The 136,995-nt window shown below is 36.3% G+C and overlaps 5 protein-coding genes and 1 long non-coding RNA gene across 6 annotated transcripts; 3 read left to right on the forward strand and 3 right to left on the reverse strand.

Moving 5' to 3' along the window:
- Nucleotides 1–27,522: 27,522 nt before the first annotated feature.
- ATERDJ3B (DNAJ heat shock family protein) lies at nucleotides 27,523–35,381 on the reverse strand. Its single transcript, XM_086560534.1, has 10 exons — nucleotides 35,170–35,381; nucleotides 34,938–35,086; nucleotides 34,723–34,855; nucleotides 34,529–34,643; nucleotides 32,353–32,469; nucleotides 32,040–32,126; nucleotides 29,618–29,677; nucleotides 29,461–29,538; nucleotides 28,081–28,152; nucleotides 27,523–27,982 (listed from the first exon to the last, which is right to left on the reverse strand). Exons 1-10 carry the CDS (start codon nucleotides 35,241–35,243, stop codon nucleotides 27,824–27,826), a joined length of 1,044 nt encoding a protein of 347 aa, XP_086416660.1. The 5' UTR covers nucleotides 35,244–35,381; the 3' UTR covers nucleotides 27,523–27,823.
- Nucleotides 35,382–38,076: 2,695 nt separating this feature from the next.
- LOC147498576 (AMSH-like ubiquitin thioesterase 3) lies at nucleotides 38,077–46,385 on the forward strand. The gene is made up of 14 exons (XM_086560535.1): nucleotides 38,077–38,326; nucleotides 38,411–38,475; nucleotides 38,539–38,614; nucleotides 38,688–38,882; nucleotides 39,162–39,271; nucleotides 39,574–39,679; nucleotides 39,762–39,805; nucleotides 40,002–40,305; nucleotides 40,448–40,537; nucleotides 40,620–40,682; nucleotides 41,551–41,625; nucleotides 42,132–42,194; nucleotides 44,921–44,973; nucleotides 46,130–46,385. Exons 1-14 carry the CDS (start codon nucleotides 38,225–38,227, stop codon nucleotides 46,302–46,304), a joined length of 1,521 nt encoding a protein of 506 aa, XP_086416661.1. The 5' UTR covers nucleotides 38,077–38,224; the 3' UTR covers nucleotides 46,305–46,385.
- A 13,223-nt stretch (nucleotides 46,386–59,608) lies between these two features.
- Nucleotides 59,609–60,804, forward strand: LOC147498577 (uncharacterized). Its single transcript, XR_015194326.1, has 3 exons — nucleotides 59,609–59,902; nucleotides 60,379–60,483; nucleotides 60,738–60,804. It is a non-coding gene; the product is annotated as an uncharacterized LOC147498577 (long non-coding RNA).
- A 7,053-nt stretch (nucleotides 60,805–67,857) lies between these two features.
- Nucleotides 67,858–70,166, forward strand: MYB11 (myb domain protein 11). The gene is made up of 3 exons (XM_086560536.1): nucleotides 67,858–68,330; nucleotides 68,465–68,594; nucleotides 69,005–70,166. The coding sequence occupies exons 1-3, from the start codon at nucleotides 68,198–68,200 to the stop codon at nucleotides 69,963–69,965; spliced, it is 1,224 nt and encodes a 407-aa protein (XP_086416662.1). The 5' UTR covers nucleotides 67,858–68,197; the 3' UTR covers nucleotides 69,966–70,166.
- A 6,375-nt stretch (nucleotides 70,167–76,541) lies between these two features.
- Nucleotides 76,542–77,678, reverse strand: LOC147498579 (uncharacterized). The gene has a single exon (XM_086563275.1). The coding sequence runs from the start codon at nucleotides 77,676–77,678 to the stop codon at nucleotides 76,542–76,544; it is 1,137 nt and encodes a 378-aa protein (XP_086419401.1).
- Nucleotides 77,679–95,193: 17,515 nt separating this feature from the next.
- LOC147498580 (uncharacterized) lies at nucleotides 95,194–96,084 on the reverse strand. Its single transcript, XM_086563276.1, has one exon. It carries the CDS (start codon nucleotides 96,082–96,084, stop codon nucleotides 95,194–95,196), a length of 891 nt encoding a protein of 296 aa, XP_086419402.1.
- Nucleotides 96,085–136,995: the final 40,911 nt, after the last annotated feature.

Consider the following 136,995-nt stretch of genomic DNA (forward strand, 5'->3'; position numbering starts at 1 on the left):
ACAGTTTATCAACCACCCAAACAGCATTTTGCTTGTCTTCAAGCAAAGAAGAGACACTAAAACAAATAAGTGGCAAAAAATGTGTAGTCCTAAGCTAATTCTCGTTTTGTAGAGTGCGATTGCATTGACCGTATGCAACAAGGCCTTAAACCACTAGGAATTCTCTAGTGGACGAGTTTTAGCCTCGTGAGAGTTTTCTAGAGAAGATACCCACAAATTTCACCTATACTACAACAACTCAGTAACAAAGGCTTGTTCCCTAAATTAGATATCAGATATCTATACATCTCACTAGCGGGAAATGAAGATTAATTCCTTTGAAACCTACATTAATAAATGTACAATAATCAAAACATCTGCATATGAATATGCATGCAGTGGGCCATTTCTGGATCCTTCGGAGAGCGTCCTTAAGTAGGTTCTCATAGGTATGTGTCGAAACACAAATTCTCTCATACTTTTCACTCAAGTTTTGCTTACTCAAGTGTGCAGTGGCCACACGTTTCCTCACATTCTCAATGACGTCCAAGAAAGTCGAGGTCAATCAATCACATCTACTACTTACTATCACACCATCCTACTCCTAATTGAGCTAAAGGTCTTTATTAGGTATTAGGGGGCTTAGGAAGTGGTTTAGAAGGAATGAAAGGGATAACAAAACAATGAGTTAGAGAAAATATGGTCTTCAAATAATTACTGGAGAAAACCTAGTGTTCTTCTATTTCAAAATTGTTCCATACTTTTGCCCTTTTTGGCTTTTCTACTCCATTTGATTTTATTTTTGGAGTTTATAACTTTGTTTTTTTTTATTCTTTTTTCATGGAATTTACTTTTTCGTGGTTTTGACAGAGCTAACTGGATTCATCAATTAGCGCCAACTAATAGAATGATTTTTCGTATTTGTATAGGTCTTTCTCTTCTTATTTATACTCTTCATCATATTTCTCAAACTCATCAGATATGGATATGGGTAAAGAAATAATGGTTAAAAGATGAAATGGCTAATATAAAGGTTCAAAGGGGAAAACTAGGGGAAATACATTTTTTTGGGTTTGTATATTTTTTATTTGGCTATAACGGTCCAAAGAATGCCTAAATTCTCGCCTAGGATATGGCATAGTGATCAAGTAAGTGGACGTGTGATTTCTTTCTACTCAGAATTGCTTCATCCTTGGGTCATTACTCAGATACACTTATGTTGAGGCTTTTTGGCTAGATTCTCACTGGATTTGGAAATTAAGTATTCTAGCCGTAGGTCCCAGAAACTTACTACTATATATGTATAGTCATTGACACTCATTGCATGAATATTCATGAAAAGATGTAAAAACTATTGCGTACGTATTAACATAAGTTTCTAAGAACCAATCCTAATTCTAATGCTAATGTGAGATTTCTAGGCAACTTTCATTACATAAAAGGAAACAAGACCTTTATTACTAAATATGAAACTATTTTTTTTTATTTTTTTTTATTTTTATTTTTATTTTATTTTTAGAAAGAAAGAAAAATAAATAACCTAAAAGTGCCTAATTTTTGCAAAATGTTTCTCTCCCACCCCAAACAAATGGATGCTTTGTCCTCAAAATATCAAGAGAGATAGGGAAAGAAATTACCTGAGAAACGTGAGCAAAAATTCGGTCGAAAAAATTACAGCATGCAACAAGAAAATTGAAAATAGGAAACCAATCAAAGAAAACAACCAAAATACACACATATATATAGACATAATAATTTAGGTCGTTTATAGTCATATTCCTAAGACTTTTATCAAGCATAAGGATTTGTAGAAACCCTTGGCATTCGCACCCAGATGGTGGAATGATTTAGCAAATACAGATTATTCGCTAATATGCTCAACAAATAAACTCGCGTCGTTGATAAACATTACCCTACCACCCATCAGGTACTAAATTAGAATACACGAGTTATTTGGACGAAGGAACCAACGCTTACAACTATCTCTCCAAATAGAAGGGCGCGGTTACCTTATTGTGGCATTACTTGAATGTAACGGAAAATGAGTCGTTTAAAGTCAGATACTCAAGACTTTGGGTCTTTTTAAGTCAGATTCCCGAGACTTGGTACGTGGGGTCTTTTTATGTCAGATTCTCCTAGACTATCCACACCCCCAAACAGGATGAAACCGGGGTGAAATGTTTCTCGATCAACTATAAGGGAATAGTTGAAAGATTTGGGGGTTTAGCGATGGTATTTTTACGCACCCGTGTCAAGATAAAAAATGAAAATGCATCAGAAGTTGTCTTTCATAAGGCTTAGATATGTAAAATAGGACAGATTAGCATTTTTTATTTTATTTTTTTTAGATACTCATTCGAAAGATTGTTCTCAACAACGGAAATGATTGATTTATCTCTTGTATGCAAGGGTAAAGGTTTGTTACTCTTAGGTTGGTCTACATTTTGATTTACCATGATGGTAGAAAATTGTTGTATGTAGTAGATTCTCTAAAATTATGTTTCAGGTAATCATACGTTCTAAACATGCATTAATGTTAAACCACGATTCTAAACATGCTATCATATCATTTTCAAAAGGCTAAGATTGATTTTTGTTCAAGTAATCTAATCATGCTTGGAAATTGCATATAACCCTTTGACAGGAGATTCAAGAGAGAGAATAAAGAAAACGTACCTTCCTAAGTTATGCTTACATGCACTTGGGTTCGAAGATGACTTGAGTGGCTATTGACCTGTTGACAATTCGGGGTCAATGCCGCTCACCTGTTATTTAGAAAATTATTACATACTTATAGAAGCCCACAAACCAGGCTGAAAATGGTGGCACAAGGCCAATAAGTTACAGAGTTTGCCTTCGAGGGCTTTATTACAACAATAAAATAAACAAAGAAAATTACTTATATAAGTTTTAAAAAAAAAAATTATTATTATTATTATTTATTTTTTTATTTTTAAAAAAATAAAATAAAATAAAATGTATGGTGCTTGGACGATGAAAATTAGGGTCCACAATTCGGGGTCCACAACCCATAGAAATTACCTAAGTCTCTAAGAATGCCACCTTACAGGCATTAAGTCCGGAAGCCACTACACAGATAGCATAGTACTGGTACTCCGCCTTCTTTAATAGCACGAAGTTCACTTTTTTCATCAGTCAACACTCATCAAAGCATCAAGGTAACAGTGCCAAGCCAGAACAATTCACTTAGACGTAGCAGAGAGGTAGCAGTAGAGCAACAGCATAATGACAAGGAATATACACTATACCAAAACAGGACATCCCTAACAGTCAGAAACCGTTACTAAAAATATTTGTAACGGTTTTTATGCGTCACAGTTTGGGCGTTGCTAATTCGTTATTAATATTCGTAACGGTTTATAACCGTTACATAATTATTTATTGTAACGGTTTCTAACCGTTACTAAAATATTTACTAACGGTTTTCTTTGCTCAATTGTATTACTCTTTAGCAACGGTTTTATAAAATTAGTAACGCTTTTTGGTGTTACTCTTTTTAACATCGATAGATTTTTATAACATTAGTAACGCTTTTTGTGTTACTCTTTTTAACATCAATAACGGTTTTATAAAAAAATAGTAACGCTTTTTGTGTTACTCTTTTCTAACATTAGTAACGGTTTTATAAAGTTATTAACGCTTTTTATGTTACTCTTTTCTAACATTAGTAACGCTTTTATAAAGTTAGTAACGCTTTTTGTGTTACTCTTTTTAACATTAGTAACGTTTTATAAAGTTAGTAACGCTTTTATTGTGTTACTTATTGCAAAGCTTAGTAACGGTGAAGAACCGTTACAAAACTATTTCATACGTAAAAAAAAAAAAAATCCCCAAAACAACCCCTCCCCCTCCCTTTTTGGGAGACTACTTAACCTGCATAAAGATGCCCCCACTTATTGGGTATTTTACAATCGTCCATAATATAAACAAGAAATCTTACAAGTACATCCAATCACATAATCTTTTATTAAAATAACATCACCAAAACGTCTTTCATAAATAGGATTTGCCACGAATGAAATACACACTATTTTACAAATCAATGGGACTTGTCCTTAAACTCAAGCTCTCATATCATTTGTACAAAACTAGCACCTTCAAGAGTTGTAAGCATCGGGGGGATGACTTTGGGATTGTATCATCGAAAAAGTCCCTTTCATCCTATACACCAATAGAAATAAATAAAAAGAGTCGAAAGCAAGAGAAAACAAATATGTATATATAGATATATACTTATATCCTATTCTTAAGTAGTAGCTCCTTATACTCAAACTACGGAATTCAGAAAGCAGTATGGTAGCATAATTCTTAAGTAGCGGTATGTTTTGTCCCTTCCAAGAGATCGAAAAGTTCAAGATTTATTTTCACCGGTCCGACAACCAAACTCACAAAAAATGTGGCAACAGGGTCTCATACTCCTAACAATATGAGCAATTCAAACTCCAATAAACTGTTCCACTTGAGCAGTCTTCAAAGATCCTACTTTTGACACTGTTTTGTGCCTTCCAGAAAAATATTTGACGCAAGGAGGTGTTCTCTCGTCTCATATACAACCCTACAGACTCTATTAATTCCATGGGAAGAGTAAGAGAACAGTTCTATTGATTATTACTAAAGAAGCTCATGAAGTCCAAAAAAAGCTATATGCTGAAGATTACTGACCACTACTAGTGTGTATCTACGGGTATGATCATACTATTTGCAACAATTCTTTAAGGTTAAATAGCTAAACAAAGTAAACAAAAACAAACAAAATCATTCACAACAATTCTTTGGAGCTTTCAAGAAATTTTCGCAAACACGACACCTTATACAGCAGTTTGTACTTGAGCAGATTCTAGAACGAGATTAACGTATTTGTAAGTACGCAAAGAGAGTGCCTTGGTGTTTTCAATAATCTGTTAAGTACCTGCAAATCAGATCGAGAGAAGAAAGGGGAGTGAGTTGGAAAGGGCTAGCCGACAAAGAAGCAAAATGAATGCTTAGCGGGGAGGAACACCGGTTGAACACTTACACATTCACATGATTGGGTTCCATGACAACAGTTTCCGACTTGGAATCAATATTTCGCGTCAAGCTTTGAATTTCGCACAAGATTCACTATCCATCTTTCAGCCTCGTCATAAGTCATATTCAACTTTTCCGCCAAGTGTTACATCGGATATAAATGATAAGACGGATGAATGGACACTTGAATTTCTGCACGTCACAAATTACTAGGCGAACAAAGTGAAACTAATTTACATATAAAACTGATTCTTCAAGTTAGCATTTAATTACCCTATATCAATGCATCGATGTATTTGCACTAAGTTTCAAATATGAAAAGACGGGCATTTTCGAAAACTCATCCCTCAAAGGTAGTAAAGTTGCCTTCTTCAACACGTTTTCCCAAGAAAGGATCATTCAAGATAACCCGCACGAGTCCGAGATTCAAAGGCAAAAAATATTTGAGACATGCGAAAGCGAAGCATAAAATGCAACGTGAAACAATCACAAACACATAAAATAGCATCAAGCTTATGTAAAGATCACAGATGCATATCTTCTCCCCCACCAAACAATTACTAAAAGCATAGGTACAAGTACGCACACCTAGAAGGTTTCAAGTGATGCAATCAGCTGTAACAGTGACGGTGTCGTATTCTACTCAAAACATCCCCGTCAAACAAGTAGTCATTCTATATGAACAACTTACACGGAGCACTGGAGTGGAGGAACGTACCTTGAGAGTGGAGAGAAGACCTGGAGCATTGGAGTGGAGGCGTGAGATAGTTGAAAGTGAGGAACGATCATCAGTAGAGTTCCCTTAGACATTACAACCCAATGAATTGCTCCCATTCCTATTGAGAATGAACCAATATATAGAGCTGCGAAGTTCAAAGAAAAGGTTTTGATGTACTATTAAGTTGAATTTTGACTTGTGGAAATGAACTTATCTAGACATAGTATAGTTCAATAACCCGGTGCTAGTCACGGCAAGTGCAGGGACTACTTCAAGTGATAACTCATGGCTCTGTTCCACATAATTATGATGCATTATATTAGGGATCTCAAAGGCAAAAAAGTTAGAACATAAATAATTTTAGCACCAGCACCTTTAAATAGAAGGAAAGAGCAGCTATCAAATAGCGAGGAGGACCACCCCTGTTCTAGAAGTCTACAAGTGCAAATCATCAGGCCTTATATTCATCAAAGAGTGATACTTTAAAATTCTGAGCTAGAGGCTATTACTACCACGTACCACAAGAACGAATCGTTTTCCAGCTATATCGACTAAACTTGCACCAAATGCAGTTACTACGACCTGTAAATCAGTATTAGACACACATCAACTTTGAAGATAAAGAATGGTATGGGTATGGGTATTACAATGAAGGGATCTACTTATAACAAAGTTTAGGAGGTATATATTTACCTGCAGTAGCAAAAATTCCGCTCGTATAGAAACATACTCCATTTATTCCTCCAAATTGTAGGCAAACCATCAATGTTCCAACTCCAGATAGAGTGTTACTGCACCTTATATGCTTAAGTCCTATACAATATCCAACTCTTTCACATCCATCAAACAAAAAGTCAGGGTCACAAGGCCACAAACAACTCTTTCACAAAAAGTCATAATAGTAGAGTGTGATTGACCGGAGAGCTTACATGCACGCACACTTTTAGTACATATTACATCTAAATCCCCACAAATAACAATTTTACATACCTTACTAATTTATATATTAAAAGTGAATAATAAGATCCTAATCTCCACAAGTCATGCTCTAAGCGACCCCAATAAAATAGCCGGGAGCAAATACAAGATTATATATTGAGGCAATATCGACATCCATCATGATTATAAAGGATGTACAAATGGGAGTCAAAACAGAAAGTCAAAACAAAAATGGGCTCTATATGGAGATGACTGCACAAATTATTTCCATAAGATGGTTAAGGAAAGGAAATCAAGAAATCTGGGGTTTGATTAGAGCAAATGGAGACAGAACTGAATCTGAGGAAGACGTCCGAGAAGAGATAGAAGGCTACTACAAGGAATTACTGGGCTCACAAAATCCAAAACCTTGTAATGCAGATACCCTAAATGAGTTCACCTTCAAAAGAACACTAAACGATCAACAATTAAGCAATTTGGAGGAGGATATTACTGATGAAGAAATAACTGAAACACTTTTTTCTATTGGCAATGACAAGTCGGTAGGACCAGATGGGTATGGCTCTTATTTCTCTAAGAAGTATTGGGTAATCATTAAATGGGACTTCCTAAAAGTTGTAAAGAATTTCTTCATATCAGCTAGAATGCTCAAGACAGTCAATGCCAGAAATATCACTCTTGTTCCCAAAGTTGAGAACCCTAACACGGTGGAAGAGTATAGACTATAGAGTATAGATCAATTGCATGCTGCAATATGGATTACAAAACTATATCTAAAGTGCTAGCAAATAGGATGAAAAGAGTTATAGGGTCTATTACTTATGAAAATCAGCGTGCCTTCATCCCTGGAAGACATTCAAGACAATTTACTTCTCACTCATGAGTTACTTCGGAAGTACCATAGGAAGTGGATCTCCCCGATGTACACTCAAAATTGACCTACAAAAGGCTATGACAATGTACAATGGCAGGCAATTCTTGATATCTTGACCAAAATGGGGTTCCCTCAGAGATATATCACATGGATTCAGTCTTGTATGACTACACCATCCTACTTGATCATCATTAATGGTCAGCCTGTGGGTTTTTTTCAAGGTAAGAAGGGCATAAGACAAGGAGACCCATTATCTCCTTCTCTCTTTATCCTACTGATGAAGGTTCTAGCAGCTCAGATGGAATGGGCAAGACAAACCAAGCTTTTTAATCTCCATCCAAAATGCTTCAATCCCATTATAACTCACTTATGCTTTGCAGATGACCTTATGATATTCTGCAAAGCTGAATTGTCTTCCACTCAAGCAATCATAAGTATTCTAGAAAGTTTTGGAGAGGCATCAAGTTTAAATATGAATCATAATAAGAGCAAAGACATCATGGCAGCGGGACTCTCTTTACGCATGTTATTGGGGTCGACTAGTCTTTGCCTCCAACAAAGTATTTGGGGATGCCTCTAATTACCACAAGGTTAGAAATAAGTGATCGACCTCTCATTGAGGCAATGACTAGAAGAGTTAAGTCATGGAAAGCAAAAGCACTCTCTTATCTTTGGCAGATTGCAACCGATTAAATCGGTGCTAATAAGCATTCAAGTATATTGGGCGAGAACTCTTATAATGCCCAAAGCTATCAATCGAAGGTCTACAACAAATTTGTACTAGATTTCTCGGCTCTCTCAAAATGGCAAGGAAAATTCACCCTATAAATGAGAATACACTATGCAAAAGCAAAGACTGTGGTGGACTGGGTATCATATAGATAGAGGACTAGAGCAAAGCAGCTATTTGTGGGCTGGTGTACAAGATTGCTACAAAGGAAGACAACTTATGGGTCAAATGGATGTGGAGAAATAGAATCAAATCAAAGAACTTCTGAACTATGACAATTCCACATGATTGCTTGTGGTCTCGGAGAAAAATGCTCCAGTGTAGGAAGCTAACTCAAGGAATTACAGATGGAACACCTCCTTTTGGCATCACAAATGGGCCAGTCTTGCTTATAGAGTTAAGCCACTCCAAAGAATTAAAAGCGACCTCGGGCATACCGTAGAAAATGCACCGGTGAGCATCATGATACAAGCAAGGCACTGGAATTGTGCTAATCAACCCTCCCAACAACCTGTTAAAGAAGGTATAATGAACGCTAAGTTGAGCGAAAGACACGCTAAAGATGTATGGACATGGACTGCAACAACTACTGGTACATATTTTACAAAATCAGCATATGAAGCAATTAGAGGGCATGGACAACAAGTGTGTTGGAGTACAATGGTGTGGGGTCAATGGTCTCTACCTAGACACAACTTTATGATGTGGCAAGTACTATCCGAGCCCTCCTTACCCTCGACAAATTGGTGCGGCTCAAAATCTTAACTTCCTCAAGATGTATCCTATGTAATTCGCGCCAGAGAAAGCATTCAACACATTTTCTTTAACCGTGGGCACACAAAGACACTCTGGAAGGAAGTAAACAAGATTGTGGGATACCAAAGAATAATTTTAGAAGCTTCGGGAAGAATGGAAATGGATTCTCCGAGCTTAAAAAAGAAGAATTACTTTGTTGAAATTTTTCAAGTTTGCTATGCAAGTACTCTACTGGTTATGAAGGGACGAAATAAGAGAAAATTCAAGAAACGAGTATGTGATGAGAGGACTTTACTCAACGTGAAAAGCAAACTTGATCAAGTGGATACTTGATACTTGTCCCCCAAGGCTTGCACACGATTAAATATAGCAATATTCAATTTGGGCACTTGCTAGTTTAGCACAAATTTAAAGGGGTGGTGATCTGATAACCAACAACAAACATAGTACTTTTAATTATCTTTTAAATGGCATGCAATAAAAATTTTACCTTTGTTAAATAACCACGCAATCCTTCATCTACATTCGAGCTACCCAAGACCAGATAAAATCCAGGTTTATTGTGTACCCAAGGCATGAGTGACGAAAAACATAAATGCCGACACCATTACGATCACGAGCTTGAATATTTTGCAATCCTAAGTTTTCAGAGTTGGATCCCCATCTACCTGCACAAACCAGAAAGATGGTAACTACAATCAAAATAGAATTAATGATTCTTCATCACTATAATTACAGCTAGACACTACAAAAATCTTTTATAACAAAAGAATTGCAAAACAATCGCGGATAAAAAGTTTAGAAATGCTATGAAAAATGCAAGTGATAATAACAGTAGATAGGCAATACAACAAACCTGATCATATACCAAGCAGTGGCATCCTTTATTAAATTGAAAAGATAATTACATAAGACACTCAGATGAGATAGTATAAAAGCTAGTAAAACAGAACCACCAAAAGAGGGTTTCTGCAAAGCTTATGCGTCAAAACGGTACAGTGCTACCTCTATCAATATGGATTAACATACTCCTTGACTTTAAGGTCCTTTTATATCTCTTTCCATCTCATGCCAAAAACAAAAACTTCCAAAACAATAGTTTTTTTCTTAGTAGCCTATGTAAAAAAATCACAAAGACAACAAACAAAAGAAGTAACCAGCTTACGCCTGGCTACACAAAGCAACCTTAGTACCTTACTAATATTTTCATAGCAAAAGAAGCAGTGGATCTTGTAACTAGGGGAGGTATCCATAATTTTTTTGCAAATGGGGGTCATCCCTAACTAACCCTTCTTATAATTGTTGCTTCCGCCAATCATCATCCGCATTAAAAGCAATAAATATTTACCTTATAACGAGAGCTTTCCGGTTAGTTATGCGGAACAAAGAGAGCAAAGCGAAAAATAACACTATCTATGCAAACATCAAGATGCCAGGATCCAATCTCATCTGCGAGAACCTTTGCTTGCAACTTTGTTTCCTCCGAATTGTAAGGAAACATACATTGACCATGGTCAGAGCTCACTTATTATAGGAGTGCAACACAAACACAGAGCATTTAACTTCTACTTTCAAAAAAATTAGTTCTACCATTTATCACTAAAATTTGGTACTTTTAGTAATGTCCCCGCTAAAGGTTCGATTTCCAAAGGAACGATGGGTAACTCGACCATTTAATAAATCCAATTAAATTTGAATTCCACCAAAACGAATTTGGCTTCATAGAATTCTGTCTCTCCAACTAATGCCCGAAGTAATTCGGGAACGCACCTTAATTACACGAGAGATAGATTTTTAGCAAACAACGGATACATCAAGGTTCTTGCTCACCTTCAGTTTTTAAATATAGATGCATGACTTTTTTTTTTTTTGCACTGTCGTCAAGGCCCAACCCTACAAAGAGGGACTACACCAACACTTAAGCTTTGAGGGTAGCTAGTTGTTACGAACACACTAGCCATCCATACACTTTTAACAAACAAATCCCCATGTATGGATTAGCTCTTTGTTAAACTAAGTTCGAACTAGCCACAACTTTGTCCGAGGTCGTGGCTGATTATATAAAGGTGCCAAAGTTCACAAATTTCTTGCACTTGAGATGTAATCCGTTCATGGAATACATAGTCACTCAAGATACTGAAATGAGGACATTAAAAGAAAAGCTGAAAATCATTATAGTCGCCCTTGCTGATTTTATAAATTAAGGATTTAAAAATACCGATACAAAGCATTTTAAGTTTCCAAACGGCAATATTAAGAATCAAAGGAACAAAAATGAAACAAGTACCGTGATAAATTAAGTAACGGTTCAAGATCAAAGTCTCACCTGTTTTCGGTTCCCATGAAAACGTGTAAAAAAATCGTTTGGCAAACTCTTTGCTATCGGTTGAAACCCGACCATCGGCATAATTGCCAATTAAGTATTGCATCGGCTTTGACTTGCTCATCACCATTTGCTATTTTTGCATGATTATTTGGGATCAATATATAGAAATAGAAGGCAAGAAATACTCGAGGGGTTTTCCATACATACGGGCTCATTAAGGCTTAAAGATATAAAATGATCGACTTATATTGTAGCCACATAATAAAATATTAAGACCTACAATATGCAAACTTTAGGGCTCGATAACTCGACCTTCTACTACAAGTTGGCACATGCGACCAACAATAGCAGCTCTGAGGAGGAGCTATCGCTCCACCGTAAAGCGGAAGCAGAAAACCGAGGCACCACTCCTCCTTAAATAGTCCCATAGCCAACAACCGTGTCCATAAGCTATCTCCTGCTCAGGGGAATGATATGTGATCTGCAACAATGTGGTGAAAACATGATAGGTAAGACACAATTTTGAACATGCTTCATTACATGGGAGATATAGAGAGAAAATGGAGATATGGGGTTATCCTTTCAAAAAGAACAACAAACCTTCAATGGCCTAGAGAGTGGCGTTTGGTGCTTAAACGATCGGCATAGATTATATTGTACTCTGACCGATGGAACTACTGCTGCTTCACTTGCTTGCTGTTGGAAACTACTTATTGATCCCCTTAGACTATTAACCTTTAATAAGATTACAAGTAAGAGCAAGAGTTAGTGGTATATATGCAATTACACTCTTGCCTTCAGCAGTACTCTAGCTTCATATGAGATCCTAACAATGTCAAACCATAAAAATACAGAATTTTTGCATTCCGAAATAACAGAAGAGCAAAATCAAAACCACAAGTAATAAAATCAAACCACAAGTAATAAAAACCGAATAAACTAACTACATACAGAAGAGCAAAATCAAACCTAGTAATAAAAATCAAACCACAAAAATCAAACCACAAAAATCAAATTTTTTAGGTAACAGAAGAGCAGAATTTTTACTAACTACATACAGAAGAGCAAAATCAAACCACAAAAATCGAATTTTTTAATGAATAACACAAGTAATAAAAATCGCACCTTTGGTTATAACTGTAGCCAACCAACACCCAAGTTAATTTCAGTTGTGATATCACCTAGTAGTAGTGTGAAAAATTGAAAAAGAGATATGAGATGATGAAACATAGAAAATCATAGAAGAAGAAGGCGAAGGAAGTCGTTACCTAATAGCGCAAAGGCAATGCGCGGTAGTCTTGACTCCAAAACTTGTTGAAACGATGAACTTGAACGAGAGAGGCGATGAAAAGAGCGAAACTTGTTGAACAATAAACTTGTTGAACGAGAGAGGCGATGAACAATATAAAGCTTGTTCATAGTAATCTTAAATAGGAGAGAAAGAGCGTGATAATTTTGGTCTTTCCCTCTCACCGAAAATTCTTTTCTCTCACCGAAATTTTTTATTTAGAAATCTTAAATTCTAATTTAGTTATTATTTTAATATTATATTTAATATTCACGATTTATTTACGCTTTTTGTCCAAAGAAACAATTTAAAAAACGTAACAAATTAATTCTCATATTTGGCAAAATTAACGTAACACTTTATATATAATTGTAACGCTTATAAAACGTTAGGAACCTAGTTACACTTTAAAAACGTTACTAAGCAAAAAACTGGAGCGTTACTAATATCCTGTTTTGGTGTAGTGATATTAAGCAATAGCGCACATGGACATCAGTAATACCTCCAATAGTTGCAACTAGTTATTAAATATTCACAAAAAGTCAAAAACCAAACACTGAGAAGCTCTTGTTGTGCACAGAGTCTTGTAGAAAAATCTAAAAAAAATAGTAGACAAATTAATGAAAATAGGTGAGAGCTTAATAGCTATGTCAGCCCACTATCTTTCAATTAAGAAACTCTCCTGTCATGTAAAACCTCCATAGCTGGTTACTTGCATTATCACAATTAACAAAAGCTCTCTACACCATGCAACATCCTTCACACTCCTTACAACAACACACTAGCATCGGGGAGTTCACTTCATCCACCAATCTCTAGTCTACGACCTCATTTCTGTACACACTTGCAGTGTTTAACCACACACATAGACCTCACAAACAACATCACAAACACTTAGCAAATCAATTGCTCAACTTCAACGCCATTCACCACAACTTTCATTTACTATACAAAGAACAACAAGACTACACACAGACCAACTTCACCTTACAGAGAATCGTCCAGCAACACAACTCATCAGCTACACACATGAAGCAAGTTGCACTAGCAGCCACTACTCAATACACCTCTGCACAACCATCACTCTAACTTACCTCAAGCCACCAAAACACAACCACCAACACCGAAAGTACAAACACCAGCACAGACACCTTCTAACTGACCTCAAGCCACCATCACTCAACACCACCTTCACTTCACCATACACCAGTTTTCAGTCACCCCCAACAACACCACAATCGACTTCAACAAAGCACCACCAACAGCCACCACCGCCTCAACCCGGCACCCTTCTAATTCTTCAAGCAATCTTCACAGAACCTACAAAATAATCAAAGAAAAAGATTAGTGATGATTGGGAGAGAAGATGGACACAGAGAAGAAGGAGACACAGACACAGACACATACACAGACACAGACGTAGAGAAGAAAGAAGTTGAGAAAGAAAGAAAATGAAGAAGAAGAAAGATGGGTGCAATTTTTGTTTTTTTAATTTTTGTTGTTTTTTTTTTTATTCAGTCAAAGAAAGGCCCAAAACCACCTATTTGCTAATTTTATGGTTTTTTTCTTTTTTTTTTTTGAATTATTGTTTAGAGGAAAATGAAAAATTGTGGAGGGAATAGAAAATGATTATGGGAGTGTTGTGACCAAATTAATTTATTTTACAAATTTTACTGAAAATGCAGCGGCGCCATTGATCTGTCTGTAAAATAGCGGTCGGGTTTGTCATTTCTTTCACATTTCAATAAAATTGCAAAACGTTATTTATAAATAAAAACTAATTCGATCACGTGATGTTTGTGAAAATGGATTTAGGTGAGAAAATGATGAAAATAAAATAAAATAAAATATACTTTAATTATGGAGATAGAAAATCCGTTTGAGCGAATCTTATCTCCATTAAAAGAGTTAGTCTCGATTTTTTATCCCTAATAATGACTCTTCATCTCTAAACGAGCATTATTAGCGCGTGGAATCAATTCAGAACCCCATCTCTGGGTGAACTTACTCGATTCCTAATCGTTATAATTATCGAAACACTCTCCCTAACGTAGATAATCCTCACTCGGGCAGAGTTTCTGCTATGAGATTACATAACTAAATTGTTATTCTAATTAATAGAAAATAAAACTGAATTAAAACATTTTAATTAAAAACTAAAAATTAAATTCTTCATTATACTAAAAAAGCAGTAAACTACTCTACTCCTATGATTGAATGCTAACCATTCAATCAGAAAAACTAAAACTAGACCCTTCTATTTATAGTTTTTCTGACGGTCTAGATTCAATCCATCTAATCTAAATCTAACGGTTACAAATAAAATATAATATTTCAGGGAATATTTTAGGAAATATGCTAGAAATATTCTCTGAAATATTCTAGAAATATTCTCTAGAATAGTAATAGGCTTTGGCTTTATCTTCATATTCCAAATTATACGACCATTTTTTGGAAGCTAGATACCATTGCGTAGAGTTTTCTGCGCTGATCATTTTAGCTGGTCGAATGCTTGAATCAGAGTTAGGAGACGGAAGATATCGTCGTTTGAAGTTTTCTCCTGACTTTTGTAGCTAGCTTAGGGACTCAAGTTTGGATTCTTCAACTTGTTTCATGGTTCTCTGAGTCCATGAGCTTTGCTGGCAGTTTTGAGCTTTAAATGAGCTGATACTGAAGATTTCAAGTCCAAGCTTTATTCGGCTGTATTTCTTGCTAAAACGCAGGTTTTGTATGTATTTAGGCATTCTTTGGACCGATATAGCCAAAAAAAAAATATACAAACCCAAAAAAAATATATTTCCCCTAGTTTTTCCCGTTGAGCCTTTATATTAACCATTTTATTTTTCAACCATTATTTCCTTTCCCATGTCCATATCTGATGAGTTCGAGAAATATGATGAAGAGCATAAAAGAGAAGAGAAAGACTTATACAAATACGAAAATTCGTTCTATCAGTTGGCGCCGATTGATGAATCCAGTTAGCTGTGTCAAAACCAAGAAAAAGTAAATTCCATGAAAGAAAAGAAAAACAAAAAAACAAAGTTATAAACTCTAAAAATAAAATCAAATGGAGTAGAAAAGCCAAAAAGGGAGAAGTATGGAACAGTTTTGAAACATAAGAACACTAGGTTTTCTCCAGTAATTATTTGAAGACCATATTTTCTCTAACTCATTGTTTTGTTATCCCTTCTATTCCTTCTAAACCACTTCCTAAGCCCCATAATACCTAATAAAAGTCCTCTAGCTCAATTAGGATAGGTTAGTATGATAATAAGTGGTAGACGTGATTGATCGACCTCGACTTCCTTGGACGTCATTGAGAATATGAGGAAATATGTGCTCACTGCACACTGGAGTAAGCAAAACTTGAGTGGAAAAATTATGAGAGAATTTGTGTTTCGACACAGACCTATGAGAACCTACTTAAGGACGCTCTCCAAAGGATCCAGAAACGGCCCTACTTGTACATTTCATTGTAAAGTATACTACATGCATATTCATATGTAGATGTTTTGATTATTGTACATTTATTAACGTAGGTTTCAAAGGAATTAATCCTCGTTCCCCGCTAGTGAGATGTATAGATATCTAATATCTAATATCTAATTTAGGGAACAAGCCTTTGTTACTGAGTCATTGTAGTATAGGTGAAGTTTGTGGGTATCTTCTCTAGAAAACTCTCACGAGGCTAAAACTCGTCCACTAGGGAATTCCTAGTGGTTTAAGGCTTTGTTGCATACGGTCAATGCAATCGCACTCTGCGAAACGAGAATTAGCTTAGGACTACACATTTTTGGCCACTTATCTGTTTTAGTGTCTCTTCTTTGCTTTATGACAAGCAAAATGTTGTTTGGGGGTGGTTGATAAGTACCCAAAACTGTGTTTTAAACCCCGTAGAGACATTACATTTGGGTCAATTATGTGTTTAATAAATGTAAATTAATTGTATTTTCATGTTTTCACAGGTTTTGACAGTCAACGTTAAAATACACACAAAACCTGTGTTTTAGCAAGAAATACAGCCGAGTACAGCTTGGACTTGAAATCTTCAGTATCAACTCATTTAAAGCTCCAAACTGCCAGCAAAGCTCCTGGACTCAGAGAACCATGAAACAAGTTGAAGAATCCAAACTTGAGTCCCTAAGCCAGCTACAAAAGTCAGGAGAAAACTTCAAACAACGATATCTTCCGTCTCCTAACTCTGATTCAAGTATTCGAGTAGCTAAAATGATCAACGCAAAAAACTCTACGCAATGGTATCTAGCTTCCAAAAAATGGTCGTACAATTTGGAATATGAAGATAAAGCCAAAGCCTATTACTATTTAGTCCAAGCGGCCCATTACGATTCCAGAGAATATTTCTAGAATATTTCATAGAATATTTCTAGCATATTCCCTAGAATATTCCCTGGGATATTATATTTTATTTATAACCGTTAGATTTAGATTAGATGGATTGAATCTAGACCGTCAGAAAAACTATAAATAGAAGGGTCTAGTTTTAGTTTTTTTGATGGAATGGTTAGCATTCCATCAGTAGGAGTAGAGTAGTTTACTACTTTTTTAGTGTAATGAAGAATTTAAATTCCAGTTTTTAATTAAAATGGTTTTAATTCAGTTTTATTTTCTGTTAATTAGAATAACAATTTAGTTTATGTGATCTCGGAGTAGAAACTTTGCCCGAGTGAAGATTATCTCCATTAGGGAGGGTGTTTCGATAATTATAACGATTAGAAACCGAGTAAGTTCACCCAGAGATGAGGTTCTGAATCGATTCCACACGCTAATAACGCTCGTTTGGAGATGAAGAATCGTTATTAGGGATAAAAAATCGAAACTAACTCTTTTATCGGAAATATGATTCGCTCAAACGGATTTTCTATCTCCGAAATCAAAGTCTATTTTATTTTATTTCCATCATTTTTTCACCTAAATCCACTTTCACAAACATCACGTGATCGAATTACTTTTTGTTTATAAATAAACTTTTGCAATTCTATTGAAATGCGAACGAAATAACAAACCCGACCGCTGTTTTACAGACAGATCAGTACTCAAGAAAGCATGATGAGATGAAGTGATATTGGCATACGTTATATACTCCTGTAGAGGATATGAAACGTCATGCAATGAATAAAAATCCCTGTAAATCACTGGGGGATGCAGTTCTCTATCAGATTTATAGTAATCCTTGAGAGTTACTGGAGGTCGTCTCTCTCGTTCTGATTGTCAAGAAACTGGAGGTGCTGGAGGAGCTGGAGGAGCTAGAATGTGCGCCCTTTAGTTGCTTTCGGATGAAAGCGCCGCCGCGTGCCCGCAATCATCGTAAAAGTCGTCATGGAGTGAGGGGCGGCGCCCTTGGTTGTTCAAGATGTGAGCACGCCACGCCTTCTCAGAACCTATAACTTCAGTAGGTTCAATAACTTCTGTGGCAGGAACTATATCTTCACCAACTTCTGTGAGAGGTGCCAAATCTGTCAAACATTCCCCCTGGGACCGATTCCCAGGCACAGCTGAATCCTGGAAAAAAAAAACTTCAAATTCTACAAATCGTACATCACGAGAGACAACCAGTTTTCTTGTCGCCGGATTGTAACATATGTAGCCATAACCAATAAAAATACATCGAGTAGCCTGAGCATCGAATTTGTCTCGATTAATAGCTTGATGATGCACATAACAAGCACACCCAAACACTTGCAAATGAGAGAGATCCAGCGGCCTAGATTTGAGCACTTCCAATGGGGATTTAAAACTAAGAACCCGACTGGGAAGACGATTAATCAAATAAGCAGCAGTTAAGACGTCATGAGACCAGTATTGCTTAGGAACATTCATGCCCAACATAAAAGCACGAGTGGTCTCCAAAAGGTGTCTGTTTTTTTTTCAGCCACGCCATTCTGCTGAGGTGTGCCAACACAGCTAGTTTGATGAATTATCCCCTGGTTACGAAGGTACACAGGTAACCGACCTTTGCAAAACTCAGTGCCATTGTCAGATCTAAACATCTTGATTTTTGCACCAAACTGATTAGTAACCATAGTATGAAAATCTTTAAAAACATTCACAATCTCAATCTTCAATTTCAACAAATATAACCATGTAGCATGAGATTTATCATCAATAAACAAGACAAAATACTTATAGCCATCATAAGAATTAACGGGAGCAGGTCCCCATAAATCAGAGTGGATTAACTTAAACAAATTATTAGACATAGTATGAGAGCTTGGAAAAGGGAAATGAGTCTGTTTAGAAAATTGACAAACATCACCAGAGTTTATAGAAACATGTAGAAACAAATTTGACAGGACATGACTAGATGGATGCCCAAGTCTTTTATGCAAAATGCGACTATCAAGTAACCCACTAGCTTGACATGTCTTTTTATTCGACTTCAACAAATAGAACCCATTGGAATAAATTCCTTCACCAATCGTCCTCTTTGACTTTCGATCCTGAAAGACGACAGAGTTAGGAGAAAAAATGACATCACAATTTAAAGAATTTGTAAGTTTGCCAACAAATAGAAGTTGGATAGGGAAGGAAGGAACAACTAGAGCGTCACTCTTGAGACTTTGATTAAAAAAATCCACTTGACCACTACCTAGAATGGGAACGGTGGATCCATTAGCTATGGAAATATTATGTTTGTCGGTTTTGGACACAAAATTATGGACAGAGGCAGGGCAATTAGTCATATGATCAGTAGCCCCCAAATCAATTATCCACGAGTGACTATTTTCTGGCATAGTAAAATAGGCATGTAAATTACCTGACACATGAGTTGAGACATACTGACCTTTGCCAGATGGCATGGACTTAGTGAGTTGTTGGAGAATTTGACTCAACTGATAACTAATATCTGAGTTGGAAATTGATGTCTCGGCTACTGCGGCATGATCTTTTTTGGACAGTTCCTTTTTAAGATGCGGATACAATTCCTAACAACAGTCCTTGGTGTGCCAGTTTTTTCCACAATGATCACAGTGAGACGGTTCCCTTTTTCAAATCTCTGTGACTTCTTTCGAAAATCATTTTTTGCAAGTAATACAGTAGATTCAGATATTGAAGACTTCACCTCGGAGTTCATAGTTTTCTTCCTTGTTTCATCTCTCTGAATAGTTGCACAAACAGCAGCAAGTGATGGAAGAGTGATTTCCATTAGAATATTGCTTTCTAGATTTTCATATTCTGAGACTACGAAATACTGTGAAGATTTTATCCTCTTCAGCCCGTTTCAAAAGAGTCTTAGCATCTGTGGTGTGTGGACGATATATGTTTAACTCATCCCACAATTTTTTAAGATTCCCAAGGTGTTCAGTAAAAGTCTTCTCACCTTGTTGCAAAGCACCGATTGCAAGTTGAAGTTCAAAAACACTAGCAGAATTGTTCTGGTTTCCGTATAAATCTTCAATTGAATCTCACATCTCCTTTGCAGAATCAGAAAAAGTAAAAAATCCAACAATAGTTGACTCCATCGAATTGAGTAACCAAGATCGAACAAGCTGATCATTGGAAACCCAATTCTCGTATTCGGCATCATCAATGGCAAGACACACCTTTACACCATTAATGAACCCTGATTTCCTCTTGCCACCTAGAGATAGCGAAACAGCCCTTGACCAAGGTATATAGTTAGTTTCATTCAAAAGAATTGATGACAGCTTCCAACCGGGATTAGAATCAGTCTCTGTTGTTACAACAGACTTAGGGGTTTGGTTTTGGATCTGTCATAGTTTTTTTGTGTTTGAGTAAGTTGAGATTGATTGAGAGAAGAGATTAAGCGCGCCGCTCTGATATCATGTAGAATTTAACAACCAATCACAGAGACAAAATACAAGATTTATAGTGGTTCGGTGCCATTGAAGTAACCTACGTCCATGGGAGAAGAAAGAGATGTTATTGTTTGATTAATTTTTTAGGGTTCCATTACAGAGATATATATAGGCACAACACAAGTGCACAAAATCGTCTCTTGTTTCTAAGAATGGAGTCTTCCCTTTTATAGAAACACCAATATCGGTCGAACTTGTCATGAACCGACTGAGTGCGCACGCGCCTTTATCATGTGCAACTAGGGTAGGGTTCGGGTAGGGTTCGGGTCGGATATGGCTATATCCGAATCCGAATCCGAATCCGAACCCGATTATATCCGAAATTTAATATCTGAATCCGACCCGAACCCGACCGAATCCGACTAACCCGATCGGATAACACTAAAAATTCAAAAAAAACCCAAAAATTATATCTGAATCCGAACCCGAACCCGAACCCAACATACCCGAACCCGAATCCGACCCGAATACATAAACAGATATGAAAATCGACCCTAACCCGATGTATTCGGTAATCGGGTCGGGTAGGATTCGGATCTACCCGATCCGATTCCCTGCCCTATGTGCAACAGAAGCGCGCCCGCGCCTAATCGCCTGTCTCTGACTTCTCCCACAATATATACAAACTCAATTTCCTATAATATCAATGTCGTTAAAATTTACTAACGAAACCAGACCTCTTCCATCTGCTCCTCTGAGAAACGACCTGGAACTTGATTCTTTACGTGAGCAAGCAAGCTGTAAATTGCAAATGCAGAGTTTGAGATAAACGGACACACATGGTCGTACAACAGCATTCAAACAACATGAAAAATAATCTGTAAACAAAAACCTTGAAAGTACTTGTTTCTTCTCTTCCCTTTCATTTTAGGACAGGGATTTGAACACCTAGTATAATCAAAATCAACCAAAAAGCACAAATCAGATTCCAGCATTGCCAAGAAACAGTCATAAGAAACTTTAAACTAACAATACCAAAATTTTGCAAGGTCTTATAGAGTTCAAATGTTGAATCCCACTAAAGCACTGATCACTGACATGACTAACTACCGATAGACCACTCTATGAAACAATCAAGTGCTGTCCTCAAACGCGAATAAACTCCATCAAAACATCTACAAAGAAGACAGTATATTGAATCAAATATACCTCCAAAAAAAATGTATTATCCATGTTTTTGAACTTATGTCTTAATATTACTGACGGTAACAGTATCTAAAGCTTCTAAAATCAAACAAATATGTTTTTATCAAAATTCGTCTCGCCTCTCAAACTCAAGTCGTCCATAAACCCGCCACCTGTGATAAACAATAAATATTATTTGAGGTGGGTTTCTAAATATAGATTACTGAATGTGAAACAACATCACTTAATGTACACTGTTCCATTAAAGTTTCATAGTAAATAAAAATGTAATAACAATTCAATAAACAAAAGTAATGATAGTTTTAACATTAAATCCAACACCTACACGTGTTTCAAGAAATGGGGTTATGCCCAGTGCCCACTATCCAAAACACCCATATATTCAGCTAAAGTGCTAAACAACCATTTTAACATTCACGTACATATAAACCCACCTTAAAAAAAGATTAAATAATAAAACCAAACCAAACCAAAACAAAATATTAGAGCATTCCCAATGCAGTCAGTATTGAGTGAAATTAAGAATTTTTACCGTTTTTTATTCAAAAACTCTTGCCCAATGCAAGGGTGACAAAGTCGCAGGGCCGGCTCAGGGCTGGATGTGGCCTTAGGCGACGATCCAAAGTGAGGCCTTTTTTTCTAAACTAATTGATTAGCTTCCAAATACAAAAGTATTAGAGACCAGTTTGTGAGAATGTGAGTTTAAGATGATCAATGGTTGGGGGTGAAACATGGAAGCAGTGAGAGAGAGACGTTCATAAAGAGATGATTGATATAGAAATTGATATATTTGCCTTTAATTAATTTGAGAATAAATAGGAAAGGCGCCATCGAATACGGAGATTTTTCTTGGGATTTACCATTTTCATTTAATCTTTTCAATTAAGAGATTTAAATAGATGAGGACCCCACAAAAAATAATGAAACTAGTACGCGTTTGTAGCCATTAGATTTGTCATATAGTTTTAAGATGCAAATAATGTAATGGACTATTGGATATTATTTCTTTTAAACCAATTCAATTCCCGAAATTTAGTGAGGTGGGGAGAATTGGAGAAAACAAATTGACGACATTATCATTTTGTGTTTTTTTTTTTTGCTTTTAAAAAAATGGTAATATTAAACATGTGCAATGACAAACAAGGAAATTTGAGGCCTTCCAAATTTGAGGCCTTATGCAGCTACCTAAGTCACCTAATGATGAGCCGGCACTACAAAGTCGATCACTTGTCACTAAGTCAAAACGAGAGTAGCAATTGCTACCGAGATAGTTGTTAAGTTGTGAGCTTCGGATGGAACCTTTTATTCCGTTCGTGTGTTTTTTATATTTTTTTCGGTTTTTTTTTTTCGTCCCGCGTGTTTTTTCGATTTTTTTTTTTCTTTCAGACGGGATATTTCATTCCGTCCTGCCCTTTTTTCGATTTTTTTTTTTTTTTTACATTCAAACGGAATCAAACATTCCGTCCGAGATTCAAATTAAAGTCACCTCTACATTGGGCACCTTCACCTTGTTTTTCACCAAAACAATAGCAAATAGGAGAAATTAAACCTACGTGGAGGTGAAAAATACTGACTTGTATTGGAAATACTCTTAGTAGGGCTAAATGTGAAAGAAGGCGTTACTTTTGTTATCAGGTTCGGCATTGTTATTAGTGTTCTTGTTGGCCATGGTTTCTTGCTATTTTAAGACATGCAGAGAAAAAAGAGGAAATGAGAGTGAGTGAGTGTGTGAGGGTTAGAAATGATTTGTTATATTCTTGCATTCAATTTTTTCGTTTCCCATAATTACCTTTTACCTACAATTAAGTCTCTACATAATATTGGGTGAATTTTTTTTTTTTTTTTTTTATCCACACTTCGACCTGCGGATATATTGATATACAGTTGGTCTGAGGGGAGACATGCATGTGTTGATGTAACTGGAGCCTCTCCGTTGGTAGGGCTTGGGAATGGAGTCTTTGAGGTGGGGGGCAGACTAAGAGAGCAAAATGGCAGCGAGGGAAGATGGAGAAGCATGAGGAAGCTTGCGGCTAACCAAAGATTGTTTCATTCCGTTTAGTTTCGACACTTTTGGTTTCTTGGAACAACAAATCATGTTGAGCTTCTCAAGAGACTTCGAAAGTTATGGACAATATGTGTTATGACAAAATTTGGTTCTAACGAGTTTGTTTTTAGAAGAATAGGATTTGCTATTTAGAAAGGACTTGCGGCGCAGCTTGTTGCACGCTTGTCCTAATTATTTGTAAAAAAAAAAAAAAAAAAAAAAAGCTACAAATTCAAAGATTTTTGAAAGTTCTGATTTTACATGCTTGTCCCTCCTCCTAACTAAAAAGGAAAAAAAAATGCGAAATAAAAAAATGTACGTGTATTCATTACTTGTGGCGCTATCTCTTATTAGGATTAGGGTTTGGTTGATCCTACATCATTTTTGATAATCAAATATGCATTGTCACTATGTCAAGCAACTAAAGAACAACCGAACCTTTTGAAAAATGACGTTATTGCTTACTCGAAATTCTATAAGAAATCTATAACAAAGTAGGATCGTTGTTTCTTATTCAAATACAAACTTTGGATATAATACTCATGCCTAGGAAATATTTTTTATGAGAGAGAAGTGTTCATTTATGGATCGGAGAAGAGAACTGGGAAATATGTTGGGAAAAAGATGAAGGGGTTCGACCTTTTTATCTTTATGTTTCAATTTTTTTTGTTTTGCTTTTGTTTTGTTTGTTTTTTAAGAGGGGCAAATCAGTTAAACTGAAATTTTTGAGATTTTTTTTTTTTTTGAACTGGTGATACGTGTGTGGCTGGTAATCGGAGGTAACGCTGGGAGCAAAAAAAACACTCGGTGAAAATGTCAATTCCCGAAGTTAGAAAGAAAAGCAGACATTCTTACTTTTCTGAAAACACCCTTTAGTGATTTTTTGCTCCCAGCAGGATTTGCTCCTAGAGCTCCAAGCGAAACAGGAACCAACCACGTGTCCACTGAAAAGAGATTAACAGTTATCAAATTCTTTCCTTAGAACAAACTTCCTGATTTGCCCCCACTAAAAATAATAATAAAAAATTAAAAGAAAAAAAATTAAAAAAATGTCATTGTAAAATATATAGGAGTTCTTTCCATCCTTAGCTAAAGATTTTTTTTTATCTTTTTTAGTTTGAAAGAAGTGTCACTAGTTCAGCACTTCAAGTTTTTTATTCCTTTTTTTTTTCCAACAATTAAAACCAAAAACTAGATTTTGTAACTGGTTAAGTTTTTTTCTTTTATTTTTTTAAGGTTGGGGATAAATCAGGAAGCATATATTAAAGTGGAAATTTGATAATTGTTGACCCCTTTTCAGTGGACACTTGGTTGGTTCCTATTTCCCTTGGAGCTCTTGAAGCAAATCCCGCTGGGAGCAAAAAATCACTCCAATTTCAAGGGCGTGTTGTGGGAGTGTGTTATTGGTGCTTTGCCACGTGGCCTCTATGCGACAAATATTGAAGCAGGCAAATGGGTCATCGTAGTATTTCATTTTCCTTGCTGCTCACGAAGGATAAGTACTTCAGGGAATCTCCAATGAGGGGTATAAAATTACACCTCCATATAGGTGCCATCTGGGTGCCATTAGGATTTTACAATTCCAATTGTAAATTATTGTAGAGTCCATAAATATCCACTCTCTATTGTTCCCAATGGAAAAGTGTAAAAAAGTTTAATTTTAAACTCAGATGACACTTCAAGTTACGTCCCTCTTTAAATTAAAGTGGGACGTCACTTCAAGTGTCGTCCAAGTTTAAAATTTTCCAATTGTGACTTTAGAAATAGATAGGGACGACACTCCAAGTGACGTCCGAATTTTTTTTTACTCAAACGTCTATTCGAGTGTCGCCCGGGCTTTTTATTAGCTGATAGCGAGAAGGAAAATTTCACACCCTCTCTATCAACTAATACTCTATTACCTACGGTATAACACCCCCATTGAAAAGAGTTTTTTGACATTTGGGGTGTAAAATTTCCACTCTATACGGTTTACACCCCCCATTGGAGATTCCCTCAGGAGAAAAAATTTTATGCCACACTCATCTAAGCTCAACTGCATCAACAACTTGGAGGACAATGCACTATATGAGAAACCTTCTTGTAATGGGGAGGAGATGGCAGGTGGGAGATGGCATTTCAATTCATGCCTGGAGAGATAATTGGATTCCAGACACACCAATTGAGCTACCTCTAATTGATAAACCAAGTAATATAATGGGTGCGCGACTTCATTGACCCAGTTACAAGACAATGGGACACAAGGCTGGTTACGGAGGTATGGCCATCTATTTATGCGAAAAGGATCATGTCCATCCCACTCACTTTCGATGCAAGAGAAGATACTACCTTCTAGTGGCCGCATAAGTATGGAGAATACACTGTAAAAAGTGCCTATAATTTGATGCAGAATTGGTGTGACCCAACCATGGAAAAAATCAAGATATTTTCCAAAATTTGGAAAATAAATCTGTCATATAAGGTGAGATTTTTTATGTGGCAATTAGTACATGAGCTTATACCAACTGCAGACCTCCTATGCAATAGAGGATTACATTGAATAAAGTGTGCTCTCTATATATGTGTGATGATGAATTACCTGTACATTTATTTGTCCAATGTATGTTTGCTAGAGCTGTATGGTTGGGGCTTGGCTTGTCGGTTTCAGTTTCTTATTTTAATGCCGATAACATGAAAGAATGGCTACAACACCTGGTATAAATATTTAGAGACTGATGTATCATTAAGAAAGTGAATGAGTACACTTGAGGCTGGTCTTTGGTCCATATGGTTGCATGGCAAGAAATAATATCAGATTCACTGGAAAAACACAACATCCTCTTGGTTGTGTGATAAAAGCTCAGAAGATGATGGAAACAATGGATGAAATTGATGGCACTAGTTCACAAAAAAAGTTCGGAGAAGATAGAAATAAATGAGAAGTGGGATACTCTTCCAAAAGACTGGTTCAAGCTTCATACTGATGGATCGTCGCTTGGGAATCATGCTGCAGCAAGAGCTGGATGCTTGTTCAGAGATGAAAATGGTAAGTTCATAATGGCAATAGCTACTCCTATTGCTTTCTCTTCGGCTTTTTTGGCAAAGGCAATTGCATTGAAAATGGGAATCAAAGCAACGAAAGCCTTAAACCTTACAAATGTGATGGTGGAAACGGATTGTCGAATGCTCCATGAGTTCGTGACTAAGAATTCCTATCAAATACCGGCAATAGCAATTGATAATGGAAATTCGAGAAATTGTGAGTGTAGGAAACTTTGTGCTGAAATGGAACAAGAGAAGCAAATTATTGGGCTGATGCATTGGCGAATTTTGCGGCTCATTAGGCAGAATCGATGGACTAGGAAACATGCATAGACCAAGCGAATCTAGTACAAGATGGATATAGGCAGTGGCTCCCTAAGTTTTCTTATGTTTGGAATGTAACTCCACCTCCTTTCTTACATGGGATGCAGGATTAATCATGATATGAGGAATGATTGTACTACGAGAATGATTTCCAGATAATACCATATCTTTAGCAAAAATAAACAAACTTTGTTAGACTCATGCACGCTCATCCTGTGGGTAAGGGGATACACTTCTCGTTACTGAAAGTGAACTACAACATGAAAGGAATTGAACGGCAAAAGGGTGTACGTACTAATATTTTTTGAAAACAAACAGTTATCATACATCACATTATGTCATTATGTCCGTCAAATATCTGGTAACCAATCTTTTGGTGAAAAGAGTGGATCCTAACCTCATCAAATGAATCTATATGGCCAAAGGACTACTAAAACTGATGGCTTTATGAAAGCCAAGTTAGGAGAAAAGAATTGCTTGCTTTATAAAGTTACACTTGCATGAGCAGGAGTGATCTAGGAAACACTTGTAAACTTATGCTTCATTTAATATGGAGAGCATACAAAGGATAAACAAAAAATGTAACTTTTATCCCTTGCTAAATCCATGTACAAACAGTAAAGAACAATTGAATTACATGTCTTGTCGGAACATAGGAGGCAAAATCGCTTAATGATAGCTGGACACCCGACTACAGCTTTGAAATCGTTCAAATGAAAAATGCTACTCTACTCTCGGTGCTGCCTAGACGTCCAAACCATCCAGTCAATCAAAGCATCTTAAGACGACAGGTAGAGATATAAAATCTGATCTTACCCAAGAACTTCCCTGATCTTGGTCTTCTGGTCTTCTGTTAACGATGTAGGAAACAAAACCTCAAAGGTAACATACAGATTGCCCTTCTTTGAACTAAAGTGCAAAGGCATCCCTTCCCCTTTAAACTTCCTCACTTCCTTCGGTTTAGTAACACCCTGAAGATTGTGATCAAAATACATTATCAGAACACGAACAGTATGGACACTAATATGGGGGGGGGCATAAGAAAAAGAAATAGAGGATCAACTTTCACCTTCGAGCTGATGTCCACTAAATGTTCATCAAGATGTTTGATAGTCTTTTCAAAACCAACAAGAGCTTGAACCTGATGAATGCCAAGAGTCATGAGAGAAACAAAGCACAGATGCGCACAGAAAAACTTAGTCTCATGAAAAATAAGTTTTATGCAGCGGATTTTCAAAAAAACTGTCTGTCTAATACTTTATGTAGATGTTGTAGTAAATGGATATTCTTTGAGTCCGTGTGTGTGCCTGTGGTGTGGTCGTGGTGGGGTGGTATGCATGTGGAGTTTTTCTGTGGTGGGGTGGTATGCATGTGTGCCAGTGGTATGGTCGTGGTGGGGTGAGGGAGTTATGATCAGTCTTGAGATATGTCTCCCAAGGCACCTGCTGACCTTCAAGACTTTTCATTCGAGGGCTGGTATGCATGTGGGGTTTTAGTATGTTCAAGCTCACTCGGCTTATTTTCTATCTAAACTGAGTCCTACAATATGTTTGAGCTCGGCTCATATTCCAATAGGAGTGAGCTCAAGCAACCAAGAAATGTCAGTCCAAATAGCTCGGTTCATTTATCACTGTAAGAATGTATTTGAGCTGAATCTAATCAAGATTCAGTATGTTCAGGCTCGGCTCGATTTTCAAACAAGCTTTACAGTATGTTCAAGCTCGGCTTATATAGTAACAGGGGCCCAGCTCGAGGGAGCCAATCCAAATACGAACAGAGTCGAGCCTAACTCGCATACCAGCCCTAATTCATACATCCACGAGAGCAAGGAGTAACTTTGAAGTTTTGAGAAGCTTTTGTCCATCTTCTTGTTAACTGAATGTCTTTCTGTTCTCTTACCACAAGCAAAAGAGAACATTTTGTCCCCATCTCTCTTGATTCTTGTACCAAAATTTGATAGCAATGGGGTCGGATGTGGATCCAGAGTAAATCTATGTTCTACTTATCAAGGCCCAAAATATCGATATCGATGAATATATCGGTGTACCTAAAAACCGATATATATCGGATATATCCATTTTTTTGGTGACCAATCCAAACTATTTAAAATATCAAAAATATCAGATACATCGGAAATATAATATCAGAAATATATCGGAAATATCGGATTTATATTAAAAATTTGTCAAAAATTCAACTGATATATATCATAAATATTGTAAATATCGATTATATCGGCAATATAAAGTTTTATATCGGAAATTCCAATATATATCGGGGAAAAAAAAGGGTTCTATATTCGGTGGATATATATCGGAAATATCGATGTCGGTGTACCAATATACCGATATATATCGGCAATATATCAGATATATCGGTGATATTTTGGTCCTTGCTACTTAGTAACAAAAGACTCAGAGACTAGAGGAAACCAAAAGGAAAAAGATACCAGAGTTATTGTCACAATCATGTGCAGGTCATTGCCTTCCCTTTTGAAACGATCATGGGGTGCAGTACGAATTCGGAACTGAAAAAAATCAAAAGTTAAAGATAGAAATGGTTTGAATCAGCACATTGCGTCAAAATTCAGGTTAGCGTGCATCTACCTTAAGATCTCCAGCTTCTCCATCTATTACCGGCTCCCCATCCTCGTAAAATACCACCTCCTGCAACAAGTTGAAAGTAATATTAAGTTGACGACACAGACGAGAAAAAATGTCTTTCATAGTGGAACACCTAACCTTAGAAAATACTTTAAAGGAAGCATATCAAAATGATGGAAAGAAAATTTATAATTAGGTTTTCAGAAGCAGAAAGGATTTTTTTTTTTTAAAACAAAGAAAAAAGACAGCAAATTGTTTATATGTAAAGGGTGACTACACTATCATTCTTCCATTCAAGAAACATAAGTGTGTGCTTCTGCAGTGATTTTTTTTTTTCTTCGCAGGGTAGGGGAAGGAAACATGTGCTAGACTTGTGGGACCAAAACATGAGTACAGGACAGACTATCTGGCACAAAGTTTAGATAATATGTATGTTGATGCATGTTTGAATTTTCTTTTGGTCGATAAAACAATATTGTATTAGAATATCAGGTTTGCACTACCCTTATAATAGTTACATCAAAGTTGTAGTATAGCATCCCAATCAGTTACAATTGAATCAAAACTCAAACTCCTAACATGAGGAAGATGAGATACCCAACCCCAAAGGATGTATTTGCAATTACAAATAATACTATTTATATCACAAAACCTGTCATCAAATATTCTTTGATTTCTTTCCAGCAAAATGGTCCACGTAATAGCATGAGCAATGGTTTTACTCAGCAACATCCCCATAGGCGATAAATCTAACAGCTACTATATCCCATTTGGCAAAAAAAAATTAAGAGATGGAGGGAGACACAATAATACTAGGAATGGTGTTATCTTGCAATATATACTAGACAGATACGAGAAAAATATCAGTCTCCCTAGTCCAAAGCCTTTTTCCTGTACTGGCATGATAAGCAAGAAGGCAGGGCTATTGACAGGGTATGTCACACAGCAGGTACTGCAGCATACAGCTATTACTTTATAACAAGTCTTCGAGACAAGGTTTGGAGATGAGGGTATGGCTCCAAAGGAAAAACTGATGAATACGTTAAAAGGAGATTTTGAACCATTTGACATGTTTCCCTTCATACCTACTATATTTAGCCACAAAATTCCCCCGTTTGAGTTTTACAGAGGCCCATATGGTCTTCTTCTGTCATTCTTTGGAGGGGCCAGCAATTTTATGAATCTCGGCAATTTTATTGGAACTGCAACTACCTTGTCACGGACCTCAAGTTTTAGATCCATAGGTGACTTGGGAACACTGGATCCTGACATCAATGCATCTTTCTGTTGCCCAATTGGCATGTTATATAGTTTCTCCAACTACAGTGTACTTCCTATAATGCCCTCCAGTTGTAGGTCCACTAAATATCCTACAGAGTGATAATGTGGTTGCCTAATTGCCAAGTAGGGAGGAGAGATGCTTATTCATTTAGTCCCATCAACAATTAGTCAACCACAGAGTATAATACACACATATTCAGAAGTTTTGATTCCAGGGACTAGGACAGCCAACTCAATACAGTATTATTAGCCAGTCTCTTTGAGGCAAACATCTCTTTGAGCATACACTCACCAGCATCCCATAAACATAGGGCGTGTTTGATTTGTGGGAATAACTCCCAAAGTCACTTATAGGCTAGATCCAATTGGTTAGTTCATTTCAGTGGGAACTTTTCCCACTCTAGAGCTCTGATATCACCCAAACTCTTCCACTCCCCGCTACTTAAGAAAACATTCCCCACATTATCAACAATTGAGTTGTGGAAAATTCCCACAAAATCAAGAGTTCGATCGAAAATTAACCATTGAAGATGAAAGTTTCTCATGGGAATTATTCCCACTTATCAAACACACCATAGATGCAGGGAATTATTCCCACTAATCAAACATGCTCATAGATGCAAACACGAAATAACCCGAGCAGTCCAAAAACAAGTACAGATTGACAAGTATAGGAAGAAAATCATTCCACTGGAAGCTAAGAATTCAAGATTGACATGAGCGATAGGAATGACACTGGAAACAGGACATCGCTGAACATCTTCTTTTCTTCTTTCTTTAACACCAAAGTGACTCAATGAAACGATGACAATTAACTAGCCGGATCAGAAAGAAATTGCATCCAAAGTAATGCATTGAATGTCTATAACACCTTTCACACTTTCCTATAGTAAAATTCTAGATTGATCATTCCCATCTAAGGCTTTTTGTTCCTCTGGTCCAAAGTTCATGAGGAGACAAGTAACATTCTTTTTGAGCACTTTGTGTGAAGATGGGAACACATTTTAACTTGATTGTGTTTTGCTTCGAAGCGCTCTAAATCTTTTTTTCTTTTCTCTTTCTCTAGTTGCTCCTATTGTAATTATAAATGAAAAAACTTTCAAAAAAAATAAAATAATAAAATGAGAGTTTGTCTCTAGCTTACATGCCCATCTTGCATCCCTTTCTCAATATCAACAGTGACATGATACCCCTCCCTTTCATATTTGACATTGGGGCATTGTTCGCAGACCTGAAAGGACAAATAAAGAATACAAATAGAGTCAAGTCACAATAGTATCTAAGAGTTCGTTTAAATAGTTAAAAAGGAAAAATTGGTGGGAAGGTTGCAAATTTGCAATCACGCCTACAAGTCTCCTTATATGCAGTAATGCCAGACTATACCCTATTAAAGTATTAATACACATCTTCATAAGCATTTCTACAACAAAAATGTAAAAGTAGCGAGAACAGATTACCTGCTCTGTCATCTGCTGAAACATGCCAGGGCCTATTTGTCTGTGGTAGACCTCATTTCGACAATTACACCGTCTTTTACCTGGAGCTGATTTTAAAATGTTCTTCTCCCTCCATACCTGATTGATTCATACCAATTAGCACATAATAAGCACCGTGGCGTAACCAATTATATGAGAAAACAAACAGTGTCATCTAATTGCATTATGATAAGAAGTAACTTGTTGTGATACCAACACACAGAAAGCACATTTTTGTCTTGGGATTCAACTTTATGTCCACTTTACTACAACAAAGCTATGTTGCACGGACGCAGACGCGGCGACTCGGTTATATCTCAAAAAAGTAGGACGCAGACGCAGCAAAGGACACATAAATTAATTAATATTTATAATTTTATTTTATATAAATTGAACATTAAAAACTAAATTAAATGTATCAACATTCATAAATTCAAAACTATTCAAGATAAATAGTCACCAAATTAAGTTTAATATTTCCTAATCAAACTTTAAAAACATGTCATAATTCTTAACAAAATAAAAACTTGAAAAATTGAGTTTTTTTTTTGCATTATTTTATATTTTTTAAGTCAAAATCCACGTCATGACCATGTTGACCGCATCTTGACCCGTGTCCAGTTAAGTTGACCGTGTCGGACGCGCATCCATGCCGCGCCCACGTCCGACACCACAGCCCGTTGGTGTGCGTCTGTGCTTTAGAGCTACAAAGTAAAGAAATGTTCTTTACAGAGGAAGTATATATGCAACTCGCTGATGAATTGCTTCTAAGCATTCTTCTAGTGTTTATATACAGCTATAGTTTAAAAAAGAAAAGATATACCAACAAAAGACAATATGCAGATTGATTAAACAGAGCCTTTTAAATTTTTAGCGATAAACGTCAACCAATAACAGTAACAGAAAAGGAAAAAAAGAAGTACAATCGCTAATAATGATAAGCACATTCAACCACTCTTACATTGGACTATCAAAGAATAAGTGATACCTACTGTATACACACAAAACACTTTCTTTTTCTTTTATTTTTTTTACTAGGTAAGTGTCATTTGTATTCACTGTAAGGAAAAAGAAACAAGAACGAAGAATGTACAATCTACAATGTGTGTTACCCTTCAAAGGTTGAGTGCCATAGAAGCCCTCATGCTCTCCTAGGATAAGCTACTTAAATATAAAATAAATCATGTGGGGGGTCCTCCATTTTACACAGAAATGGAGGCCTTCCAACATACTTTTCCAAGAAATTTAAACCTAATTAAGCCCATAATTTTCCATTAGATCAGCTGCAAAATTCACCTCCCCCCTTGTGGAGGTGATGACAACATGACCGTGTGACTCCATTGCCTTAAGAAACCTACTTCTCATGATCCATAGCAAGTCCGTGTTACAAAAAATACTAAAATGAAGATTTATGAATTCTCAATTCTTTGACAGTGGTTGAAGCCCAAAAAGGAAAAAAGGGAGAGGACTTATTTTATCATAGGCAGTATAGGCCATATGCCTTATAACATTCGAACTAGCAGTATGCTCGTGCTGGCCACGTGCATACTAACATCTTGTTCAAGCTAGCATCTGTTTCAACTTTTGAAACCATAAGCTGTGAGCTTGTTTACTTGTGTACTCTTCCATGTAGATGAAAAGTTTAAAACTAGAATCCTAAAAGAAGGGATGTTTCTTCAAGTAGCTTGTTGGTGTTTCTACCTCCAAAATCCTTCCAAAAATACAGGAAAAGATTTGCAGTTTCCATAATGACAGGAATTTTTTTGTTTAATACCCATCCTTTTCAGAAGTTTTTTATACATCCTCTATTCTAGTTCAAATCTACATGGGTAATATACAAGTGAGCAACCACTGTCTAATGTATATACATGATAACATGAGAAATTAGCAAAATGCATTTTTATATCTATAATTGCATAAAAACGTATGTACTTGTCCAGTCCTATCTACTTTATCTTTTAATGAGCCAACTATATTTTTTTTTCTTTACACCTCCACTACTCTATGATGGATAGTTCTCATCACGAACACAAGGTGCAAGATTTCCATAGTGGTATGTACTAATGCTTAAACTCGTTCAAACACATAACATGGCAGAGAATCTGTATAACAACTTATATTCCAACAAAACACAACTGCTTATCAAAACCATTCATACCTTCAAGGTACCTCCCATGTATAAATCTTCCAATGAGGCATCCAGTTCAACAATTACATCGTCCCCTTTTACAATCCTTTCTTCTTCTTCTTCTGCCCCGCCTCCTCCAAAAAAACTAATAAAAAACACGCATCTCTAATCAGTTAAAAACAGAAAACAATAGCATTGTATATACTCAAAATTATAAAATATACCTGCTAAAAATGTCGTTAATATTCATACCACCAGCACCACCTCTCCCCCCACTAGCTGCATGTTGCTTTAATCCTTCTTCACCATACCTATCATAAATACTCCTCTTTTCTTTATCACTCAACACTTCATAAGCTGCCAATTTATAAAACACACGTCAAATGCTCAAAACAAATGCAATAAACAAATAAAAGTATATAAAAGTATTGATTCATACCATTATTAATCTCAGCAAATCTCTTACTAGCCTCTTCATTTCCTTGATTTTTATCCGGGTGCCATTTAAGTGCCAATTTTCGATAGGCTCGTTTTATTTGATCGTCTGATGCACCTTTTGATAATTGTAATATATCATAATAACTCTTCCTATAAAACAAACAAACAAACAACCAACCAATCTTACGATCTGAATAAAGTAAATATTATTATTATTATTGTTTTTTAATTACCCGGCAAAAACGGATATAAGGAAGGAAAGTGTATAGAGAAAGAATAATAATCTCGGTTTGTGAAACGTTGCCATTGAATTATAAGATCTGTAATAAAAACTAATGTGTGGGAAGAAGAAAAGAGATGAGCTCTAGTTATTTCTTGTGTTTTGTGTTTGGTTTGGTTTAACTCGGTTTTTAGAAACGAGAAACGGGACTTTGACTTTCGGGAGTCAGCGAAGTGTTATGCAAGTTGTGAGACGTGTATTTTGTGGAGTTGGCCAATGAGAGAAGAGTTCGGAGGGGGTGTGCCAAATGGGAACTGGACACGTGGAATTTTTTTTTCTGAGAAAAGGGTCTTTGTTCTATGGGGAAAAGAAATATGCGGTAGTATTGTGAAGAAAAAACAACTAGGCAATGACGTCAAATGGTCTTTCTTTATAGGATTACTACTCACAGAGTCATAGAGGACCAGAACTAGTACAAGCCCGTCTTCTATGTTAAGAATCTTGAGCTAAAGAGCACCTCGATATTTCGTGCATTTGTTTTAGTGTTGGAAGTAAGATCGTTCCAAATGCAATGTGAATATGACGCCGTTTATAAGGATGCATCGCAAGCACAAACTTAAGGGGAAAAAAAACTCACTGCCCTATGAAAATCCACCAAAGGGATAAGATTTGTCTCACCAATAAGAACTCTTTCTTCTAGAGAAAATTACTATAATAATTCATGCAAAATACCTTTCCCATTTTCCATTACACGTCTGTATACATTTATAACTAAATACAAAATGCAAAACCCAAAACCTATAGGATATATGAAGAGACAAACATTAAAAACTAGTGTAGATTTTTTCTTAGGTTCATAGTCTAAACTAGTGTAAAAGCTTTATAGTTTGGGTCAATACTAGGCCTGTGGCAGGAAAATTTTGCTAGACAGAATATATTAGATAATGGATGGATGAGATAATTAAATGGTGTAGAGACAATGATAATAAACAAGCTCAATTTACAGGTTATTATAGTTTGATGAAATATGGAATAGCATAAATAAACTTCGGTTTGAATGTGAGAGTACAAAACCTTCTAATATTTATCACAAGGCTATGAGGCGAACTTGCATCAATGTAAAAGCCTACAAGAAAAAGAAAATCAATGCACAGAAGATTCGTTTGCAGTGTGATGATATTTGTTTTAGTAACTTGATTGCAAATAGTGATAAGAGAACTAGTATGAAGATCTATTTTGATGTGGTATGATAGGATCACAAAGAGAGGAGCAGCAGTAGCGGTTTGTAAAAATAATGAAGGACAAGTTTTTGGAGCAATGTACAAAAGGTTTAGAGTTGATGATCTTTTGTAGGCATAAATGGTGGAGCATAGATTGCAAGCATACTCTTGGATAGATTGCAACCAGCGCAAGTGGTGGTACTTAGAGACAATAAGAACCTAATGAAGATGGAAGAAACTCTAGGTGACTGAAATAGAATTGATTTCCTGTAGAAGATAAAATTTATGTTTTATGTCTTGTACTATTAATTATCACGGTAAGGTTTATTTTTTTTGGGTTACTAGAAAAGACAATTCGGAGGCCCATGATTTAGGACAATGGGCTATTAAGTAGGGTCGCAATATTGACACCCTATAAAATGGAGTTAGCACCCCTTTGTCTAAATTGGTGGTACTAGCACCCGTCCATTTAATGAGACATTATCCATACACCCCACCATCTAAAATTTTCCACCCCACTTTTCGAGTGGAAAATGAGCTACGACAGTTAATTGCCGTCAGTGTTGTCTTTTAGCGGCACCCTTGTGTCGTGGGTTTGTTATGTTGGCCACATCTGATTGCCGTGGAATTCCAATAGGGGTAAAGAAATTTTTGAATGAAATATAAGCTACGCCAATTGATTGTCGTCAGTGTGGTCTTTTGGTGGCACTCTTGTGCCGCAAGTTTGTTCTTTTGGCAGCAACCTTGTGTCGCAAGTTTGTTCTGTTGGCGGCATCACCTTGTCGTGGAATTCCAGTAGAGTAATAAAAACGTGTTTGGCATCAACTTCCTTCTGATTGAGCATGGTTTTCCGATCTTTATATTGAGATGGTATTAGATTGTAGTATTAAATATACAATAACAGGTACATTGACATGCATATAAAAGATACGACATTTCTGGGATTCCAATATTACAACTACAGTGTCGAAAAAGATAACCGCAAATCAACTTAGCATTTGCAAACATAAATTACACCAAAAAATTCCATGTGAACCAAATCGTATCAAGAGTATTGTGCTAATTAGCAATATGGTCTTGCCATGCCCATACAACAAAACCACATATGCATTAAGCGGTTTATAATCTGCAACATCGAGATTGCATTGCTCGACTCTTTTAAAAGACTCATCTGGAAACTGCGAGACTTTGCCCAAAGAATACCATAACAGAAGGGGGCACCACATAGGCAGCAAACCTTAGCACCACTATATAATTCAAAGTTGAAAATTCAGTTCCAACGGGTATATCTTGTTTGACAAATATATGAACTCTAACTTCCCCAAACACATTCCACTTCCTTGTTCCAAATTTTGGTTGGTTGGAAGTTCCAAAAAGTATGAACCGATAATCAAACCATAAAATTTTGAGTAAAAAATGAGCTACGACAGTTAATTGTCGTCAGTGCTGTCTGTTGGCAGCACCCTTGTGCCACAGGTTTATTCTGTTGGCGGAATCTGACTACCGTGATATTTTCATTACTTATATTTGAACGAAGTAATTTTTTATGGAATTGAAAATGATGAGAGTTCAATTTCGCTAGGACAATAAAAGGGATGAAGGGAAAAAAAAAAGTAGCACTATAAATATGTGGACGTTTAGTTCCCCAAAACCCATTTTAGCAGTTTGGGCCTTAGTGGGTTGGGGTCGGGTTTGGAAGTGGGCAGACGTAGCCACCAAAAGTTTGATGATGATGATGACGACATCAGTTGTCTAAACAGATAAACAACGTTATGTCGTCATGAATGATAGAAACAGAAGTACAAATAGAATCGAAGTCACAAGTTTCGTACCTCGTCCGAAACAACAATGAAGGCGATCAACATCGATGCCATGACTCGTAAAGTCCACGTGGACAATCGAATTCCTCTTCATTTCTATTATCGAATTGCGGACAATCTTCTGAAACAGGTTCATAGATATTTTGGTTTTTAAGATTTGATAATGTTATTGTATGGATCGCGAGTTTATTTCTTATGCTAAATTTGTGTTCAGGCTAACATTTACCGTGAGGAGAAGAATCTTGTAGATTTGTATATAATACTACTCAGATTTTCAAGGTAAAGAGATCGTGTCGGTGTTTTTATATGCTGCATGGGTTAATACATTATTTTCTTTCTCAGTTTGGTGTCTGAAACTATACCATGCCATCGAGATTACCAGGTTTTGCTTCCAAGAGAAAAAAAGAATTACAGGAAGGTGAGATAACTCTACGTTTTCAGAAAATTTTGTTTTTGTTAACCTTTAGTTTCAACACTCTTGTGCCTTGTAGAGACTTTTGGATGTCATAGATGAGTTGGAACCTCTGAAGCCAGTGGTTCAACGTCTTGTAGACGAAATGAACAAGGTTCACCTGGGAACTCAGCCTGATTTCATTGAAAGGAGTATTGTATACAATACAGCTGCTTATGCTCTGGAACCTTGCTATAATAAGAAACCCAGTCCCTCGAATGTCGATATTAAACTGGTATGTTTTCCATCTACATATTTTAAGTCATGTGAAAGAGAAAACAAAAAATTGTTCTTGGGAAGTATCGCTTAAAAACAAAAATAAAATAGAGAAAAACAAGTTAATACTTGAAATCTACTTTATCCTAATTAATGTTTTCACTTCCTTCTGAACCCTACTTTACCCTAGTCAGATTTGTTTTACGCGCAATCGCCTTCTGTGCTGCTTCCTACCATGGAGTTACCTTGCTTTAATTGTTCCTTTTCAACATCTGATTATTCACTCATTTGTATTTAGCTGAATGCAGTTGGCAGAAGTTCATCTCAGACTTCTTGGAAGCATGATAATGAGAGCACTCAAATGTTTTCATCAAATTCTATGCAAATTGAGAATCAGCTTCGCAAGCTGTACGTATATTGCAATCAATTTCTTCAGAAGATTCTAGCTGCAATGTCTATTTGATCTATTTACTATCTAGTATGTATATATGTATATGTGAAAATTTCAAGTCAGTCATTCCCAATATTTTGCATGACAACCTTTTCTTTATTGAGCTTGGCTCATCGACTCATCGGACTTTTCAAAATTTGGAAGTTTAAGATAAATGCCAATCACAAATACAATACATTTATAAGTTAAACACGACAGGCACATATTTATTACCTTTTTCTTTGGTTTCCAATACATGTCATTGATAGACTATTTACAGTTCTGTAGGACTACCTCGTCCAAAGGAGGAGACATTGTCCAGACACTCAATTTTGGGCCCAAATGGTCTCCGAGGTCAGTGGCTTGGACCTAGTACCGGAACGAAGGTAAATTTTTGCAGTTAATATCTCTCTTCAGTCTTCTCTATATGTTAACTTTTTTTGACATCGTATATATGTTGTCATTTAGGTGAATTATCCTAGCAATGCTGATCTAATTCACCAGAATTCAGGGTTAGTATCTTTGAATTCTAGGACTATGCCTGATTTGAATTCGAATTTTGACTCTACCATTTGTTTCCAGTGTTTCATGTTTGCTCTCTGAGATATTCTAGCCGGTGTTCACTTATTTTGTTGTCTTGTTTTGTTAAATTTTCCACATTGTGGCTGCTTCTAACTAATTTGGGTTTGTGCTCTCTTTTCTAAATAGCTTGAATCAGGGTGAACAATATGGTGATGTTACAGAAACAGAAAGTGACCATGGTGGGGGAAAATATATTATGGAATCTGTTCTCTCCTTGGACGATGGCCGATGGCAAAATCCACCTGAGCCATTTTCTAGCGAAGATTTCAGGGAAGATCTTTTACAAGTGAATAACATAAGGCAACCTTCTCCTCCCCCGGTTCTCGCACAAGTTCAGCAGGCTTTCCTTCCAGTATCTCCTTCAAAAGTTGCTGATCCAAGACCTGGACCAGCAAAGTTATCACAGGACGGCTATCAGAACTTACACATTGTAAGCTCCACCCAAACTATCTTCCTGTTTTAGGTCTCACAGAATATTTCCTATACTCCGATATGGTTTTGGAATTTAGATTTAAGGCTTCTGCCACGTGCTTGTTGAAATCCTTACTAACTTCAATGAGATAATGCTACAGCCTGTGAGAATGATGGAGGACTTCCTGAGGCTAGTACAGAAAAATACAGCGAAGAATCTAGAAACATGTGGAGTTCTTGCGGGTTCACTGGTAAGCATCACTAGTTTTCTGAGCAGCTAATATGAGTTCTAAACCATTGTGTATTTAATATTGTACTTACTTCAAATTGCAGAGGAATAGGGAATTCCATATTACAACACTGTTAATTCCAAAGCAGGAGTCAACTTCAGATTCAGTAAGAACTTTCTTTCCCCTCTACTAAATCCCTTAAATTATTTTTTCAACTGCTTCTGTTTGCCTGAGTTCACAGTTCAAAACCTCAAATTGCTCTAGTCCTTTATTGGTGTCTAAATAGATAGCTATGTAAAACATAGGTCTGTCATTGGGGGATCTCAATCTGGACTCGTGTATTTTCCAGGCCTGGCCCGGTGAATGAACACGTTGGTCCAAACCCAATCAGATCTGATTCCAACAACAAGCTAGTCAGAGTCAGTCCGAGATCCAATTTCACTAATCTGTTTTCTAAACTCAATTACAAATCGTTTAAAGCACCGGACCAGATTCCAATAAGGGTATCCAAAATTATAAAACACATTCCATGTATAAAAAGCCAAAACTTCCAAAGCCAGTACATATTATATTCGAGCTGCAGCCCGAACTAGTACAATAACACATCTGACCACATTGTTTTAGATCATATCCTTATTAGACTGCAGAGCTAAAGGTCCTCATTTTAAATTATTGGACCAGATTCATTCGGGCATCATATCTGGCCCTAGTACAAAGTGGAGTTAGCAAATTATAAAATGAACCAAATAAGTGCGACCAAACTGAAGGCACTTTGCGAAAAACGGAAGATGCTAAAAGGCAATGGTTTGTAACAAATTTCTCTACCAATCGAGAGAAAAAAAAAGGTCCAAGGAATACAAGTGCAGATTAGATATACTTTTTTCTTGGCTCTTAATTTGGTTCTCCTAGTTTATCTTTTGCATAATTTGAATCTGAAATAACACCTTGGCAACTGTGCCTTTTATCCTACTTGTATAGTCTGCCTGTCGGCCAGAATCCGTTTTTGATGTGTTTGTCAATGACTTAATTTGCAGTGTCAAACAATGAACGAAGAAGAAATTTTTGAATATCAGGACAGACTTTCCCTTTTCCCCCTTGGGTGGATTCACGTAAGTATTGTAGATTTTGTCCAATTATTGTTCTATCAACGCCCCCCCCCCCAACACACACACACACACACACACCTTTACAATTTCTGTTTGCATGCTGCTATCAACAATTGATGTCTCTGCTCTTTGAGGGTACAAATATTATGGTCTTATATGGCATGGATTAAGTATTACTGTACAGTTATGGTCAAGATGTATGCACTATTTGTATGGACTATGGACGATCATGTCTCAATCTTGTAACCCAGATGATCAAGTCTAAATTAAGCATTTATAAAAGGTTGATAATCAGATTTGATTGTGTTGCTTGTATGGTATAAGCATTTATGTTCCTCCCATCCCCGTTAGCACCCTCAGAAAAATATCGAATAAGCTATAAAAAACATGCATAATTGATGTTTAGAGTTGGACACAAATTTGAGGAGGATTCCATGCCTTCGACAGCAGATTTATCTTATATCTTAATTTCATAGATGAGTTGATAAAGTCTCTGTTTTCTTCCTCAGACGCACCCTTCACAGACTTGCTTCATGTCATCAGTTGATCTTCACACTCATTACTCATATCAGGTATTAGTTTCTAAACCATCATTTTTGTGTTTATAAGCTTATCAAATCTGAGTATCATCGAAGTTCATATCATAATCTTATTCATGCACAGACAAAGTTCCGTTATATTTACACTGGATATAGATACTGGCAAAGTATTTAATCTGTACAATGGCTTAGCTCTTCTTTGCCTCTATTTGAATAGATTTTTCGTGTTGAAATTAATTACATTATTTTTTTCCTCTTCCTGGGGCAAAATATGACCTGTAATAAAACTTTGGGTTTTAATTCTCTATTGTAACATTGGGAGATTTAATCTCTCTTACTTCTTTACGCTACTTAACTTTGGGTTAGTTTTCATTGAGTTGTTTTTGGAGGTAGTTTTTTTTTTGGTAAAGGTTTTTGGAGGTAGTTGCAAGATAGACATTAGGATCTTGTATTTATTAAAGAAAGTGTTTAGAATACTGAATACAGACATCTGACAGTTCAGCATTTTGCACTACATCATAAAGGCCGTTTATTTTTAAGCAAATGTATTGCAGACTCACCATAGCTTCCATAGTTCATCTTATCTACACACAACTGATCTGAAGTGATTCCAGTTAAGGTGCAAAAAGTGGGTATATTATGTGAATCTTGACAGGCGGTATAGAAACATTTTAAGTTGGAAATGTAGAAAATCTCTGTCGGAGTTATGTCTTATGTTTTAACTGATGTAAATCCTATAAAGATGTGTGAGAGAAGGCCAAAACCTATGCAGCACTCTCTTTTCTCTCCAAACTTTCTTCTTCATTAGCGATAATATAACTTTACTGTCACGTTAACCAAAATTTTGGAAACTTTAGAATATCTCGAGAAATCTACAGTCTTTTGAGTTTTGACACGTGCTATTGAGAACTGGATCTTTGAGGACTTGGTCAATAAATGTGAGCTTTTAGATATGTAGAGCTTTTCTCGTGGGTCTAGAATTTTCTTTTCTAAAGTTCCTTCTACAGTTGCCTTTTTGTTTCACAAGGTGCATTTGAGCAACTTTTCATAATACCCTTGAGGAAAAAGTGAAAAACGTGTAGGAATCAGATGTTGTATCACTGCCTTGTCTGTTCTAGTGTTGGGGAGTCGATAGATCATGCCTTTGTCCTGTTTATTGGCAAGTTTGATAAGATTTTGGGAATCTGGTTTGTATTGGGATTGGGTGGTGTGCTGGTGGATATCGTTACAGCATTTACTCATTCACATTCAAGGACATTCTCTTCTAGGGGCCAAAATACTTGGAATATGGTACCGCTTGGGTTTGTGTGGGGCATTTAGTTGGATTCCAACAGGCATCATTTTGAGAATAGAGCAGTGGACTTCCAGTAGGCTATCAAACCCATGAAGGGGCTTCTTTGTTGTTGAAGCAAAGTGCACTTCGATAGAAGAAGCAGCATTTTGATCGTACTGTAGCGAGATGGGGTGACAGTATGCATAGAGAATCTTGATTGTGTGGTTTGTGGATAGTATTTATGTATTTTAATTTCTCTCTTTTTTCTTGCACTTGTAGGTTCTATCGATCTTATCTTTTTGTTTCTGTGAAAGTTGACTTTACCAATGAAGAAAGATGTTTTGGGATTTTCTATATTTTCCAAGGTTATTTTTGCAATTCAATGGTAAAATACTAAAGAATAGCGTATATACTCCCTGTGTAGCATCGACACTCCAAATCAAAAAGAAAACCCATGTCGGATACATAACCCCGTATCCGTGTCAGATACGACACATGGACATATTGAAGGGTTATATACCTCAGTTTTGATACACGTACATAACTTAGTACTCCATAACTTTTGATTTCTATGCTTTATTATTAATTTTGTTTTATTCCAATTGTCAAAATATAGTATTTAAAATCCACCAAATTAATGACTATGGACAATTACCTGCCATTGTAAGATTTTAGTTGGTCGTTCTATGGTTCTCCTTGTGTACTATTAAAAGTTTACGTGGATTCCTTGATTTGGAACTTGGTACCTATGAGTTGGTTGGGACTGGAATGATAGGTATCTGAAGTGTTCAGTTGGAATTTTGAATTCATAAGGGACGTCTATGGTAAACTTTAAACTTCATATGGGCACATGTAATGCAAATTGTTTGACATTGGAAGCTATTGAATATGCCTTTAGACTCTCTGTATTTTGGTGTGGTTTGTTGTGTGATTTCTTGTATAACGTAATTTTGTTGAAGAGTTATTTATTCATCTACTGTATCACGACTCACGAGCACAACCAGAAATTCATAGAAAAATGTAGTAGAGCTGTATGCAACATTTGGTGGGTGGAGGAAATAAATCAGAAAGACATCAACACAAATAAAGATCTTGTTGATGTCTTCTATGCATGGGATTTGTGGGCAAGAGCAATATCAAGGGAGTGTAGTGGAGGTTGATGCTTGATAAAGCATGCTATATCTAAAACGTGACAAATTAACGTATTTTTTCTTTCTCATATGATGAATTAAACTAGTAAATAACTAAAATAAAGGAAATTGACTATTATTTAGTGATTTACCTCTCTGATGGCAACTCATGGTACAAATTCCCATATAAAAACGTTACTGAAAACACTTACAGTTTTTTCCTTTATTTTCTCATAGATTCCATGTTTTCCGGGCTTTCTGGCCTTACAATTTTGTTATTTTGTTTATTATTATTTTTTCGTTGTTAAGCATTTGATATTTTCTGATAAGATCGTTGTGTATGGTTGCTTCACCAGGTCATGTTACCGGAAGCAATAGCTATAGTTATGGCCCCAACGGATACATCCAGGTACTTCATTTCTCACCCAAAAAAACCCTGCTTAGTTCATAGCTATGATCTTGTGACAATTCTATATTAGGGGACACTTTCTGTGTGTTTAGTAATTCTCTACTCACAAATCAGAAATTAGATTGGTCCGAGGGAAATTTTCATTGTTTGTTTGGGTGTGATAATTTATAATGTGCATCTTTAATGGGGTTGTGAATGTCTACTCTGACAGTCCCTGGGGCAAGGCAGACCATGAATATTATTAATAAATCGGTCTTACATACATGATACATCCTCCCTGAGGCATATTCATCTGCACTGCTTTCTAGTCTATTATCCGTACAAAATGTTCACAACATTTGCCAGTCAAAGTGCACGAGCTGCTACATAGCCAGCAGCTCAGGTCTACTTGTCCCTCTAGAATAAGTTTTGAAGGAATGAACCCAAATGAACTTTGAGCTAGTTCATAAAACCCCAAAGGTCCTCAGAATCTCAAAGTACCACGTATATTCCTCTCTTCTGGTAATTGCTTCAACATGTCTGAGATTTTGAAGCCACAATTAATATCTTCAACTGCAAATCCTTGCATCTTGGTAAATGCACCTCTAAAGGTTTCAGCTCCTGATTGATCACTGAACCTCGGCCACCGCTGTCTAAATATGCTAGTCTAACATTTCCTTCATCCTATAATCAATTAAAATATCAAAAAAATTATGTTAGGTGGGACCTGATTTCCCAGATTCTGGAGTCGAACTAACAAAAATGCCCATAACCTGTTTGACTTCTAAGGAACATTCCTTAACATAGATTTCTAATGCAATTCCAAAAAAAAAAACACTCTGACCCCGTGTAAGATTACTAATAAGATGGAGATTTTCACACCGGTTGGGGGCTGCTACCAGTTTACTTTTGTGAAGAACATCCGCTATTGTGGAACGTACCAGCAAATAATTCGTGTAGTCATTAACACTTAGGTCAAGATGGCTAATACATTCAAAGCCATCTTCATGTAAAGTTAATTGCATCAGAATATAATTAAGTTGAAACAGAGGGACAGTTTGATAACCTACTAACTAAGCCCATTTCACTTGGTTAGTTTTCCATCACTTGAGCAAGAGCAGGCAATCGATATTATATGAAACTGCTTAAGTCTTTTCTGTTCTTGCTATACTTGCAGTCCACGTGGTATATTTCATTTGTCCGATCCTGGGGGTGTCTCTTTAATTCGTAATTGTCAGCAGCGAGGATTTCATCCCCACGACGAGCCTGCCGATGGAAGTCCTATCTATGAGCATTGTACACATGTTTATATGAATCCTAGCTCGAAATTTGAGATCGCTGATCTTCGTTGAGATTACATCTGTAAAGGTCTGAGCTTTGTAACAAATGTATAGTACATAAAATAGGAATAAATATAACAAGTTTTTATCTGAGTTTCTTGTCATTTAGGCAGGTGTGTTGATGTGGTCTTGGCTCTGCTCGCTCATTTGTTTTAAACTGTTGTGGACTTAAATATTTACTAGTATTACTAATTCTTGATGGTTACTAACTGATACTAAAATTTAAAACAGAATTAATTCAACATTTCAATTCTTACTGAATTTAAGTGACGAGTTTCAACACATTTAAACATTTTTTGTTTCTCTGTTTATATGGAATATGGGTAGAAATTTAGATATGGTTTGACTATTGGATTGATAATCTCACTGCCGTTTTGTCCAACAGAACAGAAGCAACAGTTGGAAACTATAAAAGTATAAATTACCTTTTAGAGTTATATTGCTCATCATCATCTGTATTTAGGAGGTGTTTGGTTTACATTAATCAAGACTTCTGGAAAATGAGCAGAAGAGGGAACAAGAGAAAAGTAATCCTTCAGTTTAAAAAAGTGTTGCTTTCCTTGAATTTTATGCTCTTGAAAAATTGTGATAATCAATTTGGTTACCTCTCTTTGAGTCTCGATCTTCAGTCTGCGTATGAAAACTTTTTACATTCTCCCCGTTGAATGTCCTCCCCTCTTCAGAACCTTAATCAATAATTGTTGATTAATAACCTTTTTTAGCTAGATGACCAGCTACCAAATTGAATTTTCTCTAAAAACAAAGATGAAAGTACCAAAGTTTAATTTACTATGGTTAGTGCTATGATTCCATATGATTTTCATTAACTGATTGTAATTGTATCGCCAGAATTTGGTTAAACTATTGTAATTTAGCATTTGGGGCCAGAATGCGATTGGGAATATCGTTCCCTCAAAGATATTAGATATTAGCCAAGGTTTCCAAAAAAAAAAAGATATTAGCAAAATTCTCATTAGTTTATTCATTGCACATGTTTAATAGGTCAATAAGAAAGTGTACTAAATTGTGTTGAACATAGCTACACATTTGTGTCATGACACAATTGCCACCATATATTTAGTTAGCAACTTAGCACCATCACCAGCTACTGGTGTAGCTGCAAATAAATCTTATGTGGATTCTGATATCTCACACTAACAATGTGCTATTGGCTATTGATATGAAGTAATGGATAATCACTCATTTTCTTTTCGGTAATATCATGGATAATCACTCTAGTCTGGTAGATGCATGATCAGTGTAGTCAAGGCGCGCGCCTAGGCGCGCTTAAAGCGCAAGGCGCACTTTTAGTGTCTCGCCTTGACCAAGGCGCGAGAGGTAATATAAAGGCGCTTTTGTCAAAGCGAAGAGCTGGCAAGCCTTATCAAGTTTTACAGTTTTTTCGTTTTTTTTACAATTTTTGCTATACGTGACACATTTACACTCGATCCAATTGTTGTATGATATAAGAAATTGTACAAATTTAGTAAGTTTCATTGTGGAGTACACTTTAAACTTAATTTTGACTAGTTTATGTTAAGTTGTATGGATTGAGAGAAAACACAAAGATAGATTAAATTTTAAATGAAGTTTTACGGGATTTTAAAATTGAATCACGTGTTCTATTTTATGAAAAACTCATTTGACTCAATTCTATCGGTTCATTATTTTAGTTTATTGAAGTTGAGCTAAATTGTATTGAGAGATACGAGTTTTATTTTGCTCTTTACATATTGCTTAAGATTTTTCTTTTAAATGGTGGTTTTATGTTTACAATCACATAAAATTAATTTTAAAGTTTGGCTAAGCAAATCAGTAATAATTCATGTCATATTTAATATTTATTTTATTTTTTATTTGATATATCTATTTTTTTATTACTACGCGCCTCACTTCGATCAGGCGCGCACCACGCCTCGCGCCTAAGACACAGGAAGGTGTTGTGCCTTAGTTGCGCTTTAACGCCTTTACTACACTGTGCATGATGCATCGTAGTACTTCTTAAAGATTGGCATTTTATTTTAATGATTCTCTATGCCTAGGCATAATGACCGGTTAAACAGTCCTTGTTTTCAAATGAATCATATCCACCTGAAAATCTCAGGAGAAAAATCTTAGTATGTCACAAATCGGAACCAAATGTTCCCCAAATACGCCAATGCAATCAGGATAAGTGGGTAACGGTAAAAGAGTAAGAGTACGATGTAATAGTTTTGTCTTCTTGCTGTTATTGTAGATAACAGTACAAAACTTCACGTGTTACTCTCTCAAGAATCTCCCAAACATATGGAAGTTGTTAAAGTTAAACCGTAGTCCAAAAATTCTAAAATGGCTAATGCCTGATGTGTATTTCCTTGTCTTATCTTTTGAGAGAATTAGAATGGTTCTTGAGATTTACACGAAAATTCGATCAATGTTTGTTTGACAAATGATAGAATTGTTGGATGAACTTGTTTTTCGTCTTGGAAACTTGGTATGTAAATGGTGAAATTTTTGTTCACTGTTATCTTAAAGAGTAAAGACTAAATTAGATAAGGGCATAAGGCAGACATCTACACGTTTTTTTTTGTAAAGACTTTTACATGTGTTCGCAATAAGTAAAAAACCTGAGACAAATTTGTATGTCAGGGGTCAGGAGTCAGGAGTCAGAACTCAGAACTGGAAACTATGTATCTTCTTATTTAAATTTCCTGGGCCCTAATTTATCTTTTTTATTATATGGATTTTATTATAACTCTCTTGAATAATAACACAATCCTTCCATATAATTGTCACTGTACTGCCAGCAGTCTATTGTTGGAAGTCAGAATGTCAGATAAGGCCATAATTAGAGTAGGTTTTCACGTTTAATAGTCTACAGACTACAGTGCAACTTGGCGAATACATCTTCTCCTCAGAAGTGTCAGCAAGATTCATGCCCTCCATTCACTAAATATGTTTCACGTGTCGGGAAGGTACAAATTAGTTTGAAACATTATTACACACTCTTATTACCGAAGACACAGGACACCAAAAACAATATTATTGATGACACAGGACACCAGTTATTTTGTATATTTTGGAAAAAAAAAAATAGCATGTCTTCAATACGCTAGATGTATCATGTGCAGGATGTATAGGCCTTTAGATCAGTACTTTGTGATGCAATACACATATACCTTCTGTAGATGAATGGTCTACATTACATACGTCCTGCGCACCATAGATTTAGCCAAAAAAAAATAGATTGAAAGTTGATCACAACCACTGGCGAGACAGTGATGGATCTAGGGGTGCCAGCCCCAAATTTTTGAAAAACCAATTATTATATATATATATTAGAATTAGTTAAAATGTTGTAAAAAATTTCATAAATTTGAACTACTGCCCCTAAAAGAGTTGCCACCCCAAACTCATATTCCTAGTTTCGTACCAGCTGGTGGGCGAAATAACATTAATTAGCTGCATGCTTGACCTACACGCGGCTACGCCACAAGGCAGCAAGCCAATAAATGAATGAAAAAGCTTTCACTTTGGTAGCCCAGTCGAATAAAACCTTTTTGAAAACAAGTAATTGGGCCGAGAGCCTAATTTTCAAAATAAATTCTCTTAAGCCCAAAATTACGGGCTGACGTTAGCATATGTAAATTTATATTTTCATATGAAAATTTAATTTTACATATGTAAATTGAATTTTGTATACGTAAATTTAAATTTGCATATGTAAAAAAATTATGTTATTGTAAAATTTTCAATTTACATAAGTAAAAATACTATGAAAATTGTAAAGAAAACTATGTAAATTTAAATTTAAATCTAAATTTACATATGACGACGTCAGCTCGGTTTGTCTTTGAGCCAAAATTATTAACAAAAATGTGTCATTAAGCCGAAATTATAAGTAAAAAATGATGATAACGTATGAAGATGTCATGCCAGTTTTGGACTTATGGTGAAATTAAAATTGGAATGGACTTGTGGCAAATTTATTATTGGGATTTGTCCTTGGGCCGTAATCTCTGCTTTGAAAACCTGCTTTTGGCTAATTTTCAAACTAGAAGATACATTACAATGCATGCTCATAGGGCGAGCGAGGGCTGAAAACAAAATTGTGCTTTTGAGATCAGTTGGTTGGTGGAGTGGTGCTGCTAATTTTTTGGTATTTTATATACATAATAAGTTTGTGGACAGGCAACTGTTTGCTGTCCACAAGATCTCAGCTGCTAATTGGTGGAGTGGCTGCCCGAAAAAACTGTGTTACTGCCCAAAAAAACTGATAAACTACCTGAAAATAGATTTGACAAATAGAAATGTGCTGTTTGTGGACAAGTTTGTCTACAAATTCGAACTCTTTTATATGTGGACTAAGCAATGGAAAACGATAGCGGATAGCCAATAATAATCAACTGTTTGGACGTACTTTGGACACTATGTGCTATCAGCCTATCAATCCTCAAGCCACCAGGTACTTGAACATTTTGATAGTCACATACCATGTGATTATCATTAATTCCATGCAAGTCCCATGTAAGCTGTCCCCTTTTTAACATTGATAAGAGTACAAATGCCAAAGGGGCACACTTACATTCAAATATCAAATCAGGGACGAGTACTTAGAGCTTAGGTAAGTTTTGCGTACAAGGAAGAAAACATGATAACATTGGACAACCAACAAATCACAAATCAGTTAAACTATTTTTAGAGAAACAATAACATGAGATAACTCTCATGCGATTAGTTTAGAATTGATTTGGAAATGGTTCATCAACAAATTGCATGGTTCAGATGACCAATTTCGGGCCAAAATCACTCTAGAGGACAGGGTTTTTTAAGAAATCAATCACAAAATCAAATTCAACGTTTTAATAACTCACAGACCCAGTGTTTTAATTAAAATAACCCTCAAAGACAAAATTAGTTGGCCTGATCTTTTTTTTTTTTCCTTAAATACTATTTTGGGTTATATTAACATATCCCCCCCTACTAATAGGTGCAATTAGGATTACCCCCAAATAACTTTAATAAATGAAATCAGGATTTCCCACCCAAATTGACGGTCAACTAACTTTTCCGTCCTTTGACTAGGCAAAACACATGGTAAAAAAAAAAACACACACACACACACATGAAATGACATTAATACCCTTTTACTCATCCATATATTTTTTTATTATTCTATGGGCCCCACAAAATAAAAAAAAATAACTCATATTTAAATAATACTTACATCTCACAAATAAAATAAAAAAATTTCTAAAAAATGTGGATCTTACAAACACTAATTCCCCACTTATTTTTTATTCACTTATTAAAATAAATTGAGGGCATTTTTTTTATTTTTGTGGGGCCCACAGAATAATAAAAAGAAAAAAAAAAACTATCCTCAATTTATTTTAATAAGTGAATAAAAAATAAAGTGGGGAATTAGTGTTTGTGGGACCCACATTTTTTAAGAAAAATTATTATTTTTTATTTGTGAGATGTAAGTATTTTCTAAGTATGTGGTTTTTTTTGTTTTGTGTGGCTCACAGAATAATAAAAGAAAAATAAATATGAGAGAGTAAAAAAGTATTAATGTCATTTCATGTGTCTTAACTAGTCTTCACTTTATTTTTTATTCACTTATTAAAATAAATTAAGAACTTTTTTTTTGCTTATTTTTTTTTTTTTTTGTGGGGCCCACAAAATAATAAAAAGAAAAAAAAATATTAGAGAGTAAAAAGGTATTAATGTTATTTCGTGTTTTTTTTTTTTTTTTTTTTTTTTCATATGTTTTGATTGGTCAAAGTCCGAAAAAGTTAGTTGACCGTCAATTTGGGGGTTGTATGTCAATATAACCTTTGTGTTTTATATACAAGAAATCACAACCCTTCGCTGCTTTATATAGAAGAGAGATGGAAAACCAATTTTTGGGTGAAAATAATCCATAAGGACAAATCACTGTTTATACCCCAAATAGGTATGGACAATGATTGTTCATAGTTCATGTTGAGGTCATTGTTCATACCTCATGTTGAGGTGTGAACCAAATATGTATAAACAATAATTGTTCATACTCCAATAGGTGTTCTTACTGGTCATACATTAGGTATGTTAAGGTATAAACAGTGATTGTTTGCACCCCACACTCCAATAGGTATTCTTATTGATAATACATTATGTTGAGGTATGAACAATGACGAACAATGATTGTTCATACTCCAATATGTGTTCTTATTGATCATATATTATTATGTTGAGGTATGAATAATGATTGTTTATACCCTAAATAGGTATACACCGGGTCGTTATGTTTTTGTTAGGCTGGGTTGTTTATTATTTCGCGTCAAGGGTAAACTTGATCTTTCATCTATCTGATCCGTTTTTTATTCCGCGTCAAGGGTATACTTGACATTTCATCTACCCGATCCTTGTGAGTGATTAAAAAAAAATGGTTTGAGAGTGATTTTTTTGTCCGATTTGTCCTTGAGAGTTACTCTATGATGGTTCATAATATCTAATCTATATGCAAATATATTTGTATTTTGTGAGAATATGCATGTTACTATTCTGGTTTTTAGTAAGAACTCTATATCTATTTTATTTTATGCTCACTTGTCTCTAGATTGTGTTCAAATTCAAACTTATAAACAAAACAAGTTGAATAAAGCTTGGAAACCTATAATCAAGGTCCAACATATAACATAGAACAATCTTGATCCAGACTCGATGAGCTACTCAAAAACTCAAATAACTCGACTCAATCAAACTTGACTCGAGAGACACCTTGAGCTGGACTTGAACTTGTTAAAGATTGATTCACTTAACGACTAGCCAAGCCCTTAATGGAACAAGATTGAATTTGGATTATATATTTGTTGTCGCCACTGGGATCTCAATTCGTGGAGCAGATCCATTGGCCCTACTTCGGGTCATTCAATATTCCACTGTACCACACCTTCAGACTAAACCCTGTAAAAAAGAAGATTAATCTCCACATATAAACTCTGCAAATGATCAACATATAGCTCCAGTTTGAAATGATCAAGAGCTTCACAAAGGTAAAAGTTTGGATATGTATTGAGAGATGAAAAAGGTGTTTTCATAGCTGCAGGTACTGATTCAGGATGGACATTAGATCCAACTAACATACTCATAATGCAAAGGATTACTCAAAGCCCTCAAATGGTGTTGAAGGCACCTAACTACAAACTTAGTAGTGGAAATGGATGCAAAAGCTGTAACAAGCTTCTTACACGAAAAGCCATTGAGTATTGGTGTTAGAGTGTGTGGATTGAAATGAGGAATAGTCTCACATGGAACAAGAATGGAGTTCATCATGGGTTGATAAAGTGGGAAGCTTACTAACTAGTACCGATGCCTTTTCGGATAAAACCTCACATCCACGGCCAAGTTGTGGCCCAATCCCAATGGGTGGTTAAGAGGGGGACAATATCGGTACTAGTTATCCCATGGGCGCGAAGGCCCAGGCCTGACAGGTGTGCCCAGGTGTCACGGACACTTCCCGAATCATGTGCTAAGAGGTGTTCGTGTGGCGTACATGATCGTACAACTCGACCATGCACCAACATGATAAGCGTTCGGTGCTCGAGTTACTCACGAGTAGTCAAGACTGAGGGTTACCCCGTTTACCCACAGTCGAATCCTCATATATGTTTGAGAGGAGACTAAGCACACTTGTCCCATATCGTTGAGACTTGGATAGCTGAATACACTATAGGGACGAGTATCTAAATGTTCCCAAGACCAAGCAGCACAGCGTAGCGCGATGCGCTAGGACGTGGTATTGGAAACCTCTTTTCCCAACGGTACCACGTATGCATGCTCTAATGTGATACGTCTCTAGACCCGTCCTAGAGTCGTCAAGAATCTATGACGCACCCTTGAGTGTCGCTATGAATTGGCCCTGGTATTGCACCAAGGAAGTTCCTAGTTGATAGTCTGGAGACTATGAGCAGTGATGGGAACTCATCCCTCCCTACTATAGTGAATAAGGATTTTCCCCTATAACCAAAAGGGAACATTGATCCAGGTGTGAACTTCTCCCAGGCATGACTCTTAACTCAGTGCTCCGAATTAGACGTTGGACCACTCTATTTGGTGTGTCTCGAAACGTACTAAAAGATTGAATGGTAATTGGGAGCACCCGGCTCATTGTTTGACCAGGAGTTGACTTTTGTTGGCTTTTCTCGGCCCGTGATGTTTGGATAGGTTTGGACCTTCCATTTGGCATATATAAGTTCACTTCTGTGACCCCGTCACATTCTACCCCAATTAATTCTCGACGTCCTTGTCAAGAGAACAATTCTTCTGTTGTATATGTGCTCCATCTTGGTTCATCCATATTTGCTACCTATTGGTTCAATACTTAACTCAAACACTTCAGGCGATCAACCTTGTCGTATATGGAGAGCAAGATTTTATTCATCCAAACTACCACTATGACCCTTGACGATTTGAACACTGCACTTCTGTTGCTGTAATTACTTGTGGGAAGAAAGCACTAACATTATGGTTAAGGAGAAACTGCTCACCCATATGAACAACTCCAACTTTCCTAATATATATGATTGTCCCTGGTTCATTTGGTCATCCAAATTCTACTAAAGCAATGTCCCGAAGGACCAGATGGCTCCATGCCCAAAACAACTCAGGCATTGTGCCAGGAAAAGTGCTCCTACTTGAGCAATGATATGGCTCCACACCAAACAACTCTGGCATTGTTCCAGGAATTGTACTCCTGCTTGAGCAATAATATGGCTCCATCCCAAAACCACTCTGCATTCTGCCAGGACAATTACTCCTCCTTGAGCAATATGTCTCCATACACAGATCCCTTTCCATACTGTTACTCTTCTCCTCTGCACTGCGGGTTGTTCCACTGAACTCTGGTTACTCATACTTGGTGGAGGTAGCAGTGTACTGATGCATAACAATGCCCTTTGAACTGACACGAACAAGTCTCTTGGCCATAACGAATGAGTCCATATTGAGGATCACTTTGGAACACCATTGTGATCTTGAACTGTTAACTTGCCCTCTCTTCAAACCCAACTTTGAATCAATACCAACAAGGCGAACCAAACTGTATGATCATTGTTGTGGAATCGAAAGGAACTTGTGATAATGTGGAAAAGGAATCCTTGTTTACCTTGAGACAAAACTAAATTGTCCATAGAATGTATTATTATGTACTGGGAAACTGTGGTACTCTACCACTTGCACTCTACCCCACTTAATTCTTGACGTCCGCGTCGAGAGATGAACACTACTACAAAAAAGGTCATTAGCCACGGTTGGTCAAATGTTATATACCACTGTATTTCTAATAACAGTGGGTAATATTCATTTACCTCGATGCGTTCCGTTCTAAATTAGGTACAAACAAATGTCACTGTTTACGTGATACAGTTGTATATAGCATGCCTTATACCACGACACTACCAAAATATCGCTAATTTATTTTTAGATATTCCAATACCCCACTGTTTCTCGAAAAAGGTGGTTTATGTTTTTCCAAAAATTACGTCTACCGTGGATAATGGGTCTCCAAAATTCCTAAACCACTTGCTCGGAAAAGAAAAAGAAAAAAGAAACTCCCTCTTTTCAATCGTCACTTCGGACAAGGTTGGTCACTTCCAAAGAATCGTCCTGCTCATTTTCAATTTATCTGGTAAGAATTTATCATTTTTAGTTCGAAATTTTTTATGTTTCTTTTTATTGCGATTTCATTTTTATTTCGAAACTCATGGTGCGTAATCCCTGATTATCGTCAAATTACTACTCCTTTGAAAAATCCTCATGTCTTTTCTTAGCAATTAAATTTGAAAGAGTCGTCCTCTTTCTCTTCTTTCCTTGTTGGTTTAGAAAAATTTATCATCATTCTACTTCTACCTATCTGAAACTTATATTGCGTTGTCTTGTTCTTAACTTCTTAATTTGCTTAACTAAAATAATGTGTTGGTTGGGTTATGTGGTGTAGAAGTGGGCAACAATAAACACAGTAGCACCTTATCTCCCTGTTTTGGGTTTTCAGTCTATCTGTAAAGTGTTGACTAAAGGTCGCAGTAATGGCGTATAGTTTAAATGGTTCTCGCAGCCATTATTTTTTTGTCCCTCTTTGCAGTAGCTGTTTAAATTGTTCCCCCTTGTCTTTTGATTCATTGTAGCAGCAGAAATATAGAAGCAAGATGGCTTATAATGTGTAATAGTATAATTAACTTTGCACTAGCCAAGCCTGCAAGCAAACTGGTTTGGGGTTTTTATTGCAACTGTTTAGGCGTTTGAATTAGCATCTATTTTGATTTGTTGGTCTGGATTGGAACATAATTTAGTCAGCTTTTTTTACGCGAAAGCCTGGTTTGATTAATGCAACTTTGTAACACCTTTTTGTTTATGGACTTTGGTCTGTTGCTCTGTTTGAGTGTAACTAAGAATAGGTAAAAGAGTATAAGACTATTGTTAGAGAGACAGAATTATTTAGGAAGTGGGCACCTTTTGTCTTTATCCTTTATTAACTTACGTGCCTTGACATCTAGAATACCAGACTTCTTTTGGAGATATGTACATCTGCAAAATTAGTGTAGTTTATAAATAAATGGATGGTTGTTGATTTTTATCTGTTAATATTTACTTGTATTGAATATTGGTTGGAAATAAGTAGTTACCAACTATAAATGTATATATATTGATATATTGAAGTTATGCCAGAACTTATAATATAAAACTATATACTATAAAACTATTACTTGTTGGTTTCGTCTTTTTCCCTTTTGTATGGGGTATGATTTAGTGTTTAAAGATTGCTCATTTATTTCAGTTTCATTTTCCTTATACTTAAAAATTTTCTTCAGCAAATTCCAACATATGGAGAATCAAGTAGATCCTTGGGTGGGGAATGATTGGTCATCCAAATGATGATATCGCATTATGTCCGGTGTTAGATGGTTTGACCCAATGGGTGGAAAAGGTCGAGAATATTGGAATTCCGTGGTAAACCCGAGATCCCTCTTCTCCTGAGATGCTTCAAACACACCGTTTGTCGAGGGATTGCCTGGAAATTGTACACGAATAGAAGTATCTTGTATCCTTTGATCGAGTTATGTGGCTCTTTTAATAGTAAACACATTTTCTCGTATTTGTTCCTTAACTTGGGTTTGCAGATATTTTTCGTCCCTTTGTAGGTTTTAAAGAAGTAAGGCTTGTGAGCAAGGAAGCTAGACATGTAAGTTTATCTATTCTTTTTTTTAGAAATCGTGTTGTAGAAGCTCGAGGTCTAATTTGATTCTTGCGACTGGAGGAGATCAACTTGTCCTATGTTTTGTTGATTTTGGTACTCCTGCCTGTGCAAAGAATCGCAATGGGCGCTTTTACAAGGTGAATACCAACCGTCCTCTTTTCGTCTCTTTTCATGGGAGTTGTAGCTCTGTTTGTATCGTGTATCCCCTTTTTATTGCTTTTTAGTCATTTTTCTTATACCACCCAAAAGTTCCCAAGTAGATGTAGGTACCCAAAACTTGATGTTTATGTTATTTCTTGTGGTAACCGTTTCTAGATTGTTTGCCTTGACCTTATTTAATATGTTTTTGTCTATTGCTAAAATCATATAGTATTCCTTTGCCGGTTTACATACCTTGAGCTAACTTCGAGTGCCATGATTAATACTCAACCGTAAATGACTGTCATTTACGTGATTATATTTATCTGGCAATATAGGGCATTATCTAATCTGTTTCTTTGAGTAAAACAGTCAATTGTCTCATGGAAAATGGACTTATGTTCCACCCCTTCGCTACCTCCTAGTAGATGGTGGAGGACGTGACCGCTTGTTACCTCTATTATATTTGACTATAAATGGCCACTTATAATTGATTTTTGCATGTCGAAGTCCATTTGTGCTCACTGTTAGCCAATATCGTAATTGTTTAGGATTAGACTATATAAAGTATTTTCTTTGGACTCAAGGTTATGTAGCTTAAAATCAAAGTTGGAAGAGTTATGTCTTAGCATGTGGTATTAATGTTTTTGATAATCGTTGGTATTAGTGCATGTCTAATTATTGTGATTGGTTTATTTCAAAGGGCAGAATTCAAGGTAATATAGCTTACTAGTTACATAATAATTTGTCTTTTGTGTAGTATAACTCTGATGTATCTATGCATCTTTGAGATTCTTATCATTTTATGTCAAGTCTTTATTTACGTCAAATGTAGTAAGAGTACAAAACCTTTGTAAGCAAATCCCAAGCAAGGTCAGACACAACCACATAAGTTATGTTTCATTCATAGCTTGCACTAGTACATACATAGTTAGTCTTGGGCCGGTTACAATGGAGCACATAACCCTCATTGTTCTTTATGAACAGCTATACTAATTGTAAGGACTGTGGCTCGACCAAGTGTCCGTGTAGTTATGTCTTTGTAATTTATCATTATTTGTTTACTGTTTTGTTAATTTTTTTTTCTTGCTGTGATTATGACCAGGTTAGCCCCTCACAGTCTAAGGCTTATACTGGATCCACTGCTATGCGACAAGGTGAACCTTTTTAGTACTACTTCTAAATAGTTGGAAAGTTATTATGTGCTGCTATGCTTTATTATGTTCATACTTTATTATGCTCCCCTGCTTTTTAGTGTTATGTTGGGCACATGGCTTGCTAGTACATTTTGATGTATGACAATTTTTTTTTTGGACAGTCTTAGGTTTGTAAAAGTGGTGTTTTTGTTTCTAAAGTATTTTAAAACATTCTATAATAGTTTGGTAAATTAATATTTTCACATTGGCAAGTTTTTTCTGTAAAATCCCACATTTTTGGGCTTTAGAATGAGTTGGACCATTACTTCCAGTAATGGGCCTAAGGTGGATTTAGGGATGCAATAGATCGGGGGACCACGAACTCTTGGTCTCTCTTACCCGGAAAAGTCAAGATCAACTCACTCTCTCTCTGTCTCTCAATCTCTGGTAATTGGAGAGGTTTCTCTTCCTTGGTCTCCCTCTCACAATTTTGAGGGTACACTCATCCACCTCGATATAATTACATGAAAAGGTAGGAGTGGGCAGCAAGAACAACACGGAGAAGAAAGTGGAAAAGAAAGCTTTGAATGAAGTGGTGCATCTAATTCTTCTTATTTTAATCTTGTCGATATTGGGTTTAAGCTCTTTGTTGAAAAGGTTTTACAAGAGTTTGTTGGTTAAAAATACTAAAAGGCGACTAAGGTCCATAGGTATTATCTTTGAACCTCTTTTGTATCTCTTTTAATTTTTTTTTATAGTAAGTACTATTTGTTAAGGATTTAGGGGACACGAACTCTTGGTCTCTCTTACCCGGAAAAGTCAAGATCAACTCACTCTCTCTCTGTCTCTCAATCTCTGGTAATTGGAGAGGTTTCTCTTCCTTGGTCTCCCTCTCACAATTTTGAGGGTACACTCATCCACCTCGATATAATTACATGAAAAGGTAGGAGTGGGCAGCAAGAACACAGGAGAAGAAAGTGGAAAAGAAAGCTTTGAATGAAGTGGTGCATCTAATTCTTCTTATTTTAATCTTGTCAGATATTGGGTTTCGCTCTTTGTTGAAAGGTTTTACAAGAGTTTGTTGGTTAAAAATACTAAAAGGCGACTAAGGTCCATAGGTATTATCTTTGAACCTCTTTTGTATCTCTTTTAATTTTTTTTATAGTAAGTACTATTTGTTAAGGATGTAAACCTTTTAATAGTTATGGGACTTGGATGTATATATTTAACTTGCGCTTTCAATAATGACTTTCTATGAGGTGCTTGGATGATCTGGCATTAGTCGAGACATTCAAGTACTTTGATGTCCTAAGTCCTAGTGTTGCAGTGATCTCATTTTGTAAATCGGTTACTTTATTGCTCTGACATTGGTCGAGACAGTTAAGTAGCTGGGTTAATCAATGAGAAGTATATTGCTTAAATTTTCAGGTTATGACATAATTTTTATTTATGAAATGTTGAAAATATAGAGGAGACTCTGCCAAAAAATTTCCAAAAAAGTCATGTATCTTACGTATATAGTTGTTTGAGATTTGGGGCGTGACACTTTCCTAGCTCGATAGATCATTTTGTTGTCGTTGGGTGTGTTGTGTAGGGTATCAATTCGATGAAGGGGGAAAAGCAAGAAGACCAAAAGAAAAATAAAAGGAATTGCATGCTTTCCAATCTAACGATCATCATATATTGCTATTTGAGTAAGGTATTATCCGGGTTCTTTATGCTTATTATCTGGGATCTATATACTTGAAACATATTTATTTATATCATGCATTCACTTACATTTATCTGTTAGAAGGGTGCCAAATGTTGCATTTTCTTTGTAAACTTGCTTGTTAAAGAGTCCCATAGGGCTAAATTCACTGAATGAATACATGTCACCGATTCTTAATTGTTTTGATCTTTGAACGAGTACTTTTTTATTTTATTTTTTAATCACGACTATCTCTTTTGTAGGGTGACCAAACTTTGTTTAATCTTGGTTGAATGTTCTTGGGACGAGATTGCCAACATAGAGGAGGAGGATGTTTTTGGTGAAGTTATTTGGAATACAAAACAAAATGGAATAAGTTGGTTTGGAGATTTTTTTATAATATATTTGTATTGATTAGAATTTGGATTTTCGATTGAGAATGGATTGTTTTCGAATTGTGTTTAGAATTAGTTATGTGGTGGACTATGATGTTTTGATTATGTGATGAAGTGGAATGTGATATGCTAGTTTTATGAAGCTATTAGGTGATTTGGAATATTTAAATAATTAGGGATATTTTTTTTAAATAAAAAAATTTATATACCACGACCAGTGGCTAATCTGGCGACTTTATACCACGGTTTCCCAAAATAGCAGAACTTTATAATGGTCATATTCCACGGTTTTGAAACTTTATTACCACGGTTTTACACTAAACCGTGGTTAATGGGTACAAGTTTATACCACGGTTTTGTTAGAAGTATTTACCACCCCAGTTGATACCACGGTTTAGAAACAGTGGTAAAAGACTTTTTACCACTCTAAAAAACAGTGGTATATGACCTTTTCTGTAGTAGTGGAAGATCAGATCCCCGGCTTTGGATTGAGCATTTGTGTGTATCTTCATGCACTAACAATACCAGACCCTTTTGTTCTTGGACACGACTGGCTTCTTCTACGTACAAATTCAGAAAAATGGGGATACCTGTGAGGAGATTTATCATATGTACTAAAGTCAATAACCAAGACTTAAAATCCACCTACTAGACATTCTTCGTCTATGTACGTAGGGTTTGCTAATGCATTTCAAAATGCAGGCTCCATTGCGTCATGAGCCACTTCACTATCATAACTGTGGCAACACTCCTTCCTTTGAAGCGCTAAGGAATGAATTGAGAAATTAGTCATGCACGCGAGGCTAATAGTCTTCACCCCAATCGATACAATCGATCACTCCCTCAGTAAACCAATGCATTGGTCTTAATCTGGTTGATCCTTGACCTGTGGGTAATGGGTTCCATTCACAACTACACATGGGACACAAATCTATCCAATGTTGCTCGCAAGCATACTAGAATGGAGTTCTAGTACTCTTTGCCCTCCTTGGCCATAATGAGGTAACGACCATGTTGCAATTATGCTGCTACAAATAAGAGAGTGCCGATCCTCGGCCATCTCCAGGGAAACTATTGTCCCTAAACAAGGATGAGCTAGGTCCACAGACCGCCCAAAGAGATATTGTGTTCGTGCGGTCAAATATCACAACCTTCTGGACAGTTTCAACTGATGGTTCGAGAAGTTCACATACACTCTTCTGGTGGGCTACCGTTTGCTTGTTCCACCCTGTCAATCCCATTTCACATCCACGCCAGTACCCGAATTTTGATGAGCATCAATCAATTGAAAAACTCTATCGACTCCCATAATGGCAAGTCTCATCCACTAGTTGCATTTTGTCTTTCATGAAATTTTGACTCCCATTTGCCCAATCAAGAGATGACTCGTATATCCTTGCTATTAGGCAATTCCAATGAACACCCTGTAGGTGTAACATGTGCCCGAAGGCAATCAATCCACTAAGAGCAACTATACGGTCAATCAACTAACTTTGGTCGAAGAAGTCCCATACCATCCACTCCCAACAATCAGCTAACTAACTTGCTCAAGCACTAGAGAACCTGCATATAATCCGTCGCTTGTGGAAACATGAGAAATTTTTTCGGACAATCGCTCTTTCTGTTATGCAACGCTGAATATCTAATGATGTGGCCAGCATTCCATTTTTTTGCTACGAACCACAATATTGCTTATTAAGGTCTCTGTGCTACCATACTGCATGTAGAATCGTACTGAACAGGTAAGCATCAATGAGCACCAAATGCTGGAACTAGTTCTTGATCCACTCGATGGATTCTTGAATTGGGTCTTTTACCCATATTGAAATTGCACTGAAATGTTACGTAAACTTACTTAGGCTCATTCGGACCCAACCATCAGGCAAAATTACGCCTCGATATCTCATCGCGGACCGCCTCTCGAATCATGTCTTTGAGGGTGCGTGCGGCTTCGTCGTGCAGCTTGACCATGCACCAACCTGATAAGCATTCGGTGCTCGAGTTACTCACGAGCAGTCAAGACTAAGAGTTACCCCATTTACCTACAGTCGAATCCTCATATATGTCTGAGAGGAGACTAAACACACCTGTCCCATATCGTTGAGACTGGCTAGCTGAATACACCATAGGGACGAGTATCTAAATGATCCCATGACCAATCAGCACAGCGTAGCGCTATGCGCTAGGACATGGTATTGGAAATCTCTTTTCCCAATGGTACCACGTATATATGCATTCCCCAATGCGATACGTCTCTAGACCTGTCCTAGAGTCGTCGAGAATCCATGACGCACCCTTGAGTGTGGCCATGAACTGGCCCTGGTATTGCACCAAAGAAGTTCCTAGCTGATAGTCCGGAGACTATGAGGAGTGATGGGAACTCATCCCTCCCTACTATAGTGAATAAGGATTTTCCCCTAGAACCAAAAGGGAACATTGATCCAGGTGTGAACTTCTCCCAAACATGACTCCTAGCTCGGTGCTCCGAATTAGACGTTTGGCCACTCTATTTGGTGTGTCTCGAAACATACTAAAAGATGGAATGGTAATTGGGAGCACCCGACTCATGGTTTGATCAAGAGTTGACTTTTTTCGGCCTGTGATGTTTGGATAGGTTTGGACCTTCCATTTGGCATATATAAGTTCACTTCTGTGACAACCCTGTCACACCAGATCCTAACAATTGGATGGAAATCAAAAGGAATAATAAATGATGCAGCTAGCTTTTTGGAAAGTTTTGAGAATGTAAATATATGTTATGTACACAGATGTGGAAACAAAGTAGCACACCTATTAGCTAACGTTACAGTGGAAAATCCACATATTGGCTTGTAAATGTTTCGGAGGTGGACCATCAAGATGTATTAACTAGTACGTGTACGATCTAATTAATGTAGCTCCAATATGGTTGCAACATAGCCTAGAGTAGGAAAATGCAAATAATGTAACACCCCTGTTGACTTCTTTATAAAACCTTGTTCCATCGTGAAATGGTTTTTGCCCAATATAGTACGAAGTATTCCTACATTTGTACTCCAATTCGTAGAAACAAGGCTTCCCCTAGCTAGAAGGTACAGTTTTATTTATCTTTTTATTTTTTTCATTAAGCTGTATCCCCAAGTCTATTCCGTTAGGGGCGGATCTATTGTTGGACCAAGTAGCCCCCCTCAATCTTAGATTAAAAAAAAAATAGTAGTGTACCAAAAAGAAAAAGTAAAAAGGCCTTAACAAAAGCACGTTTCATTCTAACATCTTTTACCATTCTGAACTTGTAAATTTCTTTCTTACTATAATTTTTATGAAGTGAACCATCATTTTCATGACAACACCAAAAAGTCTCTTCGTTGCCTAATTTGTTGATATTTTTGCAACATGTTGAAAATGAGCAGACATCTTTGTGAGTTAGAATGGAATTATTAATTCCGGTTTCTAATATCTTGATCAATATTTCATCAGGTAGTTCTTCCATTAATTTTGTCTCTTTCATTATTGTTTTCACGCCCTACAATTGAGTACAACCTCTGTACTATTTTATTTATTTATTGTTATTATTATATCTCCAATTTTTTATTTTTCTTTTGGTCGCGAATAGCCTTGAGATTTTGTGACCTAAACTTTGCCGGCATAGAGTTGCTTGCATAGAGAGATAGTAACATTTTAAGAGAGTGACAAACGACGAGGGCAATTGTGAAAGTTATTATGTTATTGGAGTTATATGCACTGATAATTTTTCTTCCAAGTTATTTTTCCTTTTTATGACCGATTGTGTGTGTGTGTGTGTTTTTTTGCTAGTGATGTATTTATTATATATTTTGTTCGTTTTTATATTAAAAAAACTATTGCAATGTACTTATAAATGTGTTAGGAATTTATGGTCAGTAGTAGGGGTGGGCAATGGGCCGGGTCGGGCTAGCCCGACCCTAAACATTTAAAGCCCTTCAGATATTAGGGCGGGCCTGGGTCACACAAGTCTAAATCTCAAGCCCCGACGACCGACTCTAGCCCCTTTTAAGGGCTTTAGGGTCGCTTTAGGGCCGGCCTATATATTTTTTTTTTTTTACTACATCGGTTTTAAAACTCATTTGTATTACAAAATGTACAATAATCTACAAACTCAAAGTCCAACAAATCTAGTAATAATCCCGTATAAGTCCAAAATTTAAAATGCACATCCATAATCTAATGAACTCAAGACATCGAGAGTTTGAATTTGTTCTTCCTCAGACTTAAACCTCACTAAAATTACATTTAACATTGAAATACATAGACAAATAATTATATTATCATTTTAAAGGAAGAAGTAATAGATATAAAGAAGAAACATAATAGTTTTGGTTAAAAGGTCATGAAAGTTGTTAAACTATTTGTAATATCATAAATTATTTCTATAATAGATTCAAACAAATATAATATTACCTTTCTTCTAATTTAAAAGTGATTCAAGCTTTGTATATGGAAATGAAAATATATATATCGGCTTTTGAACAAGTGATGGAGAAAGGTTTGAGATTACAAATGTCATTTTTCCGACAAAGGGTGTTTTTGGTTTTAATGTTACAAATGTCCGCTCAGTATTTTGTTTTAATGGTGTGGAAGGAAACCTTTAGTTTTAGACTTGGCTTGAATGTGAATAAAAATATAATTTATAAGAAATAAGTGAGAAAAGAAATTGAGAATAATAAGTTATGAACTTTGACTTGATGATCAAAAAGGAATAAAGTCTTATTTTTATTAGCGCTAGTGCTCATTTGTCTTCACGTAGGCTGTAAAGTTGACAAGTTTTTGTTATATAAAACAAGTTATTGGAAAGTACTTGGGTGTAAGTGATAAATTACAAAAGGATAATGTTATTTTAATTGAAAATATTTAACAAAAGAGTTGGACAATTATGGTATGTGTATTTATAGTGAAAGTATGAAACGCGGGCGGTTAGGGCTTGGTTAGGGGCTTGGTTAGGGTCGGGCCTATGTTTTAGAATCTTAGCCCTAGCCTTTCCCTGGGCGCAAAGGCATTAGGGCGGCCCCGCCTACCCTAAACTCGCGGGGCTTTTTGTTGTGGCTTTATATAGGGGCTTAGAGTCGGGTCGGTCAGGGCCGGGTTAGGATCGTTAGGGCCAAATTCCCACCCTTAGTCAGTAGTCACATTCTGTGGTGCCCTATTTGGATGAATTTTCTGGCTCCGCCACCACTGCTTCCGTAGCGCCAGTTCCTTTACCATTAATCGTGCTAATCATGTCATCTTTCGGTAGATGCAGCGTATCTCTCAATTTTGAGTTACAATTTGAAAAGTATTTGACAGGTGCTATCCGCATGGAAAAGACAAGACATACAATCTTCGGTATACTAGCTTGTTCAATCAGACTGTTAGAGTTAGAATACTAGTAAGTACATGATTAGCCAAGGCATTAAGGCATATCGACGGCAACGGTCATACCAGACAATTAATATCTCATCAGTGCATCGTTAATTAAGAAATGCTAGTAAAATCATTTCCTTACGAAAATACTCTTATAGTTATGCAAATACGCAATTGACAATTACACTAGTAGTATATTAGTTTTGTCTTCTCCCGTGAAGTTGGATACTACAGACAATTTCTTCGTCTTTTCCCTGTAAGTTTCTAGTGACACCCCTTTGTAAACATTACAGTTCCCTTTCCATAATGTCTTTTATGTATGCTTTTAATCATTTGCCATGGAAGTGTACTGCAGTAGGGTCGCAAATTGTTGGTGTATGTCCTTCGCCCAGCACCCAAATCTTGTTGGGCCTATGAACGAAAAAAGCCTAGCACCAACTCTGAAGACCTCACTCCGGTTTGCAATCGACACCTCACAAAACACACACACGCACTTGACAGTTGACACCATACTTCCTTGGTATAACGTATAAGAAATAATAAATGACTTCATTCTGTTATCAGTCAATTATATTGTGTGTAAAACGAAACAAAATTTTTTATACATGTTTCATTCTGTTACCAGTCAATTATATTGTGTATCTTTTCCCTTACCATTTTCACTAATACTAACACTTAAACCCGCACCGATATACGTTATTTGGAGTAATCTGATATGATGCCTAGCAGATCGAAGAAACCCAAGAAGAAATGCCTGATGAGGTGGATGAAATCATAAAAGCTGGTGATCTAAGGGGAAATAATAAATGTTGAGACTTGAGGAGTTCATTTTTGCTGCAATTTCGGTAATACTTAGTTTGCTTCCAGCCCAATGGAGGCATGACACATGTCCAACTGACTAAACAAAAAGTAATTCAAAAACTGGAACCGTTCTAAGTTGTTTTTCTTCCTATTATGCCCTCTCCTTCTCCTTCCCCATTTGCCACTGCAATTCATAGTCCACCCATTTTACCTCTCTCACTCTCAAATAATCAAAGCCAACCATCCATTGTAACATATACCTCTATCTTCACTTACAATCATTGCATAAAACTGCATATCAACAAAAAAATAATTATACTTGTTATACAAAACGAATTAAATTTTCTTATTCTTGAATTTGATTAATCAAGTCTCTAAGAATATTGAACTTGACTTACACTAACATCCAGTACTAATTTTAACCTTCTTATTCTTCAATTGGTCGTTTGAAATGGTTAATAAGTGTTTTTTTATTATTGAAATGAGGTGGTGGAGTTGGTCTTCTTTTACCACCAATTTGCTAGTAATGATCTTATGTTATCTTGGATAAATGGGCAACTGAGGTAATTAATAGTTCGATTGATTGAGCAACAAAAATAGAGAGAAGAAAAATAAGTGGTGGGTTGAGGACTTGAGGTGGAAGATAAGGGTATAATAGGAATATAAATAATTTCGGACAGTACCAACTTTCTAATTATTTTTTGTTTTGCCTAGCTGGATACGGGTCATGTTTCTATTGGGCTGGAAGCAAACTTAGCGTCACCAAAATTGCAGCAAAAATGAGCCCGAGACTTGAGGCCGAAGAGCTAGTGATGAAAGACCCTGGACACGGTGTAGTCCGTACATGGAGTATCAACGTGGGAGTTGGAAGCCCGTGACAAGCCCTTAGACAGTAGACGAGCCACGACAACATTGTCCTTCCTGTTCCATCGTGGCACTTTTCAATACCGCAAATCCTTTATTTTCACTCTCTCTGTACTATTTCTAAATTTTTATTAGGAGTATTATTTGTCACCTTGAATTGAATTTGCCAAACTCATTGCCAACTCTGAAGCCCCACTACTTCACTTTGCTCTGCTCTTTAAGCCTACAAGGCCGCTAGACACTCACACACTCACTTACACTACCTCAGAGTACTCACTCACACTCTCATTTTGGTGAATTTTTCAACTATGGGGAGAGCACCTTGTTGTGAGAAAGTTGGTTTAAAGAAAGGGAGATGGACAACTGAAGAAGATGAAACATTGAGCAAGTACATTGAAGCCAATGGTGAAGGATCATGGAGGTCACTACCCAAGAATGCAGGTTAGCCGACACATACATATTTTAATTTGTAGTGTTAAAAAAATTTGTCCATTTTGATGTGTGTGCTTTTTTCTATAATGTAATTCTAATTACTTTGTTTATTGTGCTTGTGTGCTCTTTTGGTTCTTGAATAGGCTTGAAAAGGTGTGGTAAGAGTTGCAGATTGAGGTGGATTAACTACTTAAGAGCTGACGTAAAGAGAGGGAACATCACCACTGAAGAGGAAGACACAATCATTAAGATGCACAACTCTTTGGGTAATAGGTGAGTTAATTTGTTAATTACTTCATTTAATAATCCATGCGAAACATGTGAGACCATCTTCAAAAGTGCTTTTGGTATTTTCACAGTTTCACTCATATCATCAGAAAAAGACAAGCAAAGCTAAAAAAAGTATCTCTCTCACAACTGATAAAGTTGACGTTTGCTGCGCAATTCGTGCATTTTCTTTTTCAGCTTTTTTGGCTTACTTTTGACTAACCAATAAAAGAAGAAATAACAGATTTTGGTGTGAGGTGATATTTATTCTATTCATTATGATCTATAAGTAACTACTAAGTAAGTAATAATGGACTATAATGAATGCTTAACGTTTTTTTGTTGGTAAAGATAATCCATGCTTAACGTTGAATTAGTTAATCAGTACGTTAATAACTTATTTGATCTGTCTGTAGGTGGTCTTTGATAGCTGGGCATTTACAAGGAAGAACAGATAATGAAATAAAGAACTACTGGAACTCTCATTTGAGCAGAAGACTTCACACCATCAGAAGGCCTAGTGGTGAAGACCCGCCAACAATTGTCATGGACTTAGCTAAGATTGGTGGTGGATGCAAGAGAAAAGGTCGGACAAGCCGAGCAGCGATGAAGAAGAACAACAGAAACAACAATGATAGCAACAGCAACAACAACAACAAAACTCTATCAAGTAAAGAAGTTTTAACAGAGAAGTCTGAGGGAGAGAGTTGTGAAAGTGGCCTGATTGATCCCATGCCCCTTCAAGAGGAGAGTATGAGAAATGATGTTGAACTACTGGAAGGTTTGGAGAGAAAAGGCATGATTTTGGACACAGATATGTGGGTAGAAAAGAGGCATGTACCTGCTCAAGGTCTTATTCTTGATGGTGGAAGTAGAAGTCTGCTAAGTGAGGAGATAGAAAGTAGTGAAAGGACATGCCTTAATGGGGATAGTGAAAAGGGAATATTGGGACCATGTGATGGACTGGAGACTAGTATGTTGTTCTGTGATGATATTATGGGTGATGGGGTGTTGATGATCCCAAGTGGGAATTCAGTAGTTAGTGAAGAGAAAGAAAATGGGGCCAGTTCATTTAGTGAGGGAGAGATGGGGTTGGTGATGAGTTCTACCAAAGGGACAAGTAGTGAGGAGAGAGGGAGTGGTGGTATGAGTTCAAATGGTGAGAGTGGTGAGTGGTATTCCTCTGGTTCAATAAGTTCATGCTTCCAGGATTCAGATTGGGTAAACTGGAATTGGGATGGTGTTGTTGAAGGTCCAAATCTGTCTCACGAGGGAGAGGAGTTACTATCTTGGTTGTGGGACAGTGATAATGGTGAAGTAGGGAAGATGGTTGAGTTTGAACAGGAGAAGGCTTTGTCTGCTTGGCTTCTGTCTTGATCCTGTGTTTTGTAAATAGGTGGCAACATGCCAATAAAATCAAACTGGCCTTCTTTGTTCTAGAGACCGAGTGTAATCCACTGCATGTATACCACATTCTAGTGTGGGACTTCATGTCCATGGTGATTCTCATGCATGTCTGATACAAATGTGTGTGATAAGTTGATAACAACTGAACATGAATATCCTCTACCTTATGCATTTTGTTGGTGGCTTGATGACAACTTTTGCTTTTTCATTAATATCAACATATATAAAACAAGAGAATTGCTAGGCGGTCACGTCTCTAAAGGGGTAGGACCATCCTAACTCACTTTATGACAAAATATTCTAACGCAACAATTGTGTAGCCGGTTGGACTTTACATGCTTCATAAATTAAAAAGAGTGGTCGACCTAAAATGAAGTAAAAACTCACAGCATCGTCAATGTACATAGGAGTAAAAGCTTCGTTACACAGCCCTCCATATAGGCTCTACATAGGAGTCATATATGTTTTTAAAAGAAATTTATATAATGAGTTTAATGGATAAAAAAACACATTCAATAGTAAACTAATGAAATTTTTTGTAAAATATATAAAAACAAGTGGTACGTGTTGGCTTTCTATTGGTTTAAAATAATGCCTCAAAATTTGGAGTCTCATTTTTTAAGTAGTGGATAGTTAGAACTAATTGAGTTTAAAATTTTCGTAAAACTATTTTCATTTACACATTTTTAAACTAAAAATGCTTTTAATTTACACATCTCCATTGGTAGAGAAATTTTAGAGTTTGATGTTTAAGTTTATACTAAAAATAGTTTACACAATTCCATTGGTCATGCTCTCAGAACACCAAAAAAAACAACAACTGACCATGCCACCAACTTCCAATCCAGCTTTCTTAGAAGGAACAAGAAACTAATGGGTGTGTGGGTGTGTCTACTTTAATGGAGTCAGTAATGGGTAAATGGGACTGAATTTGTATGCATAACCCATGCCATTTGAGTTGACAGATTGTAGTTTAGAAGGATGGTGTTTTCATTTGGAAATAATACTAATAAGAACTCTCTCTCTCTAAACAACCGACCATGCCACACCAACTTCCAATCCAGCTTTCTTAGAAGGAACAAGGAACTAATAGGTGTGTCTATTTTAATGGAGCCAGTAATGGGTAAATAGGACTGAATTTGTATGCATAACCCATGCCATTTGAGTTGACATATTGTGGTTTAGAAGGATATGGAGTTTTCATTTGGAAATAATGCTAATAATAACTCTCTCTCTATCTCTCTAAAATTATCCGATAATTTATCTTGATTTGGATCGAGCCTATAAACAAAATGAAACTTTTGAGTTTCAATGTTGGTTTTTTCATTGGGTTCTTAATTACTAGTTAGACAAAATACAACATTTCTCTTTTGCACTAACCCCGTTATACTACCAGATTTAGCTAGAAGTAGCAAAATATTTTGTGAAATTTTGATTAAAATGGATGTAGGGGCATAAAAATTGATAACTATTGACATTGTTAGAGAAGCTACCGGATGAAAACCGATTCGGTTGATGCCGACCGGTGGTGGAGGGCGATCAGAAGTTAGGCAATGAGTGGAGAAGATGATTGAGTTAACTTACTGATCTATTGATTTTTAATTATATATTGGTTTAAAGTTTAAAGTACGTGACTCATTCAAGAAGTGAATATGTCATTTCTTTTGTATGACACTAGGGTATGCCCGTGCATACGGCCCGCGAGACCTCGACGCGCCTACGACATTACCCCGACAACTCATCGCCCGTTCACAAAGCGCATAACGATCTTAGGCGTAAAATATTCGCACAAGACCGAAAAAACAACTCAATTTATAAATACACCGCATGAGGCCATCCTAATTACCCATTATCTATAAGCCCAAATCAATTGGAAAAGGTTTATGGAATTTACCAAATGATTTATACAATTTATAAGTCCAAATTTAATTGTTGACTTTTAGTTGATTTTTGGATAGATCCCATAAGATTGATTACACTTAACAAAATTACACAAACTCTCCAAACACTTGGATCTGTCATGTCACAACTTAGAAAAGACAATGGCAACCATTGGATGGAGTCTCTGTGGGCTCCACACCATTCCTTTTTATTAGATAGATAGGGGCAACAAACAAACACAGGGGCAACAATCACTATACAAACATTAATATCTTGGATGTATCTCTTTCACTCCTTTCAGTTTAGCGCCAAAAAAATTTAGTATGTGGGCCCTATTTTCTATGTGGAGAAACAAGCTCTTTTGCGCAAATTTAGTTCTTTGCCATACGTATTGGCACCATAGTTTGGGATTTTAGAATTTTCAGAATTATGAAAATCTGAAAAATCGAAATTAATAATATTTCAATTCTATATTGTTTTTTCTATTTTTTAAAATCGAAATATTCTGTGGAATTTTGACATTTCATTCGGAATTGTGAATACTGATTAGCATCCACCCTTTCGACAACATGTCATACTAAAATCTATTTTTATTTCTAAACTAGTGGGATAGTGGGTGCTCGGGCTTCATAGGTGGTGGACTATGTACCACATGAAGTTATTTTATGGGCAATAGAGCATCTTTAAGTGCAATTTGGCCAATTTTGTGAACAAATTTGTCAAATTGTGGTAACAAAACAATGTTATCTCTAGGCCTATTTTAAGAGTTTAGGTAATCATTTTTAGATCATTCAATTATGAGTCCGACAACAATATATTTTTATTGGTCAAATCCATTTTCAGGCAGATTAACAGTTTTTTTGGGCAATAAAATAGTTTTTTTGGTAAGTCACTCCACCAATCAGCAGCTGAAGTCTAGTGGACAACAAACAGTTGCATGTCCACAAATTTATTTTATTCAATTATGATTAATGGTTGCCTCAGTCTCTCACTAATTATTTACGTTAATTAAGAACTTTGTGTTAATAATTAATGTGAGCTTTGAAAGAAAATTGGTAGACGGAAAGAAAATATTTTGTTTTGGTAAATCTATTTTAAATAAAATAAGTAGCTCTTTGGTATCATACTTAAAATTTTTACTAACTTTGCTAGTTGGCACCTGAAAAAAAAAAGACATATTGGAGAATCAACTTAACTTTGAGTTGCCACACAAAAGGATCGGACTATATGCTTAAAAAAGGATCAGTCTATAGATATATAAGCTTGTTTGTCTATTAAAAGGATCGATCTACGGATATATAAGCATGCATGCTTGTCTATTAATTAGGATAAGATGGTGTCACACAAGTTAAACGAGTATTCAAATATAATTAAATTTCCACCTGGTGTGGTGTCTAGAGGCCACGCAATAATAAGCTAGTAGCAGATTTGACTGAAACCAGTGTAGTCAACCGTAGAAAGTGCACCTAGTTAAGGCGTGGTGAGGCATACTTTTAATGTCATGTTTTGACCAAGGTAGGGGTGCAAACATAAGGCGTGTGTTTTTTTTTTTTGGTAACTGCTATTTATTATTGTGGAATAAACCGTTCTGTATAAGAAGCAGTAATATCAAACAACAGTAAATTACATACAAAGTTTGGCGGTTTCAACTACCAAAAGAAAAAACTATCTTCCAGCAATTCCAATAATCCAGTTGGAACATTCACTTTCATACCCATTGGGTTCGATAACCACGCATCATCCTCGACACGATCAGATGCAAAATTGGCGAATGCATCGGCCCGCGGTTAGCTTCCCTGTAATTCCAAATCGGTTCCATTACATGCCATTGAACTGAAAAACGTAAGCGATCTTGAATAACATGAAGCACCTCCCAAGGTGTATCCATTGATGAATGCCTAATGCAATGTTGAATGAACTTTGAGTCCGTTTCCACTAGCACACGAACCCCATTTAGATCGCGAAAAGATAAAATCCTCAAGCCAAAGAATAGCTCTAAACCTGACCATAATAGTGGGCGATGTAAGATCGGTAATTGCTAAACCAAAGATAAATCTTCCATCCCAATCTCGAGAACACAACCTGCTCCCCGCAAAGACTGGATTTCCTCTAGACGAACCATCAATGTTTAATTTAAACACACCCACGGTGGTGGTATCCATCTAATGGACACCCACCTCCTACACTTTTCCATTGACGAAGATGCGAAACTATCTCGCCCGTTGTCCTCGCTTTACATATTCTCCACTAACTTTTTGGCCTTCATCATATAAAAGATAGGTGATGCTGTGGCATCCTCAAATCTAGCTTTATTTCGAGCTATCCATATATTCCAGATAACAGCAGCAGTAATTGATAAGGACCAATCCGCTTCCTCGTGTTGTAACGCCTCTGCCATCATTCTCCTCACCCAATCAGCAAAGGTGTTATCCATACGTAGTGGGAAGAAACCAACACCAAACCACACAGCCCGAGCGAACGGACATCCAATAAAAATATGTTCCTTCGTATCATTACCATACTCACAAAGAGAACATGCCGAGTTTACATAAATGCCTTTCGTTGTGAGAAAATCAGCAGTTGGCACCACCTCCTGAATACATTGCCATAAGAAAAATCTAATTTTGTAAGGAATATTAACCCTCCAAATTTTCTTAAATATAGGATCATTTTGTACATTGTCATTATGTAACCAATGGTGCACTTGAAGATACGCCGATTTAACCGAGTAACGACCAGATTTATCAGGAGCCCATATTCTATAGTCTGGATGAGCATGAATAGATAAAGGTATAGATAGAATCCGAGCCGCATATTCCGGAGACCAATAGCTTCGAATTTCCTCCACCCTCCATGTTCGAGTAGACGGTTCAATGAAATCACTGACACGATTGAGGATGCAATTACTCAGCTGCAATTGCAAAGGGGAAGTTGTGTCAGGCACCCATGAGTCAAGCCACGCACGAATCGCAAGACCATCGCCCACATGCCAGCGGATACCCATTGCGAGAAGAGGTTTAATCTTCATAATAGTTTTCCAAATCTTAGATGCTGACCTCGACATCTTGCTCTCAGAAAATCAGTCCTTGGGAAGTATTTTTCTTTCATGCATTTCGCCCATATAGACGTGGGTGATATAAGCTCCCAAGCTTTTTTGCCAAGTAAAGAAATATTCTGAATTTCTAAATCTTTAATCCCAAGCCCTCCAGCCTCTTTTGGTTTACAAGCAAGTTCCCATGAGAAATAATGAAGTTTGTTTTGACCTTTCTCATGATTCCACAGAAAGGCTTTCCTGTACCGGTCAAGCTCTTCAATGATATAAACAGGCAATCGGATACATGACATAAAGTAGACTGGAAGCGCAGTTAATACGGAATTAACCAACGTGAGTCTACCTCCTCGAGAAATAATAGAGGATTTCCAGCCCGCAAGTCGATCTTGGAACCTTTTAATCAAAGGTTTGAAATGCTCCCGTTTCGCTCTTCCAATAACAGCAGGAACACCTAAATAGGTGGGAAATGTTGTTGTAGTTTGAACATGATGAATCGCCCGAAGAGAAGTCACCAATTCCGTCTGCAATTGGTTGTTATGAATCATTTGGGATTTATCTCTGTTAATGCTCTGACCAGAAACCTGTTCATACTGTTCCAGAATTCTCTCTAACTCAGAAGCAACCGCCACGTCGGCTTTTAAGAAAACCAATAAATCATCCGCATACATAAGATGCGATAGAGCTGGAGCAGATCTGGCCACTCTAATCCCTTGAATCTTCCCATTAACTTGTGCATATTGAAACTGTCGTGATAGAGCCTCCGCACACAAAATGAAGATATATGGTGAGATAGGGTCCCCCTGACGAATGCCCCTAGACGGTCTGAAGAAACCATAAGGAGATCCATTAAGAAGAATGGAAAAGGATGGTGAGGAAATGCAAAACAAGATTCGATCCACCCATGTTTGTTGAAAGCCATATCTAATCAAGACATTTTCTATAAACTTCCATTCGAGCCTGTCGTATGCTTTCTTCATATCGAACTTTAAAGCATAGAATCTCTTTTTACAATTCCTTTTGCCTTCAATGAAGTGGAAAGCTTCATGTGCCATCAACACATTATCTTGGATAGACCTACCCGGTAAGAACGCACTCTGATAAGGACTGATGATAGATTGGAGAATAGGCCTCATTCTGTTCACCATAATCTTTGTAATTATCCGGTAGATCACATTAGTGAGACTAATAGGCCTGAAATGCTCAGCAGCAGAAGGATTAGCAGTTTTCGGAATTAAAACAATATTCGTATGATTAATTTCCCTAGCAAATGAACCATGCATAAAAAACTGGGTGACAACACTTACAACCTTTGGACCAACAATGTCCCAAAATGCTTATAGAACAAAGCATTAAAACCATCAGTTCCCGGAGACTTCAAAGATCCAATTGATTTTAAGGTTCGAAAAATCTCGTCATGTGTAATAGGCTTCAGCAGAGATATATTATCATCATTCGAAATCAGATTAAGAGGTATTGCTTCTAAAAAGTTAGAATTATTATTTGGCTCATCAGAGGCAAACAAATCAGAGAAGTATCCTTGTAAATGTTCACCAATGTCATCCCACGAAGTGAGCATCTTCCCATGGCCATCATGAATACTTTTGATATTGGCTCTACTTAAATTCGTCTTGCCAATCGCGGGCATGGAAGAATTTTGTATCAAGGTCACCCTTATGATCCCAATCATACCCTGCCTTCTGTCCCCAATGCAAATGCTTCTGTCTCAGAATAAAGTCATGATGTTGTAAAAGTTTCATCTCGGCATCCAATAAATTCTCCCATGAAGCAGATGTATGATCAGTTGAATTAAGCTTATCTTCCAATTCCTGAATCTGATTTTTAATCTGTTTTAATTTGTGATCCAAATGGCCGAAGGTCTTAACGTTCCAACTTCTTAATAATTTCCTACAGAAAGCCAGATGTCTGCAAAAAGAGAATGAAGCAGAGCCTTGAAACCTCCCAACCATCCCTTCTTCAATAACTTTCTTACAAGATACATCAGTTAACCACATCTGTTCGAATCTAAAAGGTTTTCGAAACCACTTCATATGGGGGTTCAGCTTGATACATAATATCTTATGATCCGATTCCTTGTTTGCAATATGTTGAACATAAGCATTAGGAAACAATATTCTCCAGTTAGGGTTACAAACAGCCCTGTCTAATCTTTTTAACACCCTGTTTCGACCTTTTTGATTATTGCTCCAAGTAAACATTTGCCCACTAAAACCCATGTCCATGAAAGAACAGTCATGTAACATCTGATTGAACTTCTGTATTTTACTTCCAGTACATGGTCTTCCACCCCGTTTCTCCTCATAATGACTAATATCATTATAATCTCCCATACAAATCCATGGTTCTAAATTAACAGGTTGCAACTGTTTTAACATATCCCACTGAACACGACGAATATGGGCTTTAGTACTTGCATAAATCCCAGACAAAAACCATACAACACCATTACTTTCATTAATAACTGCATGGATAATCCATTGATCTGAATACAAGACTTGGACATCACAATCACTATCCCACAGTAGCCAAAGACCTCCAGATAAACCCGTAGCAGGTACAATGAACGACTTATATACACCTAACTTCCTAATAATCTTATTCGATTTATACCGTCCAGCTTTAGTTTCACACAAAAAGATAAAGCCCGGTCTCTCAATTCTGATGTGATCTTTCAAGCACATAACCGTCGAGTCGAGACCAACTCCTCGGCAGCCCAAAGATAAAATATTCATGGTGCACTTGGTGGCTGTTTTACGGCCGACCACCCTTTGCCATCCTCTTAGCGTTTCTTAGTCGGAGAGGACGATACTGTGAAGACGCCTGTGAAGCATTTGAATTCTCCAATCCATTACATTGTATTGGGGTCTTCCTCCTCTCCTCACGATCAGCTAGAAAAGCCTCCTCAATCTCTACTCCATCAGCCATAAATCTTAAATTTTTTGTAGCTGAAAAATCCTCACATTCAACCTCCAATCTCTTGAAATAACTCATTCCAGACGCAAACGCTGCAGCTCCACCCTTTACATGCAAGTCTCTTGGTAAAGGGCTGACCTCACCAACATCTTCAGAATGCTTATTTTCGCCATCTTCTCTGCATTGTGCAAAATGGAAAAGCTGAGATTCAGGCTCCACCAGCTGTAGAAAGGCATTAGCTCCCATAGTTGGTTCCATGTGCATAGGGCCTTGATAGTTATTTGTTGCCTGAACCTCTTGATGTAACACCATATTAGAGGAGAGCTTATTATGGACATGAAAATCAGTTTTCCAAGCACCTGTAATCTCTGGCATATGTTTATCATTTTGATCAGGTGAAGCATCTTCTATAATCAAAGGAGCTCTTACATTGGTGCCAACATGCACAGCATGTGTATTCTGGGGTTCAAGGAAGTGTTTAGTATAAAGGTGAGGTGGGGTAGGGTGATGCTTAGCTGAAAAAGTGTGAAACTGGTTATGTTCAACTAACGGCATACTCTGCTGATCAATGAAGGACTCTACCCTCTCATTTGGATCAAAGCTAATTTTATGATTAGTTCGATGGTTCATGATCTTTTTAAAAAGTCTGCTTCTTGGGTTATAAAGTTCAAACTTTTCTGTTTTATCAACATTCAGGTCCCCCGATGTTCCTTCAAGATCAGACAAAGAGCAAGCAGAATTAGAATGCCCAATAAATCCACATTTAAAGCAGAAAGTTGGTATATTCTCATAACCGAACTGAATCCATCTAGTGCCATCCACCTCCATGGGTAACATCAACCCAGGTGGTACTTGTTCTGTCACATCCAACAGGACTTTTGCTCTAGCCATGGCTTCCTCCTGATCAACAGCTTTATACATCTCAATAACCTTGATATTATCTTGAGCAAAGCCAGCCTCTTCAGATTCACTTCAATAATTCCAGGTATCATGAAAATCTCCGGGTATCGAATCAAATGCATCCATATAACCACTTTATCAAAAATAGTATCCGGATTCTCATTATAATCTTCCCATTGAACGATTTGGAAGATAGTATTCGAGATCACCTAAGGCTGCTCCTTTATAAGAAAATTCATCATATCTTGACTTGTTACCCAAATCTGGAAGACATCATTATTCATAATTCGAATTTTTGATATTGATTGCTTCGGCCACAGACTCTCCAGTCCTTGTTTAACTGATTTGAAATTTAGTCTTGATTGCAACACCCGACCCACCAAACTCAGCTGGTTGAATTCCTTGATCTTGTCCTTCATCTGTGTAGTTAAGGTGACTGTTGGAGCAGGTTTAGGAGGTAAAGAAATCTTTTTCTCAAAAGCTGCAGAAAGTTTTTCAATTGGAGGGATACTGGTTTCAGATTGCACACCCTTTCCTTTAGAAGATGAAGCCATACTAAGATATAAAGATATAATGGCTGGATGAGTTGATAGTGGAGTTATTTCCTTAAACCTTCTCTCTTTATAGATGAAAAAACTCCAATATCGATACGCATGCATCCATAACATGATTAAATCTCTGTGTGTATAACCAACTTGTAACTGTGTTACTTGTAAATCTGGTGTAGCAATTTAGAACTCGCGGACAAACCGCCCCAATCTAAAAATTCTGCATGTTATTATATTTATCCTCCTGGAGACCCACAAAATTACCATAATTAACACGTTATCGAGAACCAAGAAAGGTATAATTCATTCCCAACAGAGAGCTTTTCCTAGATCTGAACGGTATTAAACATTCATCATGACTAGATTAAACGCTGGAGGATATTCCTCTTCTGAACTCAGGGGAGGATTTTACCAGAAAGAGGAATAGATGTTTCAGGTAATCTTCTTTGCATTAGAAGCACTGTTTCAGGATTCCCAACAGTGCTTTTTATTGAAGTGCACAAAATGCGCGCCTTACATGTATAGTAGGCAGAAAAAAATTAAACCAGGAATAGCCATGTGGTTGTATACTTTCCGTGAAGAAGCGACAAACTCCAAACTTAACAGTTATGACTGTAAAGGCCTGATTCAACTTTCTTTTACATACACACTTTAATGGGAATTGGAATGGCTTATCGAAGAGACCGAGTTCGGCTTAGGAGCGAACTGTCTACGTATTTTGCTCTCGGTTATGAGGAGAGAGAAGAATCAGATCTGACGTAGTTCATGTAGGTGGTATTTATAGCCGTTGAGTATGAAGACCTGTGAGACACGTGTGCTGACATGTACAGATGTATGGTTGAGATCAAGGATGAGTGTTAGGTTGGCTTTGGTAGGAATTCTGTAATGATGGGAATAAGTAGCTGTGGTTAGTAGCTTGCGCCAGTGATTTGTGAAAGTACACCTTCGGTAATGATTGCATATGGATAAGAGATGATATCATAAGTTGAGGCGTTCTGCGTGAGATTGTCTGTTCGACCTATGTTATCCTGGAGCGAGCTGAAGTAGGCCACTTACATGAGGCGAGCTGCTTATGAAGTGAGCTTTGAGGTCGGTGTGGTATTTCTGTTTATGATGGACACGTGTCTAATATTCATTAGATGTGAATATTACTCTCTCACACAGCCCCTTCTCAGTAGATCGCTTTATACGGAGAAGTGATCTGCTGAGAAAGAATGGTGCCATGTGTTTAGCATATGTGAGGAGGCGAACGAATGTGAACAGAAATATTCACTGTGCTGGAGAGATCGTTCCGTATCATATAGCAAACTGGTGGTGGATTGAAGCAGACACGTGATTGGCATGTGTTTAGCCTAACTTTTGAGAGTGCGCGCGAGAGTTAAGTAGCCTTGGAGCTACAGAAAGCGTATGGTGCTGGAGAACGTTGGAACTCCTGAGAGTTTTTTAGTTCAAATAAATGGTTGGCTCGTAGAGAGCGTTCTGCACTGAGTTGAGCATAGGTCGAGGGACCCTTAGAGAGCTCGAGTGTTCGTTCTAGCGTATGTAAGTGTGTTGCTCCAGTAGGTCAAATGACATGTTAGCTGAAGAAAGCGTATTACTCACGCAGAGCGTGTTAGCTTATGAAAGCGTATGGCTCACAGAGAGCATTCTCAATGAGTTGATCCTACCATTGTAGGTCCTCAACTAGCGAGACTCGGAGAGGCTATGGAGCTTGTAAGCTCAAGAGAGCGTTCTGCTCGCGGAGAGTGTGTTAGCTTATGAAAGCGTATTACTCACTGAGAGCGTTCTCGCTGAGTCGATTCTAGAAGTATATGTCCTTAACTAGTAAGACTCAGAGAGGCTATGGAGCCTGTAAGCTCAAGAGAACGTTCTGCTCGCGGAGAGCGTGTTAGCTTATGAAAGCGTATTGCTTACTGAGAGCGTTCTCGCTGAGTCGATCCTAGAAGTATAAGTCCTTAACTAAGCAAGACTCGGAGAGGCTATCGAGCCTGTAAGCTCAAGAGAGCGTGCTTCTCATGGAGAGCGTGTTAGTTTATGAAAGCGTATTGCTCATGGAGAGCGTTCTCACTGAGTTGATCCTAGAGATATAGGTCCTCAACTAGCAAGACTCGGAGAGGCTATGGAGCCTGTAAGCTTAAGAGAGCGTTCTGCTCATGGAGAGCGTGTTAGCTTTATGAAAGCGTATTGCTCACTGTGAGCGTTCTCGCTGAGTCGATCCTAGAAGTATAGGTCCTCAACTAGTGAGACTCAGAGAGACTATGGAGCCTGTAAGCTCAAGAGAGCGTTCTGCTCACGGAGAGCGTGTTAGCTTAAGAAAGTGTATTGCTCATTGAGAGCGTTCATGCTAAGTCGATGCTAGAAGTATAGGTCCTCAACTAGTGAGACTCGGAGAGGTTCTGGAGCCTATGACCTCAAGAAAGCGTTCTGCTCGCGGAGAGCGTGTTAGCTTAAGAAAGCGTATTGCTCAATGAGAGCGTTCTCGCTGAGTCGATTCTAGAAGTATAAGTCCTTAACTAGCGAGACTCGGAGAGGCTCTGGAGCTTATGAGCTCAAGAGAGCATTTTGTGCTTGAGCACGTTTGAACTCCTGAGAGTGTTTTGTTCTGTAGAGACCGAGCTGTGAGTGGTTTCCTCATGCTGAACTGCTATAGAAGATGAAGCGACCTCAGCAGAGCTGGTCTCGGGTGATTGTTTCTCGACCGGAGGAATGGAGATCTTGGCAACAGGAGTTGGTGGGACCTCTGAGGTCTTGACAACAAGAGCGGAGGCGACCTCTGGGGTCTTGATAACAGGAGCTGGGGAGACCTCTGGGGTCTTGCCAACAAGAGCTGGGGCGACCTCTGGGGTCTTGATAACAGGAGTGGAGACGACCTCTGGGGTCTCGTCAATAGGTGAGAAGTGGTGACGCTATGTAGCGTTTGAGCTCAAGTGAGCGTTATATTCAGCTGGGTGTTGTGACCCGAGTGAGTCTGTGGGCATCATGCTTTGGAGATCGTCATCAATAGCTAGCCTTGAATTGGCATGACTATAGTTAGCCCCAATTTTGGAGCTTCATTGACCTATAAAAATACGAGCTAGCACCAAAAAGTTAGTTCGAACTAACAATAGTAATTTTGGAGATGCATGGATCATAATAACATAATTGAACTTGTTTAGATGGCAACAATGAGCCCCAGTCCGGAGATGGTTGTGGCTAGCCCCCAGTGTGCATCGGAGTTTGATTGACTTGCACTAGATCGAACTAATATCCAAAAGAAATTAGAACAAAAAACTATTAATTTGTAGACTTTTCCCGCCGGAGCAGGGTAATATGCCCGTTCATTGTGCCTACTTGACCGACTAAACTCTGAACTTGAGCTTCGAGACTTTTCATGCTTCGTGGGCTTGAGAATTTTTCTTTTTGGTGGTATGATTTGTTAAGTGGTTTCTCAAGAGATCGTCCCCATAGACGGCGCCAATGTAATGGCGTGATTCAACTTTCCTTTACATACACAGTTGAATGGGAACTGGAATGGATTATCGAAGGGACTGAGTTCGGCTTAGGAGCGAACTGCTTACATATCTTGCTCTCGGTTATGAGGTGAGAGAATCAGTCCCAGTCCGACGAGTTCATTCAGGTGGTGGTTTTATAGCCGTTGAGTATGAAGACACTGCGGAGACACGCAGTCGACATGTACAGATGTATGGTTGAGATCAAGGATGAGTGTTAGGTTGGCTTTGGTAGAAATTCTGTAATGATGGGGTAAGTAGCTGTGGTTAGTAGCTTGCGACAGTGGTTTGTGAAAGTACACTTTCGGTAATGATTGCATATGGATAAGAGTTGATGTCATAAGTCGAGTATTACTGTGGTGAGATTGTCCGCATTCGACCGCGTTATCCCGAGCGAAGTTGAAGTAGACCACCTACATAAGGCGAGCTGCTTATGAAGTGAGCTTTGAGGACGTTGACATGAGATCGCTGTGGTATTTCTGTTTATGTTGAACACGTGTCTAATATTCATTAGATGTGAATATTACTCCTTCACAATGACCCAAAACACAATTGATGTATTGAAGATATAAGATACGAAGACGCGAACACGTACTATATGTAAATATATGGTGCGCACATTGGCAGTATGTGGAGGAACTCAATTCACAATCTCTAATTCTCAATTATATACATCGTATACTTTCTGTTAGAATAGTTGTATGAACACAGCAACTAAAGTAGAACAGAAGGAACAGTAGCAATGAAGAAACAAGGACAAAGAGAATCGGGAATAACCAAGGCGCTGATTAGGGTCGTCCTTAAGGAAAAGATTTTGCCCTTCCAATGGTGCGTAAAGGCAACAAGCATGGCGTCTTCCTCACAGATTCAATGGTTAACAGCAGACGACTTTGCACTAGAAATGGACTACCCTCTAGAACAAAGAATATAACTCTCTCAAGGCCGACAGAAGAAGAGAAGAAGAAAAGGACTGGTTTGAGTTTTCGTTTCTCCGAGTTGAGTTTCTCGATCAAGTCTTTTCTCTATGGACTCACATCCCTATTTATAGAGGTTAGGAGGAAGAGAGACCAACTCCTAATAGAACACCTGAAACTTGTCGCTCAAGAAAAAAAGCAAAACAAGTTTAGGCTATTGGTCAAACCACTACCCACAACAAGTAAGCCCAAGCCTAGGCCCGAACCCTACCCGATGTGGTGGATAACCAATGTGGGACTATCTACTATGTACTAAAGTGGAGAGAACACATATGGTTCATCTCCTCCACTTTGCACACACTCACAAGTATTTTGAAATACACTTAGAGATTCCAACAATCCCCCACTATTTCAAAATACTAATAGTCCCCCACTATTTTGGAATAGGATATTACAAAAGAAAAGGGTTAACGAAATGCCAGAGAGAATCGAAAAAACAATGCATAAGATACTGGTGCTTTTCGAGCTTGAACCAGTCATAGGGTAACATGTCTTATAATACGTAAAAGTGGTGGATTAAAAAATCTTTGAACCAACATTCCCTTGTAGTAAAATAGAGGACATGCACCCACATTGCTTTCTTTCATTATATGCCCTGCTCAAGTTAAGCTTTTTGGCCCTCATACGCCTGTGTTCCATGAATGCTCTAGAGTATTTGCCCAGATACTCATAAGAACCGACCCAGTTCTACATTCACGTGGTGGATATCCATCAAGTGTACATTGCGGTTAAAATACACTATCTCATTATAAAATGGACTATGGATTCCAATAAGAGTAAAATAACTCATCCTTACTCATTGCAATTCAAGTTATACAAAGTATACAAAAATGCTATCTAGTCATAGGGTGGGACGTCTCAAAGAAAGACAATAGCATACTAGGCGGCGAGGTGACTTGTTTTTCCCTTTGAACCTAATTCATGGGATCTCCAATCACATAAAGGTGGGGTTGCCGCCGATGTAAGCCCTCTCTATCTAAGGCAAAAGTCCCATCCCCTCGACGATAACCACTTGCCTCCAAAGAAGGTGGTGGTTAGACATGTGGCCAAACTATGTCCAACCTAACATAATCTTTAGCAAATGCTTGATTAAGTTATATCTCAACTTACATGTATTCTTTTCCCATTGCACATAAGATAACATGTCTTAGCTATTGCAATGAGACGGTTACAAAGCATATACACATCGAGGTCATTTTAGAGCCAATGGGAAGATTTGCCAAGAGGTTGCTAACCCACTCAAAGATCATCACATGCCTTTTCTAAGGCTATTAGCTTGATGATATCCAAGACACTCAATTTCCACCAAAGGTAAATACATAAACATTATCGGATCCAAATTTATAACATATTACCCTTCTAACAATGATGGAAATCTACTAAATATCATCCATAATCAATGGCTCACTATAGTACTTGGATAATCGACAATATACATCAAAGTTCCTTATAAGGACACAATGGGTTATCAGCTCAGTATGCCATTAATGTAGGCAATGTCACATCTCACATACATTATCCATCAAGTACAATTGGCTACCATTGATATTGACATATTTAGTATGAGAAAACACAAGGAGATTATTTTTCATAAGATGGATATTTGCCACAAAAGGTGTTAACACATGCTTACTATCATAATACCCATACTTTTCAATGAAAAATATTTCTACTAAGTGCTATAACAATATAATGAGACCAACATAAGTTTTAATTCCTATATTCACAAGTCATTCAATTCTGTAGTGCCCGAAATTCCCCTATACCATCCGGCCAGTCTGGTTTAAGGTACGCTGTGGCCTTCAACCATATTCAAACGTCAACATCTTGACAACTAAATATAGCAGTTACAGAAATGAGCTTAACAACATAATAAACTATCATTTTCAATGACGGTTTATGATGTGTTTCAAATAAGAATTTCTCTGTCTCATACACATTCTCAATGCTAGCACTCATGATATTAAATCATCTAAACAAAGAGAGATTAACACATATGTCTTGCTTTGCTCTAAAGAAAGTACACATTTTTTTTTTATCAACAACGGTACTTTGACATCCATATGACACTAATATGTTGTTGAATTGCTCATGCCATTTATAGGCTTGAATCAACTTCATACAAAGATTTAACTAAATTGTATACCTTCATTTCATCACCGGTACTACTTGGTATCAGTAGTTCCACACAACTACTCAACTAGAGTCTTTAGAATTCGTAGAAGAAATTCTAGTTATATGAGCAAGGTTTCAAAATAGTATAAATCTTGTCTCCTCGATTGAAATCCCTTGGCTATTATTATTAGCATTGTATTTTGCAATACAACTATCACATTTTAGTTTTCTCTTAAAGATCCAATTCAACCTATAGATCCCCCAATAAATCAAGAGTCCAGTTTTTAGAGGAGTTGTATCCTTCAAAAGGACACTTCTCATGCATTGCACAACTTCCTTATAGGTTAATGAATCTTCCTCAAGAAACATATAAACATCATCACCGTGAATGGTGGAAATACTCATTGATAGTCTTCCAAATTTCTTGTGCGTAAATAATGGGATTATCTTATGTAGTTCATTATGAACATTCAACCACTCTATGCCAATTTCTCGAAAAGCACAAACCAAATAAAATTAGCATATAAGACATTCAATAATAGTGTGGTATCTACAAAATTGTTATCACTCATGACAACTGAAAACAAACATCACTATTATGAGTTTCACAAATGAACATCTACTAGATAATTCTAGGTCTCAAAAAGACTTCTTTTAGATTCATTCACAATAGCCTTGGCAAGACACCCCCCACATTTTGAAGCATTTTTGGATAGGCCCAAGACCTTTCCATACTTTGTAGTTCAGTGTCTTTCCAATTATCTTGTGAGATGAACTATGGTAAAACAGTGTTATGCATATAGGTCACCACCCCCACAGTTCAATAGTTACTCAACTTAATCAAACTTACATGCAAAACACATTATACCGCTACAAACACTAAAAGAAACAACAACAATAAAATGCACTCTTATGACAAGAAAATACTTTACTCAAGTCTATGATTCTGGATCATATTAAACATAGTCATATTATGTTCATGTTATTATATGAAAGGAAATCCACAAAAGATTCTCATGAATCTTAAAGAATAGAAGAATTAGATGAAAAGGGTTTTACCCGAGATAATATCATTATCATCCTTCTTTTCATCATTCAACATTCTAACCGGCCATAGGGAGACAATCCACCTAACTTGTACATCACCTTGGCTATTTATCCATAGTCATGGGAGGATAATGCCTAATAAGACAATCTACAAGTCTACATCTCCTTGTCTAAAATAGTCATCGGAGGATATTGTCTAAGAAGACAAACCATTACCTTACATCTCCTCGACTAAATTAGGTTTAAGAGGATATTGATTGTTTCCCATATTGTTTCCTCATGTATAGACAACGATGCTCATTACTTAATAATATATGACATGGTTAAACTTCATGTCAAAGTTAAATAATGCATTCATGCCAAACATGGTAAATATCATATCATAGGTTCGGAAAAGTAAACTTTAACTGTACCCTCACAACAAAAAAGTATCGATATTTAAGCAAATCTAGCCAATTGAATATGCAAAAACAACCGAGGACTTCACCTCCTCTTATTACATGAGCTCAAGTAAGATAGAATACCCTATCAACAAGACCTCAAGTACTACCACAACATCTAATGGCTCAACCCATTAATGTCTTCAACTAGAAAAATTTACCAATAAACTATTATTAAGTTTAAAGTAAATCCACGATGATTAATATCCAAAACTAGCATGCTACACAACTTTAACATATGCTATATTGGATATAAGCTACAAGTTACTTCATCTAACATGTATTTTCACAACAGTACAATTATAATCATCGTCTAACAACACGTTCACTCAATAAAGGTAAGCAATTATGCATTGAATACATTATAATTACTATCCAAGATTTGAGTGTGGTTGATATTAACTATCTTAAGGTCTCTCTTAAACCATCTACATACATCTACATATATACAAAGAAAATTAATATCAAACTACTTCTAGTCAAACCAATTAATTCCTCAGTGATAAACACGTATAATTTGTTGACTAGGTTATTAAAGAAGTTTAAGCTTAGGGATTTCCCTCCTAAGAAAAACTAGCATGCAACTTAAGGCAAGAATATCACCATATAATCAAACCAAAAGAATTGCAAAGAGTGAAAGAATACGATACCTAACCGATTGAAAAATCGGATTACCATATTTTCCTCCTTCTAGAAAAAATAGTTCAAAAGAACTGTAATTCTGAACCAGCTCATGAAGAATTGGGTATCAAGCCTTATACCACTGGAAAGCTCTTTGAATCAGCTATCCAACACAAGAAGCGGATTGCAAAACCGAGGTCTGAGCTGAAAGTTATAGCAGTTTCCGTAACGAGTGACGCAACTGTCAAAAAGACGAACTTTGACGTTTTTCTTGATAGAAATCTCATATTTGACTCCCACAAACGTAGGAGAAAGGTCTACAACCATATAGGGTTTGATAAACCACAAAAGATCAATAAATATTCAATCTTTAATTAGTTTCCCTACCAAAAACGAAATTATTAGAAAATTTCTAAAGTCATAACCCAATAACACAAACAATAACTCAAAGTAAAAGACTTATCTTTTGATTGTCGTATTAAAGCACTCTCCTTTGTTCTACTACAAAAATCTTTCCTTAAGATTGTTAGAATAGTTGTATGAACACAACAACTAAAGTGTAAAGCGTAAGGAAGCGATGAATGAAGAAAAAACAGGACGCCCGAAGAATCGGGAATAACCAAGGCGGATTAGTCGTCCCTAAGGAAAGATTTCGCCCTTCCAATGGTGCGAAGAAGGCAACAAGTGCGCGTCTTCCTCATAGGATTCAATGGTTAATGAAAGAACCTCGATTTTGCACTAGAAACGTACTACCCTCTGAAATGTGAATATAACTCTCTCTCCGACGGAAGAAGAGAAGAAGAAAAAGGACTTTGAGTTTTACGTTTCTCGAGTTGAGTTTCGATCAAGTCTTTTCTCTATGGACTCACAGTCCCATTTATAGAGGTTAGGAGGAAGAGAGACCAACTCCTAATAGAACAATTTGAAACTTCTTTCGCCAAAAAAGCAAAAACAAGTTTAAATTTATTGGTCAAACCACTACCCACAACAAGAAGTTCCCAAGCCTTCCAGTCTCAACCCCCCCGGTGGATAACCAATGTGAGACTATCTACTATGCACTAAAGTGGAGAGAACACATATGGTTCATCTCCTCCACTTTGCACACACTCACAAGTATTTTGAAATACACTTAAAGATTCCAACACTTTCTTCTATGAGTACATCATAACGTAAACAATAAGCATATTATTCCTGGGCCGTCGGTGAAAAATGACATTCTATCTTTCTAGAAACAAAATCTTATTAACTTTTTGGTTGACGTGACAATGTGTTTCGATTTGTCCACTCAAAGATCAAGCTAATTATGAGATTGAATCAAACTGTGTGTAGTAAAACCTGATACGTGGATTCCTTGTGAAACTCAGCTCCACTTTGATATTATTAGTCCAAACTCAATTGTTGCCATGTTTATGGGGGTACCATGTGGCAAGTGGCAACCTCCGTTAGATACAGATAAGTCAAGGGTGTTGGTTGGTGCATACGTAGATTCATCCTCAAAGAAAAACAAACTTTCTAACCTCCTTCCTTTTGACTTGTTAGTTGCGGAATCATTCCAACTTCATTTATTAGTTTTATTTTTGTCTTTTGTTTTTTCTTCTCTTGTGGTCTTGCCTCTTGGTGTTTACTGTTAAGGAGAAAATATTTGACGAACTTTCTTCTAAAGTACGATGGAGGAAATAATTGTACGTGGCCCAAGTGTATGTAGACGGTAGACCGATCACTGGTCGACTGCACGGAACTTTGCTTAGTGTTACTATAATTAACCATGGTTACTTAGATGGCCCCCTCCACCAATGATTGACGATAAGTACTTAGTTCAAAACAATTAGTGCGAAGAAGATTGTGAATTACAAGGTATCACAACAATGACGATTGTGCATTAATTTTCAATGTAAAGTAGAATATGACGTCCTCAGGTTCTTTGCTCATCAAATTGTGAAGGTTTAAGACCTTTAATTCCGTTAAGCAGGCGACTTCCAAATGTAAATATTATTATCAGATTTTGCATTTGGGCTCTTGGCGAGCTAGAGAAATCAGGCTTCGATTGGCATGTCCATAGCCCGGTCCTAATACTTGTCGGCAGGCATGAGTACGATAAAGCCGAAGTTTTCAGATTGGCTTTCAAGGATTGTGGACATTGAGCCAAATAAAATGCTTAGCCCAGCAAATAAGGCCGCTTTTCTGCACCATTTCTAAAGTTGCGTAACAGTATAACACCACATGTTTTAAACTTCCATAAATCCATAATCACATGTAAAATGTCATCCAGTAAAAACTAAATTTCCTGATTTGTTTTCCAGTTCAATTTTCAGAATCAAGACTTTTTATCTTGATATCTCATATGACTATTTACCAAACAAGTCAACTGTGTTTTCTAGGAGGGTCAAAGATCTGGGCAATGACATTACTATCATTACCCAAATTTTGAATTTTAGAGTATCTGAAAATTGAGATCCGTCGTCCAAATACTATATTGGACCTATTATGGTTTTTTTTTCCTTTTTCTTTCGACAAGTGTTATGGCCCAACTTAGACCTACCCAGCCCAGTGGTCTGAGGTAGGGCAATAGAATAGGAGAGACTGTTAGATGGGAAGAAAGATCGAGGGTAGAAATGGAACTGCGAACAGAGAGTATAGAAAGGGAAAAGGAAGGAGAGAGAAGAAGAGGGCAGATGGAAATAGGAACTCGAACCAGAGAACCTGAAGAGAAAGACCTAAGATTTTTAGGTCTACCTAGTGTGGACTTGTGGCCATTCTTGGTTGAGTAAGGCCTGGCCTGAAGATAGATGGAGTCATGGTGGGGCTTTCTAGCATGTTTCAGCAATTAAGTCTAGGCCACTAGACCCTTTGTGACTTATTAAAGTGGGCTTGGACAAGCATATTTCCTAAACAAATTGGATTTTGATATTTTACAAGTCAGCAGAAATCCGACCCATTAGCAGCCCTACTGCTTGTCTGCTTCAGAAAAACTGTCAAAACCATAGACCAAAATATTGCCGATATTTATGATATATCGATGATATATCTCGGTCTTTGGGTACACAACATAGAAAAATTTGATATATCTCCATGGAATATTAAAGTTTTTTAGGTCAATATATATCTCATTTTTCGATAAATATTGGCAATATATCCGATATATATTGATCTATTTTGTTTGACTTTTTAGCTTTTGATCAATTTTTTGACTATTTGACTGATATGTTCGATATATATTGCTGTATATCTACGATATTTCCGATATATATCAATATGCTGACTAATTCACCAAAAAGATGGATGTTTATTATATTTCTGATAAATATCTGTTTTTGGGTACACTATATATTGCTCAACTTCGATATTTTAGGCCTGGGTCAAAACGACTCGGTACGTACTTGGGCCTTGAATCTAGTGGACCTGAGTTTTTTTATTTTTTTTTGGAAATAAACTTTATTTATCTAAACATAATACGAGATTTACAAAGTCCTTGAGCATCAAATGCGATATCTCTAGCCGCAAAAATAGGTGCTCGAAACAACCATACAGAAGAAAACTAAGGCAAGAATTCTAAATTATCTAACGTCCACGTCGAGGTTTCAGCAGTGGGTTGTAGCCTTTAGGAATCCTTGGCCGCCAAATTTGCAGTGTAAGATGTAAAGCTATCGGCACAAGAGTTGCCTTCTCTATAACACAAAACAATCTTATACTCTTCAAAGGTGGTTAGCAAGGAAATAATCTCAGTAGTGATTTTTCTTAAAAGCCAATGTAGTTCCAGTTCCCCATCAGTAAGAGATTTGAATAACAGTTGTGAATCCGTCTCCAAGATGACTTTTCTGATTCGAAGTCTGCCCAACAATTTAATCCCATAGAGCATAGCAAAGAACTCAGCAAGGTTGTTTGTAGTATGTAGAAATGGTATTGTTGCCCCCATGATGAAGTGTCCGTTAGCCTAGCTTGCGAAGAACACACCCCGCACCTCCAAATCTTGGATTTCCAATAGCTGCTCCGTCTGTGTTTAATTTTTCCCAATCATCACTAGGGGGATGCCATTTAACATACAAAGCAATAGTCTGTTTCTGAAGTCCCTCTACCAAAATATTATGCAGTATTTGCATCATACCATGAACCTTCCTGACATAAAGAATAGGATTTGGTGTGCTATGATTGAATCTCGAATCGTTTCTAGCCAGCCAAATATGCCATAAGCCCATACCCAGCAAGCAAACTTGCGTAGTTCCTTCATAGTTTGTCCTGATTTTATCAAGCATCTTAACCATTCTTAAAGGAAAAACCTGCACAGTAGAGTAACTCACATCCGTCACCATCTCAGTACAATTAATACCACACCAAACGGCTTTTGCAAAGTTGCACTCAAAGAAAGCATGCAATGGCGTCTCCGGAGCAATCTCACATAACGTACACTAATCATACACTTGAAAATGGAGGGATGCCAAATGATCCACAGTTGGGATGACACCCTGCAAGCATTGCCACAAGAAAAATCTGATTTTAAAAGATAACTTTATTTTCCATATAAACTTAAATAGAGCACTCTGCTCCCCCTCGCCATTGTTCACATGATTCACCAATTGAAGGCACCCATTATAAGCCGATTTAACCGAATAGCACCCCGAGGTGGTCCACTTCCATTCCAATTTATCCTTTTCATTTGTGTGAAACAAAGGAATTAAAGCAATTCTATTGACAAAAGCAGCCGGCCAATAAGTATTTAGTAACTCTAACTTCTAAGTTCTGTTTCCCTGATCTATAAAATTAGCAACCAACTCCAACGGACAATCTTGAGGCTTTGAAGGCATTGTCATGTTATTATCCGAATTTAGAACCCAACAATCCTCCCACGCATTAACAGATTCACCATTTGCTATATTCCAAATACCACCTGCGCGAATCACCTTCTGCATAGCACATAATTGTTTCCACATGATAGAATCCAAACATCTTATTCTTGCTTCGAGGAAACTTGTTGAAGGAAAATATTTACCCTTCATTTGTGTTGTCCATATAGATTTTTGCTGTAACAAATCCCATGCCCTTTTTTGCAAAGAGGGCATAATTTTGGAGTTGAAGATCGTTAACACTAGGTCCTCCATTGGACTTTACAGTACAAGCCAGCCTCCAAGGAAAATAATGCAATTTTTGATCCATTGGAGAGTGTCCCCAAAGAAAAGACCTTCTAATCACTTCCATATCATCAATGATCTTTGCAGGGAGGATTGCACAAGACATGGCATGCGTCAGTAAGGAAGATAAAATTGAATTGACTAACGTTAGTCTACCAGCTTTTGATAAAATCTTCGACTTCTAGCCCACCAATTTATACTGGAACCGCTGCAGTAAAGGAGCAAATTTATGAATGCAGCCTCTACCAGTGAGATTAGGTATCCCCAGATATGTCGGCATGCAACTTGTGGAAGTCATTTGGAAAGATCTTCAAAGAAAAAAGACAATTCTCCGATGTAGCTTGGGATGATGAATAATCTGTGATTTTCCTCTGTTGATTGTTTGGCCCGACACTCGACAATATTCTTTCAACAAGTTGTTCAAAAGATATTGCTCATTGAAACCACATTTGCCAAAGACAAAAAGATCATCTGCATACATGAGATGTGAAATAGGCTCAGAATGCCTTCCCAACTTGCAACCATGAATTAACCCTTCCCTTTGCATCTTCAAAAAATTTAAGGATAAAATCTCTGTGCAAAGAATGAACAGATACGGAGATAAAGGGTCTCCTTGTCGAAGACCCCTTGTTGGCTTGAAAAAACCATGAGCTGTACCATTTAACATGATAGAGTAGGACACCTTTTCAACACAAAACATGATACGGTTGACCAAATCCATAGGAAAACCAAACTTGATAAGCACCCTTTTAAGAAATGGCCATTCAATTTTATCATAAGCCTTCTGCATGTCAATCTTTAAAGCAAAATTTTTTGAATTCCTATTGCCACGCCCCCGAATCTTATGACAGAACTCATTTGCTAAAATTGCATTATCATGTATACTCCTCTGGGGAAGGAAAGCAGTTTGAAAAGGGCTGATGACTCTTTTAAGAATAGGTATCACTCGGTTTACAATGATTTTAGAAATTATCTTGTACACTACATTGGTTAAGTTGATGGGGCGAAAATGTTTAGGAGATGAAGGGTTTGGTATTTTTAGAATTAGAGCAATGAAAGAATGGTTTAATTGAAGTGAAAAAGCTCCATGACTAAATAATCTTTTTACTGCATCACAGACCGGAGACCCAACAATGTGCCAAAACTGCTGAAAGAAAATTGCATGATAACCATCCGGCCTAGGAGTGTAAAAAAAAAACTGTTGACCCATCATCCGGTAGGGTACCCCGGTCTTCACCCGCCATCCAAACCCGCACCGACCTGAAAACAGACCCGCCCCGCCCCGCCACCGTTTTTACGCGGTCGGGCTATGGGTGTAGATTCTATGCTCAAACCCGACCCATCAAGCCGCCCAACCCGTACCGTGTCAAAAGTCGTTGACCTAACACCGTTGACCCGCACAATTTCAAGACTCTAACTCTAATATTTTTGTATTTTGTTTATATTTTCTTTTAACTTTTGTAGGAATTTGGAAGATATTAACATAAACTTATGAGTTCAACATATTTAAAATATTCAAGTTTGAACATTGGGCAAATATCAAAAGTTCAAATTCAACTTTTGAATTTTGGAGAAGATGAATCATTCATCCTTGTATTAATTTTGAATTTTTTTAGTTTATATTTTATTGTTTTGTACCATAGATCCTTGCTCCCATCTTCATTTTATCATGCTATGGAAAATAATCAATTTACAAATGGTAAATCACGAGAAAAAAGTTTCAAATTTACAAATATGGTTTTGGGTTCTAGTTCTAAGTTTTTTATTTTTATTAATTGATTCCATTTTTCTCTCCATGTTGTGAATTGGAAATATATTACTTGCAGAATTAGAAAGTTTTTTTTTGGGTGAAATTGGGTTAAAATGATAATTTCCACCCGACCTGAATGACTCGCCTAAAATCCGCCCAGTAAGCTGACCCAACAGGTCGGGTGATGGTACTAAGACATGACACTTCAACCCGCCCTGCCCAGCCCCGCCCCGTCGGGGACCACTGGATTTGTATCCCCTAGACCCGCCCTGCCCCGACCCATCACTATTTGACCCGTAGCTAACCCGCCCCGCCCCGTATTACACCCCTAATCCGGCCCTGGCGCCTTGAAAGGACGGAGTTGCTTAAGAGTAAAAAGAATCTCCACATTATCTATAGGCTTCATAAAACTAGAATAGTCATCAAGAGAGAGAGCTGGTGTCTCAATATTTAGTACTTCAGAGTTTAGGCAAGGCTCCGAAGTAGTCATTATATCTGCAAAATAGTCCATCAATCGATCACCAATCTGCTTCCTCTCTATAAGTATAATGTCCATAGGATCTCTAATCCTGTGAATAAAAGATTTCTGTCGACGACATTTGACCATGGTGTGGAATAATTTAGTATTTAGATCACCAAACTTGTACCAGTCTGAACAAGATTTCTGTCCCCAATGAGTAGCCTGTTGGACAAGCAATACATTGTGTTCTTGCATCAACCTCTGTTCTTCCGTAATCAATTCATCCGTTGGGTCCGCATTAGCAATAATGCTGTCTTGCACGCTCTGAAGTTCTTGCTGAATATCCTTGAACCTATTTTCTAACTGTCCAAAAATGTGCTTGTTCCACCAAGGTAAATTTTGCTGACAGTGTTTCAGTTTGTTGTACAAGGTAAATGATGGAGAGCCAACAGTATCAACATCGAAAACCAAACGAACTTGTTCTGAGCAGCCACTATCCTGTAGCCACATAGCCTCGAAACGAAAAGGTGTAGAAAGACGATCATGTACATTATCAACTTTAATGATCAGAAATTTATGGTCCGAGCTAGTAGCCATTTCATGATAAACTTTGATATTTACAAACCTCAACATCCATGCATCATTAGCCAAACTTCTATCAATCCTTTCCCATATTCTGCGACGCCCTTTTTGTTTGTTTGTCCATGTAAAGGTGTTACCCATGAAGCCCAAGTCGATCAACTCACAACCATCAACCATATCCCTAAAAGGCATAGCTTTGAGATAATTAAATGGGCGACCCCCTTACTTTTCAGCCTGATTTAGAACTTTGTTAAAGTCCTCCATCACCAGCCATTTAACATCATTCTGAGGTTTCAACAAAGAGAAAACAGACCATTGTATCTGCCGAACAAAGAAATTTGGATTCCCATACACAAGACAAAACAAAGCTTTCATTTATCCCATTCAGCATTAATTCAATCTTACAGTGGATAAAGCTTTCATTTATCCCATTCAGCATTAATTCAGTCACAAAACTTTCCCATATTAACCACATACCACTAGCTAGACCAATACTTGGAACCACAAAACAACTATAATCTCCTAATCTCCTAATCATACTAGTTGTTTTACTTACATTACTACATTTAGTTTCCATAACCAAAATAACAAAAGGCCCAACAACAACAATTTTCTTTTTAAGCTCCTCCAAAGTCGAAGGCTGGCCACACCCTCGACAGTTCCAACTTATGAAATTCATGACTTGGGTTGGAGCTATTTGCGCCAGCTGCCTTCACCGTCTGCCTTCTCTTACGCCTGCCAGATAGGCACAAGGTATTTCCATTCGAAGACATGGAGTTTTCATGGTCTTCCCTGATCATGTTTAGAGAAGTTTTGCACCTCTGCTCCCTTTCCCTGTTGTAGCTTTCCACTGCTTCATTTTGAACTTGGACATAGGTTTCATCAACCTCAGCCGCTTTTCCTTGACTAACTTCCTGTCTTTTGAGTTGATTTGGTTGTCCATCAGCACCTTCTACCTGTATAGTAAGATCAATCAAAGGAGCATTATTTTGAGTAGAAGTTTCTACTTGTAAAGCATCATAGTAAGCTTGATAGGAAAGTGTGGTGTTGGACTGGAGTACAGGGAGTTGGGTGGTGAAAACCATTGAATCAGGAAACTAGTTTTCTATGTTAACATGGTTGTCATTGATCATCCATTCTCCATTGAAATGCTGTTCGGTTCCCAAATTTGACTCAGGGGTGTTAATTTCCATTAGCATTGGTCCTTTACCTTTACCCTGCATACCTTGAGTGTAACCACCTTCATTTGGCCCTTTCGTTGCAGCATACATACCACCATCACTAAAAGAATTCCTTATTAAAAAAGGATAATGTCCTCTAGGTGGTTCTGTTTGCAAAGAAAGTTGAGTTTCAAGAACAGGACGCTCAGCAATAGGTTTAGGAAAGATGCAGGTTTTGGTGTTGTAGAGTTCAAACTTCAAACCAGAACACATAAGTCCACATCATTGAAGTTACAAGCTGCCTGAATATGTCTTATGAAGCCGCATCTGAAGCAGAAAATAGGTAGAAACTCATAAGCAAACTGAATCCATTCTATCCCATTTATTGGTTCAGGTAGTTTGAAACCAGGTGGAATGGGGTCCTTAATATCCATCAGAACTTTGACTCTTGTCATTTCAGCAAAATCATTATGTTTTGGATACAATTCCAAGTGCAGCAGCTAAGTAGGTCCAAAGCAACCGGATTCAATTAAATTGTTCAATTCTCAACTATTTCCCTATCTTGAAAAATCTCAGGAAAATGTAATAGTTGGACCCATATGAAGAACTTGTCGCAATCAAGTTGTTTGCTTTCCTTCGTATCCATCCATGGAACAATCTGTAGGATATGGTGCGACACAATCCAAGGTTGCCGTTTGAGAATAAGTTCAAGTTGGTGTTGATTCTCCATCCATACTTGAAAGATTTCGGGTTTATAGAACTCCATCTTAACTATTTTAAAAGGTGCCTACAATTTGTCCAATCCACCTCGCAGATTTCCAACAACTATTTTACCATCTAAAACTCGAATAAACATGCTAAGCTTATTGTGCTCCAAAAGTTTTGCTTTCATGAGATCTGAATAAGCAATAGTAGGGGCTGATTTATAAGGCAAGCGAACTTTGTGAGCGAAATCAGCCAAAAGATTTTAAGTATTGTTTGAGTGGGCTTGATGAAGGGTGGATTTATCTTTGGAACTGGCCATGGCAATTGTGATAGATAGTGCGTATATGGTTTTTGCATGATGAAGAAACAGTGAAAGTGGTTTTAAATAGGCCTTCCATCGCCTTCTCATCTTCCTTCTCCAGCTCGCGTGATAGTATCTCATCATGCAACTATCTCATACCCCAGTTTGCAAGGAAAGAATCCACCAGTATCTTAGAGTTCCAATACAAACCAACATCGATAAACAACTTTCTCCGCCATCTTGCTATGCTCGTGCTGTGATAGGTTAATCATGATTAGCTACAGTCCCTTTTGTTTATTTCAGAACCAATGAAAGCACAAACCACTTGTTTAAAACAATAAGTACTACCTAGCGCATCTTTAAAATCGAGTCCCAGGACACGTAAATAAAAACTAGCTGACTTTCTGGGCTTAGTTGTTTGGACATAAGTCCGTGAGCAGAAAAAGCAACATGGAATTATAGGGGGTGAGAGGAGAGGAGGTGGAGGAGGTGGAGGTGGAGATGGAGGTAGTTTGTAGTTGGTCTTTGTTCAGTTTGTTCGAATGATTAAAGTTTTCTTTTCAGTTTCTTTTCATTATACAATTCAATTGTCTAGCCATTAAACTTTCTGTAACGACATGGTATGCAATTATACATGGTCTCAAAATTTGTGGTCCAAATATTTCATTAGATCTTCTTAAAAGTTGAAATAAATAATTATGAAATCCGGAGCTGAACTGAAAGCTTGAATAAGAAAAGACAAGATTTTATAGTTAAATTTGGTTGTTGAGCAGTCCCCATGGTTTCTAGTAAGTCCTTCATTAATGAGCAAGACTTAATGAAATGTTCGTGAATCTGTTATAAAATCATAATCTGTGGATTATCTGATTATGTATGGTACAACCTTGATGACAACGAGACTCAATGACATATCTCAACTTCTTGTCTCTTGAAGATGATAGAGAGAAAGGAAAGCAATAGGGTACCCCACACCGTCCACTTCTCCCAGAAATTTGGAACTATTCTTATTGTTTCTTGGGCCTTTTATTGAAAGGATTGTAACAAATCATAATAACACTTAAGACTTAGAAATAAGGCTGAAAGAAAATAGTGTTTGGGCAGTTGGTGATGGCTCCACTATATCCATTTAATCTGACCCATTGCTCACTTTCAAATTTAGGGGTGATAATTTGGCCCTTAATCCAGCCCTCAAAATAACATGTTCAAGCCCTCAAAAGTTGGCCCTCACAGATTTGAAGGGCGGCCCGACCCGGCCCTCATGCTTATAAGGGGCGGGTTAGGGCCTAGATTCTGAAGCATGAGCCCGGTCCTCATTAAGCCCTCACTTGGCCCTCATACGTTTTATTATTATTTAATATTATATTTATGTATTATACTCTAATTATCTAAGTTGTATAAAAAAAATTCACTAAATTAGTTTTCAATATGGGATAAATTAGAACATTACATAATATATGCGTTTTTTGTAATTGATTGAATGATAGGTATATAAGTCATACATAAAACCAAATACAAAAATGTATATGTTTTAAGAAATATCATCTCTTCCACCATGTCTATATAATTTTTTTTTAAAAGCATAAGAATTAGTTTTATATAATTTGTTAAAATTGATATACATAATCAAAGTATGATAAAAATAAATAAAAAAATCATCAAAAAAAATGTAAACTAGTCAAGTATAATTAGATCAGGCCCGACCCGGCCCTTATTTGGCCCTAAAAAATGAGGGTCGAGGGGCGGGCTAAGGGTTTAAGTTTTCATGCTTGACCCTACTCGACCCGACCCTCAATACAAAATAGGGGCGGGCTGACCCGACCCTCAATCATGAGGGATTTTATGGTTTGAGGGCCGGGCTAGCCTGGTTCGGCCTTTTTATCACCCCTACTTTCAATAACAAACCCATTTTACTCGAGGATCTACATAACCCTAACCTGCAGGGGCGGATGCAGATTCAACAATAGGGTAGGGGGGGGGTACTAACACTAATTCTCACTACTATTTTTATTTTATTTTTTTTGGTGAACAGTTACCACTGTATTTATGATTTTTGAGTAAAGTTAGTTAGGGGAGGGATACAGCTCGGGTCAGCCAACTCATAGATCCACCCTTGCTGACCTAAACTGATAAAATGTAAAACTATAAAATGTAGTTTTACCTACGCATAAGCAATGAGACTCAAACGCAAGTAAAGCTAAAACTATTTTGTGCTTATGTTATCAAAGTTTTCTACTCTCGATGCTATTGCAATATAGTTGGGATAGAAATTTCGTTCCACTCTTAGTTCTTTAGAATTTACGTTAACTAAGATTATCAGTTCTATCAAAGTTGATGAGAGTAATGATGGAAATTATACTAATCAAGATGCGATAATTCAAAATACTAAAATACTAAATTGACTATATGATAATGAATTAGGGGAATTTGATTCCACCTTAACTCGACTTAATTTACTAAAGAAGAATTGTCGTAATCCGAATTGTAATGCTTCCGCATAACAATTGGGTGTTTCTAATATCTAATTGTTCATGGTAATATCTATCAACTAACAACTAGTATGTGAAACAATCAAATCCATTCTCATGGTGAAATAATTACTTTCTAGAATGGAATAAAATATTACGAACTATTCTACGCTAATCGAAATCAAGTTTCATCAAGGCTTCTTCAAACCCCTCTAATGGAGGTTTTAGCCTTGAATCATTATAATATCATTTCTTAAACAAGAACAAATATAATAACTCATTATTGAATAAATGATTAAACTTTATAATCTAATTTAACAATAGTCTAAGATTAAAAATGGATTAAACTGAATTTAAAACTAATTTAGAACTAAGATTATGAATACTAATTATCAAATTAAAACAAACTAATTATGAATTTAAGACAACTAAATAAAAATAAAAATTGAATCAATAAACTAAATTGAAATGAAAAACTAATACTTTATTATAAAACTAAATCTGATTCTAAATAAATCTACTTTGTTCTAAAACTAATTAATTGAATGTAAAACTAGATCTAAAACAAGTTATTGGATAATGGCTAACTAAAAAAAACTAGATGCTTAAGAGACAAGTCTTGTGTCTTCAAATGGAGGAGACAAGATCCACTTTTTCGTGCATGGGTTGAGGAGCCATGTTTTGGGCCGGAAAATCGAGTCCAAAACCCAATTTCTTCAGTCCACAGAGGCTTTTTAAGCTAGATTTGATTTCAATAGCCTTTTCATCCACTTTTGCTCTTCTGATTGGGTGAAGGCTTGGACCATTGGAAAGCTCGTTCCGAGTTGGTCGTTTTGACATAAGGTAGGCCCAATTCCGAGATCTGAGTCCAAAGATACGGCTTCTGAAAGTTCTGATGACTTTTGTGCGCTATTTCTGCCCGCGTTGACTTTGACTTTTCAGCTATGACCGGGCTTTAAAAAGGGTTTTTTTTTCTTAAATCTTGGCCTTTAATCATATAACTTCTTAACAACCAACCTTTGCTTCTTTATCTCGCAAAAGGGATGCATTTCTGCACATATTCGACTCCAATGCCTGAAATACACAAGAATATGATAACAGTACTAACTCTTACTTATTAATCACATAATTGGTCAAAAGCGATATTGTTAAAGGGGTTAAAACTACAGTTTTGGGCTCTTATCAAACCACCCCCAAACAGCATTTTGCTTGTCCTCAAGCAAATATGAGAAATCAGAATAAGTGACCAAAAATGGAGTTCTAACTAATCTCGTTTCGCCGAGTGCTTCATTGACCATATGCAACAAGGCCTTAAACCACTAGGAATTCCCTAGTAGACGAGTTATAGCCTCATGAGAGTTTTCCAGTGATGGTACTCACAAACTTCATCTATACTACAACGACTAAGAAATAAAACTATTGTTTCCTTCTTTATTATCTCAATTATCTATACATCTCACTAACAATGAATACAGAATAATAAAATCTAAATCTAAGCTAATATATGCATAATAATCAATTATCTACGAATAAACATATATACAATGAGTAATACTATGAAATGTACTAACAGGTCCGTTTTTGAAACTTTGGAATAGCGTCCTTAAGTAGGTCCTCACATAAATGTCAAGACAAAAACACTTTGATTTTTCCACTCAAGTTTCGCTACTCCAGTGTGCAGTGGGCACACTTTAACTTATAATCTCAATGACACACAAAGAAGCCGAAGTCGATCAAACACATCTGCCACTTATTATCACACTAACCTATTCCTAATTGAGCTAGAGGTCTTATTTAGGTGTTGTGGGGATTAGGAGATGGTTTAAGAAGGAAGAAAATGGATATTCAAAAAGGACAAGCCTGAGATAATAGAGTCTTCATATTATGTAACTAGAGAAAACCTTGTTCTTTACTTTTGCTTCTACACTTTGTTTCCATCCTTAACCATATTTTTCTTTTTCTTTAGTTCTGTTTTTGGAGTTCGATCTTTTTTATTTATTTATTATTATTTATTTATTTGGATGGAAATTTTCTTTTCTTATTTGAAGCGACTAACAAATTCTTGATTTCAAATGTCTTTCTCTTTTCTATTCTTCATCTCTATTCTCAGACTTATTCAAAGAATGGGTAGGCTGATTTTTATTTTATTTTGTTTTGTAAAAGGTTAAAGGATTTGCGGTTTATGAAAGGCTAAAGAAAGGTTCAAAGGGGTGACTAGCGGAAAATAATTCATAGGTTTGAATTTCTGGCTATATCGATCCAAAGAGGGCCTAAATTCTCGCTTAGGATATGGTATAGTGATCAAGCAAGTGGACGTGTGATTTCTCTATCCGGATTTTACTTTTCCCTTGTGTCATTTCTCAATTGTTTCACTCATATAAGGCTTTAGGCTATATTCTCACAGAATTTGTAGAATAAGTACTCTAGCCTAGATTTCATAAACGTACTGCCAAACAATCATAGATACTCATGTAATATATTTATAGAAAGATGCAAAGATTATTACCTACATATTAACCTAAGTTTCTAAAAATTATTCTAATGCAAAAGCTAACGTGAGACTTCTGGATTATTAAGAGCATAGAGAAAGAAACAATACCAATATTCCTAAGTGTATAGCATAAACTTTTTATTTATATTTTTGAATTTTTGAAATTTTTACTAGAAAACAAGTGCATATTGTACATATCAATATCCTAACAGATGCCTTAATTGCACGTGTTTCTAGGCCACCCCCAAACAAGAAGCATGCTTTGTCTTCAAAGTATTGAAATAAAAACGGTAGAAAAATACCATAGAAATGCGTGAAATTTTGAAACATCTACAAAATAAGGTTAAAACATACTAATATATATAAAGAAAAACAGACGCAACTCTATATGAGTTCCACCCGTTATGGGGTTACAAGAAGTAAATTTCTTGGGACATAAGTAGACACGAACTGAAACTAAAAACTTACCTTAGCTCCATCGTTTAAACGTCATCCTCTTCCTCATCTATAAAGAAATGAGGTTCCTTCGCATCCTGCCACACCATGATGATTTGCCAGGCTTCACGCCATTTATCACCTACAATTGCTAACCTGTTTAGCGCCACTTGGTTGGATGGGGTGTAGGGGGCAACCCAATGAGGTTGTATCCTCCACCCCGACCAAGTCATTGCACGGAAAGAATGAATCATGAAGTTGGTGGGTCGTACTATGTCGACCCCTACCCAATCCGTGAAACGGGCACAAAAAACGGGAAAGACACATAATATGATTCGACAAACTAAGACATCCATAAGAAGATATTTATGCCTCATACTCTGGGCTCATGCTAAGCTAGACATTAATGTCTTGGGAAGGTCGTATAGCAGACATACCTCAGCTAGAGCAAAGAAAATGTCGCAAGTGGCGTCATTCGCAGAAGAAAAATGCCACTCCCCTAATATGTTTAGCATGATAAAGAACATCACCGTGCCTACGTTAAGGGACAAGCTACCAAGGGCTACGTTATATGTCCCTTGGTCCTCTACATGGAAAATTTTGGCTCCATAAGTCTCATGCAAAAGCTCGTAGTTGTAGGCAGAGAAATTATTAACTAAATAGCCTCATGAGTCTTGAATCTCAGCAGTCATAGGAAGGTCAACAACAAAAGCCAACAAGAACTTGGTTATTTCCATTGTTTCGTCATTAATGGTGATGGAGAATCCATCCGATTAAAGAATTTACAATGGTCATAAAAATATGAAGTAAGTGCAGGAGAGTAAAGTTCATCAGAACTTACCATTAAAGTTTGCCATCCTGCTTATATGATCACTTCGCGAAACCAAGATCCGTATGTGTCGCTTGAGAACAAATCTTCGAAAGACTGCTCAGGTATGAGTGTAGGAGATGTCATCACAATAACTATTATTTAGAAGAGCTGCAAACGACCCTGGAACAACCCATAAAAAATCAGAATTTTTGTGGCTACGAAGGTCAAGGCACTGGGTGCACTCCAAAATAGGCTTGGTAGGGCACGTCGGCTTCGGATAGAAATCGAGTTCAGGTAACTTCAGCGCTAAGCGCGCCTTCTTCACGCTTCAGAATTGGTCTTGCTAGGGCGGGCGGGTCATTCCGTGTGTGAAGAAGCGGTCGCGATGAAAAACAAGAGGAAAAATTAGAGGTTTAAGGTGAGAGATGAAAGTGAGATGTGTGGGTTTTGAGTGTAGAATGAAGGAAGTATATATAGGATTTTAGTTTCTAAAACGAATCGACAAGTTGCCCAAAATTTTTAAGGCAATTGCCATAAACAAAATATTTCCAAAACTTAAAACCGAAACAACCCATATTCATTATTCTAAAACAAACCTAATATCTTTTAGATTGAATTTAGAATAGCAACTTCCTAACTCATTGAAATTTCATCCTACCACAATATCTAATCATAGCCATGCCAATATCGGCAACATTCCCAACAATCATTGAAATATTACTTCTAAAATGGTGGATCATATCAAAACAATGCTAAAAGAAGTAATACCACCCCCAAACAATTCGGGAAGGTAGGATTAACGCAAAAATCATCACATGTGTTGAAAAGAACCAAATTAAATTAAAATCGAAATTCAAATAACAATTAACTACCAAATTCAAATTTAGCTACTGAATTCAACAACTTAACATCCAAACTAATAAAAACAATAAAAATTAACATCAAAACAACAAATTTTTCTAAACAACTAGCCACGAGATGAAGATGGCCCCTGAGATGAAGATTGGGCCCGGGATGAAGATGGGCCTGAGCCATCTGTCCTTTGGCGACGACGCTCGTGCCTCTCAGACTCCTCTGAGGAAGAACCCCCCCATGGGTTGCATGCATTCTAGAATCTCTACTCGGAATCGGCGCTGTGCTTCCATCTCTGCCTTCATTTCTACCCAATGCGCATCCTGACGCTGGACGAGAGTCTCCATATTATACTGGAGATCCTTCCCACCATCGTTGAGCTATTCATAACTCGTTTGAAGGTTCTTTTGTTTATTTCGAATTATAATCTGCCTAGCCTGTAAATATTCACAAATACCATAAACGCAACACAAGCCATTATGCAACACTGACATGTGTTCTAAATCAAAAGTACACCTCTCCAAGGCATTTTCATCCAAACACGTCATATCTTCCATTTCCTCATCCGAATCAACCACCCTATCCTCCGGCAACTTCCAAGTCTTTTGGATACACTCCGTATAAATAATTGCATTTGAATGCAATTTTATCATAATACGAACAGATTTTGTAACAGCTCTAAAAGACATCATGATCTTAGTGATCAATACCGGGAAAGGCGTAATACCCTTTTCAACTCCTCTAATCATATTTAAAATAAACTCGAGGATGCATAATTTATACCTCTTCTCTTGGAATATCCAGAGAATGTGCAGACATGTCAAACCGATGTCGCTGACTTTCTCTTTCTCGATGACGTTCTTACAAATCCACTGAGCTATAGCCAGCTGGTTGGTTCGCAGAGATGACTGTCGAACACAATGAGAATTTGGATTATACTGACCCTCCATGGCAGTGTCTTTCATCAATGCAGGAACTCCAGCATACTGGGATTCTTGCATGGTGGCTTCGAGGTGGCGTTCAAGCGTAATACCTAAAATATCAGCCAATAACTCTCTAGAAACTTCTCTCCTCGTCCCATCCACCTTCATAAAAATTTTCTGACCCTCCAACTCCCTCTTCTTATAGAATTGTTCAACCAAATCGGAGTGGTAGAAATCATCTGTCGAATACCACAACATATTCCAATCCCTCTTAATCATCTCGTCACTAAAAAAAACGGTGCAAAGCGGGCGACAGTAAAAGCTTGTTCCGACAAAATTCTTCGTCTTTGAGCCATTGAAGTTTTGAAACAATTTGTGGGATGAAGACAATGTAGAGAACGAGTTTGAATCAAACTCACTCAAAACTTGGGAGTGGGCGGGTGGTGGTTCGAATTTGTTTGGATTTTTTTTTTTTTTTTTTTTTTTTTGGTTTAAACTGTTGGTAATGGTGGTGGAGATGATGTGGAGAAGATTTGGAGTGGGGGAATCCTATTTGGCGTGGTGGTATTTAGTTTTTTTTTTTTGGTTAGGGTTTTGTTTGTTAATGGAGTTGGATGCGTGAGGAAGAAGAAGAACGCGATGCGTTCTTGGGTTGTATTGTTTACTTGGGCCCAAGCCCAAACAAATTCGGAAATACCCATTTTGTCCGTGCACGCAAAATTTAAAATTGAAATTCCTGACTTGTTATCGGTTCGATTTTTTTGAATGAGATATGAAAACGATCAGGAGAGAATTTCCAATCTAATGATCCATAAAACACTTTATTCTAACCATAGTTGACATATAAAAAGGTGGAAAATACCTCGAAGTGCGTGAATGACGCAAGTTATGCGAACAAATGAAATCTAAATTCATAGATAATGTCAACCTGAATCAAAATACGATTAAACGGCATAAACAACAAAAATGGAAACTTGAACAATCAAGGATGGAAAAACCAACACCCTACCCCTAAACAAATTTTATAGCACAGAGTTTAGAAAATTTGTTTTAAACGTGGGACTTTTAAAGTCAGATTCCCAAGACTTCCTAGATTACTATTTTTCTGGTTTTAATATATTTTATTTTTTATGAATAAGATTTAATATAAGAAAAATGAAAAGCAATAAAAACATAATTCACACCATAGAAAAACAAGACTCAAAAATCGAGAAAACATGCAAGAGTGGAAAACGTGAATTATGTTAAAAGTGGTCTTAGGATCCGGTACTTACAGCCACACACTCCATAGGGAGGGTCCGGTTACCTGAATGGTGCACTAACCAAAATATGGAAGTGAAAGGAAGTACACCAAGCAACAAAGGCCAGTCCTCATAGACAGGGTCCTGTAAAAGGACTTCTTCCACAGCAGGGGACATTAACTTGTGAAAATGTTTTAACCGTTGGCCATTGACTTGAAAGGTACTATTGTCCTTGGGATTTACCAAGGTGATTGCCCCGTAAGGGGTGACTTCAGTAACCAGAAAAGGACCGGACCAACGGGTTTTTAATTTCCTTGGAAAAATATGTAGACGGGAGTTGTAAAACAAGACCTTTTGACCTACCACAAACTCTTTACACAAGATTTGCTTATCATGAACATATTTCATGTTAGCTTTATAATCTTTCGCGAGATCATAAGAATCGCTACGGATTTCTTCAAGCTCATTCAATTGCAACTTGCACTTGACACCCGCCTCATCAAAATTGAAGTTAAGGCTTTTTATAGCCCACATAACACGGTGCTCCAATTTAACGGGCAAATGACAAGGTTTCCTAAATACAAGTCTAAAGGGAGTCATGCCTATAGGAGTTTTGAAAGCAGTTATATATGCCCATAAGGCATCAGTTAGACGCTTTGACTAATCTTTCCTATCAGGATTTACAGTTATTTCAAAGATTTTTTTGATTTACCTATTAGAAACTTCTACTTGTCCGCTAGTTTGTGAATGATAAGGAGTTGCTATCTTATGTGTAACTCCATACTTTTTTACTAGAGACGCAACAACTCTGTTGCAAAAATGTGTTCCACCATCACTAATGATGGCTTTAGGAATGTCAAACCGACAAAAAATATATTCCTTAACAAAAAACACAACTGTCTTATGGTCATTGCTACGGCAAGCCATGGCCTCTATCCATTTAGACACGTAGTCCACGACAACTAGAATATATATAAAACCATGGGAAACAGGAAAAGCACCCATGAAATCAATGTCCCATACATCAAAAATTTCTACCACCATGATTGGGTTTAATGGCATCATATTACGCTTCGTGATTTGCCCAAGTTGTTGGCAACGAACACACGTCTTGCAATGCACTTGTGCATCTTTAAAAAGAGTAGGCCAATAAAACCCACATTGAAGAATTTTAGCAGCTATTTTCATACCACTAAAATGGCCACCACACTCTTTGTCATGGCAGAACGAGAGAACCTCATTATATTCCCACTGGGGAATACAATGACGAATAATCTGATCCGCATAATACTTAAAAAGGTAGGGCTCATCCCAGTAGTATAGCTTAACTCTGGCCAAGAACTTCTTACGTTCATTTCTTGACCAATCATTAGGAAGAATATCAAACGCTAATTATTCACAATGTCAGCATACCATGGTGTAGAAAAAATAGCATACAGATGCTCATCAGGAAAAAAGTCTGGTATGGACTCAGAATCACTATCATCGTCATTTGTTAATCTAGATAAGTGGTCGGCAACTACATTTTCGACCTCTCTTTCGTCCTTTATTTCTAATGTGAACTCTTGTAGGAGAAGAATCCATCGGATTAATCTCTGCTTAGCATCCTTCTTTGCGAGAAGGTATCTAAGGGCTGCATGGTCCGTGTAAACTAAAGTCTTAGAACTAACCAAATAAGGACGAAACTTATCTAAAGCATAAACGACAGCTAAGAATTCTTTTTCTATAGTTGTATAATTCCTTTGAGCATTGTTTAGAGTTTTACTAGCATAATAAATGACAGTGGACTTATTATCTAGTTTCTGTCCAAGACAACACCAATAGCATAATCACTAGCATCACACATGATTTCGAAAGGTTTAGACCAATTGGGAGGCTGTATAATGGGTGCAGATGTTAAGACGACTTTTAAAGTTTCAAAAGCCTGTTTACAGTTAAAATTAAAATCAAAGATGACATCCTTTAAAAGCAAATTAGTAAAAGGCCTAGCTATTTTTGAAAAATCTTTGATAAAATGCATATAAAAACCTGCATGGCCTAGGAAGGCTCTAATATCCCAGACAGTCCGTGGTATAGGTAGAGATGCTATCTTATTTAGTTTGGCCTTATCTACTTCGATGTCATCATTAGATACAATGTGACCTAGGACAGTTCCCTTTTTCACTATGAAATGACATTTTTCCTAATTTAAAACCAGACTCTTCTCCTCACACCGTGTCAAAACCTTAGACAGGTTAGACAGACAGTCAATGAAAGAGTCTCCATAGATATAAAAATCATCCATGAAAACTTCCATGAAGCGCTCTACCATGTCACTAAATATATGAAGCATACACCGCTGGAAGGTACCAGGAGCGTTACAAAGGCCAAAAGACATTCATTTATAGGCATATGTTCCAAATGGACATGTGAAGGTAGTCTTTTCTTGGTCATAAATATCAATAATAATCTGAAAATAGCCAGAGTAGCCATCCAAAAAACATTAAAAAGCATGACCAGCTAGACGTTCGAGCATCTGATCTATAAATGGTAAAGGAAAATGATCCTTTCGTGTCATGGCATTTAAACGTTTGTAATCAATACAGATCCTCCATTTTATAGGACCATGCGTGGAAACATATTCACCCTTGGCATTACGTACCATGGTAATCCCTGATTTCTTAGGAACTACATGAATGGAACTTACCCATTCGCTATCAGAGATTGGGTATATGATACCCGCATCGAGTAACCGTAAGACTTTTTTCCTGACTACCTCTTTCATGGCAGGGTTCAAGCGATGCTGAGGTTCGCGAGAAGTCTTTGCGTTATCCTCCAAATGGATACGATGAGTACAAACATTAGGGTTAATTCCCTTAATGTTGTCTAGGGACCAACCAATCGCCGAACGATGTTCCCTAATCACCCTAATCAAACGTGCCTCTTCTTCTTCAGATAATAAAGAAGATATAACTATCGGATGACTGCCATCCGAATCAAGTTAAATATACTTTAACTCAGAAGGAAGAGGTTTTAGCACCGGGGTGGAAGGAATGTCGATAAATGCTTCTGGAGGATCCTCATCTTGAGTAATGAAGACTTGTTTAGGCAGCAGGTCTTCAAACTCAGTAGATGGAGCAGCAGAAGGGTCTACGATAGGAGTAGACTCGAAGATGGTGTTGACTTCCTCTAAGTAGGAGTCATCGGCGAAATCTGAACTTCCAAAAGAAAGGAATTTATGCATCTGGTTTTCTGGAAACGTGTTATTAAAATAGTCTTGATCTAAGCTCTCGATCATGCTAACCTCCCCATCTACAGACGAATCTGGTAACTGTTTCATCATTTTAAAAACATTTACCTCAACAGAAAGATGGCCAAAAGACAAGGACATCGAACCATCGCGGTAATTTATAAATGCGTTGGCAGTTGCCAAGAAGGGACGCCCTAAGATGATCGGAATAGAGTCGTTAACAACTTCCATATTGAGGATAACAAAATCAGCATGATAGTAGAAATCCTGAATCTTAACAAGCACATTTTTAACCACACCCTTAGAATACTTAATTGACTGATCCGCTAATTGCAACGTCATTTTAGTAGGTTGCATCTCCTGTAGACCTATTTCTTTATATAGATAATACAGGAGTAAGTTAACACTCGCCCTCAGGTCTAATAGCGCGGTCGTCGTGTGGGAATCTCCTAAGGTGGTACAGTAGGACGACCAGGGTCCTTGTACTTACCGATTCCATTATATTTTGTTAAAGTTGGAAACTGTTTAGTTAAAAAGGCGTCTTTAGGAATATTTGTCTTATGCCTAGTAGTGCACAACTCTTTAAGAAACTTAGCATGGTGATCTAACTTTTTAATCGCGTCGAGAAAAGGTAGGTTTATCGTTAGATTTTTAAAAATTTCCCTAATCTCATCAAAATTTGTATCTTTGTTCAACATAGCTAATCTCTGGAGAAACAGTGGTTTCTCTCTATATTTAGCATATGGATCAACAGGATGTTTAACCTTGGCTTTCTGTTTCTTAGGTTGTGGTTTAACTGGTACCTCTACAGGGGTAGGATCTTCAGTTTCTATTTTGGTATCTAGTTCAATATCTGGTGTAGGGACTACTGGTGGGGTAACTATAGGCATAGTTACGGCGTTATCAACCACTCTGCCAGAACGGAGAGTGGTGATGGCATTTAGCTCACCTACGTTTACATTGTCTTTACTAGTATTACCGTTTACCTCAAAGGCTATGTTTGTTGTTTTAGGATTAGGTATCACTTGACCTGGAAACACACCTTTGGGTTGTACTTTCTCTTGGGCTAACTGCTGTAAGGAAAGTTGGATGGCTTGTAAAATTTGTTGTTGGGATTGCATAAAGGTGTCGAAATAATCCGGTTGTGGAGGAGTATTTGTTACAGGTTGTGTGACAGGAACTATGTCACGTTGATTATTTACAGGTGGGTTGTGATAGTTATGATTAACCGGAATGATACCTCTATTAACATTATAATTATTATTGTTATAATTATTATAATTACCTTGACCTTGTCCTTGACCTTGTCCTTGTCGTGGTGGAGCTTGGTTGTAATTGTTTGCTGGCCTAACATTTTGATTATTATACCCTAGAGGTGTAACTCGTTGATTATTTCTCCAACTGAAGTTGGGATGTTGTCTCCAAGGGGCGTTAGGAATAAGATAGCTATTAATTGAGCAAACATTATCTTGTTGTGATGTTTGTTGGTCATAAGCGAGAGGACAATAGGAGTCGGGATGCTCAAGACTCAAACAGAAATTACATGGATTAGAGTTGACATTCATGACGGGGATAGACTTTTGTTGAACAAAAATAGCTTCTACCATTTTAGTTAGAGATTCGATTAAAGTTTTAAGCTCAGGATCGGGTTTAATCTCAAACATACCGTCGGCCTTAACTGTTGAAGAAGAACTAGCGGAGCGGGAGATATCGTCATTACCCCCCAGTTATTATTACGTTTTGTTTGATCTTTTAAAAATTTATAAGCCTCTGAGGCTCCTTTACTGAGGAAACTACCCCCATTCATTATGTCAAGGACCTCTTTATGGTGGTGTAACAGTCCCTTGAAAAAGGCACGAACTAACGTGTTTTTCACAAGGTTATGATGTGGACACTCTATAAGAAGGTCAGTGAAATGATTCCAAGCCTCTAAAAAGGATTCATGAGGATTCTGTCGAAAAAAATGAATCTTGGAAAGTATTTCATTTGTCTTTAGTGGTGGGTAAAAATATTCCATAAATAGTTGAACAAGTTTGGCCCATGAGTCCACAAAATTAGGCGCTTGGCCAGTTAACCAAGACGCCGCCTTGTCGGCTAGGGTGAAAGGAAACACCCTCAGTTTAATTTGTTCAGCACCAACCGTAGGATGATGGAATGTGGTAAGGACTTGTTCAATCCTACGCATGTGCTGATAAGGTTTTTCATGGTTTAACCCATGAAAAACGGGTAACAAATTAAATATATTTGGGTGGATTCGGAAATCCCCCACTGGGTCTGCAAGAACGATGCAAGATTTTGGGCTATCGTTCAAGGCTTTGTAAAAGTCAGAGAGAGGAGACTCTTTTTCTTCAGCCATTATATCAGGTGTAGTGTGTGGTATACTAGCTAGAGGTGTAGTGAGTGGTATACTAGATAGGCTTGTTTGTCGACGTTGACGTTTGATTACGTTAGGCGTTTTTCTTCTACCTGACCTTAATCTCATGCAAGGCTAAGACCAATCTTAACTAAACACGACAACCATCCAAACAATCCTGATATGCTAGTATAAACCTCTAACAGGAGATGCGAGGAGTGGAAGAAAGAAGTACCTGAATGCCTCCTTGCTTCGCTTATGAATAGCGTCTTGTATACGCGAGCTCAGTGTGTGTAACAAGTTAGAAACACTGAATAACTTGAAGTAATGGAAGTTTGTACTAACCGTGAAAATCGGGTGGTTCAGAAGAGGGCGCGGGTCGCGCTCAAGTCCAACTCGAGTTCCAGGCGCTTCAGCACAGGGGGCACTCGAAATTTTCCTTGATAGAGCGCAGATCGCGCTCAGGTCCAATCTCGGGTTCTAGGCGCTTCAGCGCAGGTGGTGCTCGAAATTTGTTCTTGGATTTTTTTTTTTCTGAACCAAACAATCACAGTTATAATCAAACAAGAGTGGGTGGGTTTAATGGGACTTTGGGAAGACTAACAATACTAATGAAAACAATTCTAAAAGAAACTAAGATGGCAGCGGCGCCATTTGATAAAATGTAAAACTATAAAATGTAGTTTTACCTACGTATAAGCAACGAGACTTAAACGTAAGTAAAACTAAAACTATTTTGTGCTTATGCTATCAAAGTTTTCTACTCTCGATGCTATTGCAATATAGTTGAAATAGAAAGTTCGTTCCACTCCTAGTTCTTTAGAATTTACGTTAACTAAGATTATCAGTTCTATCAAAGTCGATGAGAGTAATGATGGAAATTATACTAATCAAGATGCAATAATTAAAAATACTAAAATACTAAATTGACTATATGATAATGAATTAGGAGAATTTGATTCCACCTTAACTTGACTTAATTTACTAACGAAGAATTGTTGTAATCTGAATTGCAATGCTTTCGCATAACAATTGGGTGTTTCTAATCCCTAATTGTTCATGGTAATCTCTACCAACTAACAACTAGCATGTGAAGCAATCAAACCCATTCTCATGGTGAAATAATTATTTCTAGAATGAAATAAAATATTACGAACTATTCTACGCTAATCGAAGTCAAGTTTCATCAAAGCTTCTTCAAACCCCTCTAATGGAGATTTTATCCTTGAATCATTATACTGTCATTTCTTAAACAAGAACAAATATAACAACTCATTATTGAATAAATGATTAAACTTTATAATCTAATTTAACAATATTCTAAGATTCAAAATGGATTAAACTGAATTTAAAACTAATTTAGAACTAAGATTACGAATACTAATTATCAAATTAAAACAAACTAATTATGAATTTAAGACAAATAAATCTAAATAAAAATTGAATCAATAAACTAAATTGAAATGAAAAACTAATACTTTATTATAAAACTAAATCTGATTCTAAATAAATCTACTTTGTTCTAAAACTAATTAATTGAATGTAAAACTAGATCTAAAACAAGTTATTGAATAATGGCTAACTAAAAAAAAACTAGATGCTTCAGAGCTAAGTCTTGTGTCTTCAAATGGAGGAGACAAGATCCACTTTTTCATGCATGGGCTGAGGAGCCATGTTTTGGGTCGGAAAATCGAGCCCAAAACCCAATTTCTTCAGTCCACAGAGGCCTTTTCAGTTAGATTTGACTTCAATAACCTTTTCTTCCACTTTTGATCCTCTGATTGGGTCAAGACTTGGACCATTGGAAAGCCCGTTCCGAGCCGGTCGTTTTGACATAAGGTAGGCCAAATTCTGAGGTCTGAGTCCAAAGATACGGCTTCCGGAAGTTCTGCTGACTTTTGTGCACTATTTCTGCCCGCCTTGACTTTGACTTTTCAGCTTTGAACGGGTTTAAAAAGGCTTTTTCTTCTTGAATCTTGACCTTTAATCATAAAACTTCTTAACAACCAACATTTGCTTCTTTATCTCGTAAAAGGGATGTATTTCTGCACATATTCGACTCCAATGTCTGAAATACACAAGAACACGGTAACAGTACTAACTCTTACTTATTAATCACATAATTGGTCAAAAGCGATATTGTTAAAGGGGTTAAAACTACAGTTTTGGGCTCTTATCAAACCGTCAAAACCTCAAAGTAAACAACCTCATTATTCCAGTTTTGGTTTTAGATTAAGTATGTATTGAACCGTTATGGTCCTTATCTAGTTAAAATTTTGAGTTTTATCTTTCAGAATTTTCCACCACCATATATTTCTATTACCTTATGCAATATTGCAACATTTAAAGTTCCAAAATAAGATATGCAAAATACATATATAATATTACTATATTATTTTACATAATAAAAATATGGTTTCTATCTAAAAGAAAATCCTCCCTTACAAATTTGGGTTTCAAATCATCCATTATGCCTTTTGGATTTGTGTACCTTTGTTTGTGTTTAGCAAAAAAAATTATTTAATATTTTATATAACGAAAATTAGGATCCAATTATAGAAGACTCGGTTCACCGGGTCCAAATTGAGGTTATTGGTTCGGAACGGATCGGATCCGAAATTAGTTTTTGGTTTGGTTTTGGTTCTTTAGCTCAAATATTCATTCGGGTCTAGTCCAGTTCTGGGTTTGCATTGTTGAAAAGCGGATCGATTTTGGATTTGCATATATTCGGACCGATCCAACCCATTGCCAGCCCTAATTCCAAATACTTGTACCTGGAATTTGTCTAGGGTAGGAGAGTTGTTTCCTAACCCTCTAAAACACCTCATCACAACCATCACCATCAGACCTAATGCATCTATAGATAGACTCATTTGGCCAAGTAACAAGAATGGATCCTTTTCTGTTAAATCTGCTCATGTTGCTTTGTGTAATGAAGCTAATATAGGCCGTGAATCAAATTTTCACCATACCACTCTTGAGAGGATTTGAAAGCTTAAGGTTGAAGCAAAGGTTCAGATGTTTTTGTGGAAACTCTATATAAATGGTTTGCCTACTGGAGAATGCCTGCTGCGCAAGAAATTCAAAGGTGATGTTTCATGTATTATGTGTGTAAAATGCATTGAAATTCATTTTCATCATTTCTTTTGGCTATGCTTGGAGTAAAGTGGTGTGGTTTGCCTCTCCTGTTGCTTTTCGATTAGATATGATAAGCTTTCATTCCTGTAGACAACCTATTGATGTGTTTATGGAATGGTATGTTAGTAATGATGTTGAAATAGCAGAGAAAAGTATGTGTTGTTGTATAATTAATACTTTATGACATGTGGACTCACATAAACAAAGATAGAATGGAAAATAAGGAAGTGTCTTGGAAAGCAGTTTGTCTTGAAACTAGAAATGGATGACTGAGGAACTTGATGGCATATGCAAATCTAGAGGTCACTCACCAAAACGTATTATTAATTGAATACAGTACAAAATCCACTAACTTATATCCTAAAATCACTTTTGATGCATATTTTCTTAAGTCTGAGAATAGAAGAGCAGCTGGGGCATGTTGCAAGAACTAAGATGGGACTGTGCAGGTTGCTGCATATACAAGATTCAAAGTTTCAAGTGCTTAAACAACAGAATTCATTGCTTTTGATCTGGCTTTAAAACTAGCACAATGGCTTCAACTTACAAAAGTGGAGATCTAGGGAGATAACAAGAATGTCATAGCATCAATCACTGACATAAAACTACTATCAAATTGGATCAGTTTACCTATTTTTTATTCTGTTAAAAGTTTTATTTCTAGTTTGAACTCATTTGAATGTAATTGGTTGTCTAGGAATTCTAATGGGGAGGCCCATAGTTGAGCCAAGTGGGCACTCATGAAAGATTATAACAAGCCTCCTCCACCATCTTTTGAGAACAATGCTGTAATCATATTTGAAGTAATGGAAATGTAGGTTTATCGGAAAATAATAATAATAATAATAATAATAAAAAAGGCTTCACTAGTGGACCCTATTTTACTATGAAATATGAATAGATATATGAAATTTTGTGGAATTAAATAAATTTTAGTTGCTTTCACCTTTTCCTCTCGTTCAGGATTTTCTTCTTTCATTATTCTTATACATATAATTGCATTTCAACATTTCTATAACAACAACACCAAACAGTATATAGATTTTGAGAAACATCTATCAAGCAACAAAATAGTATAGATCTTGAGGTTACGGTAGATAAGAGGTGAAAGAAATAAAGATGGTATAACCATTGTTTTAAAACGCGAAAGTAGACAACAAGGCAAGGCATTTGACCAGGATGATGTGAATGCCGTAAGCCTCAAGGCCGTGTGGCATTTTCTTAATTCTAAAAATTTCCTATTATGTAAGTATATAAAGTAAAGAATCAATTCAAAACAAGAAATGAAGAAAATGAATTATTTCATTAGTTTTGTTTGTTGTCTGGTTACAGGTTTATATAGTGTACTTTCTTACAATGACATATGTATTCAGTTAGGCAATTGTAACTATTATACTCTAACAATATTAACTTGACTGACTCAAGTCAACATTTATTTACAAAACTAAATATTACATGATTAATACTCTATTACACCCCCTCAAGATTTTGGTTGAGCAGTAACTGAAATCTTAAACTTTAAAAGATTGAATCTGGGACTAGAAAGACCTTTGGTGAAAACATCAGTCACCTGATCTAGCTTTAGTGCAAATATACTTGAGCTGAAAAGCCATACTAGTAACCAATTCCTTTGTGTAATGGTAGTTAACCTCAATGTGCTTTGTATGTGCATGGAAGACAGGGTTAGAAGCAAGAGCACTAATGTTATCACACCATATTGTAGGAGCAGTTGAAGTAGTAATATAGTGGTGAGTGTTGAAGTTTTTATCCTAAATCTTAAGTTGGGAAGAATGATTGATGAGTGAAAACAAGAACTTTTTAATTTTTCTTATTCATCTTTTTCTTCTATTTCTAATGAGTATTAAAAGACTAATGTTTGAGAGATGAAAACATTGAAAACATGAAGTTGTGTAGGATTAAAACATGAAAGAATGAAGAGGAAAAGAGATAACTTTTTCACCAAGTTACACTCATTGATAACTTTAATGAGTGCAACTAGTGTTCTTGAGATTGAATGACAAGAAATGTAGAGACAAGTTGATTGGAATGAAAATATTAAAAACAACAAGTATTGAAAACAAAGATTGAAGCCAAGTATTCAATGTAATGAAAACAAGAAAACAAGATAGATTAAAATAAAGAAATAACAATACAAGAAAATAAAATGCAATAATGTAAATCTACCTAAAAAGCATGATAAAATTTATCTCAATTTTTGGATAATGTTTTCTCTCCATACTTTTTGCTTCTATACTTCTACTTTTACAATGACTGATTTGCTCTCTCCCTTTACAATCAAGACACCTCACTCCTTTGCTTTTTACTTTTCCTTTTTTCCTTTATGCTTTTCCTTTTTCTCTTTCTTCTTAAGTGATAACCATAAAAACTCTACTAGATTTCTGTAACTTTATTCTTACGTTATCAATTATTTTATTTCCTACTCTCACATATATATATTTATGCAATATATAGAGTACGAAATCGTTCCACTCTTAATCTATCAAGACTAGATAGAATCCAATTAATCAAACACAAGGAAACAATGGTGAGAGTAATATTATGTTGAGAGATTTCTATTCTACGATTATATTACGGATTCAAATAAATCTAACTTAACTAACTAATAGAAATAGGAGTTTAATGGAAGAGAAAGTTATAGAGAAGAGTAATCAATCCACATAATGATTAGTTTCAAGCAAGAATAGAATTATTCATTGAAAAGAGATCATATTTAGGTTTTCACACAATGATCCAACCTAAAGCCTCAAACTTTATCATCCCTAGCAACAACCTACATCTCTATAGTCATTATTACTAGCATGTAGGATTATTATAACCAAGTCTCTCGACTTAATCATAATAATCCCTAGTTTAATTTACTATATGTTTATTTTAGAAGTCATACAATAAAATAAACTCATTGATATACATACACAATTCAATAATTCTACTAAGTAATCTATTCCTAATTAGGCTTCATAATCACTCCCTCTAATGGGGGGATTAGCCTAATATCATTGGATTAATTAAACTAAAATAATGAAAGGAAGAAGTAATTGAATTGAATAAACTAAAGCTTTTATTAAAAGGTTCTAATGGATGCTACAAACTAAACTAATTAACTAAACCTAAAAGAGAGAGAGAGAGAGAGAGAGAGAGAGAGAGAGAGGGCTAAATTATTCTAACTAATGGGAGAGTTTTTTAAGTTTAGGGTTTTTATTCTCTTATATAATAATACAAAATCGTGCATGGGTTTTTAGGCTAGGTTATGGACTCATAAATCAAGTCCATAACCCAATTGGTTGAATCCAAGACTTCTAATTCTGGCCGTGTTACTGTAGCACGCGTTTTCACTGACTTATACTGCTCTAATCGAGTCAAGGCCTAGACCATTAGAAAGAGCTTTCTGAGACGGTCATTTTGATATAAAATGGGCCCAAATATGAGGCCTGAGTGGCCTGAGTCCAAAGTTATAGCCTTTTGAAGTTCTGTTAACTTTTTTTTCAGCTCTCTAATCCGGTTTAACTTTCACTTAATAGTTTTGACTTGGGCTTTTTAAGGGTTTTTTCTCTATTAAACTTGGGCTTTTTTCATGAAACTTCTCTAGCAATCACTTTAGTGCCTAATTAGTAACGAATTGATATTTATTCAACTCCGAAGCCTGAAATACTCAAAAACACGTAATTAGTGATAAACCTATATTATTAATAATATAATTGGCTAAATAGAAAATACTATTAAAGGATTTAAACTACAATTTTGGGCTCTTATCATTAAGCAAGCTAGGTTTTGAGCAAGTCTTCTTTTGTGACAAGGCCATCCATCTCCAGTCTTCTGAGTTAATGACATGTCTTTCAGTCTTCTGGATTTGAGTCATTGACCTTTGACCTTTAACTTTTGACTTTGACTTTTTCATAGCAGCTTGAGTCTTCATAATAAGCGTTAATAAAACTCATTTTGGCGCTAAAATGCATCTTTTATGATAAGTAGTATGAAATGGTCTGTAACCTACAAAATGCAGTAAAAGCTATGAGTTGTCTGTTTATTATGCATAAGAAGGACTGTAATGCAGTAATGCAGAGAGAATAAAACGCACATTTGGGAGCTGATTAGCAGTGTTAATTGGAATACAAAGATCATGTATAGTTTTACAGAACCAATACAATTCAGCAGCAGTATGAGCTAAAGCTTTGTACTCAGACTCAATTGAAGATCTGGAAACATTATTTTGCTTCTTAGCACTCCAACTAATAGGATTTATACCAGATTAAATTATAAAACCAGTAGTGGACCTTTTATCAATTGGACATCCAACCCAATTTGCAAACTTTTGTGAAAATGAGACCATGTGGAAGATCCTTTCAAATTACTTATGATTCATTTTAGTGCAGCAAGATGAATAGTTCTTGGACTATGAAGAACCTGACAGACTTGATTGATAGAAAATGTGATGTCAGGTATGTTTTGTCCAGCAGACACTACAACAGAAGGGCTCCTATGCAACACCATATACCATTGCTAAAAGTTTTGTAAAGCATTGCAATAGACCAATTGCAATGCCAAACAAGGCGTCGCAAAGGCGCTGCTAAAAAGTGGGTCACAAAAGCTAAATTACGACACAAAATAGGGCGTTGCAAAAGCTTCTATTTTTGAAATTTAATTGATTTTGAAAATATTTCAACTTTTTAGCAACGACTGGCGTTGCAATAGATAATTTGTAACAACACATCAAGCGTGGCAAAAGGTGTACCTTTAGCTACGCTCTAAGGCATTGCAAATAGAGACCTTTTAGCTACGCTTTGTTTGTTGCAAAAGGTTTAAGTCATTATTTATAGCTAGAGTGTTGCAAAAGAGTGTTTTTAGCCGCATTAGATGTCTCCACATTTTTTGTACGATTTAGATTCTTTTTTATTTGCAGATTGTGCCAAATACAACTTACGTAATTATAACCCCATATTAATGCACAATGATTATAACAAAATATATTAATTTCATTAACTAAGATCATCCACTACAAAAGTATTTCACACAACCACATGGGTCTTTGCCAATATACCGTCTTACAAAATTTCCTCAACTATCAACTTATTTAGGCAAATTTCTTAAAAACTAGAACTTAGCAAAATCAACAGATGTGCATTTTCTTCAAATTTGAACACCATCCATCCAAGCTAGTATTCTTCATTAATCATATGGCATATGATTGATCAATCTGGTACCTAAAAAAAAGAAAAAGAAAGAGAGGCATAAGAAAGTAATTAAAGACAGTAAAGCTAAAAAGTATTATAGTATGCAATACAAAAATATTTTCAACAAGTGCGTCAAACACTCAAACCTATGGACCTAGGATGTGGCAACACAACTACAGCAACCCGTCACAATTGGCCTGCACATGTGCTCAACTGCATCGATGTCATAAAAGTACCAAGCAAATACCAACTTAGAAATTTATAAGTACCATGAGAAGTCAAAACAAAAGTGCACTGTAACATGTGAATCCAAGGTACGTATCACATGAAGAGAAAATCCACGACAAAGAAAGATCAAACCAAACAATATGAAAAATCTCTCAACTTCTCAAAACAAGTCCCTCCCTGTTCCAAGTAATCCTTAGAACCAGAAAACATTTGGAACTTGGAGTCTTCAATGAAAATGTTAGCCACTAGAACAATTTATTCAAATTTAAGAACAACAAATGTACTTAACTATAACAAGTACTCTTAAACTTCTAACAAACCTTCAATGAGCAAATCATGGCAATAAACAGAGATTGAACCAAACCGAGAAGAGACTAAATACCCAACTCTAACAGTTATAGCTAGACCAATTTAATTAAGACTGAAGGATTATAAAATGTGAAATCAAATGAATGCTTAAAAGAATTACAATAAACAATAGAAATAGATTAAAGCAACCTAAATTAAAGATGCAAAACAGATTTGTTATCATGGATTCTACTTTATAGTCCGAACCTTTATGATATTCACTAAGAAAATATAACCATTCTAACCTACTGGATTGAACTAACCCTGATTTTCTTTCCATCCTAAACAATGAAAAGCAAGTATATATTTAGCCAACAAGAAAACAAAGACAATGGGGAACAATATTGAATAACAAAGACAAAAATAATGAAGTATTGAATGATATAAAGCAAAAATAATTAATATGTACTTACAACATAATATATGTGTATATACGTTTATTAATTGTTGTCTTCAAATGGTTAAGCTAATATTGAACACCATAACTATTTTCATGTTTCCAGCATTCAATTTCTTTCTTTGATTATATAATGGATGAATCTTTGCATAGTAGAGACTGTGCAAAACAAACCTGAATTGTCATTCCATTTCCTTGCTACGTGGGTTGTGATTTGATTGATGAATCAGTGCAAAGACGGTTGTGCCATGTCGATGCCAAACCAAAACTAGTTAAGCCAAAATCTAACAGGTAAATACCTAAAACACATATTGAGTATTTACCTACATCCAATAAAGTTATCTTTACAGCAAAAAAAATAATAAAAAATAAGTACAATAAATATTTTCTTAAAAATACATCTTGTTCACCAACACTGACAGCCCATTCCTCTAAGTCACCGAATGGCACACCCTGCTTGTTCACAAGGGAGATGCTAGAGATTGGTGAATGTCGTTCTACAATCAGATCATTCGTAATCATGAACGTCAAGGACCCCTTTACGAATTGAACTTACCTCCTATTTCTGTAATTGTATTTTCAAACTTTGGATTAACACACCTTAAGTCTGCATATGAAATCCCATGTCAATATCCTCCTCTTTAAAACAAGTTGGACAATTGGTAATACGGAAGTTGCTTGTATATTTTTCCATCAAGTGGAGTAATTGATTACTCTTGCAAAAGTGATGACAAGCAACATCAGGATCGAGTAGTGTGTACTGACATTCCTTAAAATTCCCAAGAACCTTATGAAGCAAATCCCTGGAACTTTTATATAAGTTATCTATACTCCCCAAAGAGGAATATACATCAAGAAGCTTTATAACAAATCCAATCGGAAAAGCGAAAAAGTCGAAAATAAAATTTAAGAAGTCTTCCTTCACTACGGTGTATAGAACCTTGTATGCAATTTTTTAATCAACAGATTTAACTTCATCTTTTTAGCGTCTTACTGTGATTGAAATTGTCCAAAGGCTCAATCTTGATTTGTTTTCTCTGAATCATATTTTGCTTCAACCGAAATACATGTCATTGGCATCTTGGAAAGCAATGCAAGGAGTGATGCAACAGATTGAGCACCTAATTCGGTGGCGTACAATTACTAAGTAGTAGTAGTAGCAATAGAAGTAGTAAACCAATACTTACAAATTTTTTATAATAAAATGATTCAACAAATTTTTTGGATTGGCTACTTAAAAATTATAAGCACAGAATAATGTAGTAGTATCTCAGATTAATTCAGAGTACCAGAGCACTTATTCAAGAACATACCTCATCTGCACCAACAGTGACTACTCTCTCTTCCAGAGCCCGCAGTTCCATCCTGAATTCCAATCCGCTGAAGGATAGCCAGACTAGTTTCAGTAGAAATTGTTTTTAATTACCTACAAACCATCTCTTATTATAAACTTCTTAATTCCGTTCACAAAAACTACTCCATTGTTTATGGTGGTGGAGGATTAACCCAAAACCAATACCAAAATTAAATCTTTAAACTTTAATAGAGAGAGAGAGAGATTACCATAGCTTTGTGGTGGTGGAGGAACAAGATTAAGGCTTGCGAAACTTTAATTGAAGAAATGAAAAAAAAAAATGGGGCGGCTGGAGAGGGAGAGAGAGAAAAGTGTTCTTAGGGTTTTCTAATTTTATTCCTTTTTAGTTGGAGCCAAGAATGAAAAAGACCCCGCCAAAGACTTTTGTTGCAAAAATGAATATCCCGGTACATGAATTGAAAAACTTGTTGCTACGAAGATGGTGTTGCTACTGATTAAGTCCATTGTAGTAGCGGCAACAACATTGCAAACATTGCACAAGGTTAATTTCCTCGAAAAAAGATATTTATTATTTAAAAAGAAAAAAGAAAATAGAGCATCTACCGCGCTGCAGTAGTAAATCCAAGTAAGCCCGGGGCTGATAGAACAACAATCATTTTGGCGACACTAGAAGGCATGACAATTGATGTCCTTTACCAACAATTTTCGAGCACTGCAAAAAGGAGTGTTGCAACAGACCCCTTCTGTTGTAGTGAGAGATACTGAATAGCCCCAACTAAGGACCTATATTTTGTTACATCTTGTAGAGGATCTCCATCAATATTGTTGAGTTTTTGGCTTGCTGAAACAGGTGTATTACAAGGTTTAGCTCCCTCCATATTTGCCTTCTTCAAAAGATCCAGAATATACTTTGATTGTGTCAGATACATTGCCTAAGATATTCTCTTCACTTCCAAACCCAAGAAATAATGTAATTGACCAAGGTCTTTCATTGGAAATTTTGTACTTAATTGTTGAATAATGTGTGAAACCATTGAAGAAGAATTACCAGTGATAAGTATATCATCTACATAGATGAGTATATAAGTATTACTTTATGAATCCTTCCTTGTGAACAATGATGTGTCAACTTGAGAGGTAATAAAATCAAGTTGAAGTAAAGCTGAGAAGAGTTCTTGGTACCAGGCTCGAGGAGTCTGTTTTAAGCCATACAAAGACTTCTGAAGTTTACAAACATAAGTAGGTTTTTTAGGGTCAACAAAACATGGTGGTTGACACATGTAAACTTGCTCTTTTAGAGATCCATGAAGAAAAGCATTACTAACATCCAATTTCTTGATAGGTTAGTCATTATTGAGAGTAATAGAAAGAATAAGTCTGATTGTAGCATGTCTGGCTACTGGATTGAAAGTATTGATAATAATGGAAACAATACTTTTACTCTACTTTATGCTAAATAACACTAAGAATAAGTAATTTTACTATTCTTACTATTAGATCAAAGTTCTACTCTCGATAAATCATGTTATATAACTAGAGTAAAGAATTCGTTATACTCCTAATCGCTTAGACGTTTATCTTAATTCAACATGCATGTGACAAATAATTTAATAGCGTGAGAGTAATGATTTCTAAATATAACAATATGGAGAAAACTAAATTGAATCTAGTCTAAGCTAAATTAAACTAAAGCAATTCAATATGAACTTGTGAATATGAAGAAGGAATTAGAGAGATTCGAATCTACCTTGATTTATACCTAACATGCTAGCATAGAGTTTGTTGCAAACCATAACTTTACATTCAAACACAAGGTTCAAACATAAAGATTAGACTTTTAATGATCCCTAATTACTTATGATATCTCTAATCATATAATAATTAGCATGAGAGGAAGTTTAAACACATTCTCATGGTGGATTAACTATCCTCTAACCTAGGTTAATTCTACTTATGTCTAAATAGAGAAACCTAGGTTTGAAGCTCTTTTAGCAACTACTCTACACTAATATATCAAGTCCTCATCAAAACTTCAATCAAACCTCTCTAATGGAGGTTTAGTTATGATTCATTAGACTATCATGTAAATAAGAATGAGAAGAAGACATAGTAATAATAAGAAATTATATTAAACTAAGAACTTGAAGTGTTTTAATGGTGTTTAAGGCTAGAAAACATAAAACTTAAATTATTCTAAACTATGGGGAAGAGTTAGGAGAGAGGAGAAGGGAGCTAAGCTTTAATCCTCTTTATATAGGAGATGATTAGGTTTACAATTTCGTGCATGGGGTTTGGAGTTGTGTTTTGGGCCACTAAATCAAGCCCAAAATCTAATTACTTAAATCCAAAAAGGGTTTTTTTGATGGAATTTATTGCAATACCCTTTTAGTCCACTTTTACTACTCTGATTGGGTCAAAGTCTGAACCATTAGAAAGCGATTTCTGAGCCGGTCGTTTTGACATATAATAGGCCCAATTTTAAGGTCTGACTCCAAAGATACGGCCTACTGAAGTTCTATTAACTTTTATGTTCTTTTTCTATCTGAGTTGACTTTGACTTTCCAACTTTGACTAAACTTTAAAAGACTTTTTCTCCTTGAAACTTGGGCTTTAACCATAGAACTTCTCTAGTAAGCAATTTGATTCCTTTCTCTTGTAAAAGTGACGTATTTCTTCACATAATTGATTTAAAGACCTGAAATACACAAAAACACATAAATAGTACTAATTCTTATTTATTATAAACATAATTGACTTAAATGTAATACTATTAATGGGTTAAAACTATAGTTTTGAGCTCTTATCAAGTATCAAGTATCAAGATAGTCAAAACCATATTGTTGATGATAGCATTTTGCCACTAATCTAGCTTTAAGTTTATTGAGGGCTCCAGTTGGTTTATATTTGACTCTAAATACCAATTTTGCTCCAACTGGAGGCATAGAGGGCTCATATGGTACAAGAATCCAAGTATTATTTTTCTATAAAGCACGAAACTCCTCTACCATAGCTTGTCTCCATTTTGGGTATTTTATTACTTGAGTGTAGCAAGTGGGAGTGGAAATAGTAGTAAGAGTGGTGTTCATGACATAATGACTGAGAGGATATTTTGTAGTAGCTGGTTTGATAATTGTGATTTTTGGCTCTTGTTTGCATTGTATGAGAATTAGATTGATCTAAAGATTGTGTTGAATTGGATGAAGGACTTAAATTTGTTTATGAGTGATGGGATTGAGTTGAATTTGTTGATGAATGATAAGATTGTGGACTGGGATTTTGTAGATTTGTATTTTAAGGAGTGCTTTGTGGAACTTTAGCTGGAATTGGAATATGATTGGGTAGAATAAGAGCAGCAAAATTTGTAACACGTGGAAAAACAGGAACAACTAGAAAATGGCACTGTAGTAGAAGAATTATGAATATAAGAAGAATTTGGACTATAATGACATGGAAATTCATGTTCATTGAAAATAACCTGACTATAGCTAAGAAAAATATAGTGAAGACTTCTATTTTGCAGTTTAATTGAAATGTATGGTCTTATCCATGGATAACATGAACATCCAAATGATTTCAAAAAAGTGTAATCAGGTTTTTGATGAAAAAGTTTTTCAATTAGAGAGATATTAGAAAGAACTTTTGTAGGAAGTCTATTTATGAGAAAGACTAAAGTATAGAAGACTTCAACCAAATAAACAAAGGGAATATTACTTTGAGCAAGAAGTGTTCTGCTTAAATCAAGGATGTGTCGATGCTTTCTTTCAACAATGCAATTTTGTTATGGAGTATGGGGGCATGAAAATTGCTAAAGAATGCCTTTTGATTTTAGAATGTTTTTGAAAGCATGACTTACAAATTCACCTTTTCCATAAGTTCTCACTGTTTTGACAGTAGTACTCAGTAGGTTTTCAACAAGCGAAGTGAAAACAAGAAAAACATTATAAAACTGAGATTTAGTAGTGAGAGGATAAATCCAAGTATACTTAGTATAGTTACCAACTAGACTTACATAATATCTATAATTAGAGATAGAATAACAAAGTGGAAGACCCCATATATCAATATGAACAAGTTAAAGTGGAGCAGTAGAATGACAAGTACTAGTTTGGAAAGGAAATTTGTCACTTTTACCAAATTTACATGATTGACAAAAGAAATGAGATACATCTTTCTTATATGAAACATGCAAATTGCATTTATTTAAAACAAAAGACAAAATAGACAAAGAGGGATGTCCCAATCTTTGATGCCATAGAACTGGTGAAGTTCTTTCTCCAACAAAGGCAACATAATGTAAAGCGGATGTTTGAACAAGTGATGAGATATGATGAAGTAGGACATAGCCATGAGTAGAAAATGCATGATGGGACGAAGATGATTTAAGATGAAAAGGGTTTAAGTCATTCTCAGGATGTCCTCAAAAAAGAATCCTCCCTGAGAAGTTGCCCTTAACAAAAAAGAATTTGATGTAAAAGTTAATGAGCAATTATTGTCTGTTGCAAACTTATGTACATACAACAAATTATGAGATATTTGAGGCATATGAAGGATATTTTTCAACTGAAATATAGTATAAGGAGTTAGAAGTGTAAAGTTATTACCAATGTGAGCTATGTTAAGGCCTTGGCCATTTCCAACAGAGATCCTCTCATTACCATCTTAGTCAGAATATGTATTGAGATTTGAGACATGAGGAGTTACATGGTTTGTAGCTCCTGTATCAGCAATCCAAGGAGAGCCATTATAAGAGGTAGATCCAGATTCATAAGAACTTGATCCATTGTAGTCAGCAAAACCATTATAACCAACATTGCCATTTGAAGAATCACTATGATAGCCACTGAAACCTTTGAAGCCATTATAACCATTGAATGAATATATGTTTTATGATGAATAGCCATCTGAAAAAAGTGCTTTGTTTACCAATGTATGCATGATTCATCCGTTGATAACAATCAATGGCTAGATGCCCAGGCTTATTGCATATTTGACAAATAGGCCTTGAAGAACTTGTAGAATTTTGATTTTGCTAAAAATGAGTATTTGATCCTGAACCTCTATAGAATGATCTACCTCAACCTCTTCCACAAAATGGAGTTATACCCCCTATGTTAGAGTTATAATAAAACTGATTTGAAGTTGCAGCAAAGGCTTGTGCTGGACCAAAAGATTCTCTTTGAAACGTAGTTGAGATTTATTCATTTGTGGTGAGTTATTTGACTAGCATGGCTTTTGTTGATGGAATGGAGATGGGAAGAGATGATATAAGATCATCGATGATGATGGATGATGGGTGTCGTTGGTAAAACACACACAAGATCGATCAAACCCTAATATTCTTCAATGAGTAAAGGATGAGTAGGGTATCAATCTGTTTTTGACTTGTATCACTTATGAAGGACGAAAGTGGAAAGGGGTGTCGAGGGATTAAAAACTAATATTGTAGAGATTGTGGATTACTAACTAAACTAAACTAATTAAACTAAAGACTAATTAGAAAAATAGAGAATATGAAAGAGAGAGAAAGATTCAAGAAATTGAAATCCACCAATACCTTTGATTCACGGACCTTTTATTTGCTTCATGTTATTCTCACATGTAAATTACAATCGGGTAATCAAGCGAGTGTTTATGCTTTTTTGGGTGAAACATCGTTAAACACTTATTTCTACTTCTATGTTGTTATTCCTATGTATGTGTTATTAATATATATTTTCTTTCATTTTAGGTGAGCTTGGGCAATTATTCAATGAATCACCATTTAAGGCAAACACAAAGAATACTTTCTTTACTCTATAACACTACACAATTAGAAGAAAAGTAGAGAATATAGTAGTATAATATTCAATTGCAATAAATAAAACCCTATTCTAGCATTATATTCAGTTACAATAAACAAAAACATGTCACTAGTATAATATTCAATTGTAATAAATAAAATCCTAAACTAGCATGATATCAAAGAATATTTCCCTTATTCTAGAACACTACACAACTAGAAGAAAAGTATTGTACAAAATAGTAGTATAATATTCAATTACAATAAATAACACTCTATCCTAGCATTATATTAAGTTGCAAGAAATAAAAGTCTGTCACTAGCATAATATTCAATTGGAATAAATAAAACCATAAACTAGCATGATATCAAAGAATATTTTCCTTATTCTAAAACACTACACAATTAGAAGAAAAATAAAGAATAATAGTATAATATTCAATTATAATAAATAAAACCCTATCATAACATTATATTCAGTTGTAATAAATAAAAGTTTGTCATTAGCATAATATTCAATTGGAATAAATAAAACCATAAACTAGCATGATATCAAAAAATACTTCCCTTACTCTAGAACACTACACAATTAGAAGAAAAGTAGAGAATAATAGTATAATATTCAATTACAATAAATAAAATCCTATTTTAGCATTATATTCAGTTGTAATAAATAAAAGACTGTCACTAGCATAATATTCAATTGAAATAAATAAAACCCTAAACTAGCATAATATTTAATTGCAATAAATAAAAACCCTAATCTATACTCTCATTCTCTGGTATGGGCAATGAAACTAATAATTAAACAAACATAAAGAACTAACCTTATTGGAAAACACCATGAACCAAAAGAATCACCAAACCCTAAGTACTGGGTTCTTTATCTCCTCCTTGAAGGAGAAGATTAGTCTTCCATACAAGAAGAAGATCGAAAAGAAGAACATAAGATTAGGGAGATTAACTTATTAAGACTTGGCTAGTGAAAATCAATTATTTTATTATTAACCTCTCTTTGTCTCAAGTTATGGAGATAAGAATAATGTGAATTGGCGAGTTAATTATATCTGGCACTTAGGAGCTCTTTATATAGCAATGAGCTCTAGAAGCATCTAAAACATGGGTTTTTGGGCCCAATTTTCTATTCCATCGACCTTGACGAAGTCCTAATCGACTTTGACCTTTGTTTGATCTAAAATTAGAGTTTTCTTGTTTCCATGCGTCTGAGACGCACGATTTGTGCCTCTAGACGCATTGACTTTTTTTAGCGCAGGATGAGAATCTTGTAAACTTCTTATCTTTTTAATCGTAAGTCCGTTTGAGACGTGTGACCTATCAAAACGATCAGTGGGATGAGTTCTACACTATGGTATATGACATTGAAATGTTTGATAGAGAACTTCTGGTCGAATTCCTAATTAATGTCTTAGGCATCCAACATGGCTTCCAAATAGGTCTATATCTTCGCGGGTTTTGATCCAACCAATGAGTCTAACACCTTGGGATCCTAAATAAGCTTTAAAACAGGTCTAAATCCATTCTTTTAAAATGTTTATAAACTTTGGGCCTTCTTCATAATAAAATATGAATTCCATTTGATCTTTAATGCTCCAAATTGCTCCTTTAACTATAATATTTTACAAATATCTTTTTTTCACCTGTAAAGTCACAAAACTTAACTTACAAACATAATTAGTCCACTAAGTAAGACTAACAACTAGCAAAGGGTATAATTGAGGGTTAAAATACATTTTTTAAGCACTTATCATTCTTCACTCATAAGGAGACTATGAAGCTCATTAGGTATAACAGGTGATTCTCTAATTCTAATTGATGTTGCAAAAGACTTGTATTCATTAGGAACACCTTTCAGAGTATAAAAGATGATATCAATGTCATGAACAATAACATATATATCACATGTTTCTTTGATGGCTTGAAGATACTTCGCCATAGTGTTGGAACCTTTTTTGATATTCTGAAGCGTGTGTTTGAGTTGTAACACATGAGTTCTCGTTACTATAGCAAAGAAACTATCGCCTTTCTAGTACATTCCACAGCTCAAAAGATGATCGAAGATATACTAACAACATAAGGTAAAAGAGATTATGAGATTGTAACATTTAACCAAATTAACACATGTTGATCTCTTTTCTTCCATTCAAGATATTTATCATTAAGAACTCGTGTTGTTTTATGTTTTCAGTAGTTGTCTCAATGTATTGATAAGGACAAATGTTTGATCTATCAATGAAACCAAAGCTTGAAAGAACATGTATAAACAATGATTTCCAGAGAATGTAATTATCTTTGGCTAGTTTGATAGAGATGAAGTTATTAATGTTGTGAAAGGTAATGTTGTGAGAAGATGAACTTGAAGTTGTCATGTTGAAGAAGAAAATAAACGTGATAATGGTGGAAATTAAGGTTTGTAATCAAACAATATATATATATATATATAATCAAAATCAAGAAGAATGATCGAATCTAATAACAAATTGGTGAACTTGAACAAATTAGTCAAGTAATTTGAAGAAAAATTGATGAATCTAGAAAACTCTGATACTATAAAGAATCAAAACAAGAAATGAGGAAAATGAATTATTTCATTAGTTTTGTTTGTTTTATGATTACATGTTTATTAGTGTATTTTCTTACAATATTGAAAACTATATTCAGTTAGGCAATTGTAATTGTTCTAACAATATTAAATTGACTAACTCAAGTTAACATTTATTTACAAAACTAAATATTACATGATTAATACTCTATTATAAAGTTCTAAGGTCGTCATACAAATCAAAAGTGAACAAACACAAATCACTAAAGTCATGTAAACTTTGAGATACATCACTAAATACAACAATTCATTCATAAACTTGAGATTTATTTAGAGTTTCATATCATTAAGAGTTAGCAATTATACTCCATTTTGCAAGACAAGAGGGAATACATAGGTTGATTAAAGAAAGTTTACAAGTTAAAATATACTTACAAAATGTTAATGATGGGTTAGTTTGGTACATCAATACTGCTTTAAAAAAAAAGTAGTGATGGTCTATATTTTTATTTTGTGAAGGAGGCTTACGCCTCACTACCGACGCATGCATTTCAAAAACGCCACACACACTCAACGCTTTTAGGGAGTTTTAGGTACGCCTCGCCTTGAGGAGCGCCTCGAGGCGTATGCCTCAGACACCTTTTAAAACAATGGGTAGAATAAGGTATAAGAGAGCGAAGGACTTGAATGACAATGTAACTTTTACTTTTATGGAAGGACTGTAGAAGTGTAGGATTTGATTAAGAACGATATGTGGGAAATTTGCTCAAGGTACCCATGTCTTCCTAACAAAATTGGTGTGGAAAATCCTCATCCCACTTAAGGTCAAATTCTTCTTTTGAACTGCAATGCATGAACGTACTCTAACAGCGAACTCCCTTATTCATAGAGGTATGAATGTGTCCTCTATATGCTCTATGTGTGTGTAATTGACTAAAAATTGGTAATGCGTTTGACCCAATAGTGAAGCTCCACATGGCATCTTATGGAAGACGCATGGCTATAATAGCACTTGACAAATGCCACTACTACAACATGAGGTGGAATTAATGGCAAACAAGACATGGAATGATCTAAATATATGATGTGTGATAAGCACCCAAAATTGTGCTATAAACCCCGTAAACACTACATATTGGTTGAATATGTGTTTAATAAATGTATTTTCATGCTTTCACATGTTTCAACAATTAACAACAAAGTTCTAACAAAACCTGCGTTTTAGCATGAAAACGCTATATGGAATAGTGTTTGAACTTGAAGTATTCTCTCTCAGCCCATTTGAAACTCAAAAAAGCTAGAATAAAGCTCGTGGACTCAACACCGATCATTTTAGGGTCAAACAATGACAACTATGCAGAAAAGTCACAATGACAATTCGGCGAGTGAACTGTCAAAACGATCAGTGCGGTGATTTCTACGCAAAGATGTGAAGTTATAAAAGTCACCTAGGCCCACATGGACCCACCATTAATCAAATCAAGTGAATCCATCACTTATTTGGTTTCTCTATTATTAGATCGATGAGTGGAGACAAATATAAGTGGAGCTTTAAGAGCACTAAATGCAATAAGTGGAGCACAAAATGAAATGGAAAGAGCACTCATGGTTGCCACCCCATTCCATTCATTGTATTCATTAGTTGGTTTTGTTATTCAATTCATAACATGTTTTCTAGAGCATATGCTTGTAAGTTGTTAATGGAGTCTCTTCCACTCGTGTAATAAACAAGTTCTTATTATTTTCTTTAACTCATCTTCTTTTAGTTCTTGATCTCCCATGATCTTAGGCTAACTCCTCTCTTTGGGGAGGGTTTAATGAAGCCAAGGTGAGAAAATGACTCCATTAATAGAGTTTTCCATTATGTAAGGAAATTACAAGTTTGTTCTTTACAACATACTCCAAAATAGTTGTTGTAGAAAATAAACGAAGGAATGAGAGGTTCTTCTATAGATAGGGCTATCTCTTGTTCTTTCATGCTAGTAGAGTTTAATATAGAGATAGAAATTCTCTATTAGGGATCATTAAGTTCACAACTTTTTTTTAGTTTGTCTATGAACCAAAAGAAAATGTGAGAACTTGCAATGAAAATGTGTTACATTAATGGATGATTTGAATCTTTATGGTGGATTTGAACTCTCCTCAACTCTCTTTCACATCTTTATGTATTTCTTCATTTGGATTTTAAATTATTAAGTAAAGTTAGTTAGATTTACTCTCTTTAGTACAAGTAGTTTCTAAATAAAAAACCACAAAAATCCTTATTTTTCCGCCAACCATTTGAGTCTAAATTGATTTTCTCTTCCGCTTGTTTGAGCGTGTTCAACAACCCTCACCAAAATACTAAACATCAATGTGGCAGTGAGGTGGCAGTCCAAGGCCACATATCTATACTGTACTCCATGGCATGACAAGGCATTGTGAAGGTTTAGGTGGATAAGGAGGTGAAAAGGTATAAATAAGAAGAAGACATGATGAAAGAGGGAGGTCACTTTGTGGAAACAAAAACTCAAGTAGACAAAGAGGACATCTCTCCTCTATACAGAGAACTATGTAACCAAGTGAATGGGATGAATAAAGTCGATCTTAATTAATATATAGAGGCAGTATCCAATCAAAATGAGTAGAAAAGAGCAATAAAAAAACAAAAGAGAATTTAGTTTATGAACGTAGGCAAGATAGAAGCCAAACCATGTAAATTTTCCTTATTGTCAATCTCTTTATTTTTCTTCTTTGTTGTTCTATATATCACAAGTATAATATTGATTCAAAGACGAAAGCCCAATTCCATCTCTCTTGTTGTAAAGCTATAATTCTATAGCTACCTCAAGATTAGGATTTTGGCTACTACAGTGTGGTAATTTTTGTGAGGACATTACCGACTTGTTTCTCTATTGTTTATGTAACGCCCGTATTTAAAATACGTATTTATTTATTTATTTATTAATTTAATTATTTATTTAAAATTCGTTGAATTGGATTTGAGATATGTGGGCCAAATTTACGGGCGAATCAGATATTAGGTTTTGACCCAAGATATATTCATTTTTTTTTTTTTCTAAAATAGGGTTTTTAGAAATAAAATAAAATAAAATAAAATGGAGGCGGCTCGTTTGCTAAAGGGTGGGAGCGCAATGATTCGGACTACGAGGGATTCGTGGAGCTTTTAATTAAGGTGAGTAGATATTTTTATATACGGATTGAAACGGATTTAAACTGTGTGAAGCTTTGAGATTTCAGGAGGTTTGGAGTTTCAGGAGGTTTGGAGTTTCAGGAGGTTGTTTGTATAATTGCTATATTGCTGGTCACACACCATTTCTCTACCACAGAAACCATTACTTATAGTTGTGTAATATCTTCTCTTCTATCAATAAAATTCAATTATCAAAAAACAAACAAACAAACAAACAATATGTGGGAACACAGTTAGGACGGTCAATGGATCGGTTTGGGTTGGATTTTAGAAAATTTGAACCCAAACTGATAAGAAAATTGGGAACCCGAATCTGAAATCGAACCGAACCAAATACTATAAAATCAATTAAATCGATTATTTTCAACCACACAATTGATAAATATATATAAAATTAACTATAAATATTACTAAAATTTCATCTTATCGGTTCAGGATCATATCGGTTCAGTGGAGAATAAACCCAAAACCAAACCAATATCTAATCAGTTTAGTTTGATTTCGGATAGGCGGAGGGCAAACCAAATTGTCAAAACCCAAACCATTTTTTATCGGTTTGGTTCGGATCCATTATCGGGTTATATAAACCCGTTAACAGCCAACTAAAAAGATATAATCATCACGCTGATGTCCGTAAATATCAAACACCGTTATGTCTACATATAAGGGGTACCCGTGGCTCCACAGTCCACACCCATATCCTATTAGTAAGTAGTAAGTCCATGGTTTCTCGAAAAAAAAACAGTGGTTAGTCCTAAATCCGAATTATTGATAAGAGAAATTACTTTCGTTCTCTTCTTAGAAACTCTGATATACTCATAGTCATAGTTTGGGATTTCGGAATTTTTGCAATTCCGATAAATCTAAAAACCGAAATTAATCAAATTTCAACCCTATTATATTCGGAATTTCAAACGATTTCGGAATATTCAATATTTCAACTCTATATTTAGAATTCCGATTTTTTGAAAAACCGAAATATTGAGCAGAATTTCAAAGTTTCGTTCGGAATCACAAACATTGCTCATAGTTCGAGATTTCAAAATTCTCATAATTCTGAATTATTGAAAAACTGGAATTCCACCTAGAATTCTGATTATTCCGACTAGATTTCAAAATTAATATTGTTCGACCGATATTTCAATTCTGTTTCGTTTTTTTTTTAACCGAAATATTCGGCGGAATTCGAAAATTCCGTTTCAAATCGGGAACAAAAAAAATACTCTGATATACACATGAGAGCTGATTAAATACAAGGAAGTTGAATGACTTTAGAGTAAGGTAGAATTCGAGTTAAACGAGCCGAACTTTACCATGCTCAAGCTCGGCTCATTAATTACACGAGTTTTAAATTGAACTCAAGCTTGGTTCATATAGTTAAACGAGGTGAGCCGAGCCTGAGTGGCTCAGTTATTTTACACTACAAATATACTATTTGAACTAAACGAGTTGAACTTCATCAAACTCATTTGTTACACGAACTTTAATTTGAGCTCGAGCTCAGCTCGTATAGTTAAACTAGCAAACTCGAGCGGCTCAAATTCCACCTTAATTCAGAGTAATTTTTGATGTACTTCAAAAGAGATCCAATGTTACAAATTTGTCATTCATCTCATAACTTCATTTTTAATAGAAAGTATATTGTTACATACTTTCATGTGTCCCTATCCAAAGTATTTTCTTCTTTCTATTAGTCCCTAAAATGTGCCAATCTTCGAAAAGTATGAGATTATGCCTTATGGTCCCGAAGTCATCAGGCGAAACGCAAAAGACAAAACATATTTCAGATTGAACATGGTATGCCTGAAGGTAGGGTACCTAAAAGAAGACCCCGTACCCAGACAGACAATACAGCCCACCTACCAAGAAACCTACGCTGAGTTAGACACAGAGTGATAGACTCGATCAATAAGAAAAGCTGGAGGTAGCTTGCCTAAATTCCAACTGCAAAAACCTGTGGAAACTTTACAGTGGC

This window comes from Coptis chinensis, chromosome 5 (genome assembly GCF_015680905.1).
Source record: "Coptis chinensis isolate HL-2020 chromosome 5, ASM1568090v1, whole genome shotgun sequence".
NCBI lineage: Eukaryota > Viridiplantae > Streptophyta > Magnoliopsida > Ranunculales > Ranunculaceae > Coptis > Coptis chinensis.

Coding starts and splice junctions, on each gene's coding strand:
- ATERDJ3B (XM_086560534.1), bottom strand. CDS start 35,243: ATGGCAACGTTTCACAAACCGAGATTATTATTCTTTCTCTATACACTT. Junction 34,644..34,722: donor ATTAACGACATTTTTAGCAG/GTATATTTTATA, acceptor GTTTTTTATTAG/TTTTTTTGGAGGAGGCGGGG. Junction 32,470..34,528: donor ACATGGGAGGTACCTTGAAG/GTATGAATGGTT, acceptor TGAATCAATCAG/GTATGGAGGGAGAAGAACAT.
- LOC147498576 (XM_086560535.1), top strand. CDS start 38,225: ATGAAGGCGATCAACATCGATGCCATGACTCGTAAAGTCCACGTGGAC. Junction 39,272..39,573: donor GAGAATCAGCTTCGCAAGCT/GTACGTATATTG, acceptor GACTATTTACAG/TTCTGTAGGACTACCTCGTC. Junction 39,806..40,001: donor CTAATTCACCAGAATTCAGG/GTTAGTATCTTT, acceptor TTTTCTAAATAG/CTTGAATCAGGGTGAACAAT.
- MYB11 (XM_086560536.1), top strand. CDS start 68,198: ATGGGGAGAGCACCTTGTTGTGAGAAAGTTGGTTTAAAGAAAGGGAGA. Junction 68,331..68,464: donor GTCACTACCCAAGAATGCAG/GTTAGCCGACAC, acceptor GTTCTTGAATAG/GCTTGAAAAGGTGTGGTAAG. Junction 68,595..69,004: donor CACAACTCTTTGGGTAATAG/GTGAGTTAATTT, acceptor ATCTGTCTGTAG/GTGGTCTTTGATAGCTGGGC.
- LOC147498579 (XM_086563275.1), bottom strand. CDS start 77,678: ATGAATATTTTATCTTTGGGCTGCCGAGGAGTTGGTCTCGACTCGACG.
- LOC147498580 (XM_086563276.1), bottom strand. CDS start 96,084: ATGGTTGATGGTTGTGAGTTGATCGACTTGGGCTTCATGGGTAACACC.